The sequence below is a fragment of the Neofelis nebulosa genome, chromosome 13, assembly GCF_028018385.1.
Source record: "Neofelis nebulosa isolate mNeoNeb1 chromosome 13, mNeoNeb1.pri, whole genome shotgun sequence".
Lineage (NCBI taxonomy): Eukaryota > Metazoa > Chordata > Mammalia > Carnivora > Felidae > Neofelis > Neofelis nebulosa.
The window spans coordinates 23,876,225-24,019,507 of NC_080794.1; the positions used below are offsets into that span (position 1 = coordinate 23,876,225).

Below are 143,283 nucleotides of genomic sequence, written 5' to 3' on the forward strand. Positions count from 1 at the left end.
GAGGGAGGGAGAGTGTCTCTTGTCTGCAAAGGCACCAAAGGCACAGGCTGACTGTCCAAAAGCTCAGGTCTTTCCTCTATTCGGGGTAATTTGACATCTGTATAGACATCCTGTGAACGCAAGGGGAGGGGTCAGTGTCAACAATGGACCAAGCGAGGATGACCTCAGGGGGAATGTTACCCCCTCAGAATGCCCAGCTTTAAATGTTTTCCCTACTTGTTCCCAATTGTTAAGACCACAAGTTCCTTGTGTGGGGAACCAAGGGCAGTATTGCTGGGTAATCATTAATGATTCCAGGATTGCTTTCTGATTGGGGATAGTGTTGGCCACATTTTCCAATGTCTGTAAAATACGAATGAATTGTTTCTGTTGTGGGGAGAGACAGTTTCCGTAATGAATTTCTCAAATGTCCGTGGCAGTGAATCCTAATAGAGTTTCAATTTATCCCTTACCTTTTCCCTGTGCTTCTTTGTTTCTTCAATTCTACATATGAGTGAAAGTATTGCATGGGATTTGTCTTTTTCTCACAGACTTATTTCGCTTAGCAGAATACTAACTACTTCAAACATGTCCCTGCAAATGGAAAGTATTCATTCTTTGTTTTTGCTGATATATATACATATATATATATATATATATGTATATATATCACTGATATACATGGATATATATACATGGATATGGATATATGGATATATATATGGATATATATGATTGATATATATATATTCATATATATGTCTGTATATATCCATATACATGTACTTATATATATATATCAAAATATATATCCATATGTGTATTCATTTATATCCAAACATATGTGTATATATATATTTATATATCCACATATACCCATATACGTCTTTACATATTTATATACATAATTACATACCTATACATATATATCCATGAATATATCCATGAATGTATCTACATCTCTATATGTTTATATGAATCTATAGATATATAGATATATGTAAACATATATATTTATTCATATATCAATATATATCGATTATATAGATATAGATATAGATTTAGATATTGATATAGATATACATCCAACTATAGGACCCAGATGGAGGTAGAGAATATGATGGTATGGGAAAGAAGTCAACCAGAAAAAGGCAAGTACCATCCAGTAATTTTACTCATATGTTTAATTGAAGTAACAGACAAGCAAACGGAAACACTGAGAGACAGAGTGAGACAGAGAGAGAGAGAACAGACAATGAAGAAACAGACTCTTAAGATTAGAGAACAATCTGATAGTACCATAGGGGTGGTGGGATGCACTGGGGGGTGGTGAAATCGGTGATGGTGTTTGAACGGTGTCCTTGTCATGATGAACACAGAGTGATCTATGGAATAGTTGACCTGAAAGTAATATAACTCTTCATATTCACTAACTGGCATTAAAGAAACAAAAACAGAAAAGACACTGTGAAAAAGCAAGACAATTAAATGAGGACCTATCCACTCATTGACTAGGTGAATTACATGAGATCTTAGCTATGGCACTCTTGCCATGCCTGCCGTGGCCTAAGACTAACTTGGAGGAAGTGACAGTGTCTTCTAAGGCACATAGGGCTTTGACACTGCTATTGTGGTGTCTTTGGAATGACCGTCGGCTACAGGGCAGTATTCCCAACCAAGGCAGCAAGGCCAGCTTCCAATGATTGTCAATAAATCCATGCACTGAAATTGGGCGGTGTATTTTCCACAGGCCATCCACGATATAGGGACTCTGACTCTCTCCCTCACTGTTTCTCCCTATACACTCTGCTTACTGTACCTATATGTGCGGGCTTCTCTCTCATTCATTCCCTGGATTAAGAACTAGGATGATGAGAGCAAATGGTCTCTGGCTACTCTACCTCCGGATGAAGATTTGAAGGAAACTTCCCAAGCTGCTGCCGAAACCCCTTTTGTTTCAGGGATCTTCCCTGTCTTCTCTGGCCTGACATGGACTGCCTAATTTGCCTTTTGGAAAACCAAACCAAGCCAAACAAAAAAACAAAACATGGTGTCTGCTCATCTAACTGAGCTGACACGCTTTAGAACCACGTGAACTCTTTTCTCTGCCCTCTGTGCCTCTGTTGGCCTTCAGGCAGACACCTCACCTTTTCTGCCTTCTCTTTCCCCCTCCTCCTGTTTCTGCACCACCTGGGGTGCAGCCTGCCCTGCAAACCAGCCTGCAAACCAGCCCTGGCCACTGCCCAGTGTCCTTGGGAATGGTGCTGGGGGTAGAATCGGCTCCAACACCTGGAACGGCCACAGGGTGCCCACAACTGTCCCAGGGGTTCTCCCAACATCCAGCATGTTTCAAAGCCACGGGAACAGAAACGACGATGAGGGCAACGGTGACTTCACCAGCTCGGGAGTCGGCTCCCAGGGCCTCGACATCCTCACGTGGCTTCTGTGGAAGGTGTGGGCTCAGCAAGTCAGGGAGGAACCTACACTTGTGTCTAAAATACCCACACGACAGACTTCACCCTCTTTTGGGGATGATTTCCTGGCACTGCCTCAGCCAAGAACAGCTTCATTTTCCTGAAAGATATTGGGGCCAAGGAAGACAAGCACCGCAGGTGACCCAACAGGTCAGAGGGATAGTCCTTCACAGTAGGGACGGGAGGCAAAAAACGGGAGCTGGTGCGGCCTAAATAAAATTCTGAGCACACTTTCAGGGTTCCTTTTACCTACACTTCCTGACTAGGAGACACCACCGGGAGAGGTGGCAGCGTAAGGCCATGCCGAGTCAGGAGCAGGGCCCGCTCTCCCAGGGGACAATCCCTCGGCTCTCCTATTTGGGGCTTTTCATGAGAACACAGTACGTAGAACCCAGCTCTCCAGTATACCCCATGCTCAGTGACAAAGCGGGAAAATTAGAGTCGTGGAGGGGTGTTTAAGTTCGAAGATATTCAGAAACATCGTGTGTGGCAGGAGCCCCCGTTGCAGAGAGCGTAGGTGACCACGTCCCTCGATGCAATCTCCACCATTGAAGACAAGATGCTAGAATCGTCAATACAGGAACTGTTTGTGATGGGAGATTCTAAGCCTCCACGTACCTATGCAAACACACGTATAGAAGCACGGAGTCGCGTGTTGTGGGAACATGAGCTCCCAAGACAGACCAAGTCGTGCCCGTGTGGGTTCACAGGAAAGCTCTGTCCCCCCTGGTCTGTCTCTGCCCTTCAAAAGACCAATTTCACACCAACATTAAGAGATGTGCTTCTGGTGCCCAGAAACTTTCACGGTCTTGGCCCCCATCTCTGCTCTTTTCCACTTACATCATTCAGAAAAGTGTAGCCAATGAGGAGTGAAGCCCACACAGGGGACTGTAAGAAACACAGACAACCCAAATGAAAACAAAAGGAAAATCACCTTTGGGAAAAGGGAGACAGAAGGACACTGGTGACTCATACCACAAAATCGGGTTGGTCTCCCAGAAGTCTCATCGGCATATCCATCATCCTGGGGTTTGGACACGGTTTGGCCTGCCAAAGCTTTCCACATCTGAAAGAGCAGGGCCCAGGGTCAGGGACGCCTGGGAGAAGGGCTCTCAGAGGCCACCCAACAAGCTCTCTGGCCACAGCTTGTCAGCTCTAAGCTCGGGGGGCTGGGCAGCCGGGCCAGCAAATGCACACGCACAACCCTGTGTGGGAATGACTACATCAGACACAAAAGCAACATCATGTGGGATTTCTAATACTGCTCTCAAAGGGCATCTGAGACCATCAGAAACATTCCGGCTTCAATTCGAGTGGGAAAATGTTCTGGAGAACAAAGAGTCACCCGTGCATTTAAGTCATCCATTAAGAATACGTCCCTCCGGGGGAACCTGTGAGGCTTGGTCTGTTAAGCGTCCAACTTGGGCTCAGGTCATTATCTCGCCAATCGTGAGTCCTAGGCCCCCATCGGGCTCTGTGCTATCAGTGCAGAACCCACTTCAGAGCCTCTGTCTCCCTCTCTCTCTGCCCCTCCACCGTGTGGTGCTCTCTCTCTCTCTTTCTCTGTCTCTCTTTCAAAAATAAATATTCAAAAAGAAAGGAAAGCAAGAAATCAGCAAGGAAGAAAGCAAGCAAGAAAGCAAGAAAGCAAGAAAGCAAGCTAGCAGGAAAGAATTCACGCCTTCACTATGTCCTAACAACAGTGTTACCCAAACAGGAAGGAGCCCAACAACATGAGGGAATGCCAAATTACATGGCCTTTCTCACTTCAGAGAAACAACAGGACCCATTTTGATTTCAAGTACTTCCTGGAAGGGTAATAGTGACGTCCATAACTCGGGCTCTGGCACCTCCATTGTTTCAAGTGATTTATTGGGGGCTGCTTCAACACCTCTGGGGAAATATCGGGCTCGTACAATGCAGACTTTTCTCCTACTGGGTAGCTCAGAGGATGGTCTGTCCGCTCTCCGACCAGCACATCAGAGCTGGAAGGGTCCATCTGGCACAGAGACAAGGGACAGCCGCCTCACACCTAAACAGGACAAGACTTTTCCCACGCGCAAATGTAATATCGAACTTTTAAGGGTATCAAGAGAAGCCTATGTATGAGAACCGACTCGTCTTCCACACCAGTGCTGGTAAAATTCCACCGGGGCCAGGAAGCAACTGAAAGTCTATTTGAAGTCGATCAAGCTGAAGCTCCACCCACGTGTCTGATCCGGGGACACCAGTAGGTGCTTTCTGGGGTGACACACCTGTGCTCTTGTAGTTTGAATTCAGCCAGAACAATAGCCCGTCTGGACCCACCCCCTCCAGCTCCACTGGGATTCAAGTCCAAATCCGGAATGGCAGCGAGGGGCAAATCAGGGCTCAGCTGTCAAGTGTCCAGGTGGGACCTCTGTCACTGTCCCCTGAACGGGCAACAGTTTGCCAGCAGGTAAGGCAGGATCCACACTGTCCCTTCAAAGCCACCACTTCAAAGCTCCACTCTGTCTAGATGCCCCAAGACCAGCAAGAATTTCCCAGATGTAATCTGCTCTTGCTGCCTTTTAGACAGCAAACAGACTCAACTCTCAGCCCTGGGAGGGGAACCCAGATAGTGTTGTCCCGGGGAGCCCGTTCACGAATGAAAGAACGGCTAACCGAAAGTTGTGTGATTTGCCCACAGTCTCTGCCTCTCCAGTCAAGTGGGTCCCACGGCCCTGAGCTGGACAGAGGCCACCCAACTGCAGGAATTCAGCCACCTGCAGTTCGGGCCGGAGGAAACGGTCACACGAATGGACAGGGGAAGCACCTGTGCCTCCTTCCTCACATCCTGCCTGGCAGCCCTGCCCACCGTCCACATGCTTCCTGCTCCCCAGCTCCAGAGTTCTCTTTGGAAACTACAGGCATCACTGGAAACCGTGTTGGAGTTTTTAAAATGTTATTTAATTAATTAATTATTTGTTTTATTTATTTATTTACTAAATTCATACGTAATCTCTACACCTAACGTGGGGTTCAAACTCACGACCGTATGACCCCGAAGTCAAGAGTCAAGGCTGTTCCAGCAGAGCCAGCCAGGCGCCCTCTTGATTATACCTTTCAAACAACAAAATATCCTCCCAGAAAATTTCTGTCCTGATCTGATCTTCGCACACCCAAAGGGAGAATCCCCTCCCTTTCCTTGCTCAGGGACTCAGTCCTGTGCTCTGAGTGGAGGAAACACAATGGCGTCAAGGGACATACCTTTCTGTTTTCTTTTTTGTTATAATTTTATTTTTTTTATTTTTGAAAATTTACGTCCAAATTGGTTAGCATATACTGCAACAATGATTTCAGGAGTACATTCCTTACTGCCCTTTACCATTTAGACCATCCCCCCCTCGCAACCCCTCCAGTATCCCTGTTTGTTCTCCATATTTATGAGTCTCTTCTGTTTTGTCCCCCTCCCTGTTTTTATATTATTTTTGTTTCCCTTCCCTTATGTTCATCCCTTTTGTCTCTTGAAGTCCTCATATGAGTGAAGTCATATGATTTTTTTCTTTCTCTGATGAATTTCACTTAGCATAATATCCTCCAGTTCCATCCATGTAGCTGCACATGGCAAGATTTCATTCATTTTGATAAGGCACAGACCTTTCTTCCAGGCGGAAGGTGAGGCTGTTCACAGGTCTCTCTCTAAACCCAGCGATCCACTGAGGAAATCCCAGGCATCTGGAGGGATCCGTGTGTAACACGATGAAGAGTAAAAACGTCAGGAGGACGTCTGCCGCCAGGGCAAGTCATCAGGCGTGCAGAACTTTTCAGGACTCCAGGACATCCTCCCACACTTCACACGGCTTTGTGAAGAAATCCGAAGGAGGGAAGGAGGAAGTGCATTTGACTAACCAAATAGCTCAACTGGTTTTCAGACACATTGAGAAAATACAGAAAATAACACGTTTCCAAAGATTTGTAGCTGCATAACGTTTTCTCTTCCTGCAAACAGAAATCATTGCTGCAACCTGCCAGCATACATCTCCTCATGGCCTCCAGTCTTTGTTCCTTGTAAATGAGGACTTTGCTACAAGTGATAAAATTCTATTACTGAGTTAAACACATACTCACACACGCAAACACACACACACACACGCACACGCACACGCACACGCACACAAAAGGGCCACCAGGGTGGCGCAGTAGGTTAAGCGTCTGACTTCGACTCAGGTCATGATCTCGAGGTGTGTGGATTCGAGCCCTTCGTCCAGCTCTGTGCTGTAAGCTAGGAGCCTGGAGCCTGCTTCTGATTCTGTGTCTCCCTGTCTCTCTGCTCCTCCCCTGCTCACACCCTGTCTTCCTCTCTCAAAAAGGAACAAACATTAATCAATCAATCAATCAATCAATAATTACATAACCCAAGGAAACCTCTCTGAAGGGACCGTGTTGTAGCTGGGAGACAAACACAGCACACGGAATGCTGGCTCCATGAAAAGCAGGGAGCTTCTGGGAGCAAAGGGAGAGGCCGGCTGCAATTCTAATGAATAGTAATGGTTACTGCCCAGAGATCAAGACACCAATCCGTCAAGCCACCGACTCCCCACCAACTCCCAGAAATGATACAGCAGCCTCGACAGGCACCCCACGGTTAGACATTACAGAGCAGAGAAATAAAGTGCCCTCTTTGCCTAGAAACAAGCCAGTCTCAAGCATATGCCACTTACATCCACGAACCATTCTGTCACACACAAGAACCCCAGGGTCCCCGGCATCCCATCTACACATCCATTTCGACAAGCACATCACTGACGCTGACCCAGGCTCAAGGGGAGGCCTTAGACTCCACCTCTCAAAGGGAGTAGTAGCGAAGCCCCTACCTCCCATCGCGACGTTGATGTCATCATAGGCCACCTCTCAGCAAGTCTACCATGTCACCACTTGTAGGACGCATCCTGATGTCACAGGAATCAAAATGTGAAAGCAGCGTCAAGATGGAATCGGCACTTGCACGCTGGTTTGTGATAGGAGACGTGTCTCCGCTGCCGATGCAGCTCAAAGTTTGAACCCGGGCTACTTTACGTTCCAAAATGAGGGCCAGGGAGCAGTCATTCCAGGCTGAGACCATCTATCGCACGGAGGGGATCCCTAAACAACCACTAACGTTTTCTATTCTAGAAACTTCTGCACAAATGCCAAAGGAAGATGTACAGTAAACCCTCATGAATGCATCACCCATCTTCCACCAGTATCAACCCACAGGGTCACTTAATCATTGATGCATACCCTGACCTAACCCTGGGTGTCGCATTCCCAGAGGGTGGGTGAGGTCACGTGTAAATACTGGGACATACGGTGGCACCGTGAGCCCTTTGTGTTGTCCTCCTTGCAATCCACGTGGCTGAGCAATACATATCGCTTCTTTACCTAGATGCCACCGGGTAAATCTGAAGTGGATGTGCCAGGGCTCACACTGGCCACAAATGAGTTTCTAGGGAAGCAAGGGGAGGAAACGGTTAGAATAGTATCACATGGGGTAGGGAGGGGAGTAAAAACCAAGGTGGGGGCAGCCACAGTTTCTCTGGAAATAATGAGTGTGGTGGCACTTTGGGCAAAACGTTAAAAACAGGGGCCCCTGGGTGGCTCAGCTAGTTGAGTGTCCAACTTCCGTTCAGGTCATGATCTCACCATTGGTGAGTTCAAGCCCTGCGTCAGGCTCTGTACTGAAAGCCAAGAGCATGGAGCCTTTTTTGGATTCTATATCTCCCTCTATCTCTGCCCCTCCCCCAGTCGCATTCTGTGGGTGTGTCTGTCTCTCTCTCTCAAAAATAAACAAACATTAAAACATTTGAAAAAGTAAAAAAACCAGGGTCACTCAGCTGCCACTCAGGGGAGTATACAACTCTTGTAGGAGGGTCATGGGTCTGTGCAGACGTTGCTTCAAATCTTAAAAAATAAATCGAAATTAGGGGCACCTGGGTGGCTCAGTCTGTTTAGCTTCTGACTCTTGATTTCAGCTCACATCATGATCTTTTTTGTTGGTGAGAGTTGTGTCCCATGTCGGGTTTGTGCTGACAGTGAGGAACCCGCTTGGGATTCGCTCTCCCTCGGTCTCTGCCCCTGCTCCTCTCTCTCTCTGTCCCTCTCAAAATGAACACAACTTTTACAAAATTTAAAGGTAACATAAAAAAGAAAATAAGGTGTTGGAGATGAAGACATCCTCAACCCTCTATTTGTGCAATGTGACAATCCTTTAGTCACTGCTTTAATTACAAGTTAAATTTTTTTATTTTTTTACATTCATTTTGAGAGCAAGCACTTGCGTGAGCGGGGGAGGGGAGACAGAGAATGCCAAGCAGGGTCCGTGCTGTCAGCGCAGAGACCGATGCCATGCTCAAACCCCACAAACCATGAGACTATGACCTGAGCCGAGATCAAGAGGCAGATGCTCAACCAACTGAGCCACACCGGCACCCCTAGTTAATGATTTTTAAAGCAACTTCCATTATTTTGTTCTCATTATAAGTTTAAAAATAGCTTTTACTTAATTTTCCAAGAGCATCCTGGCCTGGAAACCAGAGTCATGGCTCTGAGGCCTGGAGGCTAGGCTGTGGGCCGCCCCTCAGCACCAGTGGAGAAAGGTTCTGTTCGCCTCCTCTGAGGATGGCTGGCCGGACGCACCAAAGACACTCCAAGCCAGTGGGACGGTGGCCACCGGTTGCACAGGAGAGGCCAACGTACCCTCTAACTGCTGGATGTGCCCCGGTGCGTGTCTCCGAAACCCCGTGTGCAGCCTCTCCGTGGCGGGGAGGGAAGGAACCGTCCCAGGGTCGCCTGAGCGACAGGGATCTTGTGCCAGAGCCTCTTGAGTTGGCCTGGTGGTGGCTGCCAGCCCCCAGTGCGGGCAGACCCTCCCGCCTGCCACACTGGCTGGTATAAGACTCAGCACTGGGTCTGAGCTTCGGGAGAAGCAGCCTAGTGGGTTCCAGGGGCTGAGACGATGGGGAAGGATGCAGCCCTGGGCACTTCTTGGGACCTTGAGAGGACAGCAGCAGGACAGGAAAGCCCACACAGAAGGTGGAAGAGGAGTGGAGACTGGGCGGAAAGCACGCGCCTGTACACACATGTGCACACGCACACACTCCAGTCTCCTGGGGTCCTGGAGGAAGAGCAGCCTCAGCTGGCCCTGACCGTGGAAGAGTCGCCCTGCCCTGTTGGCCTATTGCCTGGGCCCCCGGCTGCACTGATTCCGGGGCCGCTACCCTGGGGTCTGGACACTTGGCCCTCCTGTGGAGGACACCCCTGTCCTGAACTGCCACTTCCAGCTGTGGTATTCTATCAGCTGGTTTCCACACTACTACTTCCACGTGGCAGAAGTGCCTTCATGGCCCCGAGCACCAGAGAAAACCACGGCAGCCACTTCTCAAGTCAATGGCAGCTTATTCTCACTAGTCTTTATTGGCAGTGAGAAACGCTCCACTACTGCCTTGAAAGCCAGCAATAAATAATGCCGTGATAAAAGTAGTTCAAAGTAGACGGTACCTACTCTGTCATACAATCAGGAAGTTCACAAAAGATGAATAGAAAACACAGGGAAACTGTCAAACGTCCAATGAAAAGCAGAAACGACATGTAAAGAGACGTGTCGTTTCTATCTCTGTCCCAGCTGCATAAGAAATAAGGCTCCATGATCTGAGCACATTCCTTGGTGGCTTTTTTATATGCCACCTCAAAATTATAAGTTACGTTGGCTACTCTAACCTGAAATGGCTGTCTCCTCAAAATCTACACATGGAGATGGGGCGCCTGGGTGGCTCAGTCACTTACGCGTCCGACTTCAGCTCAGGTCATGATCTCACAGTTCGTGAGTTCGAGCCCCACGCCCGGCCCCGTGCTGACAGACAGCTCAGAGCCTGGAGCCTGCTTCGGATTGTGTGTCTTCTCCTGTCTCTGCGGCATCCATGCTCATGCTCTGTCTCTCTCTCTGTCTTTCAATAATAAAGAAACATAAAAAAAATTAAATAAAATCTACAAATGGAGAATGAGGTCCACTCCTTAAACTTGTTTACAAACAAATCTAAACAGCTGATTTCCGTAAGAACAATAAGGCCTTTATTAGAGTTGCACTCCATTGTTTCCAGGATCTTGCATCTTGCTCTGTGCTGAGCACCCAGCGCCCTGGCCCGAGGTGGGAGACCAGTGCACCCTGATTGGTCCTCTGAGAGTTCTGCTGCCAGGGGTCTAAGGTTCGGGTTGGGGGAGAGAAGGGGGTGGGCAGGGTTCCGGGGAAGAGGTGGCCAGGTTGCCCCACCCAGGCTTTCTGGGGCCTCGGCTCCCAGGTTGTGCGGGTCACTCCAGGCAAACTGCCCAGGCCCCCAGGGACCAGGCTCAGAAAGAGCATACCGGCCCTGGGAGATTTTCACAGTGTTTCAATCAGCTTTCCACTCCAAGTTTCTTTAGCTGATAGTCAACACCAGATATTTTTAATCTCTTCACACTGCACAAGAAAGCATTTCTTGCTAGAAAAAGTGTAGTTAAGGTGAGTCGTTAAAATACAGCGACAATTGCTGCAAATTAAGTCTGCTTATATCAAAACCATGGTTGTAGAGCTAAGGGACATTCGTAAAGGATAATGCAGGCTGTGTCACGGTGATTTTACAAACATGGTAAAATCCTTTTCTCTGTCAGGGTTTCTTAACAAACAATTAAACAATGATAATTACAATACATGCACAGGTTATAAAAGACCGTATTTGTCGTAGGATTCATACATACAGCCATGACAGTACATTCATTTGAAAGACTAAACTGAGATATAAGAACATCAATTGATTCCAAAGGATATTTATAGCCCGGATATACATGAAAGTCAGGAACTCTCTATAGGGAGTGACAAATTTACAGAAATGTACGAAACATTAAATGCTAAATGAGTTTCTCTATCCTATTCACGAATTTTTCAGTAATCAAACACTGTAATAAAATATCTCAGGGTCCATATAACAAGGATTAACAGATGAAAGATCTGGTTGAAGTTTCAAATGTAGTCACTGCTGGGCTCAGCGTGCTGCAAGACCATCGGGAGAAGCAGTGTGGGTAAACTGCAAGATAAAAGGAAAGAATCAGTCTTAAGACAGCCCGAAAAGCACCTTCCGGGGCCCCAGGTGGGGCCTAGCGTGTGTCCCCCCTCCCCAAAGACCTTCCTGGCTGAAGAGATTTGAGAATCTAGAGAAAATATGAAGCATTTTGCATTATCAATGAGAATTATTCGATTGAGTTCCTACTGGCTTAAGACTGAAAGTTCCCAAATTAAAAAAAACAAGATGAAGGAATCAATCAACTATTCTTTTATTTTGTCAGGATTTTAAGTAATCTCCACTCCAAAATGGGGCTCAAACTCACTACCCTAAGTTCAAGTGTCATAGGCTCCACCTGGCCTCCAGCCAGGAGCTCCCAACAATCAAACACTGTGGCTGAGACAGGAAAACAGGATGAGAGCAGAACAAAGCCCACCCCTGGAGGTCCTCAGAGCAGGGAGAAGAGGGCCGGGCTCCGGGGCCCACACCCGAAATCTCCATGTTCAAACTCAGCGCCTCAGAGGGCAATGTGCTTCCGCTTTCAAAAGCTAATCTCTCAACTGAGAGGCCACCAGTGTCACTCATGTGAGGACGAGAATCCTCTTGGGCCTGGTCCATTCAAGAAGGTGTGCGTAAAACAAGCCAGCCAGGGCCTGTTGACCCGGGAGCTCCACCAGACCAGGCAAAGGCCAGTGCCACTTGCTCCCGAACGACCGGGAAGGTCAGCTCAGACCTGGAAAATTTCCTACTGCTCCAACAGCAATCCTGCCTCCCTACCAAAAAAGACATTAGCAGACACTGAACCCAAACTTCTTTTTTTACGAAAAGAGTGGAAATACAGTTTTCTCTGGAAAAACTGAGAACACACCAACCTCTTTAAGTGTAAGCACACAAACACCAGCATCCTCTTAGCAGGTGTAGAGAAGCTCGTGTGTGTGTGTGTGTGTGTGTGTGTGTGTGCGTGTGTGTGCGTGTGTGTATGTGTGTGTGTTTGTGAGTCTATGTGCGTCTGCGTGTCTGTGTATTTCTGAAAGTCCCTAAGTGAGCCTGCTGCGGCTCTCCTGGCTCACATGGACATTGCGCAGACAGGACACAGGGTGTCCGACTGTGGCCTGCACGGACGGTGCCCTCTACTCACCAACAGGAGGCGTCGGCAGGATTAAGACACGACTGGCTGAATCCAGCCTCTGTGGTGCAGATACTATGCCTGCTCCAAGCAACACAAGGGGCAGCGTGCAAACGCAGCATGCGGTTAGTCTTAAAATAGCACATGAGGGCACAAATACAGCCCCACACATTCTAAACCACAGCAGCAACCACTGAGGGCTCCCGGGGCACTTCTGAGTGGGGTTCTCTCCACCCGCAAGCAGCCGGGGGAGTCCCCGGGAGTTCACTCTCAAATAGCAAAGGGGCAGTAGAGGCCATGAAAACACTTTCGCCGTGTCCATCTGCCATCTTGTGAAAGAGGGGCCAGGGCTGCCCATCACATACGTAGCTCTACAAGTGATGCTCTGAGGCTGGTCCAACGCTCTGAGGACACCCACGATGCCTAGTTGTAGTAGTGGAGAGAATACGCTAATATTCCATCAGATAGAAATGTTAACAAAAATCTCTATCACTGGGGAACTTTGATAAGCAGAAGTCAGGAGTAATCTTAGATCATCCGAGCCTGAGCATGCCACAGCATCTGAACGCCTTGTTACATATTAAGTCGGCCATTCTCCATCAGTGTTCACATTCCAACCCAAGAGCCTCCCATACCTCCGCCAAGAGGCTGGGGCAGAGCAGCACGTCACATACAGACCGGCAGCATCTTCTTTGGCTGCATAGAGGACAGAGAGGAAGTGACCCAGAAGTCTGCAGGGAGAGTCTCTGCTGACTCAGCAGGTAAGTCAAGAGTGTCTTGATCTACATTGCTATCTCTAAGAAGGTGCCCTCCTGAAGCTTCTATCATCATCCTGGGAAATTACAGGACACATTGTGAAATAAAAACCAAAACTATATAGTAAGGTTACCAGCCCTTTAAAATGACCGCACTCTGCAAGTTTGTTTACACCTGTTTACCCCCATTCCTGACAGCCATTGGGGGCCCCCTGCCCAGATGGCTGCCCCAGGCGGTAAAGGGAGGCAGGGCCGTATTTGTGCCAGGACACTGACTGGGCACAAGTCAGGACACTCCTGGGCTGACTGGACCTGCCGCACTGTCTTTGTGAAATCACCTTCCTGCTATAGAAGATACTACCTTTTGGTTTTCAAAACAGTCTTTAAGCTGCGGACAGTGCTACACGCTAGGACGGTCCCACCACACCCTTTCACATGTCCTATTCTCGTCACACTTGAGTGTTCTTATGGCAATGAAGACAGTCTTAAGTAGTGGTGTGGGAGTAAATCAGTCCTGCTGTTGTATAAGGAGAAATCAACACTTCGTGTCTTTTTAAATAAACGACTGTAACCTTCCCCCAGAGCACAGGGCCCTGGACTGCAGAGAGACCTCCGGCCGCCCCCAAACACAACTTACAGGCTCTATTGCCAGGCTGCCATCAACGTGTTATGATGTGAAAAATATTTCTCAAGACTATCAAAAGTCAAATATCAAAAGGAAAGAAACCAAACTCCTCACCTCTGTTAAAATATTGGTTTCTCAATAGCTCATTGGTTTGGTAGTTTTTTAAGTTTTTGTAGGTACATTAATTTATTTTTGAAAGAGACAGAAACAGTATGAGTTGCGGAAGGGCAGAGAGCTAGGGAGAGAGAGAATCCGAAGCAGAATCCCCATTGTCACCGCTGAGCCCAATGGGAGGCTCAAACTCACGAAGTGTGAGATCCCGACCTGAGCTGAAAGCAAGACTCAGATGCTTAAATGATTGAGCTACCAGGCGCCCCTGTTTGTTAGATTTTCAGAGAGAGAGGGAGAGAGAAAGAGAGAACGATTGTGTGTGAGCGAGAGAGGGGCCGATGGAAAGGGTGACAGAGGACCCAAAGCAGGCTCCACGCAGACAGCAGCCAGCCCAATGCTGGCCTCAGACTCACAAGCAGTGTGATCCTGACCTGAGCCAAAGTCAGACACTCAACCAACTGAGCCACACAAGCACCCCAAAGCTCATTTGTTAATAAATTAAGAGTGAAGCTTAACTTGTAAGGTAAAATTATCTCCACATTTGGAAGAGTAGTCTGGTACATGATTCCTACAAACATAATAATCTACATTCCTTTTTTTTTTTTTTTAAGATTTTACTTTTAGGAAATCTCTACCCCCAACACAGGGCTCAAAGTGACAACCCAGAGATTATGAGTCACGCTGTCCTCCGACTCAGCCAGCCAGGCACCCCCAAATATAATACTTAACAGTTAACGCAAATTTAGATATCATTAGGCCGAAAACTTATTTCACCGACCCTTTGGTCAGTCCCCATGACCAAAACGTGGTTCAACTCCCATTCCAAGATAGCACGAGCCTGAAATCACGAGCCAACACCCCAAAAGTTATGTCAATCTAAAGGATGACGACATATTGCACTTGCGTTGAAACCAAGACTTCAAACTCAAAACAATATCCATTGAATCCTAATAGTGTATTTTCAATCAGAGATGTTAACGTGGAGTCCATTAATGGGCTTGATTTACTTATCTTTGAGAGGCAGAGAGACAGCACGAGCAGGGGAGGGGCAGCGAGAGATGGAGAGAGAGAATCCCAAACAGACTCCACGTTGTCGGCACGGAGCCCGACTTGGGGCTCGACGTCACCAACTATGAGATCATGACCTGAGCCCAAAGCAAGGGTCGAGCGCCGAATCATCTGAGCCCCCCAGGAAGCCCACAGGAATGGGCCTTTGGGGAGAGGGGTCCATGCTCTCCGGGAAATTAGACAAGGGTGCCGTGGAGGGGGATTTGCACTGGGGACACTGAGGGCATTCCCAAAGGTGTTCAGTGTTCTGTAGAAGGATCAAAAGATTCCTGATTCTCCACTGAGCCCATGAGTCAAACAGAATTCCACAGGGAAATCAGAAACAGAAGCCATGAAACTTCCACGTGGCACACGAAGCAAGAGTGTTTCTCTCTCCACATAAGAGCTAAATGCACGCCAGTCTCACGAGCCTGTGAGGGGAAGGGACAGGCAGAGCTCAGGCAGGAGGAGGCAGCACCGAGGACTCCGTGCCACACAGCACAGACCGGGCCTGGGGAGAGAGGACTAGCTGTGCGGTGAAGCTACACGCTGCCTTGCTACAATACAGGTTGCAGGGTCTCCAGCAAGAGAGCAGTGGGCGGGTGCGGACGGCCAGGTGTCACCTGTGTGTTCTGGGTCGGGTTCTGCACCAGAAGCGCCAGGGCGGTGACATCGAAGGTCCCATCTGAGGCCATCAACGTGCCGTGAACTCCACTGTCTACGCGATTGTTGGCATCCGCTTTAAGGCCAATCGATAGGACCCAGCGAATCACTGGGTCCTTCCTCCAAACCAGCACCTCTGCCGACAGTCAACACCCATGGCCACGGTGGCTGCCGAAAGCTCTCTCCATCACATCCACACCCTGTAATGCAGGACAAGGATCTCTGCTGTGTGCCCCAAGCCTATGCTTCAGCTGCACACTCCGGGTGTTCTGGAAAACCTTCCTCCCGTCAGACAACACTGTTGGCCCCGTGCCTGGGCACCTTGTCACTTCAACACAAACGTCTCAGTTCTAATCGCAAAGCCCGCTTTGTGGACTCAGTTGAAAATCAGAGAGACCTGAAAAGTCTCCCCAGCATATTAAGAGACTGTGACAGGACGCCTCACGTTCATGCAAAGTAACAAAGATTGCATTTGCTTTAGGAGACATGGAAAAATCACCAGATGATTCACTAGTTACTTCTGGTGAAAGACTGCTTCTGTCAACTGTGAAGAGATTTAAAAGGAAGTACACACTACAGGAAACACATTTACCCAATTCATTTCCAAGGTCTTTCACTAGTTAAAATAGCAGTTGTTCAAACGCATGGACACGCTTCAAACACTTGCAGATCCTTATTACATTTCTCTGTTACATACCTTATAATTAAATTATGTATATACACAACGTGTATCACAAAGGTTGGCTTCTGGCTTTTCTTGTGATTCACAATAACTCAATCACAGCTAGGCTATCCTTCAACTGGGCCATCCCCGCTGCCCCTTTTTCTCAAGTTTATTGATTTTTGAGAGAGACACAGACAGAGACAGAGACAGAGACAGAGACAGAGACAGAGACACAGCAAGAAAGTGGGGGAGTGGCAGACGAAGGGAGGGAGGGACAGGATCCAACCTAGGCTCCACACTGTCAGCGCAGAACACGACAAAGGGCTCGAACCCACGGACCGTGACATCATGAGCTGAGCTGAAGTCGGAGCCTTAACCGGACGAGCCCTCCAGACGCCCCTCGCTTCTGCATTTTCAATCGGCCCCCAGCACCGAACTCTGTGCTGAGGAACCAGAGTTACAAGCCCACATCCTGGAGGCATGGAAGACTCGTCTGCCTTTTGTGGTTAGTTACTTCCTTCCTCAGCTTTCAGACACCCAATTCCTTGCTGTGGCTGCGCCCCTCCCGGTTACAGAACTCTGCCTCCTCCGTGCGGTAAGATGGACGAGCACTGTGGCCGCCAGGGACCAGGCCTACTGAACAGGGTCCCGATTTCCCTCAAGGACTCAATTCTCGACACCACACAAGATTTTCCAATCACCTGCTCCAATGGAAACCTCAGATGAGTGCTTCCCAGCCTTACAGTTAGAGCCCACTCAAAGACATTGAGAAATCTGCGGAATTCTACAGGGAGTAGGCACACGTATGAGGTCTCCTAACCTGTGACTGACAACACGCATCTCACAGGACGTAAACCAAGCAGTGAGGTGGTCGTTCGTAACAAGAATCGTGCCATCAAATACGACGTGACCACGGCCGTGACTGAGACTCATTCTCCCAGGCGGACATTGTCAACACTAGGCACCTTTCGTGGAGCCTTATGGGGCTCTACCTCACCGCCACCTCCCTGAGAACTTCACTCCTCATAGCCCACTGTACCCAGAAGCCTTACCAGAAACAGTCGGTTAACACATATTTTATAAGTGACGTGTATATGCTACATTCCTTCATAAAACAAGGTAAATGTGATTAAGAAAACCATAAAGAAAATACATTTACATCACTCTACTGGATGGAAACACATAACTTGCCTATAAGTGGACCTGATCTTCAAACCCTGGCTGTTCAAGGGTCAACCGTATGTTTCTGGGACTGGCCATGCGTGTCCACAGAGACCACAGTATGATCCACTCTCAGACACTGCGTTATACCTATGATAACACAGAACCCAAGTGAGCAATTTGAACATCTCAGCCCCGGAGAAAGTCACTTACACACACTCTGTGAAACTGAATCAAATGCTGCGGCAAACAACTCAATAAACGCTGTCCTCATATGACCAAGTACTTAACCCATACCTCCTGAAGATGACAAAATAAACGCAGGAAACACAGTGAAATGTTTTGGCCAATTTTTGTGACCTCTGGACTTACAAGACATACACATTTCTGGGAGCAGTGGGTGTGAGAGCCAGAGGGCACTACCACGAATCTTAATGTTTTCATTACAGAAAGTATAAGGATGTGGAAGAAAACACACTGGCAACATCCAAGGGACCGAATTTTCCCAGCATGGTTCCAGGAGCAAAAGGCCCTGGAGGCCTTTTTATGTCCGTGGAGGACATAATACTGCTTTGCAGCTATAGACTATATTGAGCAAACGAACAGCTACTGCTTTCAAAACAGGTACAGCTGAAAAGTGCTCAGCAAGGTGACAAGAAACACAATGCTTATTTTTTAAAGTTTTTGGTGTTTTTCAGCTTGTCCGCCCAATTTGCTGAGTCCCAGGGCACCTTGGGAAGGGTTTTCAATTCAGTGGCTCCAATTCAGTGGCTGTGGGGAAGCAGAGTGATGAAAGGGGAGGTGGGGGGTGTCAACGGCCACGTGAGGTCTCCCGACACGGGGAGGGGTCTGCAGGCAGAGACACCACGGATCTAGAGGAATGAGGCCAGTAAGACCACCCACACGCTGCAAACACGCAGGGGACACCAACCTGGTCATGCAGGCTCGTCGCTAGCGTGGCTGGGGTGGACCTTTTGTTTTCTGGCGAGCAACCAGCGGGTGGATTTTGTGATGCCCTTCTTCTTGGGGGCGTTGTTCAGTGAGTCCTCGTTATTGCTAGTGTTGCTGAGGTTGCTCAAGGGGCCATCCTGAGAGGCTGTGGATCTGGGGGACGCACAGGAGAGCATCTTCCACGCGTGCTCGTCGCACGACACATCGCCCCACGTGATTAGAAGCACAATCCCCCAGCTTCTAGGGAGGGCTGCGCCCTGGGAGCTGACACTGTCTCCCTCCCAAGTATATCTGGAGTCCAAGCACCTTGGGTGGAGAACGCTCAGCACCCCTCCCTGGCCGTGACCCGGGAGCACGGAGGACATGCACACCTGAGCCACCCCAGGACGTGGTGCGAGTAACAGAGAGGCTGCTGAAGCTGCCTGGTGGGGGTGGGGGGAAGAGAGCATGGCTCCTGACAACCCCACAGGGCACAGTGCAGCCCAGGAGAGGAGCCCTAGGGAGCATGTCACCCAGGATCCACCGGGAGGAAAAGGCAGGTCTCAGGACTGCTGGTGTGTAGGATCTGAGCAAACGAGGTTGCCCTACAGCCACCAGCATCACAAGACTCTGGTCTTTCCCACCTGCCTTTTGCCCTGCTGGCCACACCCAGGGCACCCAGGCAGGTATCCCAAGAACACCGTGCACGTAAACTCAGTTCATTGGCCTTTCTTTGGAATCGCTGTTCTGACCCTTTCTCCCCCATGGAGAGATCAAAGGGTTCTCAGAGCTGAAAACCAGCCCACAGGCATATCTCCTACGATGCCTGTGCCCCTTACTTTGTGGCGTCCCTGATGTCCTCGTGGCTGGCCTTGGGCAGTGCCCCTTGCTGCAGCCTGTCCAAGCTCAGGGACCTCTGGGAAGAAGGAGCTGATGGTACACATCGTGTCCTTGCCACACTATCTTGTGACTCTTCCTCCAAAGGCAGCAACTGTGGGGTGGAGAGGAGAGTGACATGAGTTCACCGTGCACCCAGACAGAGGAGCACAGCCCTGAAATGACAGCCAGCAACTCATTTGAAAAGCTATGAGCTGTGCTTTGTGCAGCGTCCAAAACGACTTCCTAGGATCGACATAACACCAGGCGAAAGGGTGGATTCGCGTCCGGGCAGTGGGCCTACTGAGACCCCCAGCCCATCTGCACCGAGGGGTGTACCCTCCCCAGGACCTCCAACCACCAGGAGCCCGGCCACAGAAGGTAGAAGCGGAGACCCAGACCATGTCACCATACACCACGGCCAGCTGAGAAGGAAGGTGCTTGTTTCCTGACGCCATTCAGGGCAAACCCTGGTGAGCACGGAGCCCTCCCATGCATGATTGTGCAAAGCTCTTTGTTTGGGGGAAATGGAGCGAGCTTGTGGCCTAATCCACTGTCACTTCTGGTAGCGATGCAAGGCTGGAATCTACAGGGACGTGTGTAAAATGACAAGGCACCCAACCCCCTGACCCCACACTCGGGTCTGACTTCTGCTTCTCGGGGACATTTCGGTTGAGGTTACAAACTGACGGACTCATCGGCAGCTTACAGACAGTCTGCTCGACACGGTGGAGACACAGTGTCCCTTGGCTGCCGTCATGACAAATGAACCCCTTCTGACTCCATTTTTCCTTCTGTCACAGGTTGTGGGTCTGCGGCTATGTGGCTGTGGGCCCTGGAAAGGACCGTGGGGCCACGGACCCGCCAGCGTTATGACCCTTGGCAGGTCCTGGTGGTGAGGCAGGGCCGGATCTCATGAGACACACGTGTAGGACGGGCGAGACAGGCACAGCCAACTGGGTTTGTACCAGGACCTCCGAAGCTGCATGGGGCTCGGGACACCCATGGCGGTAAGCACCAAGTGGAGCTGAGCTCAGGGAAGACACAAGCATAACCAACAATTACAGACACCTGCCTCCTCTCCTGATTTCCATGACAATCATCAGACACCAAAAGCTACCTTAACAGGCTACAAATTATCCACAGAAAACCAAACAGGGTTAGACTTGCTTCACGCAAGTAGATTTCATACCCAGGTGGAAGCAAGGATATGGAGAAAACAAACGCCAAAAGGGAACAGGACAGGCAGCCACACTAGCGACCAGGCTATGAGGTGAGCAGAGACGGAGGGTTCCGGGAGCACACCCTCCCGTGTCGCAGCGCAGTCCACACACAGGCCCCCGCCCAGCACTGGGTCCTGCCAGACTTGGTCCTATGGGCCATTTCAGTCTCAACCAGAACGGGAGACTCCCGCAAGGCTGGGAAGTGCAATGCCCGTGCTGGCCCTGTCCGCATGGACCTGACACCCACTGCACATACACCTAGACTTCATCCCCCAAAACCTCCAAAGAGCCCTCCAAGTAGCCATCAGTGAGCTGTGGGAGCAGGCCGTCCTGCCTGGGTGTTCATCACACGACCCTCTGTTCCTTGAGAAAGGCTTGCCACAGAGGAAAAGGCAGCGCGAGCCAGCAGAATGCAGGGCGTGCCCTGTGCCCCGTCGCCGATGTGAGCTCCTGATCTCTGAGGACCGTGCACCGATGGGCAGTGTGTGGGCACCCCAAGGGCCATGATTCTTTCGCTGTCCTCACTTACCAGGAGGGCAAGGCAGGAGAAAAAGACGGTGATTAATACACCCCGGTCACAAAACAACCAGTGACCGAACTGGCACTTGAACGCGAGAATTCAACTGAATGGACACACCATCTCTGCAGTGGAGGGCCTCCCCCAGCTGCCGCCCAGCTCTGTATCAGAGGCACGGCCCTGTCAGCACATGGCTGGGAAGGTCTGGGATGGGGGTACGATCCAGGAAGCAAGGCATCCCAGTTATGAGGCGGGGTCAGGGGACGGACAAGGCGGGAAGGTCTCCGACAGCCTCTGTGAGGGCGGGCGGCACACTCCTCACACGACAGCCGCGGCTGAGGCGGGCACCCAGAGAACCTCCCAGAAGCCCCTACCTGCAGTGAGAAGGGCCCTTACTGCCTGCCGAGCGGTTAAGCCAGCACTGCCACGGGAGGCGCCCCCACACACACCTCACCTCCACAGAGCGGCCACCACGAGTCACGGGAGCCTGCGGGCGTCCACACGGACAGGCCGGCCTTGCTCCCGAGGGTGGCCAAATGCTGTCCCACAAGTGAGCAGAACCAGGGCGCCCCGAGCCACCCGGCCTCTCACGGCTGGCACTGTGGCCTCTGTGGGAGTCCGAGCGGCGCTGGGTCCACCAGAACTCACCTGCCTCGAAAGGGACGGTCTTCGGAGAAACAGGGGCCCCAGGGCGACATCCTCGTAGCTGGAAGACTTCTAGCAAGGGAGAAGCCGGATGCTCAGAAGGGCACCTCCCTCGCCCTCCACAGCGCATGCGGGCTCCTACCACCTTCAAGAACCCGCCGGCCTCCCGCCCACCTCTCCGCCTGGCAAATGGGCTGTGGCACCAGCTACAACAGAACCTACTGCATCAGGGCGGAAACACTACCCGGTGGGACGCTGCACCGGCAGAGACTCCTCATCACGCACCCGCCCAGACGCACTGGGATACAACGTCAGAGGCGAACCCGATCTCAGCTGCAGACCTTGGGCTATGGACACAAATCAGCACAGGTTTGGGGTTGTGACAAAGGCCTCGCCCTGGTGGGGGTTTCGGATACCTGCTCAGGGGAGAGGCTGTGCCGTTGTAAGGGCAGGAATGTGTGTGAAATCTCTGGAGCTTCCCGTCACATTTGCTAAAACTGCTCTAGAAAAGTAGCCAAGAAGCCAAAACCACCCCCAAAAATATGCATGGGCGGGCCTCCATGCAATCATAACCCAAGTCTGTGCTCTTTCCAAGCCCCTCCCCCACCCCGCTCCTCAGCCACCGACAGGGGCTCAGGAGCCTGTAAGAGCCCCGATGCCGCTGATGGGCCACGTTTGGGCCAGCTTCGGGACACCCTGGGCTACGTTGGAGCCGCGCTGCTCCTGATTGTCCATGTTTCCCAAAGCGCGAGACCCCCCACCCCTTGTCGCTTTTGGAGGACACACTGTGTCCCAGCAAAGCAGCAGTGCTGACTGCCCACCCACAGGCACACTCTGATCCGTGTCAGGTGGCATCTCAGTGTGGTTTTGATTTGTAGTCCCCTGATGAGGAGTGACTTTGAGCATCTTTTCTTTTTTCTTGTATTCAATATAATTTATTGTCAAATTGGTTTCCATTCAACACCCAGTGCTCATCCCCACAGGTGCCCTGCTCAATGGCCATCACCCACTTTCCCCTCTCCCCCACCCCCCATCAACCCTCAGTTTGTTCTCAGTATTTAAGAGTCCCTTATGGTATGCCTGCTTCCTCTCTTCAACTTGTTTCCCCCTTTCCCCTCCCCTCTGGTCTCCTGTGAAGTTTCTCAGGATCCACATATGAATGAAAACATATGGTATCTGTCTTTCTCTGCCTGACTTATTTCACTTGGCAGAACACCCTGCAGTTCCTTCCACGTTGCTACCAATGGCCAGATTTCATCTTTTCTCATTGCCAAGTAGTATTCCATTGTATATAGAAACCTCATCTCCTTTATCCATTTGTCCATTGACGGCATTTAGGCTCTTTCCATCATGTGGCTATTGTTGAAAATGCTGCTATAAACGTTGGGGTACGAGTCGCCTGTGCATCAGCACTCCTGAATCCCCTGAATTCTAGCAGTGCTATTGCTGCGTCATAGGGTAGATCTTTTTTTAATGTGGTGAGGAACCTCCACACTGTTCCCAGAGTGGCTGCACCAGTTTTTCTTCCCACCAACAATGCCAGAGGGTTCCTGTTTCTCCCCATCCACTTCAGCATCTATAGTGTCCTGATTTGTTCATTTCTGCCACTCTGACCGATGTGAAGTGGAATCTCAGTGTGGTTTTGGTTTGTATTTCTCTGATGAGGAGTGACGTTGAGTATCTTGTCATGTGTCTGTTGGCCATCTGGATGTCTTCTTTAGAAAAGTACCTATTCATTTCTTGTGCCCATTTCATCACCCGATTATTTGTTTTCAGGTGTGGAGTTTGGTGAGTACTTTATAGGTGTTTGGATACTAGCCATGTGTCTGATACGTCATTTGCAAATATGTCCTGGTGCAACTATGAACGTGATCAGTTTCTTTACTTCTCTTTCTGTTTCATTGTTATTGGTATATTAAAATGCAATGGGTTTCTGTACATTGCTTTTGTACCCTGTGAGTTTGCTGTATTGATGTATCAGTTCGAGGAGACTTTTGGTGGATTCTGTCCGGTTTTCCAGGTAGAGTATGATGTGGTCTGTGAAGAGTGAACGTTTGACTTCATCTTTGCCATTGTGATGCCATTTATTTCATTTTGTTGTCTGATTGCTGGTGCTAAAAATTGCAAAACAATGTTCAACAACAGTGGTGAGAGTGGACATCCCTGTCATGTTCCTGATCTCAGGGGGAAAGTTTTCAGTTTATCCCCAGGAGAATTATATTAGCTGTAGCCTTGTATCATACATGGCTTTTATGATGTTTACATATGCTCCTTCTATTCCGACTTTCTTGAGGGTTTTAGTAAGAAAGCATGCTGTGTTTTTTTCAAATGCTTTCTCCGCCTGTATTGACAGGATCATGAGGTTCTTTCCTGTGATTTTCTTAATGTGATGTATCCTATTGATTGATTTCCAAATATTGAACCAGCCCTATAGCCCAGATAGGAATCCTACTTGATCATGGTGAAAAATTCTTTTCATATGTTGTGCGTTTGTTTTGCCAGTATTTTGTTGAGAATTTTTGTATTCTCATTCATCAGGCATATTGTCCTATAGTTGTCTTTTTTTTTTTTTTTTTTTTTTTTTTTTTTTTTTTTTTTTGCTGGATCTCTGGTTTGGGAATCAAAGTAAAGCTGGCTTCGTAGAATGAGTCTGGAAGATTTCCTTCCATTTCTATTCTGTGGTACAGCTTGAGAAGCATAGATATTAACTGCTTTAGATGTCTGATGGAATTCCCCAGGGAAGCATGTGGTCCAGAAAATGAGATAAATCTTAGGATGCAATGACTAGGACAACTCCCTGGCAAGCTGATGGTCTCAGGAATAAGATATGGATAGATATGAAACACATATGGGTACGGCAAAGGGAAGCCTCCGTCCTCTACCGTGGGAACCCAAAGGCAAGATGCCTGTGTTATTACCTTAGAAATGAGGGAAAGCTTCTGGAGTTCACTGTTTTCCCTTGCCATCCTATCAGTGGATAGAGAAGACAGTGATTCCAAGGTAACAGGCTTGTGCTGCAAGCTAAGCTCAAATGTTTGGAACAGGGCTTGGATGCAGTAGTTCAGGAATGGTCTCTTTCTGTGCCAAGCAGGTCCTCGAGAATATTGCCCATGGTGAACCAACTGTTCCTCAGAGTGAAAGCATCTTTAATGGCCAGGGAGGGAAACAAGTTGGCTAGCCATCATTTCTTCTACCAGCCACCCAAACACCAAGTGCTCTCAGGAAGGCAATCCTTCCTTTGGGATCTCAGAAACTGATTGCTCTTGGTTACCACAGACCAGATTTAGAGCTGGTTAGGAGTGGCCGGCACTCACTATGCAGGGGACAGCCTCATTGCATTAGGTGAGACCCACGACATGGTTATCACTATGGCCAGGGAAATCAGAATAGCTAGAAACAGGGCCAAAGTGTTTCAGTTCAGCGAATTTTGGAATTAAGCTGAGAAGGAAATATCTACCTCCACATAACTCTTATCCCAGAAGAGAGGATAGCTCCCTTCCAATATCGGTGACCCTGACTCCACATGAGCATTGCTGCTGGGCACTTTGAAATGCCCTGGGCTTACCTTTGTCCACATAGTACTGAAAGGCAATTGTTGACGGACCCTGTGCCCCAAGGGATCCCGCAGTGACAAGAATATGGTCTGACACCCCGGTTAAAAGTAGAAAAAATGGCTCTGAGATACTGTCCCTGAGTGGACAACAGAGAGAACTTCGTTGGAAAAGAGCAACAGGATGGAGAATGATCCAGAGAAGGCCAAAGTTCTTTCTTAACAGGAGAGAATGCGATAAAGCAAACAATGATGAGACGAGCACAATCTCCTGATAGGATGGTTGTCTCAGGAGTAAGAACCGTGTGTGGGCTAGGACCAAGGGAAACCTCCTGCAGTGTTTCTCCAGAAAGGGGTGAAAAGTTCCTGGCACTGGCTTTTGTTGCCCTGTCCTTTGAAGCCAGTAGTGACACCTAGTTAACCGATTCTGACTTGCGGCCAACCCTCAGGTATTTGGAGAATGGCTCTGCTGCACCAGTCCTTGAGTGGGCTCGGTCCAGCACGTAGCAGATCCTGAAGAATATTGCCAATGGATGAAGTGTCTGCTCTGCAGGGTGAAGGCATCTGTATCCTCCAGTGGTTGGAGTTCTGCTGACGAACCGATGAAGATTGGGGGCGATGGTGGGGGTGGTCCAGAGCCCAAGACCAAGGAAGATGTCCTGAAGACATCTTTCATACAAAAAAGGTGATTTTATTAAACGGTGGGGACAGAAACCACATGCAAGAAAATCTGCACAGGGGTCCTGACGGGTAACTGATTGTTACACACCATCAGGTTGGCAGGGTGTCAAGGATAGGGTAAGTCTCTAAGCAGTGTTGGAAGCAATTTTTCAGCGCCTTGAGGGACTAAGTGTGGCTAGGGAAATGGCCTTCATTACCACATAATAAAACCCAAGTCATAAGACCCATTCAATGTATAAGGACGGGTGCATAAGCTTGGAGGAATACTGCCAGCATATGCCTTCGGGCAGTTAAAATAAAAGAAGTTGACTGGAATGTTTTCAAGGTTGGGATAATGTTAGGCTTAGGTTGTGTTTTGCCCCTAGCAAAGGGTCATCACCATCACCGAGCAGCTAAGCTCCTAGAGGGATGTCACTCTATCCGTTTCAGGGATTGTCAGTGGGCTATAAGCAGTAAGGGAATTTAATTTTCATTTGCCTTAGCATCACACATTACCATGACAAGTGCTTAAGGCCCTTTTCTCTGTACTTGGGTGGTCAAGACTGTCCAAGGAATAACAATCATATGCCACCCATGGTGGGAGGAGGGGCTAGCTTGTGCTTTACCCCTCAGCCTGCCTTATGCTCCCTCATCATATCCTCCCAGAATAATGTCAACCCTGAAACCTTGAAGATGGATGAAGGTGGAAGGTCTCATCTTCTGTAGCTTCTTTGTGCTGAGTAGGGGCATAGAGTCGTCCCTACCTATATGGGTCCTTATTGGTCTCTTGGGCAACGTACAGAGGAGTTACAAAAGGCGGCGGCGGCTGGATCCAAGGTGGGCCTTCTTGAGTAGAAAGGCTCATCGTTTGGCTTCAAGCAAGTGTAGTGATGGAGTCGGCACCAGGCAGAGAGGCATGGGAGAAACGAGCACAACAGAGTGAGGAAAACAAGAAAGAAGTGCTTTGGCAGTTGACAGACATGCTCCAGTCCAGGAGTGTAGCCAGTCACTAGAGGAAAGAGAGGCATTGTTGAAAGCGCCAATTGAAGTCTGCATGTCGCTCAGGAATCCCGAAATCTCTCGGTGGTAATCTGGAATGTATACACAGCATTTTGTCAGAGCACCTGCCAAAACCAGTGTCTGCCAGTGCTGCCAGTGAAGATTTTAGATGTGAGGCTTGAAGTATCCTCAGATGGAAGTGGGAACAGGCAGCAGGAATCCGATTGGTCTTTCCAGTTGGGAACTCAAATGTCTGCAGTGATCCTTTGAATGGCCCTTCTTAAGAAGGACCTGTTAGTATGAATTGAGAAAGGAAAGTGAAAAAGAAAGGTGCGACCATCCTAAGAGAGGTTTGAGGTCTCGTACAGGTTCCCCGGAATAAGAAGGCACATTAGTTTGCCCACTGACTTCCTGTAAAGTGGGTAGAGGTTTTATTTCGATACGGGAACCCATGAAGATTGCCCCTCTAAATGACTGCAGTAGGAAGACATAATACGATGCAGTAAGGGCCTTTTATTTCAGAGTTAAATCCCCTGTTGCATGAGACTTTCCATCCTTTGAATAAATTAGGTCTTGGGGGTTTTTATGGGGTGAGTTTCGAGTAACTGTCAGATCAGGTGTAGGGAGGACATGGTTTGCATTCTTAGAGATTTATAAATTAACTCAGCTTCAAGTGGATACTACAGCACTGTCTATTGATAGGTCTAGAGTGAGAAAAGATCTTGTGTACAGTTGTTGGGGAAACCCATCCCATTTTCAAGCTGTTTAAAGATTATACCCAGGGGGTCCTATTACTATGCCCACAGGAGAACAACAAGGTTGTCCATACCTGTGCTATTGGGACAGGATCTCTCAAGGTTCCCTCACGTTGCCTAGTTTAGGCAAACATTTGAAGACAACTAGGATTTAACATCGATCATGTGCATTGCTGAAATGTAGTTTTTCTTTCTAAAAACCCTCTTTGCCTGTGATACCCAAATCCAGACTAATTCATCTGCAAACGAGGCCACTCTTGACAAACTTGGCCTCATTATTTCCATAAGCTCTGCAAGAAGACTCATTGATCCTAAGGATCTTTGAAAGCGTGCTTTACTTTACTGGAATCCCTTCTAAGGAATCTCCAGACTGAACTTTGGTAGCCTCTCCAGGCTGGAAGCCAAACCAAGGACTTCCTGTCAGATGGGCCTGCAATACCTGTGGAATTGGGTGAATTCCTCTTCACGAGGTCCCCAAGATATCCTGAGGTTCCTGTGCCCCTCCCCCACTCCTTCTCTCCCTCTCTCTCTCTCTCTCTCTCTCTCTCTCTTCATAAAGGATAAACATAACAAAATCTTCTCTCACGAAACCTATTTCATATCGTAGGAGATTCACAAAATAAATACTTTTAGGAGAAATACAGGGATTTGCCATCTTTCAGATTACTACTAAAAAGTGTAAGTATATTGAGAACTCAAAAACTGTATTCAAACTGAACCAGAATTAGGAAGAGGGGACTAAATGAAATGAGGAAGATTATAGTTTTGTGAGTCTTGCTGGAAATCTTGCTGCTTCTCTAATGTTTGCTGTTCCAGATGAACGAAACGTTCTCTGCTCTTCAGGTATGTCTAATATACAGAGATGTCACCAACTATTCACTTGTAAACTGAAGCCTTGACCTTCCCTCTGTACCTAAATCTTCTGAAATTCAAACACTCTCTGGGAGTATTCTTCCTTTCGTGGCCATTACAGGTATTTGCCTACATGCAATAAGAATCTCTTGCTTGTAACAGGACACCATTGGAAATACTGGTTACTTTCCTATGGCTTTGACTGGAATGTCCTATTTGAGACACATGCATAGACTCAGAAATGACACTACAGCTTCGAGGAACTAAGGATGACGTGATGTAACATGGAGCCATTAAAGCCCCTTGGAAATGTTTTCCGGATACCTGGTTCCCAGAGTTCCCAGCAGCCTCACCAGGCGAGTAAAGAATGTCCCTTCCTGGCAGGCACAGGAACCCTAGGATATCTTGGGGACCTCGTGAAGAGGAATTCGCCCAATTCCACTGGTATTACAGGCCCATCTGACAGGAAGTCCTGGGTTTGGCTTCTGGCCTGGAGAGGCTACCAAAGTTCAATCTGGAGATTCCTTAGAAGGCATTCCAGTAAAGTAAAGCACGCTTTCAAAGATCCTTAGGTTCGGTCTGGAGATTCCTTAGAAGGGATTCCAGTAAAGTAAAGCACGCTTTCAAAGATCCTTAGGATCAATGAGTCTTCTTGCAGAGCTTATGGAAATAATGAGGCCAAGTTTGTCAAGAGTGGCCTCCTTTGCAGATGAATTAGTCTGGATTTGGGTATCACAGGCAAAGAGGGTTTTTAGAGAGAAAAACTACATTTCAGCAATGTACATAATCAATGTTAAATCCTAGTTGTCTTCAAATGTTTGCCTAAACTAGACAACGTGAGGGAACCTTGAGAGATCCTGTCCCAATAGCACAGGTATGGACAACCTTGTTGTTCTCCTGTGGGCATAGTAATAGGACCCCCTGGGTATAATCTTTAAACAGCTTGAAAATGGGATGGGTTTCCCCAACAACTGTACACAAGATCTTTTCTCACTCTAGACCTATCAATAGACAGTGCTGTAGTATCCACTTGAAGCTGAGTTAATTTATAAATCTCTAAGAATGCAAACCATGTCCTCCCTACACCTGATCTGACAGTTACTCGAAACTCACCCCATATAAACCCCCAAGACCTAATTGTTCAAAGGATGGAAAGTCTCATGCAACAGGGGATTTAACCCTGAAATAAATGGCCCTTACTGCATCATATTATGTCTTCCTACTGCAGTCATTTAGAGGGGCAATTTTCATGGGCTACCGTATTGAAATAAAACCTCTACCTGCTTTACAGGAAGTCAGTGGGCAAACTAATGTGCCTTTTATTCCGGGGAACCTATAGGAGACCTCAAGCCTCTCTTAGGATCGTCGCACCTTTCTTTTTCACTTTCCTTCCTCAATTCATACTAACAGGTCCTTCTTAAGAAGGGCCATTCAAAGGATCACTGCAGACATTTGAGTTCCCAACTGGAAAGACCAATCGGATTCCTGCTGCCTGTTCCCACTTCCATCTGAGGATACTTCAAGCCTCACATCTAAAATCTTCACTGGCAGCACTGGCAGACACTGGTTTTGGCAGGTGCTCTGACAAAATGCTGTGTATACATTCCAGATTACCACCGAGAGATTTCGGGATTCCTGAGCGACATGCAGACTTCAATTGGCGCTTTCAACAATGCCTCTCTTTCCTCTAGTGACTGGCTACACTCCTGGACTGCAGCATGTCTGTCAACTACCAAAGGACTTTACTTGGGGTTTCGAGCTTGTTTTTCTAACTCTGTTTTGCTGGTTTCTCCCATGCCTCTCTGCCTGGTGCCGACTCCATCACTACACTTGCTGAAGCCAAACGATGAGCCTTTCTACTCAAGAAGGCCCACCTTGGATCCAGCCGCCGCCGCGTTTTGTAACTCCTCTGTACGTTGCCCAAGAGACCAATAAGGACCCATATAGGTAGGGACGACTCTATGCCCCTACTCAGCACAAAGAAGCTACAGAAGATGAGACCTTCCACCTTCATCCATCTTCAAGGTTTCAGGGTTGACATTATTCTGGGAGGATATGGTGAGGGAGCATAAGGCAGGCTGAGGGGTAAAGCACAAGCTAGCCCCTCTTCCCACCAAGGGTGGCATATGATTGTTATTCCTTGGACAGTCTTGACCACCCAAGTACAGAGAAAAGGGCCTTAAGCGCTTGTCATGGTAATGTGTGATGCTAAGGCAAATGAAAATTAAATTCCCTTACTGCTTATAGCCCACTGACAATCCCTGAAACGGATAGAGTGACACCCCTCTAGGAGCTTAGCTGCTCGGTGATGGTGATGACCCTTTGCTAGGGGCAAAACACAACCTAAGCCTAACATTATCCCAACCTTGAAAACATTCCAGTCAACTTCTTTTATTTCAACTGCCCGAAGGCATATGCTGGCAGTATTCCTCCAAGCTTATGCACCCGCCCATATACATTGAATGGGTCTCATGACTTGGGTTTTATTATGTGGTAATAAAGGGCATTTCCTTAGCCACACCTAGCCCCTCAAGGTGCTGAAAACTTGCTTCCCCCTAACCCTAACCCTATCCTTGACACCCTGCCAACCTGATGGTGTGTAATAATGAGTTACCCGTCAGGACCCCGGTGCAGATTTTCTTGCATGTGGTTTCTGTCCCCATCGTTTAATAAAATCACCTTTTTTGTATGAAAGATGTCTTCAGGAGATCTTTCTTGGTCTTGGGCTCTGGATCACCCCCACCATCGCCCCCAATCTTCATCGGTTCGTCAGCAGAACTCCAACCACTGGAGGATACAGATGCCTTCACCATGCAGAGCAGACACTTCATCCATTGGCAATATTCTTCAGGATCTGCTACGTGCTGGACCGAGCCCACTCAAGGACTGGTGCAGCAAAGCCATTCTCCAAATACCTGAGGATTGGCCGCAAGTCAGAATCGGTTAACTAGGTGTCACTACTGGCTTCAAAGGACAGGGCAACAAAAGCCAGTGCCAGGAACTTTTCACCCCTTTCTGGAGAAACACTGCAGGAGGTTTCCCTTGGTCCTAGCCCACACATGATTCTTACTCCTGAGACAACCATCCTATCAGGAGATTGTGCTCGTCGCATCATTGTTTGCTTTATCGCATTCTCTCCTGTTAAGAAAGAACTTTGGCCTTCTCTGGATCATTCTCCATCCTGTGGCTCTTTTCCAACAAAGTTCTCTCTGTTGTCCACTCAGGGACAGTATCTCAGAGCCATTTTTTCTACTTTTAACTGGGGTGTCAGACCATTTTCTTGTCACCGTGGGATCCCTTGGGCCACAGGGTCCCTCAACAATTGCCTTTCAGCACTATGTGGACAAAGGTAAGCCCAGGGCATTTCAAAGTGCCCAGCAGCAATGGTCATGTGGAGTCAGGGTCACGGATATTGGGAAGGAGCTATCCTCCCTTCTGGGATAAGAGGAATGTGGAGGTAGACATTTCTGTCCCAGCTTGATTTCATAATTTGCTGAACTGAAACACTTTGGCCCTGTTTCTAGCCATTCTGATTTCCCTGGCCATAATGATAACCATGTCTCTGGTCTCAGGCAAGGACAATGAGACTGTCCCCTGCATAGTGAGTGCCGGCCACTCCTAACCAGCTCTGAATCTGGTCTGTGCTAACCAAGACCAATCAGTTTCTGAGATCCCAAAGGAAGGATTGCCTTCCTGAGAGCACTTGGTGTTTGGGTGGCTGGTAGAAGAAATGATGGCTAGCCAACTTGTTTCCCTCCCTGGCCATTAAAGATGCTTTCACTCTGAGGAACAGTTGGTTCACCATGGGCAGTATTCTTGAGGACCTGCTTAGCAGAGAAAGAGACCATTCATGAACTACTGCATCCAAGCCCTGGTCCAAACATTTGAGCTTAGCCTGCAGCACAAGCCTGAGACCTTGGAATCACTGTCTTCTCTATCCACTGATAGGATGGCAAGGGAAAACAGTGAACTCCAGAAGCTTTCCCTCTCTTTCTGAAGTAAGAACACAGGCATCTTGCCTTTGGGTTCCCATGGTAGACGACAGAGGCTTCCCTTTGCCCTACTCATATGTGTTTCATATCTATCCGTATCTTATTCCTGAGACCATCAGCTTGCCAGGGAGTTGTCCTAGTCATTGCATCCTAAGATTTATCTCATTTTCTGGACCACATGCTTCCCTGGGGAATTCCATCAGACATCTAAAGCAGTTAATATCTATGCTTCTCAAGCTGTACCACAGAATAGAAATGGAAGGAAATCTTCCAGACTCATTCTACGAAGCCAGCTTTACTATGATTCCCAAACCAGACAGAGATCCAGCAAAAAAAAAAAAAAAAAGATGACTACAAGACAATATGCCTGATGAATAAGAATACAAAAATTCTCAACAAGATACTGGCAAATCAAATTCACAACATATGAAAAGAATTTTTCACCATGATCAAGTAGGATTCCTATCTGGGCTATAGGGCTGGTTCAATATTTGCAAATCAATCAATAGGATATATCACATTACGAAAATCACAGGTAAGAACCACATGATCCTGTCAATACAGGCAGAGAAAGCATTTGAAAAAACACAGCATCCTTTCTTAATAAAAACCCTCAAGAAAGTCGGAATAGAAGGAACATATGTAAACGTCATAAAAGCCACATATGATACAAGCCCACAGCTAATATAATTCTCCTGGGGATAAACTGAAACCTTTCCCCCTGAGATCAGGAACATGACAGGCATGTCCATTCTCACCACTGTTGTTGAACATTGTTTTGCAATTCCTAGAACCAGCAATCAGACAACAAAAGGAAATAAATGGCATCACAATGGCAAAGATGAAGTCAAACGTTCACTCTGCACAGACCACATGATACTCTACCTGGAAAACCGGGCAGAATCCACCAAAAGTCTCCTCGAACTGATACATCACTGCAGCAAAGTCGCAGGGTACAAAAGCAATGTACAGAAACCCATTGCATTTTAATATACCAAAGCAAACAAAAAGAGAAGTAAAGAAACTGATCACGTTCATAGTTGCACCAGGACCATAAAATATCTATCAATAACCTAAAAATATGAATGAACCTATCCAAAGATATAAAAGATGTGTGCGCTTAAAACTATAGAAGGTTGATGAAGTAAATTGAGGAAGACACAAAGAATGGGAAAACATTCCATGTTCATGGATTCGAAGAATGAATATTGTTAAAATGTCAATACCACCCAAAGCAATCTACACCTTCAATGCAATCCCCATCAAAATCGTGCCACCATTCTTTCCAAAGCTAGAACAAATAATGCTAACATGTGTATGGAACCACAAAAGACCCCGAATATACAAAGTAATATTCAAGAAGAAAACCAAAGCAGGAGGCATCACAGTCCCAGAATGTAGCCTCTGCTACAAACCTGTCATCATCAAGACAGTATGGAATGGGCACACAAACAGACACATAGGCCAATGGAACAGAATAGAGAACCCAGATTCAGACCCACAAATGTAGGGCCCACTAATCTTCCACAAAGCACGAAAGAGTATCCAATGGAAAAAAACCAGACTCTTTAACCACTGGTGCTGGGAGAACTGGACAGCAACATGCAGAAGAATGAACCTAGATCACTTTCTTAGGCATACACAAAAGTAAACTCAAAATGGATAAAGGACCTGAATGTGAGACACGAAACCTTTAAAACCCGAGAAGAGAAAGAAGGACAAAACCTCTCCGACCTCAGCTGTAGCAATTTCTTACATGACACGTCTCCAACGGCAAGGGAATTAAAAGCAAAAATGAACTGTAGGGACCTCATCAAGATAAAAACCTTCTGCACTGCAAAGGAAACAAGCAACAAAACAAAAAGACAACAGATGAAATGGGAAAAGATATTTGCAAATGACGTATCAGACACAGGGCTAGTATCCAAACACCTATAAAGAAGTCATCAAACCCCACACCTGAAAACAAATAATCGGGTGATGAAATGGGCACAAGAAATGAATAGGTCCTTTTCTAAAGAAGACATCCAGATGGCCAACAGACATATGACAAGATACTCAACGTCACTCCTCATCAGAGAAATACAAACCAAAACCACACTGAGATTCCACTTCACCTCGGTCAGAGTGGCGGAAATGAACAAATCAGGACACTATAGATGCTGAAGAGGATGGGGAGAAACAGGAACCCTCTGGCATTGTTGGTGGGAAGAAAAACTGGTGCAGCCACTCTGGAAACAGTGTGGAGTTTCCTCACCACATTAAAAATAGATCCACCCTATGACGCAGCAATAGCACTGCTAGAATTCAGGGGATTCAGGAGTGCTGATGCACAGGGGACTCTCGTACCCCAACGTTTATAGCAGCATTTTCAACAATAGCCACATGATGGAAAGAGCCTAAATGCCCGTCAATGGACAAATGGATAAAGGAGATGAGGTTTCTATATACAATGGAATACCACTTGGCAATGAGAAAAGATGAAATCTGGCCATTGGTAGCAACGTGGAAGGAACTGCAGGGTGTTCTGCCAAGTGAAATAAGTCAGGCAGAGAAAGACAGATACCATATGTTTTCATTCATATGTGGATCCTGAGAAACTTCACAGGAGACCAGAGGGGAGGGGAAAGTTGGAAAAAAGTTACAGCGAGGGAAGGAGGCATACCATAAGGGACTCTTAAATACTGAGAACAAACTGAGGGTTGATGGGGGGTGGGGGAGAGGGGAAAGTGGGTGATGGCCATTGAGCAGGGCACCTGTGGGGATGAGCACTGGGTGTTGAATGGAAACCAATTTGACAATAAATTATATTGAATACAAGAAAAAAGAAAAGATGCTCAAAGTCACTCCTCATCAGGGGACTACAAATCAAAACCACACTGAGATGCCACCTGACACAGATCAGAGTGTGCCTGTGGGTGGGCAGTCAGCACTGCTGCTTTGCTGGGACACAGTGTGTCCTCCAAAAGCGACAAGGGGTGGGGGGTCTCGCGCTTTGGGAAACATGGACAATCAGGAGCAGCGCGGCTCCAATGTAGCCCAGGGTGTCCCGAAGCTGGCCCAAACGTGGCCCATCAGCGGCATCGGGGCTCTTACAGGCTCCCGAGCCCCTGTCGGTGGCCGAGGAGGGGGGTGGGGGAGGGGCTTGGAAAGAGCACAGAGTTGGGTTATGATTGCACGGAGGCCCGCCCATGCATATTTTTGGGGGTGGTTTTGGCTTCTTGGCTACTTTTCTCGAGCAGTTTTAGCAAACGTGAGAGGATCCTCCAGAGATTTCACACACATTTCTGCTCTTACTGAGGCACAGCCTCTCCCCTGAGCAGGTATCCCCAACCGCCGCCAGGGCGATGCCTTTGTCACAGCCCCAAACCTGTGCTGATGTGTGTCCATCGCCCAAGGTCCGCAGCTGAGATCGGGTTCGCCTCTGACGTTGTACCCGAGTGCGTTCCGGCGGGTGCGTGATGAGGAGTCTCTGCCGGTACAGCGTCCCACCGGGTAGTGTTTCCTCCCTGACGCAGTAGTTTCCGTTGGTGCTGGCGCCACAGCCCATTTGCCAGGCGGAGAGGTGGGCGGGAGGCCAGCGGGCTCTTGACGGCGGTAGGAGCCCGCATGCGCTGTGGAGGGCGAGGGAGGTGCTCTTCTGAGCATCCGGGTTCTCCCTTGCTAGAAGTCTTCCACCTACGAAGATGTCGCCCTGGGGCCCCTGTTTCTCCGAAGACCGTCCCGATCGAGGCAGGTGAGTTCTGGTGGACCCAGTGCCGCTCGGACTCCGCAGAGGCCACAGTGCCAGCCGTGAGAGGCCGGGTGGCTCGGGGCGCCCTGGTTCTGCTCACTTGGGGGACAGCATTTGGCCACCCTCGGGAGGAAGGCCGGCCTGTCCGTGTGGACGCCCGCAGGCTCCCGTGAGTCAGTCGTGGTGGCCGCTGTGTGGCGGCGGGGTGATGTGGGGGGCGCCTCTCGTGGCAGTGCTGGCTTAACCGCTCGGCAGGCCGTCCACTCAGGTGCCCCAAAGAGTTCAGCATTTTACCAGTACATATGACACTTGCCGTGGCGTCACTCGTAGATAGTTGTATCAAAACATGAAAATTCTCCTCTATTTTTAGTTTTGCTCTGATTTTTTAACAATCATCAAAGAAATAATAATACTAAATTTTCTGAAATGTGTTTTGTGCATCTTTGGGGACAAGTGATTTGTGTAATGTTGTGGTTTAACTTAAAACAACTTTTGCCTTCTAGATTAATCCAAACCTGATGTCTATGCATTCTCTTTGCACTGGATTCCATTTGTAAATAGTGTGCTTTACATTCTTGCATGTGTATTCAAGAGAGACGTGGGTGTTCCCTTGCACCCTCTTGTGCTGTCCTTGCTGGGGTTTGGGTTTAAGGTCGTGCTGGCCTCCTAAAACAACGTAGGAAGAAGCACTCCTTGTGCTTTCCCAGAAGAGTTTTTGTGTGTGTTCTTTACTTTTGGGAAGAAGTGCTAGGCCAACAGCTGGTGTAGGGTTTTCCTTGTGAGAAGGGTTTTCATTGCAGATTCCTTTCTTAAGGGGAAATAGGATTTTTCTGATTTCCCATATCTTCTTGTGTCTATTTAGATAAGGCATTTTGTTTTCTAGGACTTTGCCCAGACCTCCCAAACTTTCCAAGGCATAAGTGTCAACTTGTGTATAATATCCCTCCTATCTGCAGCATCTGGTGTGGTATTTGCTTTAGAATTTCTTGATATTGGTACTTTGTGCTTTGTTTCTTTTTCATAGAACCTACTTGGGCTTTTTTTTTTTTTTTTTTTTTTTGATTTCTGTCATTTACTATTTGTTTCCTGCAGCACTGATTTCTGCCCTTTTGTTTTCCATCTACTTGGTGATTGTTTGCTGTCCCATCTGGTAGTTCTTGAACTAAATCCTTCATTTGATTTTTAGCCTTTGTTCCTTTCCAGTATGTGTATTGTATTTATTTGCTTATTAGTGTGTTGATTCATTTTAGAATGAGAGCATGAGCAGGGCAGAGGGGCAGAGGGGGAGAGAGAGAGACAGACAGAGAGAGAGAGAATCTCAAGCAGGTTCCCACTCAGTGTGGAGCCTGGCTGGGGATGGATTTGTGGCCGTGGGATCATACCCTGAGCCAAAATCAAGAGTTGGTCACCGAGCAACTGAGCTATCCCTATGATGTATGTATTCTAAAGGTATGAGTCTCCCTTTAAGCACACCTTTACTGATCTTGCAAGTTTTTTTTTAATTTTTTTTTAACGTTTATTTATTTTTGAGACAGAGACAGAGCATGAACGGGGGAGGGGCAGAGAGAGAGGGAGACAGAATCAGAAGCAGACTCCAGGCTCTGAGCCATCAGCCCAGAGCCTGACGCAGGGCTCGAACTCACGGACCACGAGATCGTGACGTGAGCTGAAGTCAGATGCTTAACTGACTGAGCCACCCAGGCGCCCCGATCTTGCAAGTTTTGATAAGCCAAATGTTTATGATCTTTTATGTGAAACTATTTTCTAACTTTCATTGTGGTATCTTTTTCTTAATTCATCACAATTTTTAGGAGCATAACACATCTTGATGTTCGGGGGATTTTCTCGTTCTCTTTGTGCTGATTTCTAGCTTAATTCCATGAAGGTATCTGTCTCAGTGTTTTTGGGTGATTGTAACAAAATTCCATCGACTGGCTGCCTAATAAGCACAGAACCTTCTTGTATAGTTGAGGAGACTGGGAAGTTCTCAAGATCAAGGCATCTGCAGATTCAGGGTCAGGTGAGAGTCAGCTTCTTGGTTCATCGACAGCCTGCTTCTCCCTGTCCTCCTGTGGTGGCAGGGGTGACGGTGCTCTCTCAGCCGCCCATGACTGGTCATCACCGGAAGTCTCCCTGTCTTCATCCCATCACTGTGGGCGTGATGAATTGTTGGGGGAAATGAACTGTGAATCTAATGCAATCCGTCAATATGCCCTGCAGTATTTCAGTCCTCTGAGATGAGCTGACTTTCCTAATGGCCTGGCATATATTCGTTTTCATGAACTGTTCCTTGGGCACGTGAAAATAATGTGTACTGGGGGGAATGCAGTATTCTCTATTTATACGTTAGATGAAGTTTGTTAATGACAGAATTCAGATTTTACTAACCACTTGAAACCAAGTCAGGAATAGGCGAGAATGAGTTTAATAATATTACTAACAGGCATATCCAAAATATCATTTCAGTGTATAGCCAGCTTGAGAAAAACTAATGAATGATTTTGCATTCTCTTTTATCACGTTGTCTTTAAAATGTGGTGTGCATTTTATACTTTGCACACGTCGCACTTTGAGGATCCGCGGTTCAAGTACTTGCAATAAAGCACGTGACCGCATACTGGACAGCCCCGTCCCAGTGCCTTGATTTTTCTGTTGTCGTCAGTTCTGTCAGATACTGAGAGATATATCTTCAAGTCTCCCATAATGCTTATGGATGTGGCTCTTTTTCCTTTTCTATGTTTGTCAATTTTTCTGTATTTCGAGATTGCGTTATTAGGTCTATGCAAGTTTAGAAGTCTTGTTTTCTTGGTAGATGGAACTTCCATCGCGAAATGTTCCTCTTTGTCTCCAGTAGAGCTTTTTGCTATAGAGGTTACTTTATTGGACGGTCCTAGCGGCCACATCAGTTTTCTGTTCGGTAGGGTTTGCCTGGGGATCTTTTACTTCCACCTGTCTGTGATCTTACGTTTTAAGGTGTACCTTTGTGACCAGCGTAGGCTTAGTTTCCTTCTAACGAATTTGAGAGTCAACCTTTTGCTTGCAGTATTTGTGCACATGTAATGACTGGTATGTTAGTTTACATGTAGTGTATTACCACTTTCTTCTTTGTCCCAGCTGTTTTTGTCTCTAGCCTTCCTTTAGAAGTAGGAAGGAGTTTTTAATTGTACACTGATCTTGTTAGGTAATTGGAATATATTTCTAGAGGCAGGTACATTTTAAACTGACTCTTGCCTGATTCAGGACTTGTACTGCTTCCCTGACACTGCTCTCTCCTTTTATCTTTTCTTTGTTTTAAAGTTTATTTGTTTTTTGAGAGAGACATAATACAATCGGGTGAGGGGCAGAGAAGAAATGGAGACACAGAATCTGATGCAGGCCCCAGGCTCTCAGCCATCAGCACAGAGTCTGACGCAGGGCTCCAACTCACAAACCGTGAGATCTTGACCTGAGCCAATGTCGGACACTCAACTCACTGAGCTACCCAGGCGCCCCTGCTCTTTCCTTTGACACTTGAACCACACTGAAATCCTCTTCACCTTTTGTTGGCTAATATTTTTAAGTTTTAGATGGATTTTGGCGTTGTTTTCATTGTTTCGTGCACTTAATGCTTGTTAAAGTTTGTTCTCATAGTTACCCTTTCTGTTGTGACGTTGTTCTGTGAGCCTTGTTTTTTCATATTTCTGTCAGAGACTACGTTTCTTTTCTGCAACGAGCTGCTTTAATATTGCTTTTAGTTCCTGTCTGTACTTGATGTGTAGTCATGGTTTTTGTGTGTGTGTATTTTGTGGTTGTTTGTTGTTGTTTCTGTTTTTGTTTTTGCTTCTGTTTTGCCTGAAAATCATCTTTATTTTGCCTTCACTTTGAAGACTGTTTCTGTTAGGTAAAGACTTCCAGGTTGGTGGCTATTTTAGTTCACCTTTCATACATGCCAATCCATCATCTGGCTTCATTTGCTTTTCTTGAAGAGTCAGCTGGTAGTGTTGTTGTTGTTGTCCCATGGAAGGCGGTCTCTTTGTCCTCTCATGACTGTTAACATCTTTTTGCCTGAGGTGTTCCTTGTGGAGTCACTCTCATGGTTCTTTTATCAGTTTTGGAATAGTTTTGATTCTTATCTTTGTAGGGATGTGTTAATATCCATTCTGTGTTTCCTCTACTTTGAGGGTTCCCATTGGACGTCTCTACTATATCTTCTGTGTCTTTTGGGCTTGTGTATTTTCTTGACGTTTTCTCTGTGTATGGTCTAGATATATTTTTACCTACCTATCTTTCAATTCACTGAGGCTATTCACCTGTGTCTAGTCTGATGTGAAGCCCATAGACTGAGTTCTTAATGCTATTAACAAGATTTTTTGCACTTTTATTTATGTTGGAGAGCTAGACAGGTTGTGAGTAAGGGAAGAACAGGGAGAGAGGGAGACACAGATGCCGAAGCAGGCTCTCGGCTCTGCGCTGTCAGCACAGAGCCCAACACGGGGTTCAAACTCCCGAATCACGAGATCATGACCTGAGCTAAAGTCAGATGCTTAAGCAAATGAGCCACTCAGGCACCTGGAGACCCTAAGTTTAGCGCTGATAATTTGCAGTTTGAGAGTCTGTTTTGAGTCTCTGAAAATTTCCCATTTGTCAAGAATGGTTTTTGGACAGTTGACTTTTGCATCCAGTAATTCCAGTCTATGTGTCTCCTCTTTGTCTGTTTCTCTTCTTTCTTCTTTGGGTCGATATGATGCAAAACCTGTTTTTTTTTTATGTATATTTTTTTATTTTGAGGGAGAAAGAAAGTGAGAGCAGGGGTGGGGGTAGAGGATGGGGGAGAGAGAGACACTGTTGAGCAGACACTCTTTTCTGTCAGTAGAGAGCCCAACACAGGGCTCAAACTCACAAACGTGAGCCGAAACCAAGTGTTGGTCACTTCAACGAGCAGACTGAGCTATCCAGGTGCCTCTCTTTTTTTGTTTGCTTGTTTGTTTCTTTCCTTTTCTTATTAAAAGAATTTTTTGTGTTAATATTATTTACTTTTGAAAGAGAGAGGGGTAGAGACAATTCTTGAGCAGGGGAGGGGGAGACAAAGTGGGAGACACAGAATCCAAAGCAGGCTCCAGGCTCTTCACTGTCAGCACAGAGCCTGACACCGGACTCAAACCATAAACCATGAGATCATGACCTGAACCAAATTGGGATGCTTACCCGACTGAGTCACCCAGACATCCCTTTTCTTTTCTTTTCTTTTCTTTTCTTTTTTCTTTTCTTTTCTTTTCTTTTCTTTTCTTTTCTTTTCTTTTCTTTTGTTTTTCTTTTCTTTTCTTTTCTTTTCTTTTCTTTTCTTTTCTTTTGTTTTTCTTTTCTTTTCTTCTTTTCTTTTGTTTTTCTTTTCTTTTCTTCTGTTTCCTTTCATTTCCTTTTCTTTTCTCTACTCTTCTTTTCTTTCTTTTTCTTTACTTTGCTTCTTTGTTTTTAATTTTGTGTTGGACATTATGTAGAAGCATAGAGGCTCTTCGTGTGGTTGTATTTCTTCAGCATTTCATCCCACACACCCCGAGTGCGGAGGTTATTGGGCTCAGTCAGGCGTGAGTGACCTGAGACTGGGGCTCAGTCTTTGTAAGGTGCAGTGTGAGCTGGGCTCACGCTGTCCCCCACCTCCGTGTAGTCCTCCGGTGTCTCCATCTTGATGCCGGGAGTATTTCCAAGGACCCCTCCTTGGGGCTATGTCCCAAAGCCCCGTTATTTTCTCTGTAACACAATGAGATTATTGAAGGGTCAGCTTCTCAGGCAGTGCTTGTCGAGTGCCAGGCTCATTTTCTGTGCCTCCCTGTGCTGTCCACAGCTCGGTTAGCTGCAACTTTCTGCTTGCCCTTCTGTTAGGTTTCCTTTGCAGCTCATTCGTATATATTGCCTCCAATCCCTGAGGAAATTCAGAATCCTCAAATTCCTTGAGGGAGAGAGAGGACTGTGAACATTAGAGTTGGCTCAGCGGGCTTCCCTTTTGTTGGTGTCTCAGTCCTTCCAGTTGTGACTGCCTCAGTGTCTCCTTGATGCCTTCAAATATGCTTAAAATTGAACTCGTTTTTCCTAGTTCAGGATGGGTTGGCTAACTGACTACTCACACGTATAAGAGCAAGCCGGAAAAGACTGAGAAGTCATAGTGAACATTTTGGTCATCAGCATTTACAGGAGAAAACAAAACCCACTAGTCCTTGCCTACTACCCATCGTTCTTCTAAAATGACCATCCAGTTTGCCCACGCTCAGCCAGCGTCCATGGGGTGGTGATGGTGTCAGCATCCCAGCCCCACCCCCCTACACCACCGCCCTCCTCCCCTGTCAGGTGCCTGCCCAGGGCAGGCTTTGTGGTGACGGGCTGGCTGTGGCAGGGCAGGCAGAGGAAGTGGATGGCTTAATTGACACTTATTCTTTGAGTGTTTCATCAGTGTTCATTATTTTCTAATTTTCGTAATGTTTATTTACTTTTTAGAGAGACAGAGAGTGTGGCCAGGGGAGGGGCAGATGGAGGGACCCAGACTCTGAAGCAGGCTGGGGACGGGATGCACCTCAAGTGTACAGTGCAAACCCCACAACAAGGGTTTCTGTGCTGGTGCACCTGAACCATCTGCAGAGACACAAACACCCACCTTTGTGGCTCCCCTTTGTGACTCTGCACCATTGTGGTCGCCAGGCTCTGGCTTCTGTGCTCCTCGGAGATGGTGGTGGAGGCACATCTGAAAGAGTGTCTGAAAGAGTGAAGGGGTTAAGAGGAAGTGTTGCTTACTTGCGCACGGTGGTTCAGGAAAGGCCTTTTCCGGAGAGGTCGCCCGGGAGCTGAGGCTGACCGAGCACTCTCCCAGCAGTCTGACTCCGAGGCCAAAGGCCGGGGTCAAGGAGGAGCTTGGCTTTGTTGTGAGCGATGGAAGCGGAAGCGGAGCCGGGTGAGGCACCAGGGAGCTGGTGTTGGGACAGAACCTACCCCGTGAGGAGTTGGGTTTTCAGATAAGGGCCTGGGGTCATTGTGTCCTCAGGGGGAAGGACTGGCATGATGTTGTTGAATTTTTTAAAAGCTGGTGCTGGTAATGTGTGGATATGGGCTGGGGGAGGAGACAAGAATGGATGCAGTGTAGACATCATTGGGTAGAGTGGCTCCTTCTAACGTGTGGGTTGAGCTCTAAGATTCGTGCTTTAGGCAACAGGTACAAGCCCCTCCATCACCCATCACATAAAGCACAGGGCAGGGTGCGTCTTTATATCCTATACAGAACTACGTAATATTTAAAAGCAACGTGTAATTTTACGTGTGTGGGTATAAGGCGTACACTAAAGTATTCACCTGTTCCTGGAGTGCGTGGCAGGCACTGTACTAGGTGCTGAACACTGAGTATGTGCTGCAGGTACCTCGCCCAGAGACGTATGTGGTTTTACGGAGAGCAGTAGAAGGGCATGGGAGTGTGTAGTTCGGTGGAATAGGGGGAACGTGTGCACAGTGTGGCTGCAGGATGGCCGTTTTGTCCCATGGGTCGGTGTGGGTCAGACTCGGGGAGGTGGTTTTCCTTGGGAGGTTCGGCTGCCCTGTGTTCTCCTTCATGCACCCCACTCTGTCTCCCGGACGCCTTTCTAAGCACCTCGTAGTGAAGCTCCATCTGGGCGGACTGTGGGCTCTTTGAGTTCCGCACGGGCCACCACCCTCCTCCCCACACCTGTGCCTCCTCCTGGGAACAGGGCAGCTTGCTCCCTGGTCCGGTGGTCAGAAGCCAGGGAGATGGCTTTTCCTCTTTCCTGCTCTTCCGTCTCCCTGCTGGTCTGTGGGTCCTGTGGCGTGGACCTTGCCTGTTTCAGAGGCCATCTGTGAGGTCCTTGGAGATCTATACCCTATCTTCACTCGGGTGGACTCAGGGAGGGGCCAAGTACTGCAGTCTTCCCTGCTCCTGCCGCAATTGCCTGGCAGCCTCTTGTCTGGGGGGGGGGGGGTGCCTCCTGCTGTGCAGAGATGCTGGCTCCCTGCCCCATCCGTGTACAATACGCCACGCTCTCTGAGAAGCCGGCCTTTCTTCCTGAACTTGTGTCCTGCCTGCTGACCCTTAGTGCTTGGTGTTGCTGAGCACCTTGGTAACTAAGTGGTTTGGGGAAACATGTTTGCCCTGTGTACAAGGACCCTCCAAACTGCTCCTATTCTGCTCCTGGGTGGCTCAGTCGGTTAAGTGACCGACTTCAGCTCGGGTCATGATCTTTGTGTTGGAGAGGTCACCCCCAAATCGGGCTCTGTGCTGACAGCCCAGAGCCTGGAGTCTCCTTTGAATTCCTTGTCTCCCTCTCTCGCTGCCCTTCCCCTGCTGCTTTCTGTCTCTGTCTCTAAGAAATAAAGAATGACATTAAAAAATTAAAACAGAAAATCTATTTCTATTTTACTCTTTTCTGTTGTTGACAATGGTCTTGCTTGCTTCGTTCTTCCCCACGGATGAGTACAGCTGACCGTAGAACAACTTGGTATTTGGGGTTCCACCCTGCCCACAATTGAAAATCCATGTAAAACTTTTGCGTCCCCAGAAAACTTAACTGTTCAAACTCTCCTGTTGTCCAGAAACCTTAGTAGAAACACAAACAGTGCATTAGCACTTGTATCTTGTGTGTGTTATATACTATATTCTTCGAGTCAAGTAAGCTAGAGAAACAGTTTTAAGTTACAGGGAAATAGGTGCACAGCTCGGCACTGTATTGATCCCTAAGTTTATTCTCCGTTTGTTTCTAGAATGAATTGTCTATCAGAATCCACATCAGTGCTGGCTTAGGTGACATACTACGCTGTTACGTGTATCATTAGCACTATGCATCAGAAATGAGAGGAATTGGAAAGATTCCTGTGTATATACGAATGTAACAATTCATGCATTACCAATGAAGGGTGAAACTTCATGATGGTCTGGTGTAATCAGTACGATTGCTTCGTCATGGCCTAGGAGATACACGGGTGAATGAATGGTTACAAAGCTTTTCTAGCCTGCAGTTTTACAGCCATATTCCTAATACAGTCTGAACACATTGTTACATTACAAAACCTGCCTGTGGTAGTAGGCTGAGAGGGATTTTCTCTGGGCAGGGACAGAGAGAGGCATGCTACAAGGTAATGTCATTATTTGAAAGCCAGGTTATGGAACAACACGTTATTCGTTGTATGTCAGATCTTACTGCCCTTATGCCCGTGTGAGGATAGGCTGTTTAAGTGCACACAAGTCTCGCACACGACGTTCCTCCTGATGACCGCTTAGGTGGTGGTGACACACATGGGTCCCAGGAGGCCTGGCTGCATGCTCCCTCGAACGCTTAACACACTGAAAAATACACAGGAACCCTGAGAAATCACTTTTACTGTGGTGCCTGAGTTACCGGAGAAAGGAACTGCTTCCCGGTTGCTGATCAGCAGATTCGTGCAACACTTGAGGGGACCTCAATAGCAACAGGAGGTGGTGCACACTTCCCCCAGAGGACAGCATCCGCTAAAGCTCACGTTGGGCGGTTAGGACTTAATCCTGCGTCTCCACATTTGTTTGCCTTTCTCTTGACTGCAAATGGCACCATGTAGGTATGGTCTGTTTACATGAGCACATTTTTGTGAGTATTACCTTGTTAGAGTAGATTTGTGTATGCTTTCGGGTAGGAAATGCTATTATAGCCTAGTATCTGCCTATATTTCATGCTCTCATGCCCTACCTTTTACTTACTATTTTTGATATTTCAAAGCTGCTCAGCTCATCTGCCAGTCTTTCCAAATGTCACACATCTCCAGAAAAGTTTCCGATGTATTTATTGGAAAAAAGAAAATCCCCACATAGAAATGGGCCTGCACAGTCCTACATCAAGGATCAGATAGGCTTCTATGGGTTCACCTTGTCAAGTCAGATTGCGAGGAACGTGGGTAGTTCTGTGGTAAAGTTCCCGTTGATTAGGAAAGGGTTAATTCATGAAGGAACTTGAAGAATGTCACCTGTTTGTACAATGATTTTCTAGAATTGACGAATCAACCACTCTCGCTATTTGGAATGTCAGTTGATAAGTGAACCTTATCCCCTCATTTGTCCTACAGAGCCAAAAGCTCTAGGGCGCCTGGGTGGCTCAGGGGGTTAAGCGTCTGACTCTTGGTTTCAGCTCAGGTCATGATGTCCTGGTTCACAGAGTGAGCCCTGCACCGGGCTCTGCGTTCGACTGACTGGAGAGTGTGCGTCCACCTCCTTGGAGCCCACTTGTACACCATGTCCTGGGTGGGTGCTGGGTATTGGCGGGAGAGAAACCCCACGCGGGGTGGTGGGCCCTGGCATCACTCTCCTCAGAAACCCTTCCTCCATAATATTTCCTGCTTGACTAAGGAAATAAGTCGTAAACTCTCCCTTTCGTCGAGTCCTACCATCATTTTTGAAAAGCCCGTTTGGTATGGTTGACTTTTATCGAGCCGGGTGTTCAGGCTACAACGGCAGCCTTTGAGTACCGTCAGCCTTTCCCCACTGCCGCTCCACAAGCCTGCTTGCCAGACGAGGCCAGAGGCTGGGGATGGGCAGCAGCCTTCTCGGCCTGTTGCTCCCGAGTCAGCAGAGTTCCTGAGTCCTAGACCTTCCAGGCACCTGAAAATGTCTGTCCCCTTGAGTGTCGGTCCCTCCGAAAATCCCCGGGATTCCTGTGGGTGGTGAGGAGGGGACTTGTGTGTGTTGCTACTTGAGGTTGGTGGGTGAGTGGACTGGGGTGAGTGGACTCTGGAGAGCCACGGAGGCCTGGTGTGCTCTGGCTCATGACCCCCTGTGACTCTCCACTTTTGTCCCCTCTCCGACCCCTGGAGTGTACAGCACTCACTGCGGAGCTCACCAGCTGTAGGAGCAGCTCTTGCAGACAGAGGAAGAGGTCGTCAAACTGAAGGCGGAGAGAAACAACATCAGGGTCAGTAGGCGCACTGCCAGTGTCTTTAAACACACGACACCATTCACTCCTCTTGTCCACATGTCCCCATGGAGTTGGCTGGGACCCATTGTTCTCAGACCTCGTTTGATCTGTGTGGAGAAGTAAGGCTCTCTTAACACATTCGTGGGGGCAGCTCCCTAACTGGGGACTGAACTGAAGGGATTCAGACTTGGTTTCGCATTTGGTGAACTTGAGGCCTGGAATTGAAGGTGTTCTTGAAACACGCTTTTCCTTTTGCCTCTCCCGCCAGCTGCTGCTGGAACATTTGGAATTCCTCATCTCCAGGCACTAGAGATCTCTTCGGAAAACAGTCATAGGGCGACAGGCGAAGACTCAGGCCGGCGTGTCCAGTGAGGCGGAGGTGCTTAAGGTCTTGAACTCCATTATGGAGAACGACAAAACGGAGGATGAAACAGTGTGCCTAGCCACAGCGGTTCTCGACCTGTGCACATGCTGTGTGTTATCAGGCATACATTGCGTGTTTGTGTGACTGGAGTTTCCTTTTAAGCTTCTTGAATTCTTGTAAGAAGACGGGTCTGTTTGGTTAAAAAGCAGTGGTTGGTGGAAATGTTGTGTGTATCGATTTGCTGGTACAAATTGCATAATGTAATTTATTTCGGGGAAGATTTGTCTCCAATGTCAAATTGAAAGCTGTTAACAAGCAAGTTTGTGAACATGAGCATCCGTGAAAGACCTTACCAGCATTCTGTCATGTTATTTAAAGCGAAGGGGACCTTAGGGTGGCTTTACAGTAAGGATTAATGAAACACCTCTGCGTACAAACTCAATCCCTTTGGTTCCAGGTGAGAGAGCAGTTATGTGTGGCACTGGAGTGGTATAGTTTCTTCGAAGAAGAATCAGGGGCCACATGCAAAGAGGTCAGCTCCAGACATCATCACAGGATATGAATGGAGGGGGTTTCCTTTTTACCCCTTGTTTTAAAAAAAAAAAAAAAAAACATATGAAGACCAGCAGTGGGGGCCATCACATGTTGCTTCCCTTTCTGGCTTTCAAAGGTGCAGAGCCAGATGAAGGAGTGCCTAGCTGCCCTCTCCACTCTCGTGGCCAAGGTGGAGGAAGACCTAGACAACGCGCGGAAGGATGTCATCATTTCACAAGTAATGAACACCATGTTACGACGAGATGTGCATGAAGCGAGAGGCGGTTGAAAAGGCCTCGCTGTCTTCAAGTCAAACGTGGGGTGTTTGATTCGGTCTTTGCCCACTGTGTCCTTCCTCTCCTACATTTTTTGAACGTTTGGAGTTTGGTAGAAGTAGCTGCAGAACGGAACGTTATTCCAGGGCCTGGCGGCTGCCTCCCCATCTGTATGGTGGAATCTGTCCTCCCTGGGCTCTCCCCTACCGAGGCCTGGTGGGTAGGCGGCGTTGTGCCCTCAGGTGTGGAGTGCATGCCATCTGAGCTCGTCCCACGCCGTGCTCACGGTCCGTTCTGGTAACACACTCAGCACGTACGAACCACTGTGGTGGCACCTGTGTTACTGGCACTGTGTCCTGGGCTGGCTCTGGTTGTGCGTGTGCTCTATGCTCCCGTGTCACGGCCTGAAAGGGCTGCCGAGCGTTCTCCACCCAGGGCACTTAGAGTCCAGATCTGCTTGGGAGGGAGAGAGTGTCAGCTCCCTGGGGGCAGCCCTCCCCAGCAGCTGCCGGCCTGTGCTTCTCACTCGCGTGGGGCGGTGTGTCCTATGCCGAGCACACGTGGAAGATGCTCTTCCGTGCGTCACCCAGATCGACAGGCTCTCAGGATGGCCCCTTGAGCAACCTCAGCAGCATTAGCAGTAGCCAGGACTCGCTGTACGATGCCCCCAAAAAGAAGGTCATCAGTCTTCAGTGCGCTGCTTGCTAGGCAAGAAACAAAAGGTCCACCCCGGCCACGCTAGTGACAAGACCACCTGAACAGGTTGGTGTCCTTTGCATGGCTCCCGCATGCGGGAGGTCTTACTGGCATCGTTCCTCTAGATCCGCAGTCACTCGACCTGCAGACCCCTCCCCGTCGGGAGACCTTCACGTGGCTGTTGACACCCCCCGCCTCCCATTTCATCACTCTGCTTCCCCACAGCCGCTGAATTGGAGGTTGAAAACTCTTCTTCCCAGGGTGCCCTGGGACTCAGCAAATTGGGTGGACAAGCTGATAAACACAATATATTTTAAAAAATAAGCGTTGTGTTATTTGTCATCTTGCTGAGCAGTTCTCAGCTGTACCTGCTTTTGAAGCAGTGGTTGTTTGTTCAGTGTTCTATATCGCTGCAAATAGGTTATATCTCCTCCACAGTGAACCTGAGGCCCGTATTAAAGTATGGTTCCTGGAGGACGTAGAGCATGTATGAAATCTGGAAAGGACCCCCGAGGATTCCCAGTCCACCTTGAGAAGTTGTGCAGGGAGGGCGTGACCCCAGAGCACTTGACTCTGAGCCTGGCTCCTGCACAGATGAGTTTGGGGCTCTGGGGAAGCTACGTTGTAGCATTCCTGTGCTTCTTTTTAATCACTTGTAAATGGGAACAGTGGGAGCACTGCAGTCTCATGGCTTTTAAGAGTGTCTGCATCTAAATATCCACGAGATACTATGATCACAGAAGCTCCATCTCATTATGTGTAACTGCAGCCCCTGTGAGGACATGGTCAGCAGCATTCAGAAACTGTCATTCATCTGGTGGTCTCTCTGGAGTACTCACTAGGTTGCCCTCCTTTTTCCTTCCCCTGTAGTTTTTGAGTTTCTCTTAAATAAATAGACTCTGACCTTTGCCATCTATTCAGTACCTCTTATTTTTAACTGGTCTTGATCCTGACAACGAGTAACAGCAGTGGGTTTCGTTTCCTACGAAGCAGCTGAGGCACTGTGATGCCCGGGATGGGGGCCCACGGGAGTGGTGCGGGCATATCTCTCTGGGACTTTCCACTGCAGAGCAGATCGCATGTGGGTTGAGCGTGTCCCAGAGCTGAATTAAGTGGATGAAGGAGGCAGGTTGAGACCACATCCCAGTGATCCGACAACTGAAAAATAAAAGTGAGCCCTCTTCAACAGAAGAGGTGGTTTGCAGTCTAGCAGGGTGGAGCAGGAGGTGGGCCAAGTGGGGACATTGGAGATGGTGGGATGACGGTACGGGGCCTTGAGGCGGGGAAGAACTCAGTGGGCTCTGCGATACTGGACAGCAGGCAACTCATGTGGCCACTCTTCAGTGCCCCGAGTGCCTGCGAGGTCTGGAGTGGGGTGCCTCATGTCCGCACTGGGCCCACAGGGCACCTTCCCGCTACAGGCCGTTTCCCCTTCAGTCCCCGGACTTGTCCGTTGGTTTCTCTTTCTGTCTGCCTCAATGTAGTCTCCTTCTCAGAACTCATAATAACGATCATGACCGGCACGCTGTCAGTTGTAGTTCAGGTGAATTGCCGTTATTTCTGTTACTGCTCACAATTCCGTAGGAACCCTCAGGCTTTTGGTTCCCTGGGAATGGAAATTTGTAGAAACTGTTTAACAGTGGTCTGATTTGAATGTCCCTATGTTTGAAGTGTATAAAAGTGTTTTACACTAACTTGGATAGTTGCCACCTGACTGTATGCAATTTGATACTGAAAGTAGACCTCTTGCTCCTGGAACCATGCTGGGAAAATTCTGTCCCTTAGATGTTGCTGATGTGTTTTCGTTCACATCCTTATACTTTCTGTAATGAAAACACTAAGATTCGTGGTAGTGCCTTCTGGTTCTCCCACCCCACCGCTCCCCGAAATGTGTATTTTTGTAAGTTCAGAGGTAACAAAAAGTGTGGGTTGGCTGCTTTCTGCGTGGAGCCTGCTTTGCGTCGTCATCCTCCTTTCTCTCTGCCCCTTTGTCCTCATACACACTCGTTCTCTCTCTCTGTCTCTCAAACTGTAAAACAGGGGCAACTGGGTGGCTCAGTCAGTGAGGCATGTGAGTCTTGGTTTCGGCACAGGCCGTGTTCTCACACTTGGTGAATTTGAGCCTCGCGTTGGGCGCAGTGCTGACAGTGGGGAGTTTGCTTAGGATTCTCTCTCCCCCTCTCTCTCTGCCCCTGCTCCACTCTTGCTGTTTCTGTCTCTTTCAAAAATGAAAAAAGAAAACTATAAGAAAATAAATAAACCAATTAGCTATTGAGACACCAATAGTTTCACAGAGATGAGGAGTTTGGTTTCTTTCATTTTTGCTATTTGACACGGATAGTCTTCAGAAATGTTTTTGACATAACACGTTGGCTGCAGCCTGGGAATAGAGCCTGTAAGTTGTGTTTTGGGGGTAGCCGGATATCTCACTGCAATCCAGGGCCTTGTGCTCTGGAGGAATGTTTCAGTTATTTATTTGAAACGACGCAAAACGTTGTATTCTCCTTCTACAAAACCAGGACTGATTTACTCCCACACCACTACTTAAGACTGTCGTGATTGCCATAAGAATGAACACATGCTTGTGAGGAGAACAGGGCAAGGGAAAGGGTGCTGTGGGACTGTTCCAGTGTGTGGCACAGTCTGCAGCTTAAAGACTATTTGGAAAGCGAAAAGGTAGTCTCTTCTATGGCAGGAAGGTGATTTCACATAGACAGTGGAGCAGGCCCAGGCAGCCCAGGACTCTGCTGACTTGTGCCCGGTCGGGGTCCTGGCACAAGTGTGGCCCTGTCTCCCTTTACCCCCTGGGACTGCCTTCTGGGCAGGGGGCCCAATGGCTGTCAGGAATGTGGGTAAATACCTGTAAACAAAATTGCAGAGCGAGGTCATTTTAAAGGGCTGGTAACTTTAGTATACACTTTTGTTTTTTAATTTCCAATCAGTCTTGATTTCTGGAGGATGACAAAACTTTAGGAAGGCACCTTCTTGGAGAAAACAGTGTAGACCCAAGGACATTTGTGACTTAGCTGCTGTGTCAGCAGAGACTCTCCCTGCAGACTTCTGGGTCACTTCCTCTCTGTCCTCTATGCAGCCAAAGAAGATGCAGCTGGTCGTCGGTCCGTGACATGCTGACCTGCCCCAGCCCCTCGGCGACGGCGCCACGGGAGGCTCTTTGACTGGAATGTGAACAATGGTGGAGAATGGCCGACTTCGTATGTAACAAGGCTGTGGCGCGCTCAGACTTCAATGATCTATGATGACTCCTAACTTCTGCTTATCTGCTTGAATATTAGTGTGCTCTTCCACCTACTACAACTAGGCATCGTGGGTGTCCTCAGTGCGTTGGCTCTATCAGAGCCTAGTCCTGGGGGCCTGGGCAGCTTGCCTGGAGTGACCCACAGAACCTGGGAGCTGAGGCCGCGGCAAGCCTGGGCGGGGGGGGGACCTGGGCCAGTCCTCCCCCCACCCCTGCCCCACGCCCACCCTGAGCTCCCTGGCACCACAACTCTCAGAAGACCAATCAGGAAGCACTGGGCTCCCACCGCGGGGCAGAGTGCTGGGTGTACACCCAGGAGGAAGGCGCGAGACCCTGGAAATAATGTAGTGCAACTCTAATAAAGGTCTTACTGTTCTTACGGAAATCAACTTTTACATTTGTTTGTGAACAAGTTTAAAGAGTGGACCTCATTCCCCATTTGTAGATTTTCCTTACGTTTTTTATGTTTATTTATTATTGAGAGACAGAGAGACAGAGCATGAGCATGGGAGGGGCAGAGACAGGAGAAGACACAGATTCCGAAGCAGCCCTCACGAGGCCAACTCAGGAGGCTGTGGCACAAGATCCCTCATAGCTCAGGCGACTCTGGGATGGTTCCTTCCCTCCCCGCCACAGAGAGCTTATGGCCATTGGGTCAAGGGATGGACGCCCTGACCCGTGGGCCTTGTGTGGAGGGCACAGCTGACAATCGCTGGGATTTCCTCTTCCTGTACTGTCTCTCCCGCCAGGGCCGATCGTTTACTAACTGTGAAGGACACATAGTTACTTTCTGTGGAGTAAGACTTCCCTTCTCCTTTCTGTCAGGGCATAGTTAGGTCATTCTGTGTCTTCCTGTTGAGAACTTTGCTGGCTGATCGTTAGTTTCTGCACTTCCTGGTCCTTAGTGTTAAGTGTGAGGTTTGGAACAACAAAGTGCTTCCCTGCGTTTTACATCTAAGATTGTTTTTTTCCCCACCAAAGCTGGGTAAGCGTTAGGCATCTGAGAGTTTCTGCAAACAGACCAATTCCCCATAGGTATATTCGGTTGCACGCGGTTTATTAAAACTTGATTTGGTGAATCCAATGATGCTGAAAAAAGAAATGTCAGTTGAGAAACAGACCAAGCACCAAGCAGATGTCCGAGGGGTGTGGCCTCTCTGAGAACACGCGTTAGCCATCCTTGGCTGTGCTCGCCCCATACTGAATGTTCCGGGGCTTGCAGACCTTTCCACAGACCCGCCAGGTCCCACCGAATACCCTTGACTCTCCTTCCGCTACACACTCCTCCTTGAGTCCACTGTATACTCATCACTGCTGCCCCTAAGGTCCTTTCTTGTGGGTCACGTCGAGTGTTCTGAATGCAATTGTGACTTCACACTTTCCTCCTCGCCTTTTGCTGGTCGAGTCCTGCCACCTCCCAGGTGGGTGCTCCGCGGTACCGGGAGGGGTCTGTCCCCATGGCCTCTGCAGAGGGGCAGCAGGCGCATGCCCAAGAGGGGTTGTTGCCTCCTTCCTGATGATGTGGCTTCACTTGATGGTGTTTCTCAACATCTCTGACGTTCTGCTTTCTCTTACCCCCCTGTCGCTTGAGTCCTCGGTGGGAAGAAGTGGCGTGGATTCTTCTGATTCTCCTCCTTGTCTTCCTGCGGCACCTTTCCCCGTCCTGACTTGAGGCCAGCGCTGTGCCCACACCACCGGGTGCATGGGCAGATTTCAGCGGGAGCAGGGAGGCTCCATCCTGCCCGGCTTCGGTGCTTGCTGGGCCCCATGCCCTGTCCCTTCTCGGTGGATCTTACCTGACTCCTCTTTTAAGAACATTCCTCCGTGTACTCCCCAGCCCCCTCCCCAGGGAGTCCAGGGTGGTCTCCAGGTCCTCCACGTAGCTGCACTTACAAAGCCTGCTTTTCCAAATAAAGTCACATGCACAGGTTCCAGAGATTTGGACATAGATGGGACCACCTCCCCAGTCCACCTGTTTCTGGAGAAGGCCTGCTCTGCCTAGTCCTACCGCGGAGGCATCAGGGTGGGGAGGACGGGCCCAACCCTCCCATGGGGAAGAGGACTCTCGGGTCACACGACAGACCCTAGACTGTCCAGGCAGAAAGCAGAAGATGGAAAATTGTCAAGAGGACCTCTGGTGTGCATCAGGATTACTGCCGGTTGATCTTCTCACTCGAGTGTGCTGGACCTCTCCTAGCCACGAGCGTGCGTGGGCCTGGTGGGGGTGTGTGTTCTCTGCTTTGGTAGAAGGCACTTTCAGGGACCCCTGAGACAGGAACCACTCTGGAAAGGCACTAGGACGTGCGTGGGAGACAGTGATGCAAGAGGAAACCATCCTGCCCACACGTGAGAGGAAGCAGCATCAGGCCTGGACGCCAGGATGCCAGCCAGGCTGGGCTGTGGTGAGGGCCAGGTGCAGGGAGGCCTGTGTCCCACTGTGCCGCCTCCAAGGCCTCCGTCCGCTGTGAGCCATGGGCATGGTGGCCGCCTACAGGGTTTCGGGGCACACACACCAGAGCACATCCAGCAGTTAGAGAGTAGGTCAGCCTCTCCTGCGCAACCGGTGGCTGCCGTCCCGCTTGCTTGGATTGTTTTCAGTGCATCCGGCCAGCCATCCTAAGAGGAGGCGAACAGAACCTTTCTCCACTGGTGCTGAGGGGGGGCCCACAGCCTGGCCTCCGTGCTTCAGGGCCATGGCTCTGGTTTTTAGGCCAGGATGCTCTCGGAATATTAAGTAAAAGCTATTTGTAAACATTTTCAGGAGAATAAAATAGTGTCCATTAATTGAAAATTGTTTAATTAAGGTAGCCTGGGTGGCTCAGTTGGTTGAGCGTCTGACTCTTGTCCTCGGCTCAGGTCACGATCTCATGGTTTGTGGGTTTGAGGCCCGCATCGAGCCCTGGGCTGACAGCACAGACCCTGCTTGGGATTCTCTCTCTTCCCTCCCCCACTCATGCATGTGCTCTGTCTCAAAATAAAGTTAACAAAAACAAAAAAAAATTTCACTTGTAATTAAAGCAGTGAGTAAGGCATCGTCACATTGCAAAAATAGAGGGCTAAGGTTGTCTTGGTCTCCAACATCTTATTTTCTTTTTTATTCATGTTAATTTTTAAACCCACGGGGCTGTGGGTGTGCACTTGGTGGCCCAGCTGCCCAGCCCCCCAAGCTTAGAGCTGTCACACTGTGGCCAGAGAGCTTGTTGGTGGCCTCTGAGAGCCGTTCTCCCAGGCATCCCCACCCCGGGGCCCTGCTCTTTCAGATGTGGAATCTTAGGAAGGCCACACCATGCCCATTCCCAAGGAAGAGGGGGTGCTGATGAGATCCATGGGAAACTGACCCTATTTTGTGCTATGAGTCACCAGTGTCCTTCTGTCTCCCTTTTCCCCAAAGGTGATTTTCCTCTTGTTTTCATTTGGGTTGTCTCTGTTTCTTACAATCCCCTGTGTGGGCTTCACTCCTCATTGACGACACCTTTCTGAATGATATAAGTGGAAAGGAGCAGAGATGGGGGCCAAGACCGTGAAAGTTTCTGGGCACCATGAGCACACCAAGGAAGAGACTATCTTAATGCTGGTGTGAAATTGGTCTTTTGAAAGGCAGAGACACAGACCAGGGGGACACAGCTTTCCTGTGAACCCACACTGGCACGATTTGGTCTGTCTTGGGAGCTGATGTTCCCACAACACGTGACCCTGTGCTTCTATACATGTGTTCGCGTAGGTACGTGGTGGCTTAGAATCTCCCATCACAAACAGTTCCTGTATTGATGATTCTAGCATCTTGTCTTCAAGAGCAGAGATTTCATCAGGGGACTTGGTCACCTATGCTCTCTGCTAGTGGGCGTTCCTGCCACACACCATGTCTTGGAATACTTTTGACCTTAAACTCCCCTCCACGACTCTACTTTTCCTGCTCTGTCACTGCGCGTGGGATATACTGGGGAGCTGTTTTCTAAGTCCCATATTCTCATGAGAGGCCCCAAATAGGAGAGCCGAGGGATTGTCCCGTGGGAGAGCGGGCCCTGCACCTGACTCGGCATGGCCTTACACTGCCACTTCTCCCGGTGGTGTTTCCTAGTCAGGAAGTGTAGGTAAAAGGAACCTTGAAACTGTGCTCAGAGTTTTCTTTAGGCTTCACCGGCTTCCGATTGGACCTTCCCGTCCCTACTGTGAGGGACCATCCCTCTGATCTGTTTGGTCACCTGCGGTGCTCGACTTCCTTGGCCCCAATATCTTTCAGGAAAATGAAGCTGTTCTTGGCTGAGGCAGAGCCAGGAAATCATTCCCAAAAGAGGGTGAAGTCTGTCGTGTGGGTATTTTAGACACAAGTGTAGGTTCCTCCCTGACTTGCTGAGCCCACACCTTCCACAGAAGCCACGTGAGGATGTCGAGGCCCTGGGAGCCGACTCCCAAGCCGGTGAAGTCACCATTGCTCTCATCGTCGTTTCTGTTCCCGTGGCTTTGAAACATGCTGGATGTTGGGAGAACCCCTGGGACAGTTGTGGGCACCCTGTGGCTGGCTCCAGGTGTTGGAGCCGGTTCTACCCCCATCACCATTCCCAAGGACACTGGGCAGTGGCCAGGGCCGGTTTGCTTTTTCGGTATACTCTGGGATTGTCATCCAGATGTGTGGACGTGGTGACCCCTGGACAGCCCTGTGGAGTGGCCTTTGTACCATTTTGTGGTCCCCTGATTGTGACAGCTCTAAAGGCTTCTTGACCTGCCATATTTTGACCACAGCTTGGGATCTGCTTCACTATTCCCAGTGTTAATTGTAGAAAGGGGCTTTAGATGATAAATTCTGATAGTCTCTTAGGTCACCTTCGAGTATCTAAGAATATGTAAACCCAGTAGTACTTCAAGTAAAGAGATGCTGTCTAAACATTTTGCCTCACTGTCTTTGACTAGCGTCCTCAGAGTCTCTGCGATGTGGGATTGTTGACCTGCTTTCCCCCTCTGCTATGAGCTGAGGCTTGGAAAGTGCTTCTCCTAATCCCGCTACCTGATGAAAGAGAACCTTTTCACCATATGAATATAGAAAATTCCAAGTTTCGTACACCTACTGTTGGATTTGGGATGACTCACTGGCCCGGAGCACATTAGTTTCTGTTTTCCCTGTAAACTTGACTCTGAGCCCTACTGAGAAGATGCGCCTGGCAGACTAAGGGGAGACTGGCAAAGGCAGGGACTGGGGGTGTGGAGGAATGGGGCCTAGTGGTGTAGAGATCCCACCAGGTGACCTCACGTGTCACCTTACAAGGCACCGGCACCCTCCCACAATTCCCAGTTCTTTCTCTTCCCTTCCCTTCCCTTCCCTTCCCTTCCCTTCCCTTCCCTTAACTTCCCTTAACTTCCCTTCCCCTCCTTCCCTTCAAGCATACACAAGTTGAGAGAGAATGAGTTTTAAGAACACCAGACCCTCAAGGAAAAGAGCTTGAAAGAGGAACAAAAGCCTCTCATGGTTATGGCAGGAAGTTCGGCACGTGGCAGGACTGGATGGAGAAGTTCAGTGTTGGCAGCATGTGCCGTTTCACTTCGGGCACAGAGTTGGCGAAGTAGGGGCTCAGACTTCTTGCAGAAGAGCTTTGAGTCCATGCGCTGAAGGTGAGATCCTCCTCTGTTGACTGACCTTTCTCATGAGGTGTTCCTGCATTTTAGAAGCTCTTTTAGGATTCTCATGTGTGCCGGGGTGTGGGCAATGTGGCAGAAGGCCTTACTGGGGGGTGGGTGGGGGGGCTCTGGGTGGAGGACGGAAGCCCAGAAGCATCTTGAGTGTGGGTGTTGGTGTCACTGCTGCCCCCAGTTCACCACGAGCCTAATCTGGGCCAGTGTGTAGACCAGAACCAGATCAGAGACTCTCCTTCACGGCGTAGGCGAGACTTCAGCCAGCTGGTGCCAGAACCAGACCTGAGGCTGTCCTTCAGTGTGCGGGCAAGGCTTCAGCCAGCAGGTGCTTTGCTGTCCTTCAGGCATTGACGACCTGGCCCTCTGTGTAGTCACTTCCTGTGAGTCCGGGAGAGAGCACTCACTGAGGACAGTGGGCGAGCCTCCTCTGCCATCCAGCTATAGGGCTCAGCATGGTTGACTGCACACATCAGCGTTTGGTGGCACTTTGAATCCTCTGTCCTGAGACACCCGGAGCTCTTCTGCTCTATTCCACGCCCCATGCAAGAGACTCAGGTGTAGCGGGGTGGTGTTACATGTTTCTCCAGCGAGGTACCTATATACATTCTGCAGACCTCCCTGTAGATGTGAATTTCCCAGTTTGAGCAGTGTCTCTTATTCGGACCCAAGAGATGTCTGCCTCTGTTGTGCATAGAAGGAAAGCCATCAGCTGATATGGAATTTCTGGTCTATAATTCTAACCTGTCCCTTGTAATTCCAGATGCTGCTCAGATCGGACTCTGTGTTGAGCCAAGTGCAGAACTGCACCACTGGGTCACAGTGAGCCACGCTGAACTGTGTTCACACAGAGCAGATATTTGGGGCGTCCTAGGGGCACCGCACACCAGGTCTGGAATTTGCCTACGCTGGGGTTGGACCAAGAGTGAGCTACAGGAAACAGACAGGGACGTTTCCTGGTGTGACTGTCATTCCCGGAGATATCTAGACATGCAGAGTGGGGAGTGGAATCATCTTTGGATTCTACAAAGTTGCCTGGTTGCCTTTTGCAGTACAGACAACCCGTCACCCCCGCGTGCTTGGGACAGTGAGAGAAACAGGTAGAGGCCTTTCCTTCCTGAAACAAAGCCTGTGCCCATGGGGTTGTAGGGATTTGAAACGGAGAGAAATTCATGGTCTGTCTGGGTCTCTAGCTCTGGGTTGGCAAAATGACACATTGGGGCAAACAATGAATCTATCAAGGAGAAGCTTGATGGCAGTAACAACAAAGCTGTCACTGCTGGCTTCTCTGCTTCTGTTGTCCTCTCAACACCTTGAGCTCTGGCCTTACTAGGCCCCGAAGCTTCCCTGAGGAGCCCTCCTTCCCGCCAGCCTGTCTGCTGCTGCCTTTCCCCCGTGTCTTCTGCCTGTGGTCCTTCACTCACCCTGGACATTACTGTATATCCGTGGAGGCTCTCTGGGGCTGGGACCTGTCCTCCTTACCTCGTGCCTGGCCTGGCACCGTGCAGGCGCTCAGCGATATCTCATGAGTTACCAGCCGCTGCGGTGATGGTACCCAGACAGCTGACGGAAATGGCCAGGTGTCTACACCTGGTATAGTGGGGAGACTGCCCTTACAGATGAATTTGGTGGGGTGCTGCCATGGGCTCACAGCCCCTCTCTCCGTGCCTCCCTGCACCTGTAGGCAAGCTTGGCTTCCAGCTCTTCCAGATTGGACCAACTTGTCAGAAATCTAGGTGGCTCAGTCTATTATGTGTCTGACTCCCGGTTTCGGCTCAGGTCATGATCTCACGGTTCCTGGGTTTGAGCACTGCATCGGGCTGTCTCCTGTCAGTGCAGAGCCTCCTAGGGATTCTCTCTCTCTCAATATCTCTGCCCTCCCTGAAATGCTCTTTGTCTCACACACACAAAAAAATAAAGATGAAAAAATGAGACTCAAAAATACGTACCTCTGAAGTTCTTTGTAACCTGTCCTCTCTGAGTTGGAAAGAGCCCTGAGATCCCTGTGTTAAGATTTGAGGAGAATGTGATGGAGTCTTGGAGAGGAAAACTCTGCTCAGGCAGGCACGTGTTTGCATGAGTGTGGCCTGGGTAGGTGTGGCAGCCATCAGTCCCCAGTGTGCACTGATGTCTGGTATCCTGCCCTTGTCTGCGGGTGTGCCAGTGAGGCGGACCTCATTCCTGCTCTTGCTCCTGGGCTCCTTCCTGGCCTTGGGCCAACCCCCTGCCTGGACCATGAAACTAGGCTTCCAGACCACGCCCTCCCTGGTGCTGATGCCTAGTTATAGGCATGATTTTCTCAGTTGGATCAACCTGTTTTGATTAAAGAAAAAACTTGGTAAAATTGCCACTCTGCATCTCTGGCAGTACTCTTAGAAAAGCTCTCTTACAACTTCTTTCTGCTAAGTTTTGTGCTGGGGAGTCCCTTCCGCAGGCTGTCCTCCAGGGGAGCTTTGTCAGCACTTTTGAGTAGAAGCCTGGAGGCTGTGGGAGTCCAGGGTGCCTCAGGTCTCCAGGCAGGATGGACATCATAGCAGAGCCGTGGAGGGGAGAGAGTGGCATGGCTCCGAAGTTTGGAATAAACCTCGCCGCTCTCTCCCTTGAACTGTGCTGAGAAGGGCCTCCTGATTTCCTCTTCACCCCGGCCTCTCCTGACCCAGGTATCTTGTAAGGCCCTGGAGAGACCAGGTGGAGGGGTGTGTATGTGCCGTGTCCCAGGCAGTAAGAGGGAAGGTTCAGATGCCCGCACTGGGTCACACGTCTGGGCCGTCCACACTGGGGACAGAGCCTGGTGCTGGGAGGACAGGCAGGGCCGGGGGCTATCCTGGGAGCTCGGTAGTCCATATTTTCAGCTTTGGAGGATGTGGGACATCTGGCATTTACTGAATTTGGTGGGCAGATCTCAGAAACGGGCTTATATATAAATGCTCGGTGGGGGCTGTATTCCAGAAGCTTTGTTTACAAAGTGCTGTGGTGCCCGGTGTGGCATGGAGGCTATGGGTGGCCGACCCCGCCGATGCCAGAGTGCCGGGAAGCCTAGACTTTCCTGCGTGGCAGACCATGTATGTGGATAGAGCAGGCGTTGCAATTGCAGTTTCTGGGTAGAGTGGTGGAGTGCATGGTGTCACCAAGAGCGTGAGTCTGTCTCCGCCTGTCGCCGCAAATCTCTGGTCCTCATTCCTACGCCACACGGTAGGCAAGTGCCTCGCTTTACAGAGCTAGTGATTGTATCGCCATCTGTGGGTGCCAGGTGTCAGACTCGGCTGTGGATGGTCCCGGCCTCGTGGCCCTTTCCCCACGCCCCTCAGATCACAAGCCCCACCTGGTAGGGTCTTGGGTGGCTTCAGGGATCCCTCCTCCACCAGCTTGCACACAGAGCCTGTTCCCAGGAGGAGCCCTGGTGTGGACAAAGGTGGGGCCTGTTCCCCGAGGACCATGCCCGGGGGTGTGTGATACAGCTGCTATGCCCGGCAGCTGACACCTTTGCTCTGTGACCTGTTTCAATCAGCTGTCGGCCACGAGTATCAGTCGAAGCTCTCCAAGCACTCGTCCCAGGTCCAGTCCATCAGGGGCATTGGAGGCAAGTTTGGTGTCCAGGTGGGCAGAGTTGACCAGGTGAGTGAGGTGTCATGGGAACCAGAGTGCAGGTGATGGAGCCCCTCCCTCTAGAGCAGGGTATGCACTGGGCCTCTCGAGATAGCACCTTGACTCAGGCCTGAGGGGTGGCCGTCCAGGTGCAGAGCTTCCAGAAGCCCCCCGACCCAGTCCCTGCTCGGCAGCTGCTTGGGAATTTTCCTTAAAGTCTCCATCCTGAGGTAACCTGAGCACAGTTGCCTCCAGTTGTAGCCCTTAACCCACGAAAAGAATGAGGGAGAGGGTCTCACATCTATCAGGCAGAGGAACAGGGAGGAAGAGTCAGCGTTCCCTTTTCAGGGATGGCCTGTGTTTCCTTCAGTGACTGAGTTTTCTCAGGAGGAGGCCTGTTTAGACATTTGTCATCAACATATCCACGGGGAGCTCACCGGCCTGGTTACTGACCAAACACATCCTGCAAGAGGCCCTTGGGCCTGGTTAGCCCTGACGGGCTGAACCTAGGCTAACAGCCGTCCATGTGCCCTGTTTAGTAAGGCCATGCAGTGTTACAGGATCAGTCCTTTCCACATTTTTCAAACCCAATTGTTTCCAGTGGGTTCAAAAGGCATCCTAAGGGAGAATCCTTGCGGACCAAAGAGGAACTCCCACGTTCCACCTAGAGAGAAAAGGAGAGAGAGAGAGAAGGTCCATTACCCCTAGAATCCATCCCGACTCCCCAGTAGCATCCCCCACACAGGATGTGTCAGGGGTTCCCGAGATGTGAAAGCGACCCGAGGTATCCCTTGAACGAAATCACTATGAGTGCCAACCAGGTGGGGAAGGGCTCCTGAAGGAGGGATGCTAGCCTGTCCACCCCTACCGGCTTCCCCATTGCATTCTAGACAACAGATGGGTGCCTGACTTACAGACCTGCGTCTCCCTTGCTGAGAAGGCAGAGAAGGAACTGCCATTTTCAACCCATGGAAAATACTAGAAGAGTTTGACAAGGGGAAATGACCCAATTTTAAGTAGTAGTTAGTAGAGGACATTGAGGGAAAACAGAAGAGAAATCCATCATGATATAAGTGGCATTTCGACCCGCGTAGTCTTCACAGCGAACCTCCCTAGGAAATGGCGCCCTGTTGGGTTTTAATTCAGTCAGGTACTGGTTTCGGTCAGCTCTCAGTGGAGATCTGGCATGCAGAAGAGGCTAGCCCAGAGATATGGAGGGGGTCACATTCGACCAATGAGGAGGAATCCTCACACACGGGAGTCTTAAGATTGGCAGACATGGTAGTCACTTAGGTGGCTGTCCACTGCCCAAGACAGACAACTGTAGACACGGAAAGGAATAAAGAGAGGGCGTCAAGTTTCTGCATCTCACTGCCATTCTGCCCAAGGTCCTAACTTCCAACCAAAAGGCAGGCTTTCTCCTCCCCGTAGAGTCGCCACAGCCTAGAGGATTGCAGCCAGAGCAATCCCCACAAAAGTGTTCCCATAAGACCCTACTTCTCAAAAATCCCCTGAAATGAGAGTAAATGAGGAAAGAGAAAACATACTCACCAAATTGACACTGAAGCACAGAGTCAAGGTGAGAAGATTCGAAGCCCCACATTGGGACGCCAAAATGATGATGTTTGGGAATGATGGTGGACTGGTCCACAGCTGATGACCAACACAGAATTCTGGAAGACGTCTTTGGTGCAAAAAGGTGGTTTTCTTAATGCCTGGAGGAGCTGTGCTGGGGTCCTACAACTAACTCATCGTTATATTCCCTCAGGTTGGCAGGAGGTCAGGGATGGAATAAGTCTCTAAGGAATTGTGGAAGCAAGGTTTCCAGCACCTTCAGGGGCTAACTGTTACTAGGGAAACACTATTTATGACCCCTTAATAAAACACGAGTCATGAGATCCTTTAAATGTAGATCAGGGGCCATAAGCTTGGAGGATGATTGCCCGCATATATCTCGGCGAAACTGAGACAAAGGAAGTGGACTTACAGGGTCCTGGAGGTTGGGGTAATGTTAAGCTACAGTTCTCTTTTGCCCCCAGCAAAGAGCCATCATCTAGGCAGCTGAGCTCTTAGAGGGAGGTCATTGTGCTGGTTTCAAGGAGTTGTCGATGGCCTATAGGCATTAAGGGAATTTAATTTTTCCTGTGCCTGAGTTTCCCACATTAGCACGGCAAGGGCTTAAGCCCCTTTCCTTTGTTCTTGAGTAGCAGTGGTGCCCAGGGGATATCCCTCAGACCCACCGTGGGGTGGCAAGGGGGGTTCTAACTTGCGCTTTAGCCTCAGCCTGGCTCATGCTCCCTCGTCATGACTCTTACCATGCCAACTGCAGCCTTTTGAGCCCTGAGTGATAAGTGACAGGAGGTCAATGGATCCTTTGGTAAATCAGCCAATGATTGCTTTCAGGTAGCATGGGAGGAGAGTGGGAGCACGATTCCCCAGGGAAGCTTGGTGTCCTATGACTATGGAAAATCTGTGGGTTATAGAGAAATGGAACATATTTTAGCTACACCTAGGAGCCTGAATGTACCAAAAGAAACCCTACATCTGTCATCACACACTGTAGGGGGGTGGGAGCACTTGCCATCTTTGCAGCTTTTCCTGTCCGTAGGTAAAACATTGTTGATCTGGAGGGCAGAGTCCCCATACGAGCTGATGCCCAAGTGTGTAGGACTGGGTTCTGATTCTGTGTAGTTTTTTTTGAGTCGTTTCTTTGGCTTCACCTGCTGGCGAAACGACTGGGCATGCAATATCCCTGAGAGTCTCCGAAAGCAGGATGCTGAGGCAGTCTGTGGCGGGGGCAAAGAGCACAGTAATAGTCACTGCACAAACAAGAGACTTCAATGCCCCAGGTTTTGAGGAGCACAACACGTTTTCGTTGACATCAGAAATTAGTTGTCGGTGGGGGTTGAAAACAACCTTCACGTATGCTCACTGGGAGTTAATGGGCCCTATGTGCAATGAGAAAGAACGCAATCGTGTCATTGGCAGCAATGTGGATGGAACAGGAAGGGGGTAAGCTGAGAGAAATCAGTCAGTCACAGAAACACGCCACCCACACCTGCACAGAGGGAAAGTGCGGCCGGGACCGGTGGCTGGGGACTAGGGCTGGAGGCTGGGGGATGGGAGCGTGGGGCTGGAGAGTGGTAGCTAGGGGCTGCGGTGGAGAGTGTGGGCTGGAGTGCCTGGATACAAGGACAAAGGAGGGGCGGTAGGGACAGAGAGACCCCACACTACAACTATGCCACAGGCCAGGGCTGCCTGGGTCTGGACCTCTTCCCTCCCTCGGAGCCCTCATCCCCAGAGCCCCTGGCAATTCACAAGGCCCAGCTAGGGCAGCGGGCTTTGGTTGGTGATGTTCTCTGGGGACGCTGGGGGCTCCGGTTTGCGTTTGAGCCAGTTGGCGCAGATGGGAGGGAATGGCCAGGTGGGGGCTGCCCGAGGGTGGGGAGGAGGCGCTAAGAATCCAGGGGGCCCCTAAGGCCTGGCCTGTCGGATGCTGCTGTTCGCTCCCACCCATTTCGCAGTGAGCAGCGGGACCTGGAATGGTGTGCTGTGCTGTGGTGTGGTTTGGTGTGGTGTGGTGTGGTGTGGTGTGGTAAGTGGTGGTGTGGTGTGGTGTGCAGAGATGCTGCGATGTGTGGTGCCATGCGGTGCCGTGACCTGTGGGATGGAGGGGGAGGTTGGCGTGGGAGCAAGCCGGAGCAGCCTGCAAGAGTACCGGGATCAGAGAACACCAGGGCTTGCGCCACTCCGGGGTGCCCGGGGCCTGTTGCGTGGCCCTCGCCACCGACCCGGGGCCCTCGGAGGTCGGCAGCGGGAGGCAGCCAGTCAAGAAGGCAGGCAAGGTGGCAGGCAGGTTCACGGGTGAATGGGATATGCCCGGGGCTTGGGAGGCGAGGACAGGGATCTTTTGGAGCCCAACTGCAGCAGGTAGCATTTGGGGACAAACTAACCAGAACACGCCGGATCTCCTCTTGTGTTGGAAGCTATGTAGGGTCGGGCCTCGTTAGTACTTGGATGGGAGACCGTCTGGGAACACCGGGTGCTGTAGGATTTTCCCTTTTGCCTTTGACCTACTTGACCTCTTCTATGGTGCCAGCCCACCCCCCTCCCTCCCTGACCAGGAGAGGCGCTCCTGGGGCCAAACTCAAGCCAGCCAGTGCTCCCTCAGCACTTCCCAGTTCAGCCCAATGGCCTGGCCTGCCTTGCACACCCCACTGCATGTCACAAGGGGCCGCTCCCCATTCACGACTCCCCACACCAGGCCCAATCCCACTGCATGGGTTTGAAGCCACACCCCAGCTTTGTACATTCCCTGAAATACTACATACACCAGCACAGACTGCAGGCAGAGCCGGGTTCCGGAGTCCGGGGTCCGGAGTCCGGGATCCGGAGTCCGGGGTCCTGGAGTTAGGAGCTGGAGGGTGGGGGGTGGGCCATGATGGAGGCTTGGAGCTGGGGTGCATGGATGTGGGGACAAAAAAGGGGCGGGAGGGACACAGAGATACCACACTCCGACTGTGCCACAGGCCTGGGCTGCCTGGGAAATAGGCCTCTTCCCTCCTCGAGCCCTCATCCCCAGGGCCCCTGGCATTTCACGAGGCCCAGATAGGGCAGCGGACTGGGGCTGGTGATGTCCTCTGGGGGCGCTGGGGGCTGCGGGGTGGGTTTGCAACAGGTGGGGCAGACAGGAGGGAAAGGCCTGGTGGCTGGCTTCGCTCGCCCAAGGGCTAAGGAGGAGGCGATGAGAACCCAGCAGGGCTGGCCGGGAAGGCACGGCCGGCCGGATGCCCCACGCTCGCTTCCACCCTCTTGCCAGTGAGCAGCCCGACTGAGGGACCGGGGCTGGCACCTGAGGGCTGGAGGGTGGGGGCTGGGTGGGTGGATGCGAGAACCCAGGAGACCGCGGGCAGGTGGCCCGGCGGCCGGGGCAACGACACCCCAGACACCGACTCCACCACAGGCCTGGGCTCCCTGGGTCCTGGACTTCTTCCCTCCATGGAGCCCTCATCCCCAGGCCCCTGGCGTTTCAAGACGCCCAGCTAGGGCAGCGGGCTGGGGCTGGTGATGTTCCCCGGGGGCGCTGGGCACTCCGCTGTGGGATTGCACCAGGTGGAGCAGTCGGGAGGGAAAGGCCTGGTGGCTGGATGCGCTGGCCCTAAGGCTGCGGAGGAGGCCCTTAGAACCCGGCTGGGCGGGCCCGGAAGGCTCGACCGGCCCAATGCCCCATGCTCACTTCCACCCTCTTCCCACTGAGCAGCCCATCGTGGTGTGGTAACCGGCCCGATGCCCCACGCTCGTTTCCACCCTCTTCCCACTGAGCAGCCCATCGTGGTGTGGTGCGGTGCGGTGTGGTGCGGGGCTGCGAGGGGCGGTGCGGTGCGGTGCGGGATGGAAGAGGTGGCGGGCGTGGGGCCAAGCAGGCAGCATCCTGCAAGAGTCCCTGCAGTGGAGAACGACGGGGCTTGGGCCACAGCGCCTTGCCAGGGTCCTCTTGCGCCCCCTCCGCCTCCCTCCCGGGACCCGCGGCGGAGGGCGGAGGCAGGCAGGCAGGCAGGCTGGCAGGCAGGATGCCAGGTGCATGGGGAAGCGCGGCAACCGCTGGGCTTGTGTGGCATGGAGCAGGCTCTTGAGACACCCAGTGCCAGCCGCTGGCTTCTATGGCCATAACAGCATGAATGTGACCGACCCCAGTCTTCTCTCAGAAGCTGAGCGGTGTCGGCCTGGTTAGAACTTGGATGGGAGAGCGCCTGGGATTACCATGTGCCATTGGCTTTTGCCTTTGGCTTCCTTCACCTCTCCTTTGGCTCCTGCCGCATCTCCCCCCTCCCTGCCTGTGTCCCTCTCTCCCCAGGGAGGGCTGTGCCTGGGACCAGACACACCCAGCCACTGCTCCTTAGCCCCCACCCAGGCCAAGAGAGCCACCACGCCTGGTCCGGCCCCGCCCCGCCCCACCCCGCCCCGACCCCGGGCCCACACACCCCAGCCCACTTCACAAGGGGCACGCTCCCCGCTCCCCGCACCCAGCCAAATCACACTGCACTGGCTGGAACCCACCCACAGCCTTGCAACTTTCCTCACACACAACCCACACCTGCACCCACACGGAGGGGGGCAGCGCTGAGGGCGGGACCGGGGGCTGGCACCTGAGGGCTGGAGGGTGGGGGCTGGGTGGGTGGATAAGAGAACCCAGGAGACTGCGGGCAGGCGGCCAGGGCAGCGACACCGAAGACTCCGACTCCGCCACAGGCCTGGGTTCCCTGGGTCCTGGACCTCTTCCCTCCCTGGAGCCCTCATCCCCAGCCCCCTGGCGTTTCAAGACGCCCAGCTAGGGCAGCGGGATGGGGCTGGTGATGTTCCCCGGGGGCGCTGGGCACTCCGCTGTGGGATTGCACCAGGTGGAGCAGTCGGGAGGGAAAGGCCGGGTGGCTGGATGCGCTGGCCCTAAGGCTGCGGAGGAGGCCCTTAGAACCCGGCTGGGCGGGCCTGGAAGGCTCGACTGGCCTGATGCCCCACGCTAGCTTCCACCCTCTTCCCACTGAGCAGCCCATCTTGGTGTGGTGCGGTGCGGTGTGGTGCGGGGCTGCGAGGGGCGGTGCGGTGCGGTGCGGTGCGGTGCGGGATGGAAGAGGTGGCGGGCTTGGGGCCAGGCCGGGAGCATCCTGCAAGAGTCCCAGGATGGGAGAACGACGGGGCTTGCGCCACAGCTCATTGCCAGGGTCTTCTTGTGCGGCCTCCGCCTCCCTCCAGGCACCGAGGCGGAGGGCGGAGGCAGGCAGGCAGGCAGGATGCAAGGTGCATGGGGAAGCGCGGCAACCGCTGGGCTTGGGTGGCGGGGAGCAGGCTCTTGAGGCACCCAGCGCCAGCCACTGGCGTCTATGGCCATACCAGCATGAAAGTGACCGACCCCAGTCTTCTCTCAGAAGCTGAGCGGTGTCGGCCTGGTTAGAACTTGGATGGGAGAGCGCCTGGGATTACCATGTGCCATTGGCTTTTGCCTTTGGCTTCCTTCACCTCTCCTTTGGCTCCTGCCGCATGTCCCCCCTCCCTGCCTGTGTCCCTCTCTCTCCAGGGAGGGCGGCGCCTGGGGCCAAACACACCCCAGGCACTGCTCCTTAGGCCCCTCCAGAGCCAAGAAAGCCAACAGGCCCGGTTCGGCCCCTCCCTGCCCCACCTGGATCCCGGGCCCACACACCCCAGGCCACTTCACAAGGGGCACGCTCCCCGCTCCCCGCACCCGGCCAAATCCCACTGCATCGGCTGGAACCCACCCACAGCTTTGCAACTTTCCTGACACACCACCGACACCCGCACCCGCACGGAGGGGGGCAACGGTGAGGGCGGGATGGGGGCTGGCACCTGAGGGCTGGAGGGTGGGGCTGGGTGGGTGGATAAGAGAACCCAGGAGAGTGTGGGCAGGCGGCCGGGGCAGCGAGACCCCAGACTCCGACTCCGCCATAGGTCTGGGCTCCCTGGGTCCTGGACCTCTTCCCTCCCAGGAGCCCTCAGCCCCAGGGCCCCTGGCATTTCCCGACGCCCAGCTAGGGCAGCGGGCTCGGGCTGGAGATGTTCCCCACGGGCGCTGGGCTCTCCGCTGCGGGATTGCACCAGGTGGGGCGGTCGGGATGGAAGGGCCGGGTGGCTGGATTCGCTCGCCCTAAGGCTGCCGAGGAGTCCCATAGAACCCGGCTGGGAGGGCCCGGAAGGCTCCACCGGCCTGATGTCCCACACTCCCTGCCTGTTGCCGACTCCATCACTACACTTGATTGAAGCCAAATGATGAGCCTTTCTACTCAAGAAGGCCCACCTTGGATCCAGCCGCCACTGCCTTTTGTAACTCCTCTGTACGTTGCCCAAGAGACCAATAAGGAGCCATATAGGTAGGGATGACTCTATGTCCCTACTCAGCACAAAGAAGCTACAGAAGTTGAGACCTTCCACCTTCATCCATCTTCAAGGTTTCAAATTTGACATTTTTCAGGGAGGATATGATGAGGGAGCATAAGGCAGGCTGAGGGGTAAAGCACAAGCTAGCCCCTCCTCCCACCCTGGGTGGGATATGATTGTTATTCCTTGGACAGTCTTGACCACCTGAGTACAGAGAAAAGGGCCTTAAGCGCTTGTCATGGTAATGTGTGATGCTAAGGCAAATGAAAATTAAATTCCCTTACTGATTATAGCCCACTGACAATCCCTGAAACGGATAGAGTGACATCCCTCTAGGAGTTTAGCTGCTCGGTGATGGTGATGACCCTTTGCTAGGGGCAAAACACAACCTAAGCCTAACATTATCCCAACCTTGAAAACATTCCAGTCAACTTCTTTTATTTCAACTGCCCGAAGGCATATGCTGGCAGTATTCCTCCAAGCTTATGCACCCGCCCATATACATTGAATGGGTGTCATGACTTGGGTTTTATTATGTGGTAATGAAGGCCATTTCCCTAGTCACACCTAGTCCCTCAAGGCGCTGAAAACTTGCTTCCCCCTAACCCTAACCCTATCCTTGACACCCTGCCAACCTGATGGTGTGTAACAATCAGTTACCCGTCAGGACCCCTGTGCAGATTTTCTTGCATGTGGTTTCTGTCCCCACCGTTTAATAAAATCACCTTTTTTGTATGAAAGATGTCTTCAGGACATCTTCCTTGGTCTTGGGCTCTGGACCACCCCCACCATCGCCCCCAATCTTCATCGGTTCGTCAGCAGAACTCCAACCACTGGAGGATACAGATGCCTTCACCCTGCAGAGCAGACACTTCATCCATTGGCAATATTCTTCAGGATCTGCTACGTGCTGGACCGAGCCCACTCAAGGACTGGTGCAGCAGAGCCATTCTCCAAATACCTGAGGGTTGGCCGCAAGTCAGAATCGGTTAACTAGGTGTCACTACTGGCTTCAAAGGACAGGGCAACAAAAGCCAGTGCCAGGAACTTTTCACCCGTTTCTGGAGAAACACTGCAGTAGGTTTCCCTTGGTCCTAGCCCACACATGGTTCTTACACATGGTTCTTGGTGCTGGCGCCACAGTGCATTTGCCAGGCGGAGAGGTGGGCAGGAGGCCGGCGGGTTCTTGAAGGCGGTAGGAGCCCGCAGGTGCTGTGGAGGGCGAGGGATGTGCTCTTCTGAGCATCCGGCTTCTCCCTTGCTAGAAGTCTTCCACCTACAAGGATGTCGCCCTGGGGTCCCTGTTTCTCCGAAGACCTTCCTGTTTGAGGCAGGTGAGTTCTGGTGGACCCAGCGCCGCTCGGACTCCCGCAGAGGCCACAGTGCCAGCCGTGAGAGGCCGGGTGGCTCGGGGCGCCCTGGTTCTGCTCACTTGGGGGACAGCAATTGGCCACCCTCGGGAGGAAGGCCGTCCTGTCTGTGTGGAGGCCCGCAGGCTCACGTGAGTCAGTCGTGGTGGCCGCTCTGTGGCGGCGGGGTGTGTGTGGGGGCGCCTCCCGTGGCAGTGCTGGCTTAACCGCTTGGCAGGCAGTAAGGGCCCTTCTCACTGCAGGTAGTGGCTTCTGGGAGGTTCTCCGGGTGCCTGCCTCAACCGCAGCTGTCGTGTAAGGAGTGTGCCGCCCGCCCTCGCAGAGGCTGTCGGAGACCTTCCTGCCTTGTCCGTCCCCTGACCCCGCACAGGCTGCACACGTTCTGTCCCCCGAGGCGGCTGCCACGAACAGAGGCCGCCTTAGGCCCTTGTGTCCTGTGGGCCAGGCCTTAGAGAGTCTGGTGAGCTGGCGAAACCCTATCGAAATTGGGAAGTTGACGAGAAGAAGGGGAGAGTGTCCTTTGTTCCCTGGGTCAGTGTTTCTCAGACTCGGTGGTGTCGGGACACTTGGACATCAGGGGATTATTGAGAGCCCCAGAGAGCCTTCGTGTGTGGGGGTTGTGTCTCTGGATCTCTACTGTGGTGAGGTTAAACCGAGAATTGAAGCGGGCGCCTGGGTGGCTCTCTGTGTTAAGGGTCCGACTCTGGCTCAGGTGGTGATCTCACAGTTAATAGTTTAGAGCCCCATGCGGGGCTCTGTGCTGCCAGCTGCCAGCCTGGACTTGTCTCAGACTCTCTGTGTCCCTCTCCCTCTGCCCCTCCCCTCACATGCCCTGTGTCTCTCTCTCAAAAACAAACAGTAAGGAAACCAAACCAAATCCGAGCATCTCAGATGTGATGAATTCACTTAAAGACAATAAATTAGGGCAGATTAATGTACTCATACCTTTCGTGCAAAAAATACGTACATTTTCAGAACAACACTGTGTAGAAGCGTGGCATTGGCATTGGCATTGGCTTAGTGCAAGATGTTTATTCTTCCAGCTGCTTCTGCATTCAGTGTCTTGTGGCCAATGATGTTTAGGAAGGCGATGTGGACTCCCCCAGAGGAACAGCTGGAGGCGAGTAGGGTGTGGCAGTAGCTCCTCGGGTGTCTGGATGCCCCTTCCTGACTCTGCACTCAGATGGGTGGGGCTTCCTTGCTTCTCTTGGGGGTTAGCTGCCCGCACAGAGCGGCCTAGTTGTGTGGCACGCGGTGGACGTTTGGAACATCCTAGGCCACTACTTTCAGCTGATCTTCCATATTTTTCACTCAGCGAACACATTCTTGGAACCACCACCTGGATGAAGAAATGGAACCTTACCATGCTTCCTACCTCCTACTGACTCCCACCGAACGTCCCCCAAAGGCAACCACGGTCTTGACTTTCACCGGCGATTGCTTTGGCTTGTTCTTCGCTTCATGTTGAGCCAACCCTTGAGCGCTGTGTGTGCGCAATGCACCTGCTTTCCTTGTGTGGCTGTGCTGGTCCTCCCCTGCTGTCGAAGGCCCAGTGTGTGAGCACAGCACGGTTTATTGTTTCTGCTGTGGCTGCTCCGGTTTGTGCAGAGGCTGCCTGCAGATCCACATGCATCATATTGGGTTGCCTTGGAGGAGCAGGGCGTGAGTGGCGGCACGTGTCTGTTCCCCACGAGCAACAGCGTGCGGGAGCTCGGGGCTGGCCGATGCCTGGTATTGCCTCTTCTCGTGTGTTACCTGGTTGCTGGGGCTCAGGTGCTGGGAGGTATGGTGTAATCGTGGGACCCGCCCCTGTGTGTGTCTTGGCCACTTACATGTTTCTTTTGAGAAATAATTGCCTTTTGGAAGCCACTTTGTGATTAGGTTGTGTGTTTTGTTTTCTGTTGATTTGAATGAGTTCTTTCTATGTGTGTGGAACACATCTGTGAATGGCAGAGCTTTTCACATTCTTGTGTATGTCTGCCTTACGTTCTCTGTGTTGCCTTGTGGTAAGTTTCTTTGGTTTCTATCCAATAGTATAACCATTTGTATGTTTCTTGCCTTGGATTGGCTAGGGCCTCCAGTACTGTGTTGAAGGGAAGTGGTGAGAGTAGGTGTCCTTGTCTCCTTCCAGATACGAGAGAGAAGGGTTTCATAATTTTCTGTATACTTAATATTTTTTAAAGTTTGTTTGTTTCTTTATTGATTTAGAGAGCATGCATGGGAAGGGGAGTGCGAGGCGGGAAAGAGAGTGGATCCCAAGCAGACCCCACACTGTCAGCACAGAGTCTGATGCCAGGCTTGAACTCATGAACCGTGAGATCATGGCCTGAGCTGAAATCAAGAGTCAGACGCTTCACCGACTAGAAGCCACGCAGGTGTCCCAAAGAGTTCAGTATTTGGGGCGCCTGGGTGGCGCAGTCGGTTAAGCGTCCGACTTCAGCCAGGTCACGATCTCACGGTCCGTGAGTTCGAGCCCCGCGTCAGGCTCTGGGCTGATAGCTCGGAGCCTGGAGCCTGTTTCCGATTCTGTGTCTCCCTCTCTCTCTGCCCCTCCCCCGTTCATGCTCTGTCTCTCTCTGTCCCAAAAATAAATAAACATTAAAAAAAAAAAATTAAAAAAAAAAAAAAAAAAGAGTTCAGTATTTTACCAGTACATATGACACTTGCCGTGGCGTTACTCGTAGATAGTTGTGTCAAAACATGAAAATTCTCCTCTATTTTTAGTTTGCTCTGATATTTTAACAATCATCAAAGAAAGAATAATACTAAATTTTCTGAAATGTGTTTTGTGCATCTTTGGGGACAAGTGATTTGTGTAATGTTGTGGTTTAACTTAAAACAACTTTTGCCTTCTAGATTAATCCAAACCTGATGTCTATGCATTCTCTTTGCACTGGATTCCATTTGTAAATAGTGTGCTTTACATTCTTGCATGTGTATTCAAGAGAGAGGTGGGTGTTCCCTTGCACCCTCTTGTGCCGTCCTTGCTGGGGTTTGGGTTTAAGGTCGTGCTGGCCTCCTAAACCAACGTAGGAAGAAGCACATCTTGTGCTTTCCCAGAAAAGTTTTTGTGTGTGTTCTTTTCTTTTGGGAAGAAGTGCTAGGCCAACAGCTGGTGTAAGGTTTTCCTTGTGAGAAGGGTTTTCATTGCAGATTCCTTTCTTAAGGGGAAATAGGATTTTTCTGATTTCCCATATCTTCTTGTGTCTATTTAGATAAGGCATTTTGTTTTCTAGGAGTTTGCTCTGACCTCCCAAACTTTCCAAGGAGTAAGTGTCAACTGGTTTCTAATATCCCTCCTATCTGCAGCATCTGGTGTGATAGTTGCTTTAGAACTTCTTGATATTGGTACTTTGTGCTTTGTTTCTTTTTCATAGAACCAACTTGGGCTTTTTTGATTTCTGTGATTTACTATTTGTTTCCTGCAGCACTGATTTCTGCCCTTTTGTTTTCCATCTACTTGGTGATTGTTTGCTGTCCCATCTGGTAGTTCTTGAACTAAATCCTTCATTTGATTTTTAGCCTTTGTTCCTTTCCAGTATGTGTATTGTATTTACTTGCTTATTAGTGTGTTGATTCATTTCAGAAGGAGAGCATGAGCAGGGCAGAGGGTCAGAGGGAGAGAGAGAGAGAGAGAGAGAGAGAGACAGAGAGAGAGAGAGAGAAAGAGAGAGAGTCTCGAGCAGGCTCCTCACTCCGTGTGGAGCCAGGCTGGGGATCGATCTTGTGGCCGTGGGATCATACCCTGAGCCAAAATCAAGAGTTGGTCACCAAGCAACTGAGCTATCCTATGATATATGTATTCTAAAGCTATGAGTCTCCCTTTAAGCACACCTTTCCTGATCTCACAAGTTTTGATAAGCCAAATGTTTATTATCTTTATGTGAAACTATTTCCTAACTTTCATTGTGGCATCTTTTTCTTAATTCATCACAATGTTTAGGAGCATAACACATCTTGATGTTTCGGGGGATTTTCTCGTTCTCTTTGTGCGGATTTCTAGCTTAATTCCATGAAGGTATCTGTCTCAGTGTTTTGGGGTGGTTGTAACAAAATACCATAGACTGGCTGCCTAATAAGAAACAGAAACTTCTTTCCTATAGTTGAGGAGACTGGGAAGTTCTCAAGATCAAGGCATCTGCAGATTCCGAGTCAGGGGAGAGTCAGCTTCCTGGTTCATCGACAGCCTGCTTCTCCCTGTCCTCCTGTGGTGGCAGGGGTGACGGTGCTCTCTCAGCCGCCCATGACTGGTCATTACCAGAAGTCTCCCTGTCTTCATCCCATCATTTTGGGCGTGATAAATTGTTGGGGGAATTGAACTGTGAATCTAATGCAATCTGTCAATATGCCCTGCAGTATTTCAGTCCTCTGAGATGAGCTGACTTTCCTAATGGCCTGGCATATGTTCGTTTTCATGAACTGTTCCTCGGGCACGTGAAAATAATGTGTATTGGGGGAATGCAGTAGTCTCTATTTATAGGTTAGATGAAGTTTGTTAATGACAGAATTCAGATTTTAGTAACCACTTGAAACCAAGTAAGGAATAGGCGAGAATGAGTTTAATAATATAACTAACAGGCATATCCAAAATATCATTTCAGTGTATAGCCGGCGTGAGAAAAAATTATGAATGATTTTGCATTCTCTTTTATCACGTTGTCTTTAAAATGTGGTGTGCATTTTATACTTTGCACACGTCACACTTTGAGGAGCCGCGCGCGGTTCAAGTACTTGCAGTAAAGCACGTGACCCCATATTGGACAGCCCCGTCACACTGCCTTGAGTTTTCTGTTGTCGTCAGTTCTGTCAGATACTGAGAGATGTATCGTCAAGTCTCCCATCGTGCTTATGGATGTGGCTCTTTTTCCTTTTCTATGTTTGTCAACTTTTCTGTATTTTGAGATTGCGTTATTATATGCAAGTTTAGAAGTCTTGTTCTCTTGGTAGATGGAACTTCCATCGCGAAATGTTCCTCTTTGTCTCTAGTAGAGCTTTTTGCTATAGAGGTTACTTTATTGGAGGGTCCTAGCGGCCACATCAGTTTTCTGTTCGGTAGGGTTTGCCTGGGGATCTTTTACTTCCACCTGTCTGTGATCTTACGTTTTAAGGTGTACCTTTGTGACCAGCGTAGGCTTAGTTTCCTTCTAACGCATTTGAGAGTCAACCTTTTGCTTGCAGTATTTGTGCACATGTAATGACTGATATGTTAGTTTACACGTACCGTATTATTAGTTTCTTCTTTGTCCCAGCTGTTCTGTGTTCTTTTGGTCTCTAGCCTTCCTTTAGAAGTAGGAGGGAGTTTTTATCTGTACACTGAGTTGTTAGGTAATTGGAATATATCTATTTCTAGAGGCAAGTGCATTTTAAACTGACCCCTGCCTGATTCAGGACTTGTACTGCTTCCCTGACACTGCTCTCTCCTTTTATCTTTTCTTTGTTTTAAGATTTATTTGTTTTTTGAGGGAGACATAATATAATCGGGTGAGGGGCAGAGCAGAAAGGGAGACCCAGAATCTGAAGCAGGCTCCAGGCTCTGAGTCATCAGCACACAGTCTGATGCGGGTCTCCTTCTCACAAACCGTGAGATCTTGACCTGAGTCAAAGTCGGACACTCAACTGACTGAGCTACCCAGGCGCCCCTGCTCTTTTCTTTGACACTTGAACCACAGTGAACTCCTCTTCACCTTTCGTTGGCTAATATTTTTACGTTTTAGATGGATTTTCCCCTGGTTGTCATTCTTTCGTGCACTTAATACTTGTTAAGGTTTGTTCTCATAGTTACCCTTTCTGTTGTCACGTTGTTCTGCAAGCCTTGTTTTTTTATATTTCTTTCAGAGACTACATTTCTTTTCTGCAACAAGCTGCTTTAATATTGATTTTAGTTTGTGTCTGTAGTTGATGTGTAGTCATGGTTTGTGTGTGTGAGTGTGTGTGTGTGTGTGTTGTTTTTGTTTGTTGTTCAGTTTTTATTTTTGTTTTTGCTTCTGTTTTGCCTGAAAAACATCTTTACTTTGCCTTCACTGTGAAGAATGTTTCTGTTAGGTAAAGACTTCCAGGTTGGTGGCTATTTTAGTTCACCTTTCATACATGCCAATCCATCATCTGGCTTCATTTGCTTTTCTTGAAGAGTCAGCTGGTAGTGTTGTTGTTGTTGTCCCATGGAAGGCGGTCTCTTTGTCCTCTCATGACTGTTAACATCTTTTTGCCTGAGGTGTTCCTTGTGGAGTCACTCTCATGGTTCTTTTATCAGTTTTGATTCTTGTCTTTGTAGTGAAGTGGTACTACCCATTCTGTGTTTCCTCTACTTTGTGGGTTCCTATTGGACCTTTGTACCATATCTTCTGTGTCTTTTGGGCTTGTGTATTTTCTTGACGTTTCCTCTGTGTATGGTCTAGATATATTTTTACCTACCCATCTTTCAGTTCACTGAGGCTATTCACCTGTGTCTAGTCTGATGTGAAGCCCACGGACTGAGTTCTTAATGCCATTGACAAGATTTTTTAGTCTTTTAATTATGTTGGAGAGCTAGACAGTGGGAGTAAGGGAAGAATAGAGAGAGAGGGAGACATAGATGCCAAAGCAGGCTATAGGCTCTGCACTGTCAATACGGAGCCCAACGCAGGGCTCAAACTCCCGAATCACGAGATCATGACCCGAGCTAAAGTCAGATGCTGAGCCACTGAGCCACTCAGGCACCTGGAGCCACTCAGGCACCTGGAGTGAGTCACTGAGCCACTCAGGCACCTGGAGATCTTAATTTTAGCTCTGATAATTTGCAGTTTGAGAATCTGTTTTGAGTCTCTGAAAATTTCCCATTTGTCAAGAATGGTTTTTGGACAGTTGACTTTTGCATCCAATCACTCCAGTCTATGTGTCTCCTCTTGGTCTGTTTCTCTTCTTTCTTCTTTGGGTCGATATGATGTAAAACTTTTTTTTTTTTATGTTTATCTATTTATTTTGAGGGAGAAAGAAAGTGAGAGCAGCGGTGGGGGTAGAGGACGGGGGAGAGAGAGACACTGTTGAGGAGAGGCTCTTTTCTGTCAGTAGAGAGCCCAACACAGGGCTCAAACTCACAAACGTGAGCCGAACCCAAGTGTTGGTCACTTAAACGAGTAGGCTGAGCTATCCAGGTGCCTCTCTTTTTTTGTTTTCTTGTTTGTTTCTTTCCTTTTCTTATTAAAAGAATTTTTTTTGTTAATATAATTTACTTTTGAGAGAGAGAGAGAGGTAGAGACAAAACTTGAGCAGGGGAGGGGGAGACAAAGTGGGAGACACATAATCCAAAGCAGGCTCCAGGCTCTTCACTGTCACCACAGAGCCCGACGTGGGACTCAAACCATAAAGCGTCAGATCATGACATGAACCAAAGTGGGATGCTTCCCCGACTGAGCCACCCAGGCCTTCCTTTCATTTCCTTGCCTTGCTTTGCCTTTCCTTTCCTTTCCTTTCCTTTCCTTTCCTTTCCTTTCCTTTCCTTTCCTTTCCTTTCGTTTCCCTTCATTTCGTTTCCTTTTCATTTTTTTCTTTTCTTTTCTTTTCTTTTCTTTTCTTTTCTTTTCTTTTCTTTTCTGTCTTTTTTTTGTCTTGTCTTATCTTGTCTTTTCATTTCTTCTTTGTTTTTATTTTTGTTCTGGACTGTATGGAGAAGCATAGAGGCTCTTCGTGTGCTTATATTCCTTCAGCATTTCATCCCACACACCCCGAGTGCGGCGGTTATTGGGCCCACTCAGGGGTGAGTGAGTTGAGACTGGGGCTCAGTCTTTGTAAGGTGCAGTGTGAGCTGGGCTAACGCTGTCCCCCACCCCCGTGTAGACCTCCAGGATCTCCATTTGGAGGCTGGAGTATTTCTGAGGACCCGTCCTTGATGCTAGGTCCCAAAGCCCAGTTATTTCCTCCACAGCACAATGAGATGATGGAAGAGTCAGCTTCTCAGGCGTGCTTGCCGAGTGCCGGGCTCCTTTTCTGTGCCTCCCTGTGCTGTCCAGAGCTCGGTTCGCTGCGACTTTCTGCTTGCCTTTCTGTTAGGTTTCCTTTGCAGCTCGTTGGTATATTGCCTGCAATCCCTGAGGAAATTCAGAATCCTCACATGTCTTGAGGGAGAGAGAGGACTCTGAACATTAGAGTTGGCTCAGCGGGCTTCCCTTTTGTTGGGGTCTCAGTCCTTCCAGTTGTGACTGCCTCAGGGTCTCCTTGATGCCTTCAAACATGCTTCAAATTGAATTCATCTTTCCTAGTTCATGATGTGTTGATTAACAGGCTACTCACATGTATAAGAGTAAGCCAGGGAAGACTGAGAAGTCATAGTAAACATTTTGGTCATCAGCATTTGTTACAGGAGAAAACGAAACCCAGTAGTCCTTGCCTAGTACCCGTCGTTCTTCTAAAATGACCATCCAGTTTGCGCACGCTCAGCCAGCGTCCATGGAGTGGTGATGGTGTCAGCCTCCCAGCTCCCTATCCCCCACTGCCATGGCCGCCCTCCTCCCCCGTCAGGTGCCTGCCCAGGGCAGGCTTTGTGGTGACGGGCTGGCTATGACAGGGCAACTAGACGAAGTGGATTGCTTAAGTGACACTTATCTGGGAGTGTTTGATCAGTGTTGTTTGTTTTCTACTTTTCGTAATGTTTATTGACTATTTAGAGAGACAGAGAGTGTGGCCAGGGGAGGGGCAGACAGAGGGAGACCCGGAATCTGAAGTAGGCTGGGGGTGGGGTTTGCCTCAAGTGTACAGGGTAGCCCCCACAAAAAGGGCTTCTGTGTTGGTGCACCCGAGTCATCTGCAGAGACACAACCACCCACGCTTGTTGAGCCCTTTTGTGACTCTGCACCATTGTGGTCACCAGGCTCTGGCTGCTGTGCTCCTCGGAGACGGTGGTGGAGGCCCATCTGAGAAGAGTGTATCTGGACGAGTGAAGGGGTTAGGAGGAAATGTTGCTTACTTGCGCACTGTGGTTCCGGAACGGCCTTTTCCGGAGAGGTGGCTCGGGAGCTGAGGCTGACCGAGCACTCTCCCAGCAGTCTGACTCCGAGGCCGAAGGCCGGGGTCAAGGAGGAGCTTGGCTTTGTTGTGAGCGATGGAAGCGGAAGCGGAGCCAGGTGAGGCACCAGGCAGCTGGTGTTGGGACAGAACCTACCCTGTGAGGAGTTGGGTTTTCAGATAAGGGCCTGGGGTCATTGTGTCCTCAGGGGGAAGGACTGGCATCATGTTGTTGAATATTTTATGTTTATTTATTTTTTTTCAATATATGAAATTTATTGTCAAATTGGTTTCCATACAACACCCAGTGCTCATCCCAAAAGGTGCCCTCCTCAATACCCATCACCCACCCTCCCCTCCCTCCCACCCCCCATCAACCCCGTTTGTTCTCAGTTTTGAAGAGTCTCTTATGCTTTTGCTCTCTCCCACTCTAACCTCCTTTTTTTTTTTTCTTCCTCTCCCCTAGAGGTTTCTGTTAAGTTTCTCAGGATCCACCTAAGAGTGAAACCATATGGTATCTGTCTTCTCTGTATGGCTTATTTCACTTAGCATCACACTCTCCAGTTCCATCCATGTTGTTACAAAGGGCCATATTTCATTCTTTCTCATTGCCACGTAGTACTCCATTGTGGATATAAACCACAATTTCTTTATCCATTCATCAGTTGAGGGACATTTACGCTCTTTCCATCATTTGGCTATTGTTGAGAGTGCTGCTATAAATATTGGGGTACAAGTGCCCCTATGCGTCAGTACTCCTGTATCCCTTGGGCAAATTCCTAGCAGTGCTATTGCTGGGTGATAGGGTAGGTGTATTTTTAATATTTTGAGGAACCTCCACACTGTTTTCCAGAGTGGCTGTACCAATTTGCATTCCCACCAACAGTGCAAGAGAGTTCCCGTTTCTACACATCCTCTCCAGCATCTATAGTCTCTTGATTTGTTCATTTGGGCCACTCTGACTGGCGTGAGGTGATATCTGAGTGTGGTTTTGATTTGTATTTCCCTAATGGGGAGCGACGTTGAGCATCTTTACATGTGCCTGTTGGCCATCCGGATGTCTTCTTTAGAGAAGTGTCTATTCATGTTTTCTGCCCATTTCTTCACTGGGTGATTTGTTTTTTGGGTGTGGAGTTTGGTGAGCGCTTTATAGATTTTGGATACTAGCCCTTTGTCAGATATGTCATTGGGAAATATCTTTTCCCATTCCGTTGGTTGCCTTTTAGTTTTGTTGGTTGTTTCCTTTGCTGTGCAGAAGCTTTTTATCTTCATAAGGTCCCAGTAATTCATTTTTGCTTTGAATTCCCTTGCCTTTGGGGATGTGTCGAGTAAGAGATAGCTATGGCTGAGGTCAGAGAGGTCTTTTCCTGCTTTCTCCTCTAGGGTTTGGATGGTTTCCTGTCTCACATTCAGGTCCTTTATCCATTTTGAATTTATTTTTGTGAATGGTGTGAGAAAGTGGTCTAGTTTCAACCTTCTGCATGTTGCTGTCCAGTTCTCCCAGCACCATTTGTTAAAGAGACTGTCTTTTTTCCATTGGATGTTCTTTCCTGCTTTGTCAAAGATGAGTTGGCCATATGTTTGTGGGTCTAGTTCTGGGGTTTCTATTCTATTCCATGGGTCTATGTGTCTGTTTTTGTGCGCACACCATGCTGTCTTCATGATGACAGCTTTGTAGTCGAGGCTAAAGTCTGGGATTGTGATGCCTCCTGCTTTGGTCTTCTTCTTCAAAATTACTTTGGCCATTCGGGGCCTTTTGTGGTTCCATATGAATTTTAGGATTGCTTGTTCTAGTTTCGAGAAGAATGCTGGTGCAATTTTGATTGGGATTGCATTGAATGTGTAGATAGCTTTGGGTAGTATTGACATTTTGACAATATTAATTCTTCCAATCCATGAGCACGGAATGTCTTTCCATTTCTTCATATCTTCTTCAATTACCTTCATAAGCTTTCTATAGTTTTCAGCATACAGATCTTTTCCATCTTTGGTTAGAGTTATTCCTAGGTATTTTATGCTTCTTGGTGCAATTGTGAATGGGATCAGTTTCTTTATTTGTCTTTCTGTTGCTTCATTGTTAGTGTATAAGAATGCAACGGATTTCTGTACATTGATTTTGTATCCTGCCACTTTGCTGAATTCATGTATCAGTCCTAGCAGACTTTTGGGGGAGTCTATCAGATTTTCCAGGTATAGTGTCATGTCATCTGCAAAAAGTGAAAGCTTGACTTCATCTTTGCCAATGGGGATGCCTTTGATTTCCTTTTGTTGTCTGATGGCTGATGCTAGAACTTCCAACACTAGGTTAAACAACAGCGGTGAGAGTGGGCATCCCCGTCGCGTTCCTGATCTCAGGGAAAAAGCTCTCAGGTTTTCCCCATTGAGGATGATGTTAGGGGTGGGCTTTTCATAAATGGCTTTTATGATCTTTAAATATGTTCCTTCTATCCCGACTTTCTCAAGGGTTTTTATTAAGAAAGGGTGCTGAATTTTGTCAAAGGCCTTTTCTGCATCGATTGACAGGCTCAGATGGTTCTTATCTTTTCTTTTCTTACTGTGATGTATCACGTTGATTGATTTGTGAATGTTGAACCAGCCCTGCATCCCAGGAATGAATCCCACTTGATCGTGGTGGGTAATTCTTTTTATATGCTGTTGAATTCGATTTGCTAGTATCTTATTGAGAATTTTTGCATCCATATTCATCAGGGATATTGGCCTGTAGTTCTCCTTTTTTACTGGGTCTCTGCCTGGTTTAGGAATCAAAGTAATACTGGCTTCATAGAATGAGTCTGGAAGTTTTCCTTCCCTTTCTATTTCTTGGAATAGCTTGAGAAGGATAGGTATTATCTCTGCTTTACACGTCTGGTGGAACTCCCCTGGGAAGCCATCTGGTCCTGGACTCTTATTTGTTGGGAGATTTTTGATAACCGATTCAATTTCTTCGCTGGTGATGGGTCTGTTCAAGCTTTCTATTTCCTCCTGATTGAGTTTTGGAAGAGTGTGCGTGTTTAGGAATTTGTCCATTTCTTCCAGGTTGTCCAATTTGTTGGCATATAATTTTTCATAGTATTCCCTGAGAATTGTTTGTATCCTGAGGGATTGGTTGTAATAATTCCGTTTTCATTCATGATTTTATCTATTTGGGTCATCTCCCTTTTCTTTTTGAGAAGCCTGGCTAGAGGCTTGTCAATTTTGTTTATCTTTTCAAAAAACCAACTCTTGGTTTCGTTGATGTGCTCTACGGGTTTTTTTTAGATTCTATATTGTTTATTTCTGCTCTGATCTTTCTTATGTCTCCTCTTCTGCTGCGTTTAGGCTGCCTTTGCTGTTCTGCTTCTATTTCCTTTAGGTGTGCTGTTAGATTTTGTATTTGGGATTTTTCTTGTTTCTGGAGATAGGCCTGGATTGCAATGTATTTTCCTCTCAGGACTGCCTTCGCTGCATTGTTGCATTTTCATTTTCGTTTGTTTCCATGTATTTTTAAATTTCTTCTCTAATTGCCTGGTTGACCCACTCATTCTTTAGTAGGGTGTTCTTTAACCTCCATGCTTTGGGAGGTTTTCCAGGCTTTTTCCTGTGGTTCATTTCAAGCTTCATATAGCCTTGTGGTCTGAAAGTATGCATGGTATAATTTCAATTCTTGTATACTTACGAAGGGCTGTTTTGTGACCAGGATATGACCTATCTTGGAGAAGGTTCCATGTGCACTCGAGAAGAAAGTATATTCTGTTGCTTTGGGATGCAGAGTTCTAAATATATGTGTCCAGTCCATCTGATCCAATGTATCATTCAGGGCCCTTGTTTCTTTATTGACCGTGTGTCTAGATGATCTATCCATTTCTGTAAGTGGAGTGTTAAAGTCCCCTGCAATGACCACATTCTTATCAATAAGGTTGCTCATGTTTATGAGGAATGGTTTTATATATTTGGGGGCTCCTGTATTCGGCGCATAGACATTTATAATTGTTAGCTCTTCCTGACGGATAGGCCCTGTAATTATGATAAAATGCCCTTCTTCATCTCTTGTTACAGCCTTTGCTTGAAAGTCTAGTTTGTCTGATAGAAGTATGGCTACTCCAGCTTTCTTTTGGCTTCCAGTAGCATGATAAATAGTTCTCCATCCCCTCACTCTCAATCTAAAGGTGTCCTCAGGGCTAAATTGAGTCTCTTGTAGACAGCAAATAGATGGGTCTTATTTTTTTATCCATTCTGATACCCTATGTCTTTTGGTTTGCGCATTTGGTCCATTTACATTGAGTGTTATTACAGAAAGATACGGGTTTAGAGTCATTGTGATGTCTGTATGTGTACGGCGTAGCCCCCACAAAAAGGGCTTCTGTCTTGGTGCACCCGAATCATCTACAGAGACACAACCACCCACCCTTGTTGAGCCCTTTTGTGACTCTGCACCATTGTGGTCGCCAGGCTCTGGCTGCTGTGCTCCTCGGAGACAGTGGTGGAGGCACATCTGAGAAGAGCGTATGTGGACGAGTGGAGGGGTCAGGAGGAAATGTCGCTTACTTGCGCACTGTGGTTCCGGAACGGCCTTTTCCGGAGAGGTGGCTCGGGAGCTGAGGCTGACCGAGCACTCTCCCAGCAGTCTGACTCCGAGGCCAAAGGCCGGGGTCAAGGAGGAGCTTGGCTTTGTTGTGAGCGATGGAAGCGGAAGCGGAGCCGGATGAGGCACCAGGGAGCTGGTGTTGGGACAGAACCTACCCCGTGAGGAGTTGGGTTTTCAGATAAGGGCCTGGGGTCATTGTGTCCTCAGGGGGAAGGACTGGCATGATGTTGTTGAAGTTTTCGAAAGCTGGTGCTGGTAATGTGTGGATAGTGGGTTGGGGAGGAGACAAGATTGGATGCAGTGTAGACGTCATTGGGTAGAGTGGCTCCTTCTAATGTGTGGGTTGAGTTCTAAGACTCGTTCTTTAGGCAACAGGTACAAGCCCCTCACACCACCCATCACATAAAGCACAGGACAGTGTGCGTCTTTATATCCTATACCGAACTACGTAATGTTTAAAAGCAGCGTGTGTAATATTTACGTGTGCGGTTACAAGGCATACACTAAAGTATTCACCTTTTCTGGAGTGCCTGGCAGGCACTGTACTAGGTGCTGAACACTATGTGCTGCAGTTACCTCACCCAGAGACCTAGGCGGTTTTACGGAGAGCAATAGAAGGGCATGGGAGTGTGTGGTTCGGTGGAATAGGAGGAACATGTGCACAGGGTGGCTGCAGGATGGCCGTTTTGTCCCATGGGTCGGCGTGGGACAGACTCGGGGAGGCGGTTTTCCTTGGGAGGTTCGGCTGCCCTGTGTTCTCCTTCATGCACCCCACTCTGTCTCCCGGACACCTTTCCAAGCACCTCGTTAGTGAAGCTCCATCTGGGCGGACTGTGGGCTCTTTGAGTTCCACACCGGCCACCACCCTCCTCCCCACACCTGTGCCTCCTCCTGGGAACAGAGCAGCTTGCTCCTTGGTCCGGTGGTCAGAAGCCAGGGAGATGGCTTTGCCTCTTTCCTGCTCTTCCCTCTCCCTGCTGGTCCGTGGGTCCTGTGGCGTGGACCTTGCCTGTCTCAGAGGCCATCTGTGAGGTCTCTGGAGATCTGTACCCTGTCTTCACTTGGGTGGACTCAGGGAGGGGCCGAGTCCTGCGGTCTTCCCTGCTCCGGCCCCACTCACCTCGCAGCAGCTTGGCTGTGGGGCGGAGGGCGCCTCCTGCTGTGCAGAGATGCTGGCGTCCTGCCCCGTCCGTGTACAATACACCTCGCTCTCTGAGAAGACGGCCTTTCTTTCTGAATCTGTGTCCTGTCTGCTGGCCCTCAGTGCTGGGTGTTGCTGAGCAACTTGGTCACTAACTCCTTTGGGGAAACACGTATGCCTTGTGTACAAGGACCGTCTAAACTGCTCCTTTTCTGCTCCTAGGTTGCTCAGTCAGTTAAGCGGCTGACTTTGGCCCCGTCATGAACTCTTTCTTGGCGAGCTAACCCCCGAGACGGGCTCTGAGCTGACAGCCCAGAGCCTGGAGTCTCCTTTCAATTCCTTGTCTCCCTCTCACTCTGCCCCTCCTCTGCTGCTCTCCGTCTCTAAGAAATAAAGAATGACATTAAAAAATTAAAACAGGAAATCTCTTTCTATTTTACTCTCTTCTGTTGTTCACAAAGGTCATGCTTGCTTCGTTCTTCCTCAAGGATGAGTACAGCTGACCGTAGAACAACTTGGTGTTCGGGGTTCCACCCTGCCCACAATTGAAAATCCATGTATAACTTTTGCGTCCCCAGAACACTTAACTGTTCAAACTCTCCTGTTGTCCAGAAACCTTACTAGAAACACAAACAGTGCATTAGCACTTGGATCTTGTGTGTGTTATATGCTATATTCTTCGAGTCAAGTAAGCTAGAGAAACAGTTTTACGTCACAGGGAAATAGATGCACAGCTCTGCGCTGTATTGATCCCTAAGTTTATTCTCCGTTTGTTACTAGAATGAATTGTCTATCAGAACCCACATCATTCCTGACTTAGGTGACACACTACGCTGTTGTTACGTGTATCATTAGCACTGTGCATCAGAAATGGGAGGAACCAGGGGCGCCTGGGTGGCACAGTCGGTTAAGCGTCCAACTTCAGCCAGGTCACGATCTCGCGGTCCGTGAGTTCGAGCTCCGCGTCAGGCTCGGGGCTGATGGCTCGGAGCCTGGAGCCTGTTTCCGATTCTGTGTCTCCCTCTCTCTCTGCCCCTCCCCCGTTCATGCTCTGTTTCTCTCTGTCCCAAAAATAAATAAAAAACGTTGAAAAAAAAAAAAAAAAAAAAAGAAATGGGAGGAACTGGAAAGATTCCTGTGTATTTACGGATGTCACATTTCATGCATTACCAATGAAGGGTGAATGCTTCATGATGGCCTGGTGTAATCAGTACGATTGCTTCGTCATGGCCTAGGAGATACACGGGTGAATGAATGGTTACAAAGCTTTTCTAGCCTGCAGGTTTACAGCCATATTCCTCATACAGTCTGGACACATTCTTACATTACAAAAACGGCCTGTGATAGTAGGCTGGGAGGCATTTTCTCTGGGCGGGGACAGAGAGAGGCCTGCCAGAAGGTAATGTCATTTTTTGAAAGCCAGGTTATGGAACAACACGTTATTCGTTGTATGTCAGATCTTACTGCCCTTATGCCCGTGTGAGGATAGGCCGTCCAAGTGCACACAATTCTCCCACACGACGTTCCTCCTGATGACCGCTTAGGTGGTGGTGACACACATGCGCCCCGGGCGGCCTGGCTGCACGCTCCCTCGATTTTCACGCAGAAACCTGTGCATGGCAGGCGAAGTGGTTCACTGAGCACCTTGGTGAGGATTTGCTGTCTGGAAAGTGGGGGTGGGTCCTCACAAATGTGCTGATATGCAGACCTGCATGGGGTCGGGGGGACCCGCTAGTTGGGGCAGTCTTGGGCCTTGGGGCCTGGCGGTATGGGGGTGGAGGTGGGCACTGTCTGTGCAGCTTTCCAGAAGGGCCTTTCTGTTCCTGGCCAATGTTTCCATAGACGGCTGGCTGGCTTTAGTCCCAGCGCCCTTGTCATGGAAGGGTCCATGTGGGAAAGGAGCCGAGACGCTGGCGGATCAGTCCTGGTGGCAGCGTGCTTTCCAGCGATGCCACTTCCATGCCGCCTTCCTCGCCATCCGTCTGCTTCACCAGATCTCCTCTCTGTGCTGTCTTCTTCTGTGACCTCCTCTGGGCTTTTCTCTGTGCTCTTGACCTTCTGTAGGTTACACATTTTGAATCCCTGCATCCCCCAACTCTTTTTCTTTTTCTTTTGTTTCTTATTGACATATGCAGAGTCTCATTCATGAGTTTCCTGATTGGCTGTGTCATAGGTCCTGGAAATCACGCACGTCGTATGGACAGTCATCTCTAGCAGGGATTTCTTGATTGTGTTGGGCTTGATGGTTTTCCCAGAGTTTTTTGTAACGTCCCTTGGCATCTTCGTGACTTTCATAATGTTCCCTCTGTGGTGGTTCTCTTTGGTAGCATTGACTATCCTTCTTTTTTTTTTTCAAAGTTTTTTTTTTTATTTATTTATTTTTGGGACAGAGAGAGACAGAGCATGAACAGGGGAGGGGCAGAGAGAGAGGGAGACACAGTATCGGAAACAGGCTCCAGGCTCCGAGCCATCAGCCCAGAGCCTGACGTGGGGCTCGAACTCACGGACCGCGAGATCGTGACCTGGCTGAAGTCGGACGCTTAACCGACTGCGCCACCCAGGCGCCCCTCATTGACTGTCCTTCTTGTAAAGTGCCTGTGTCATGAGCCTCACAGATCCTCGTGGCCCCTGGTCCGCAGGCAGACTTAGACCCGCTGCGTTCCGGAGCGAGTGAGCCGCCAAGAGACGTTTGGTGGTGACCTGTGGGGTTCTGGGTGGCCAGGACATTGTCCAATGTTAGAAGAACTTTAGAGGACAGTCCCTAGGTTTCAGCGTACTTCCTGAGTTGAGGGACAGAGTCGGGATGGAACTTGTCTAGGGCAAGGGCTCTGGTTGTGCAGCCAGACCACTGGCCACTGGCTCTTGTTGCCTTCAGGACCCTGGGGTGAGCTTCCTACACAGGGCCAGCCTCCCTGATCACACCCTCACCTGTATCCGCTCAGTCGGTAGCTTCTTCACCCCTTCCTACCCAACATCTTGGTGCTCACTTGTCTTTCTCGTGAATAAATGTCGTTTGTGGCATTTTCCCCCCGACAGGGCATCTCCTTCTGCATGAAAACCTGTGCAGGCAGCCATGGTCTCCTCACCTGATTTTCTTGGGTTTTCACTCTTTGTGTTGGAGTGGTTGACATGCGGTGGATGGTGGTTCCTTCTTCTCTGCAATCTTCTCTGGGGCGTCTGGGAAACCGTGTGCTTCCTCTTTGTGGTAGAAGCTGCTTCTCCTACCGTCTGGACCATTTGAAAAGCCAAACCCCTTTCTAAAATCACCAAGCTATCCTGTGCCTGCATTGAAATGTGCCAGTTTTCGATCCTTCCCTTCCTTCTGCCTTACGTCGTGATGTCAGGTCTTCACTTGTCTTGCAGTTTGAGTTGAGTCTGCAGGTGTGCCCGTCTCACAGCAGTCCTACATCCACAGAGATGCCACATCTTCCACACGAGACACAAAGATGTCTCACAAAGAGCACCAGGTTTTTGCATGTGCTGGGGTAGCCGCAGCGAGAGCTTCGAGAATTTCCCTTTCCTTGTGCCTCCATGGTCCTCACGCAGGCCGGCTGGCAGCTGCAGCTGTGGACCTCAGTACATGTCAGGCCATTCAGCCTTTTCTTGTCATACCGTGAGTCTTCTCTGCATCGCGGGAGCACGTCCAGCATCCCTGGGGACACTTCAAACGGGTCCCAGGCTGTAATTAAGGTTCATGGTATTGCCCCTAACATGGTGAAAATGACGCAGGAACCCTGAGAAATCACTTCTCCTGTGGTGCTTGATTTACTGGAGAAAGGAAGTGCTTACCAGGAGCTGAGTAGCAGATTCGTGGATTCGTGCAACACTTGAGGGGACCTCAATAGCAGCAGGAGGTGGTGCACACTTCCCCCAGAGGACAGCGTCTGCTACAGCTCGTGTTATGCGGTTAGGACTTAATCCTGCGTCTCCACATTTGTTTGCCTTTCTCTTGACTGCAAATGGCACCATGTAGGTACGGTCAGTTTCTGTGTGCAAAATGATACGTTTTATCTTGTTAAAGTAGGTTTGTGTATGTTTTCGGATAGGAAATGCTATAATAGCCTAGTATCTGCGTTTATTTCATGCACCCGTGGCCTCCCTTTTACTTACTAGTTTTGATACTTCGTAGCTGCTCAGCTCATCTGCCAGTCTTTCCAAAAGTCACACATCTCCAGAAAAGTTTCCAATGTATTTATTGGAACAAAAATCCCCACATAGAAATGGGCCTGCACAGTCCTACATCAAGGATCAGATAGGCTTCTGTGGGTTCACCTTGTCAAGTCAGATTGCAAGGAACGAGGTCAGTTCTGTGGTAACATTCCCGTTGATTTGGAAAGGGTTAATTTATGAAGGAACTTGAAGTATGTCACCAGTTTGTCCTTGGATTTTCTAGAATGGCTGAAATCAACCACTCTCTCTTTGGAATGTCAGTTGTTAAGTGAACGTTTATCCCTTCGTTTGTCCTACAGAGACAAAAGCTCTGGGGCTCCTGGGTATCTCAGGGCATTAAGCGTCTGACTCTTGGTTTCAGCTCAGGTCATGATGTCATGGTTCAGGGACTGAGCCCTGCACCGGGCTCTGCGCTCGACTGACTGGAGAGTGTGCGTCCACCTCCTTGGAGCCCACCTGTACCCCATGTCCTGGGCGGGCGCTCAGTATTGGCGGGAGAAGAAGCCCCACGCGGGGTGGTGGGCCCTGGCATCACTCTCCTCAGAGACCCTTCATCCATAATATTTCCTGCTCGACTAAGGAAATAAGTCGTAAACTCGCCCTTTCGTCAAGAGTCCTACCATCATTTTTGAAAAGTCCATTGGGTATGGTTGAGTCTGATTGAGCCAGGTGTTCAGGCTAAGACAGCAGCTTTTGACTACCGTCAGCCTTTCCCCGCTGCCGCTCCACAAGCCTGCTTGCCAGACGAGGCCAGAGGCTGGGGATGGGCAGCAGGCTTCTCGGCCTGTTGCTCCCGAGTCAGCAGAGCTCCTGAGTCCTAGACCTGCCAGGCACCTGCAAACGTCTGTCCCCTTGAGTGTCGGTCCCTCCGAAAATCCCCGGGACTCCTGTGGGTGGTGAGGAGGGGACTGGTGTGTGTGATGCTACTTGAGGGTGGTGGGTGCTGGGACTCTGGAGGGCCACGGAGGCCTGGTGTGCTCTGGTAAAGACCCCCTGTGTCTCTCCACTTTTGTCCCCTCTCCGACCCCAGGAGTGTGCAGCTCTCGCTGCAGAGCTCCACACCTGCAGGGAGCAGCTCGTGCAGAGAGAGGAGGAGATCGCCAACCTGAAGGTGGAGAGAAACAACACCAGGGTCAGTAGGCGCACTGCCAGGGTCTTTCAACACAGGACACCATTCACTCCCCTTGTCCACATGTCCCCATGGAGTTGGCTGGGACCTATTGTTCTCAAACCTTGTTTGATCCGTGAGGAGGAGTGAGGCTATTTTAACACATTCGAGGGGATGGCTCCCTACCTGGGCACTGAATTGAAGGGATTCAGACTTGGTTTTGCATTTGGTGAACTTGAGGCCCGGAATTGAAGTTGTTCTTGAAACACGCTTTTCCTTTTGCCTCTCCCGCTAGGTGCTCCTGGAACACTTGGAGTTCCTAATCTGCAGACACGAGAGATCTCTCAGGAGAACATTGGTGAGGCGACAGGCAAAGACTCAGGCCGGTGTGTCCAGTGAGGTGGAGGTGCTCAAGGTCCTCAAGTCCATATTGGACAACGACCAAACGGAGGATGAAACGGTGTGCCTAGCCACGGTGGTTCTCAATTTGTGCACATGCTGTGTGTTATACGCACGCTTTGTGTGTTTGTGTGACTGGAGTTTCCTTTTCATCTTCTTGAATTCTTGTGAGAAGACAGGTCTGTATGGTTAAAAAGCAGTAGTTGGTGGAAATGTTGTGTGTATCGATTGGCTAGTACAAATTGCATAATGTGATTTATTTCGGGGAAGATTTGTCTCCAATGTAAAATGGAAAGCTGTTAACAAGCAAGTTTGTGAACAGGAGCATCCGTGAAAAACCTTACCAGCATTCTGTCATGTTATTTGAGGCGAAGGGGATGTTAGGGTAACTGTATAGTAAGGACTAATGAAACACCTCTGTGTACAAACTCAATCCCTTTGTTTCCAGGTGAGAGAGCAGTTACGTGTGGCACTGGAGGGGTGTAGTTTCGTAGAAGAAGAATTAGGGGCCACACGCAGAGTTCAGCTCCAGACATCATCACAGGATTTGATTGGAGGGGGTTTCCTTTTTATGCATTGTTTTTAAAACAACATATGAAGACTAGCAGTGGGGGCCCTCACATGTTGCTTCCCTTTCTGAGTTTCCAAGGTGCAGACCCAGATGAAAGAGCTCCTGGCTACCCTGTGCACTCTCGTGGCCAAGCTGGAAGAGGACCTATCCATCTCAAGGAAAGACTTAATCCGTTCTGAAGCAATGAATTGCATATTACAAAGAGATGTCCGTGAAGTGAGTGTCGGTTGAAATGGCCACGCCGTCGTCTAGCCAAACGTGGGGTGTTTGGTTCGGCCTTGCCCTGTGTGTCCTTCGTCTCCCACGGGTTTTGAACGTTTGGAGTTGGGTAGAAGTAGCAGCAGAACGGGACGTGACTCCGGGGCCTGGGCGGGCTGCCTCCCCGTCTGCGCGGTGGAATCTGTCCTCCCTGGGCTCTCCCCTGCCGAGGCCTGGCGGGCAGGTGGCAGAGTGCCCTCGGGTGTGGAGTGTGGGCCACCTGAGCTTGGCCCATGCCATGCTCTCGGTCCGTTTTGGGAACACACTCGGCACGTGGGAAGAAGCGTGGTACTGCCAGGTCGCTGCCGGGGGCACGACCGTGCGAGGGCGGCTCTACCGAGGGGCCGTCACGGCCGCCTCTGCCGCCCTGCCCTCCTCCCAGGGGTTCCGTACTCCTGGTCGTGGCGGTCAGAGTGAGCGAGGGGCAGCCCGCTGGTCCCGGTGTAAGGTCATGGAGGAGTGCGGCCGCTTCTGCACGTGTGGTCGTCGTGGATGGGAATCTGATCCTTGTCACAGAAACTAGTAAGGGTGGGATGGTTGCTCTGTGCCTCCTCCTGTCCCTGTGAGCTGCCCTTTGTGGACAGTCCCCGCACACCCCACCCCCAGCCCGTCAATGCCACCTCGGGAAGACCCTGTCAGACCCTGTCAGACCCACGTGTACGTGCACGAGCAGTCTGTTTAGTACCTTAGTGTGGGTGAGGCCGTGTCCGAATTTAAAACAAAAGTATTTGCAGAAATTATATAACCCATTCAGTGAAGTTGTTGTTTGGCAAAGGTGGGGGGAGACCCCGCAGCAGAGTTCAATATGCAGAGAGTTTAGAAAATCATTTCTTAGGACTCATCACTTTCACTCTTGAGACTGCTGACATAAATTGCTTAGTAAACACAGAGGGCTGGAAGAGGAATCTCTCGGGTGGTGGACAAGAAAGGCAGGGCAGGACGGTCTGGTTCCATTTGCAGTGTCAGATACCATGGGATACAATGTTGTTACAGGGTTAGGCTATAGAAGATGACTTCCAGTTATATGCAAGGTGGAGTTTGGCTTCCTTTTGTTAACACTGCTGCTCCATCTTTGTGGGAATTGGATGAGATTTCCTCCACCTTTTCCCCGGAGAAAGGATGGTTGTCTCATGGTGTGTGCCTCCAGAGGCAAGTCGCTGTTCTGTGGAAAGCTCAACGGTGTCCGGAGGCAACCGAGGTTGTGACTTCCGGGAGATTTTATTATCCGTTTGTCTTTGAACACATGGTTAAGAATAAGCCTGGGTAACTGGCCAGAATCCCGAGCAGCCTCCGCACTGTCGGCACAGAGCCTGACGCGGGGCGCCAACTCACAAAGCGTCACCGGCTGAGCCACCCAGGTGCCCCCAGGATGCTACTTTTCTGTTTGTTTGGAAAATGAGGATTTCGCCCGGTTTTTGTGTCTGGAGTGTGTTAATGTGTCGTACGCTGATTCTTTCCCTGTTTTCCCTCTGAAATACCTGCTGTAGGCCATGGCCCAGAAGGAAGACATGCAAGAGAGGATCACTACCCTTGAGAAGCGCTGCCTCAGGGCACAGCAGGAAGCCACCTCTCTGCACGACCTCAAGGATAAACTTGAAAACGAGATCGCAAAGAAGGACTCTCTGCATCGACAGGTCGTTGGTTTCGTTGAACTTCATTCCACTTTTATTAATTACAAGTCAGGTTAAGGACCAAGTGTCAATGTCAAGGTTTTAGGATCTTAGAATCTTGTGTTGACCAGCGGGGTTACTTCAACGTCCAGGGTTTAATTCTTTCGAATTTTATGGAAGCATGTTATGGGGCTACCCTCCTTGGTTCCTTCCTTGTCTTGTCTTAAATGCACGTTATTCTGTTGCCCGTTAGCACTGTTTCCAACAGAGCAGGGAGTAGCCGGGAATGTGTAGGCACTGGCCATTTTGGTTAGTACTTGAGATCGGGGGGGATGGCAGGTGCAAAAGCACAGTCTGGTGTGAGGATGTGAGACCCTGTGTTTTGGGAAGCCGCACGGCTCTTCCTTGGTTGTCTCAGGTCATCCGGCATTGAACAGGAACACCGCATCCAGCTTCTTGGAAACAGAGTGAGTTTGCCTGGTGTATTTGTCAAATGTGTCAGTCGACCCAAAATGATAATCAAAGTGAAAGACTAGGAAGCCATGAAAATGACATTGAGGAATGCTGTTTGAGAGCACGTAAGATGTTCCAAATCATGAGTGTAAAAGGCAGATCGTGAAATACTTTGTGTACAGCATGTGGTTTATTTTCTGAGGGTTTTAAAGCATGAGACGCGGTCTGTATATACACACAGAGCTATATGCACACAGAAGATGGAAGGAGTCTGTGGGAACAAACGTTAACCTGGCAAAAACCTCACCTTATACATGATTTTTAAAATGACTTTATATGTTTTTAATGCTTATTTATTTTTGAGAAAGGGAGCCAGAATGAGAGAGAGAGAGAGAGAGAGAGAGAGAGAGCGAGCATGAGCAGTGGAGGGCCAGAGAGGGAGACAGGGAGACACAGAATCCCAAGCAGGCTCCAGGCTCTGAGCTGTCAGCACAGAGCACGAGGCGGGGTTGACCCCATGAGCTATGAGATCATGACCTGAGCCGAATTGGCCGCTTAACCGACTGAGCCACCTCGGCTTCCCTAAAAGTCCTTTAACAAAAAATCTCGTGTCTAAGTTTTCCTCGTTGAAGTTTTCCACGTTTTTGGTCAAGAGGGAGAGTGCTTTTGTTGAATAATGGTACACTTCCAAAAAGAACTCAACTGGCATCAGGCATGCTCTCAGAAGCTCTGTGCTGGCTGATGTGCCCACCTCAGAATGTCCTATGGAGCGAGCCCTCGGACCACAGTATAAATATGTTCACGAAGGGTTAGGACCGAACCCTTCCCTCCTTAACTTGTCAGGAAGAACGAGCAAGCTCCTCCAGAAGATGGGTTTTCTTTAATGTGTGGGAACTTTGTCTTTTGAAAGACTTCTTTGAAGATACTGAAGAAGAGCAAAGAGTTTGGCAAGACATGTTTTGCGTAGTGAAACGAGGACCAAGGCAGTGGGTGACTCCTTGCAGACAGGAAAGGTTTACTCTGAAGCACCTCCCAAACTGTTGGCTTCAGTCAGAACGAACAGTAGATCTCTGCATTTAGCTTTTGTTTCACTTTATTAAAAATGGAAACGGAGAGAAGACTTGCTACACTTTGATGCTTTGCCTTCATTTCCTAGACTGCGGATCAAAACCGCCAGTTGCAAGAGCGCCTGGAGGTGGCGGAGCGGAAGCTGCAGCAGACCCCGAGGAAGGCCAAGTCGCTGCCCGAGGTGGAAGCCGAGCCGGCCCAGAGGGTGGCCACCCTCTGCAAGGTGGGGCCTGCCTTTCCTTCTGGGTCCCATGGTGGGAATGTCATTTTCATGGCGGTCCGTTCTTGTATCTCATTTCTCACCGGTAACGTCGGCGTGCCAAATTCCGCGACCCAGCTGAGATCTGTTTTCGGTGCTACTTTGTCTGAGATCGGAATGCTTTTCAAATGGCAGGCATCATCCTCAGTTTTGTTCCCTCCGGTTTTGTCCGATGTGTTCTGTGTGCCGTTGGCTGCATCTAAGACTCACTGCTTTTCAGAGTTAAGTCAGCGACTCAAAGCTCAAGGTAGTAGCCTTGGGTAAGAGAAGGACAGGGGTGCCTGGCTGGCTGAGTCAGTGGAGCTTGGGACTCTTGATCTCAGGGTCATGAGTCTGAGACCCCGTTTGGTGTAGAGCTTACTGAAGGAAAAAAAAAACCAAAAAAGCATAGAATTTTTCCGAGAAATGAGAAAATCCTATCCTCTTTTCAACACAATCGTTTTTATTTAAAAAATTCTTAAATGTTCATTTATTTTGAGACAGACAGAGAGAGCGAGCATGGGCACATACATGAGCAGGGGAGGGGCAGAAAGAAGGAGATAGAATGCCAAGTAGGCTCCATGCTATCAGCACAGAGCGTGACACAGGGCTCGAACGCCCAAACCTTGAGTTCATGACCTGAGCTGAAGCCAAGAGTCAGAACCCGACTGACTGAGCCACCCAGACACCCCTGTAAGAAATAAATCTTTAAGGAATTCACTCGGAGGTTCAACAAATAGAGTCGAGGAACGTGCCAGACACAGTCCCTGCCCTCCCAGCTCTCATAGCCCTCACCACCCACAGAGGAAGGCAGCAGTTGAAGAGGTAGTTTCCAGACATGATGTGGTCGGTGCTGGGATCGAGTGATGCACACAGGACGAGGGAGCACATGACTGGGCAGCCAGTCCGTCCTTCCGGAACCTGGGCTGAGGGAACCTGTAGCAGGGAGCCTGTCGGTGCTTCTGTGTCACCGGTTCCAGTGCAGTGAGGGTCCCAGTGGGAAGGGGGTGGTGTCATCACGGGATGCTGACCCTCAAGGCTGCCATCAAGTCGGGCAGGCGGCATTGGGCACCCATAAGCCCAGGCTCCAACAGAGCCTCTCCTCCTTTGTGATCTGCATGTCAAGTCTCCGTTTGTTTTCTCGCCTGTCCTCTCTCCTGTCCCTGGTCAGCCGTGTAGCCCGACTGTTTGTCTTTGGACACTCTGCTGCTGAGGAAGCTAAATTGTTGGAAGTGACTTCCCAGCTTAGGAAGCTAGCACGCCTGTTTGCTCTTTCTGCTTGCTGCTTCCTCCTGTCCGTGCTGAGTGGCCAGGGGTGTCTCCCGGGGGACGAGGCACTGTCCAAGGATCCGGGACCCGGGGTGGGGACGAGACCGTTGCCTACCCCCGGTCACCAGCATGGCAGCCCACTGCTTCCCACTGGCACGCATGAGGCCTATAGGGACTGTGAGCAGGCGGAAGGCCGCTCACAGCATGTCGTGCGTAGGCACAGCGTGTGGTGTGGGGCCGCCAGCTCTTCTGACCCCGCTGTCGCCCACAGGCCGAGCAGAGGCGTGGCAACATCGAGGAAAGGCTGCGCCAGATGGAGGCCCAGCTGGAGGAAAAGAACCAAGAACTGCAGCGGGTACGTGTGCGAGCAGAGCAGCCATGCACCTGGCAGTGGTTGAGGATGAGGCACAGGCTGGGGGTGTGGGGGTAGGGAGTGGTCCCTTGTTTCCCACTTCTCCCCATGTGGACGCCAGGCCCCTTCTCGGTCCCATCAGGGGTACAGTGGACTCTTGTGCGAGTTGGATGCTACTGAACACTCCTAGCATGTGGACAATGTTCTCTGGACGCTGGGGCCCCGGAGGCAGTGCTGCCTAGGGGTGGAGGCACCCGCACAGCCCACTGTGCCCACCAGCTCATTAGCAGCTACTCACGGTTGACGCGGGACCTCGTGGGTGTCCCTTGGCCAAAGCGGAGGTACTGGCCTGGGGTAGGGCAGCCTAGAGGAGGGGTCTCCTTCCTTAGGACATGACACTGAGGTCCTGAAATCAGGTCACGGGCCTGACCTTGGTCCCCACATCCTGAATTTCTACTTGAGATGAAAGGCACAGGTCAGGGTAGATGTTCCTAAGAAGAAGAATAGCGTAATCGAGCCTTGACGAAAGGGAGGCCCGTGTCCCTTGAATCCCCTGAGATTTTTCCCTGCGGTAGCTGGTCAGACGTCAACGTGAAACACCCAGGAGACAGAGCAGGCAGCGGCCTCCCCATCTTGGGACGTCCATCCAAGGCCATCAGGTTTTGTTTTCACCAGAAAACTCGAAACACTCACCCTTAACTTACACCAGAAACTCGTGTGCTTGGCCCTCAGGGTCAGAGAATAAAACATGAGTTCTCGCGGAGTGAAGCTTCTGATGCCAGCGTGAGGGCTCGTGTTGGCCGACCCCAGCCTGCCATGCCACATGCACACAAGCGAGCACAACCAGACGCTAGCCTCTTGGGCCGAGAATTCGACCTCACCTACTTAGAGAAGCACTTCATTGCCTTTAGGACTGTATGGTAGTTTGGAGGGACAGGTGTTGAGATAAGGATTCTATTATAACTGAGACAATCCGACCCCAGCCTGCCATGCCACATGCACACAAGCGAGCACAACCGGACGCTAGCCTCTTGGGCCGAGAATTCGACCTCACCTACTTAGAGAAGCACTTCATTGCCTTTAGGACTGTATGGTAGTTTGGAGGGACAGGTGTTGAGATAAGGATTCTATTATAACTGAGACAATTCCAAGGACACTTTTAAGCTGTTTTGCTTGAAAAATACTTGGGTGCTGATCCCTTCTTGTGGGGTGACCAGGGTCTTTTCCAAGTGATGGCCGTTGCTGCGTGTTAGGTGAGGTGGTCGTGCTTTCTGTTGCCTGCTCCCAAGGAAAGAGGTGCCAGCAGGTGTGGCTTAGAGATGAGGAAGCCCGAGCATGGAGGGACTGTCCATTGCCTAGCCTGCGGGTGTGTCCTGTGGGCTCTTCCTCCTCCCTGGGCCCCCCGACTGCAGGGCACATGTGTAGTCCGTACCCCACGGCCCTCCGCCCGGCAGGAGCCCCTGAATCCTGCCGGCCTGTCCTCGGCGCTTCTGTTTTGGGTTAATTCAGGAGATGCGGCAGAAACAAGTTTTTAAACCAGACGATTGATGAGAGTTGTATATAACACAGACCCGTGAACTTTGCGGTTACGTTCGGAAATTACTTGAGGTAATTTGTTATGAATTTCTAATACAAGTTCCATTACAAAACGTTCAGGAGATGTGGGAATTTCACGAAAAACAGGTGAAAGTCTTTCTCACCACTGAATCTTTCCCAAAGTGGATTTTGTTTTATCTTTCGGTTTTGTCAATGGATTCATTTCTTTCCCCCTGAGGCCAGATCCGAGCTTCTGTTTCCGCCCCGGAATATTCCTCCTCCTGTGTGTAGATAAGCTGATCCCCTTAAGAATATGCTCTTTAGGGGCGCCTGGGTGGCGCAGTCGGTTAAGCGTCCGACTTCAGCCAGGTCACGATCTCGCGGTCCGTGAGTTCGAGCCCCGCGTCAGGCTCTGGGCTGATGGCTCGGAGCCTGGAGCCTGTTTCCGATTCTGTGTCTCCCTCTCTCTCTGCCCCTCCCCCGTTCATGCTCTGTCTCTCTCTGTCCCAAAAATAAATAAAAAAACGTTAAAAAAAAATTAAAAAAAGAATATGCTCTTTCCTGCATGTACATCTGCCTCCTGAGCCCATCTGAGAGCTAATAATGAGGACATTCGTGAGGGCCCATGTGTGTTTTGTTTCCCAGAAACAAAGGCACCTGCTAAGTGATGACCCCGGGAAGCAGGTTCCTGCGTTTCTGTGTCCCGGGAGGTCGGTGCTGGCAGTGAGGCACAAGCACGCCCAAGAGTGCCGTGGGAAGGGGCAGCCGAGGATGGCGTGCGTGTGGGTCGCACCGCTGGTCATTCGCACGTCTGAGCCGATGTTCGCACTTTTGCTTCAAGCCTGCGTCTTCTCTTTCAGGTAAGGCAGAGAGAAAAAATGAATGAAGAGACTAATAAATGTCTGTCGGGCACTATTGACCAGCTCCTTTCCGAATCTGACGAGCGTCTTCAGCGTCATCTTAAGGAGAGAATGGCTGCTGTGGAAGATAAGGTAGGACATGAGAGACAGCGGCTGAGTGCCCCCGTCCTCACAGAGGAGACGCTCACGTTGTGATCCTGAGGAGCAGCGTGGAGCAGAGGCTAACAGCCACTGTAGAAAGTAGAAATGATTCTTTCACGCGGAAAACTGCAGGCTGTTACCCACTGTCTGTGTTAAGTTCCCAGTGTCCTGTCCCTGCCCGACGTATGTGTGCGGGAAGGTGCGTCTTACTGTCTAGAAGAGGAGTATGGTCTGGGGAGGGCCCGAGAGTAAGTATGTGAGGCTTTTACTAACTGAGAGGTAAGGAGTAAGCTAGCTTCATGCTAATCAAAGATGGGCCCAGAAACAGCCATAGGCAGTATATAACTAAGGGGAGGAGCCGTGTGTCGATAACCCTTTGTTGATAGGACCCGGCAGTGGCTGGATGTGGTCAGCAGGCCCTCGTTGGCCACCCCTGTGCTGGAACCTTCAGCCTGGTTCTTGTCTGGGGAGCTAATTTGTACCTCTTTTGTCCAGACGGACCGGTAGGAGTGCGCAGTTCTGTCAAGCATTTAAGCAGCTGAAAACAGAGTTTCTCCTGTTCCATCTCCTGCCTTCCCTCTTTTCATCTGGGTTGGAAAGAGTCTAAGCCTGGACTCTTACACCATCATAACGGATACACTTGAGGTGTAACGGGAGGGAAGCAGTATCATAGGATCTCTGTGAGAGAAGCTCTGGTGGTGACAGTTGGGTGCGGACCTGATACTACCGGTTCTGGTGACACCTGTGTCCCTGTAGATGAGCCCAGAATCTTCCCTAAGATGGGCACTTGGAGACACCAGTGAGCAATGCTAATTACACGACACACTTGTTTTGGGTAAAACCCATTATGAGGTGCGTTATTATACCCCACGTGAGGTTCTACCTTGATCACTGGGGCCAGCCTTTAGGTAGAATAGTTGTATGTGAGATTGGAATTCTATGTACGAAACTTAGGTCAGGTTTCCCAAGTGACTGAGGCATCACAGACCCTAAAAGCTAGTACGAACCAGTGTACCTGCTGCAAGTAAACTTAGGAACTTGTCATACTTACAGTCAGACAGTGATCTGTGAAGAAATTGTACATGGACAAAGCATGAGGAAAGGCTGTTACTGCAGTTTCACAGACAGCATTTCACTCTGTGGTCATGTGACCCTGTTCGTTGGTATGGCCATCCACTCCATGACTTTTCTGTGGTGCTGCGTTATTGTAAAGAGAAACGTAGGCGTGCTCTAGCATGTGGAACGTTTGAAAGAATCAACACTAAAGGACTGTACCTTTCTCAGAAGTCTCCGTTAGGAGAAGTGGGCAATCTGAAAAAACAGTTACAAGAAACGCAACATGAGAAGGTATTTCCATCTCTCAATCATTCAGTGATCCCTTGAGACTGGAAAGGAGCAGGTGACCTCTGGGGCTGACACTTCCTCCAAGGCGAGCCACCACTGTGCTTTCGAGGGGCCCCACGCTCGCAAGTCTGAATGGCACGCATGTGGCGGAGTTGGAGCTGTGCAGCCTATGGGGTTCAGATTTCTGAGTCCCTTCGGGGGTCCGCTCGAAAGCTAAAATGTTCACGCAAACCTTTCGTTGAGTGCAGCGTTGCCCAGCAGGAAGGTAACAGGTGACACGGGTGTCATCCCAAGGATTCTCGCGGCTGCATTGGAAATGGTCAAACAGACGGGTGATGTTAGTTTTCATGTAGCCCGATGCAGGCAACGTGTTACTGTATCATGTAAATAGTATAGACATGAAGGAGCTACTCTACAATGTTTTTCCACATTCAGTCCTTGCAACCGACGGGCCGTCTCACAGTTCCATCCCCTGTGGTCGGGACCAGCCCCACTTTGGGCACTCAGTTAGCCACGTGCGGCGGTGTCTGCTGCCTGGGACGGCACTGCCTAGGGCGTTGTTGTGTGACCGAAGGTCCTCTTCGGTTTTGCTCCCTGGTGCTGCGTGTGCAGACGTGAGGCTGGGCTGCGGAGGGTCCACGAAGGAGCACGTGCCTATTGCACAGAAGGGCTATTCCCCCACCGCCCAGAAACTCCTGCTCCTCTCTACATAATTAGGAACAAGTGTTAGTGGCTTGGTGTTTCTCCTCTGTAACCTTGCTAGGCCTGTGACCTAACTGTTCAGTAGGGTTTAGGACGTTCACTTGGTGATCCAGGTGTTTACTGGAGGACTCTTGGAGACAATGGTCTTGGGGTTTGTAACTGCTGAATTTCCCCATCGTGTAATGAACCTACAGTGTTGTATCAGTTTCAAGTAGACAGCATACCGTTTCAACAATTGCACGCGTAACTCTGTGCTCACCACCATCACTGTGGTCACCGTGTGTCACCATACAGAGTCCTTAGGGTATCACGGACCGTATTCCCTGTACGGTGCTTTTCATCCCCGAGACGGCCTTATTTGATATCTGGATGCTTATGCCTCCTAATCAGCATCACCTCTTTTGCCCACCGCCCCTACTCTCCTCTCCTCTGGCCACTACCAGTTTGTGCTCCGTGTTGAACGGACTCTTGAGGCAAAGAATCGTTAACCTTGCTTGCAGTGAGTGTCGTTGTCATTTGCTGCTTTGCAGGATCGGCTTCTACAGAGCATGGAAGCACTGAGGGCTGAATTAAAGCGGGCAAGACTGAGAGGCTCTTCGCTTCACCACGGGTATGACATTTCCCGGGTCACAGATGTGTTTGAGATGCGGCTGGGGGCGGCTTCCCTCTGTCACCAGTATGACCTGAACCAGCTCATGGTTCCAATGTAGAACCGTGGGTGTGCTATGGTATGACCCGAACCGGATCAGAGTTACACACAATAACCCTGAGCGTGTTGTAGTCTGATGCGATCCATTTTCCAGGTACCACCTAACTGATGATGGGGCGGGGCTGGGGGGGACACTGCCCTTCACCGTGCCTAACATGAACCACCTCACAAACACATATGTTAGCACCTGCTGTGTATCTTCCAGAGGAATCCTTTGGCCGAATGGGCAGAGTGACTGGATGTAGCTCAGGGAGCCGGTAGCTTCGTAGTTGGCAAGAGGGAGAAGTGAAACCTCATTGCAGAGGTTAGGTTTGGAATCTCAGGAGACCGGGAGGCATGACAGAGCTCACAGCCATGGGAGGAGGCGTGGAAGTTAGGGAAAGTTCTGTTCGTGTTTGGGTGGGTTTATTTGCGGCCTCCCTCCACCGAGTGTGGCAGTGATGGGGTGGGGCTAGGAGGGGTCCAGCGTGCCAGATTCGGACCCAGCGTCCCCGGAAGCTGTGGTCCCTTCGGTAACACCAGTGGGGTCACCATGGGAGTGGACACGTGGCCATGGTTGTGAAGGTCACCTTCACATTGGTGGGGTTAGCGCAGTGCTCCCAGTTTCTTAGCTTTTTGAAAAGAGTGGAGAATGACATGTAATCGCTTTAAGTCTGTTGGGACATTGGTGAGTCGCCTGTGAGGGAGCGGGTCAGCCGGCTTGTGAGCTGCGTCCTGCAGACAGTAATTGTCAGCAGGTATTAAAAGGTTTGCTTGCTTCTTTGTAAGAAATAGGTACCAGGTGAGAGTCATTCTGGTGTGACAGTGCCTCGAGTAGCTGACTGGGCCCCCTTAGGTGCAGGCTCCTGCTCCAAAAGCAGGCCCACTCAGGCCGCACTGGGATTTGTGCAACGGAAGTCAGCTTCTCTTCTTTTCCAGAGAGCAAGGAGCCACTGGACTCCCGTGCAGGGTTCAAGTGTGGAGGGTGAACCCGTGGCTGAGGCCGGGCACGTGGGCTGGCGGGTGCTCCTTCACAGCTGCTGACCGCTTCGTGCCCAGAGCCTTTGCTGAGGGGAGCAGCTGACAGCCCAATTAAGTGACTCCACCCTAGGGGCTCGGGGCTCCATGGAACTTTTCTGGAGACTTCTGTGGCCAAGGGGGACATTTGTCTGTTAGTCTAACTGCACAAAGGCCAGAGACGCTTTTGCCTCCTGTGTACGGGAGCTGCGAGGTGTGGTTCCCAAGGATCCTGCCGCGCATGCCCCTGGGGCGCCCGATAGTGGCTGGTGGAGGAAAACCTGGGGTCACCTGGCATCACAGCGAGGGCCTTGGCACACGTGGTCCGATGGCAGGTGAAGGCCAGAGGGACGTATAGGAGTGCTTCCCAGTCAGTTGGGCAGGAGGTGGTGCAGACACGCTGGATGACAGCTTGACTGGGGGCAGGCGCTGCTCCACCTCGGGGACGTCTGGGCCGCGGGGATGCGTTGCACCTGCTGGGCCCGGGAGACCCTGTCTCCACAGGACCCGGCTAGCGGGCTTGCACTGGAGCCAGGGGCAAGGATGCCTTCCTTGGAGACCTTTTTCTGTGACCTCATTTTCCTAATTGACGGATTTTGGCCTGGCTGGCAAAGTCCCCTTTTCTTTAGATAACAACCTCGGTGTGTGTGTGCGTGTTTGTTGATTGTTTCCCTCCGTATTTCAGGCGGACGCACGTCGGCAGCATCCCAGCTTCCAGGTTCCGTCTGGCGGACAGCCCCACGGATGCCAGCAGCAGCAGCAGCAGCAGCGCGGTGTTGCAGCGCCGCCGGAAAGGCCGTGTGGCCCGTCTGCGACATGAGCCTTCCAAGGCAAGGATCTCCATCCTCTGGGGGCTCTCGTGGGACCCACCTGCCAGCTCCAATGTCACCTGCCTTTTCCTGTCTGTGAGGCTCTTCTGGAACTAAAGGACTGATAGGCTGCTTTCTCCTTGCCGCTTCCCCCATTCTTCTTTTGCTGCCTTAGAATTTACTTTTGAGAGCTTTTGTTCTTTCTTTGTATCAAGTAGCAATGTGGATTAAGATAGGACCTAGTGTTAAGTACAGCACAATGCAAATTAGTAAGGGTTTGAAACGCTAATGAAGGTTAAATGAACACGTGTATTCATCCTTAAACAACAAAGAATTCACCTTTGGAGTCTAAGTACTTTTGTCCTTTGTCTCTTCGGCTGCGTATATTTTTATATATTTGTGTAAGTTTTGAGCACCTGTAGTCATGGAACAAGTTTGGTGCAGACATCGTCCCAGAGCTAGGGTGCAGCATGACTGAAAAACCCAGATGAGGGGCGCCGGGTGGCTCAGTCGGTCAAGCGTCCGACTGCTGATTTCTGCTCATGTCACGATCTCTGGGTTTGTGAGATCGAGCCCCGGAGCCCCGCAGTCCCGCATGGGGCTCTGTGCTGACCGCGCCTAGAGCCTGCTTGGGATTCTCTCTCTCTCCCTCTCTCTGCTCGTCCCCCACTTGAAATAAAACAAAGAAAGCAATAAATAGATAAAAAGTCAGAGGAGAGGCCTGCACCCCTATGTGTGCACAGTGTAGTGAGAAGAGACCAGCAGCGAAAGGGAAGTAAAAGGCGATATGTGTGTTAGTAATCTATTTCTGTTTGACAGATGATTGACAAGTCCCTAGGTGGGCACCTGTGGATAGCCCCAGAGTCCAAGGGTGGGTCTCTGGGCACTGCCCAGTGTGGCAGTGGAGAGAGAGACACAGAACTGGCAGAGACCAAGCGGTCACGACAAGGTGGAAGGAGCTCAGTGAGCCAGGTGCTCAGGGAAAGGGAGAGCGGTGGCCTGGTCGTGCTGGGTGGGGCCAGGCAAGGTGGAGGCCGAGGAGCACGGTGGTCTGGTCCAGGAGCCCTTGCGCTAAAGCCCACTCGCCAGAGTTCCAGAGTCTGTGTAGACACAGTAGGGGCAGCTTTCTGGAGGACTTGAACTCTGGTTGGGAGCAGAGACGCAGTGCTAGCTGGAAGGAGACACAGGGTAAAAGTTCTGTGGTTTGTGTTTTGTCAGTTTGCTGTTTTGCCCTGGAGCGTCTGTGGTCAGTCGTGGCTGGTTCGTCTTGTTTCTCCTGTATCTTCATTTGTCATTAGATAGTGGGGTTTTGCCCCAATAGTGATAAATTGTCGTTAGCGTATCACTGTATAGTACAGGTGGATACGGGTTTGATCTAGGTAATAATTTGTAAACGAAGTGTTTCTTCAAAAGACATAAGGCACTGAGCATAGCTGAACGGAAGCTCGATACAGACAGCACGCTTTGCGGAGCCGACGCTCGTGTTCAGGACTCCAAATCTCATGGGCTTACTGAGCACAAGTACTGCCTTCTACACTGAAACTCAGGACTCCTACAAGTGAAGCTGTCACCTGCCCCTAAGCCCGTTTTTATCACGTACCTGCCCAGGGCACCCTCCTGTAACCAGCACAGTGATTTGTGAGAGGTTGTCACTCAAATTCTAGGTCAGGATTTCACATTCACGTCCAGCAGGGCATTAACAGAGTGGGTTTGTTTGGTGTTATACAAGGTGTTGCGGGAACTTCGGCATCCCCTAGGGTGATACTGTAAAGGTGTAACTTGGTTTTCAACAAGGAGAACAGTTACAGGAAAGTTTAGAATAGGCACCTGTTAGATGTCTTTGTTCGGCAGGATGCCATGTTTTAATGAGTTGTGTATGTTGTAATGGAGTTTTACGTCCCTGAGTGATAATTGGTAGCGTCTCTGGTAAACACACGTTTACATGTGTGGTGGCACAAAGTTCTGCTTCCAGTCGTGGTTGTTTCTAAATCTTCTCTCAATTATATCCATCCTGTTGTTCTCTTTAAAATATGTTTGCTCGTTTTGTCTTGGAAATTTTAACTTCCTAGTGTGCAGTAAATCTGATTTCTCTTCCTTTCTTTGCATGCCTCTGTCAGCCTAGTGATGTAAGGAAGCATCGGAGGAAGCGAAAGGGTTTCGTAGTGTAACCTAGCCGTGTTTGTCTGTGGTGTGGGGGAGAGTGCCCGTCTCTTCACAGTGAGCACCACAGCTGGGTAAGGACGAGCGGCTGGCGTGTGCGGGGAAGTACAGGAGCCACTGGGGACTCGAGCATGGCGGCCGGTTTCCACGGTACCTGCGACGGCCACCAGAGCTCGCCGTTGTCTCTCGTTTGTGTCTTGCTCGCTGCGCTGCGTACTTAGTTCCATGAGACATAGAAGTTTCTAGGAAGAGAAATTACTGAAGCAGAGCCATAGAGTTTCGATTTCGGGATAACCGCTTTTGACAGCCGTAGCCAGTAGCATTCAATGAGCTCTTCGGGTTCGCCACCTGGTGTGTGCAGTGGTTTAGGATCCTGTTACCTGGCCCTCACAGACATCCCCGCGAGCCACAGCTTGTGTGGTTAGCCCATTTCCAGATGTGCAACCAGAGCCCGAGAGCCGGGGTCCTGTGCATGAGGACACTTTGCAGGGCAAACACTGGCCAAGAAACCACTCTGCCACATACCCCACCTTTGCTCGGGCGCCCTTCTCCCATTTACAGTGCCCCTCACTGGGACAGGACACCTCCTGTGTCCAGGGGACAATGATGTGGGTGTGCCCATTCTCAGGGGAAGCGCCGTGCCTCGGGTCGGAACCCTCGACCAGAGAGTCCGCCTCATAACTGGGATGCCTTGCTTCCTGGATCGTACCCCCATCCCAGACCTTCCCAGCCATGTGCTGACAGGGCCGTGCCTCTGATACAGAGCTGGACGGCAGCTGGGGGAGCCCCTCCACTGCAGAGATGGTGTGTCCGTTCAGTTGAATTCTCGCGTTCAAGTGCCAGTTCGGTCACTGGTTGTTTTGTGACCGGGGTGTATTAATCACCGTCTTTTTCTCCTGCCTTGCCCTCCTGGTAAGTGAGGACAGCGAAAGAATCATGGCCCTTGGGGTGTCCACACACTGCCCATCGGTGCACGGTCCTCAGAGATCAGGAGCTCACATCGGCGACGGGGCACAGGGCACGCCCTGCATTCTGCTGGCTCGTGCTGCCTTTTCCTCTGTGGCAAGCCTTTCTCAAGGAACAGAGGGTCGTGTGATGAACACCCAGGCAGGACGGCCTGCTCCCCCAGCTCACTGATGGCTACTTGGAGGGCTCTTTGGAGGTTTTGGGGGATGAAGTCTAGGTGTATGTGCAGTGGGTGTCAGGTCCATGCGGACAGGGCCAGCACAGGCATTGCACTTCCCAGCCTTGCGGGAGTCTCCCGTTTTGGCTGAGACTGAATTGGCCCATAGGCACAATTCTGGCAGGACCCAGTGCTGGGCGGGGGCCTGTGTGTGGACTGCGCTGCGACACAGGGGAGGGTGTGCTCCCGGAACCCTCCGTCTCTGCTCACCTCATAGCCTGGTCGCTAGTGTGGCTGCCTGTCCTGTTCCGTTTTGGCGTTTGTTTTCTCCATATCCTTGCTTCCACCTGGGTATGAAATCTACTTGCGTGAAGCAAGTAGCAAGCAAACCCTGTTTGGATTTCTGTGGATAATTTGTAGCCTGTTAAGGTAGCCTTTTGTTGTCTGATGATTGTCATGGAAATCAGGAGAGGAGGCAGGTGTCTGTAATTGTTGGTTATGCTTGTGTCTTCCCTGAGCTCAGCTCCACTTGGTGCTGACCGCCATGGGTGTCCCGAGCCCCATGCAGCTTCGGAGGTCCTGGTACAAACCCAGTTGGCTGTGCCTGTCTCGCCCGTCCTACACGTGTGTCTCATGAGATCCGGCCCTGCCTCACCACCAGGACCTGCCAAGGGTCATAACGCTGGCGGGTCCGTGGCCCCACGGTCCTTTCCAGGGCCCACAGCCACATAGCCGCAGACCCACAACCTGTGACAGAAGGAAAAATGGAGTCAGAAGGGGTTCATTTGTCGTGACAGCAGCCAAGGGACACTGTGTCTCCACCGTGTCGAGCAGACTGTCTGTAAGCTGCCGATGAGTCCGTCAGTTTGTAACCTCAACCGAAATGTCCCCGAGAAGCAGAAGTCAGACCCGAGTGTGGGGTCAGGGGGTTGGGTGCCTTGTCATTTTACACACGTCCCTGTAGATTCCAGCCTTGCATCGCTACCAGAAGTGACAGTGGATTAGGCCACAAGCTCGCTCCATTTCCCCCAAACAAAGAGCTTTGCACAATCGTGCATGGGAGGGCTCCGTGCTCACCAGGGTTTGCCCTGAATGGCGTCAGGAAACAAGCACCTTCCTTCTCAGCTGGCCGTGGTGTATGGTGACATGGTCTGGGTCTCCGCCTCTACCTTCTGTGGCCGGGCTCCTGGTGGTGCGAGGTCCTGGGGAGGGTACACCCCTCGGTGCAGATGGGCTGGGGGTCTCAGTGGGCCCACTGCCCGGACGCGAATCCACCCTTTCGCCTGGCGTTATGTCGATCCTAGGAAGTCGTTTTGGACGCTGCACAAAGCACAGCTCATAGCTTTTCAAATGAGTTGCTGGCTGTCATTTCAGGGTTGTGTGCTCCTCTGTCTGGGTGCACGGTGAACTGATGTCACTCTCCTCTCCACCCCACAGTTGCTGCCTTTGGAGGAAAAGTCACAAGATAGTGTGGCAAGGACACGATGTGTACCATCAGCTCCTTCTTCCCAGAGGTCCCTGAGCCTGGACAGGCTGCAGCAAGGGGCACTGCCCAAGGCCACCCACGAGGACATCAGGGACGCCACAAAGTAAGGGGCACAGGCATCGTAGGAGATATGCCTGTGGGCTGGTTTTCAGCTCTGAGAACCCTTTGATCTCTCCATGGGGGAGAAAGGGTCGGAACAGCGATTCCAAAGAAAGGCCAATGAACTGAGTTTACGTGCACGGTGTTCTTGGGATACCTGCCTGGGTGCCCTGGGTGTGGCCAGCAGGGCAAAAGGCAGGTGGGAAAGACCAGAGTCTTGTGATGCTGGTGGCTGTAGGGCAACCTCGTTTGCTCAGATCCTACACACCAGCAGTCCTGAGACCTGCCTTTTCCTCCCGGTGGATCCTGGGTGACATGCTCCCTAGGGCTCCTCTCCTGGGCTGCACTGTGCCCTGTGGGGTTGTCAGGAGCCATGCTCTCTTCCCCCCACCCCCACCAGGCAGCTTCAGCAGCCTCTCTGTTACTCGCACCATGTCCTGGGGTGGCTCAGGTGTGCATGTCCTCCGTGCTCCCGGGTCACGGCCAGGGAGGGGTGCTGAGCGTTCTCCACCCAAGGTGCTTGGACTCCAGATATACTTGGGAGGGAGACAGTGTCAGCTCCCAGGGCGCAGCCCTCCCTAGAAGCTGGGGGATTGTGCTTCTAATCACGTGGGGCGGTGTGTCGTGCGACGAGCACGCGTGGAAGATGCTCTCCTGTGCGTCCCCCAGATCCACAGCCTCTCAGGATGGCCCCTTGAGCAACCTCAGCAACACTAGCAATAACCAGGACTCACTGAACAACGCCCCCAAGAAGAAGGGCATCACAAAATCCATCCGCTGGTTGCTCACCAGAAAACAAAAGGTCCACCCCAGCCACGCTAGCGACGAGCCTGCATGACCAGGTTGTTGTCCCCTGCGTGTTTGCAGCGTGTGGGTGGTCTTACTGGCCTCATTCCTCTAGATCCGTGGTGTCTCTGCCTGCAGACCCCTCCCCGTGTCGGGAGACCTCCCGTGGCCGTTGACACCCCCCACCTCCCCTTTCATCACTCTGCTTCCCCACAGCCACTGAATTGGAGCCACTGAATTGAAAACCCTTCCCAAGGTGCCCTGGGACTCAGCAAATTGGGTGGACAAGCTGAAAAACACCAAAACTTTAAAAAATAAGCATTGTGTTTCTTGTCACCTTGCTGAGCACTTTTCAGCTGTACGTGTTTTGAAAGCAGTAGCTGTTCGTTTGCTCAATATAGTCTATAGCTGCAAAGCAGTATTATGTCCTCCACGGACATAAAAAGGCCTCCAGGGCCTTTTGCTCCTGGAACCATGCTGGGAAAATTCGGTCCCTTGGATGTTGCCAGTGTGTTTTCTTCCACATCCTTATACTTTCTGTAATGAAAACATTAAGATTCGTGGTAGTGCCCTCTGGCTCTCACACCCACTGCTCCCAGAAATGTGTATGTCTTGTAAGTCCAGAGGTCACAAAAATTGGCCAAAACATTTCACTGTGTTTCCTGCGTTTATTTTGTCATCTTCAGGAGGTATGGGTTAAGTACTTGGTCATACGAGGACAGCGTTTATTGAGTTGTTTGCCCCAGCATTTGATTCAGTTTCACAGAGTGTGTGTAGGTGACTTTCTCCGGGGCTGAGATGTTCAAATCGCTCACTTGGGTTCTGTGTTACCATAGGTATAACGCAGTGTCTGAGAGTGGATCATACTGTGGTCTCTGTGGACACGCATGGCCAGTCCCAGAAACATACGGTTGACCCTTGAACAGCCAGGGTTTGAAGATCAGGTCCACTTATAGGCAAGTTATGTGTTTCCATCCAGTAGAGTGATGTAAATGTATTTTCTTTATGGTTTTCTTAATCACATTTACCTTGTTTTATGAAGGAATGTAGCATATACACGTCACTTATAAAATATGTGTTAACCGACTGTTTCTGGTAAGGCTTCTGGGTACAGTGGGCTATGAGGAGTGAAGTTCTCAGGGAGGTGGCGGTGAGGTAGAGCCCCATAAGGCTCCACGAAAGGTGCCTAGTGTTGACAATGTCCGCCTGGGAGAATGAGTCTCAGTCACGGCCGTGGTCACGTCGTATTTGATGGCACGATTCTTGTTACGAACGACCACCTTACTGCTTCGTTTACGTCCTAACTGTGAGATGCGTGTTGTCAGTCACAGGTTAGGAGACCTCATACGTGTGCCTACTCCCTGTAGAATTCCGCAGATTTCTCAATGTCTTTGAGTGGGCTCTAACTGTAAGGCTGGGAAGCACTCACCTGAGGTTTCCATTGGAGCAGGTGATTGGAAAATCTTGTGTGGTGTCGAGAATTGAGTCCTTGAGGGAAATCGGGACCCTGTTCAGTAGGCCTGGTCCCTGGCGGCCACAGTGCTCGTCCATCTTACCGCACGGAGGAGGCAGAGTTCTGTAACCGGGAGGGGCGCAGCCACAGCAAGGAATTGGGTGTCTGAAAGCTGAGGAAGGAAGTAACTAACCACAAAAGGCAGACGAGTCTTCCATGCCTCCAGGATGTGGGCTTGTAACTCTGGTTCCTCAGCACAGAGTTCGGTGCTGGGGGCCGATTGAAAATGCAGAAGCGAGGGGCGTCTGGAGGGCTCGTCTGGTTAAGGCTCCGACTTCAGCTCAGCTCATGATGTCACGGTCCGTGGGTTCGAGCCCTTTGTCGTGTTCTGCGCTGACAGTGTGGAGCCTAGGTTGGATCCTGTCCCTCCCTCCCTTCGTCTGCCACTCCCCCACTTTCTTGCTGTGTCTCTGTCTCTGTCTCTGTCTCTGTCTGTGTCTCTCTCAAAAATCAATAAACTTGAGAAAAAGGGGCAGCGGGGATGGCCCAGTTGAAGGATAGCCTAGCTGTGATTGAGTTATTGTGAATCACAAGAAAAGCCAGAAGCCAACCTTTGTGATACACGTTGTGTATATACATAATTTAATTATAAGGTATGTAACAGAGAAATGTAATAAGGATCTGCAAGTGTTTGAAGCGTGTCCATGCGTTTGAACAACTGCTATTTTACCTAGTGAAAGACCTTGGAAATGAATTGGGTAAATGTGTTTCCTGTAGTGTGTACTTCCTTTTAAATCTCTTCACAGTTGACAGAAGCAGTCTTTCACCAGAAGTAACTAGTGAATCATCTGGTGATTTTTCCATGTCTCCTAAAGCAAATGCAATCTTTGTTACTTTGCATGAACGTGAGGTATCCCGTCACAGTCTCTTAATATGCTGGGGAGTCTTTTCAGGTCTCTCTGATTTTCAACTGAGTCCACAAAGCGGGCTTTGCGATTAGAACTGAGACGTTTGTGTTGAAGTGACAAGGTGCCCAGGCACGGGGCCAACAGTGTTGTCTGACGGGAGGAAGGTTTTCCAGAACACCCGGAGTGTGCAGCTGAAGCATAGGCTTGGGGCACACAGCAGAGATCCTTGTCCTGCATTACAGGGTGTGGTTGTGATGGAGAGAGCTTTTGGCAGCCACCGTTGCCATGGGTGTTGACTGTCGGCAGAGGTGCTGGTTTGGAGGAAGGACCCAGTGATTCGCTGGGTCCTATCGATTGGCCTTAAAGCGGATGCCAACAATCGCGTAGACAGTGGAGTTCACGGCACGTTGATGGCCTCAGATGGGACCTTGGATGTCACCGCCCTGGCGCTTCTGGTGCAGAACCTGACCCAGAACACACAGGTGACACCTGGCCGTCCGCACCCGCCCACTGCTCTCTTGCTGGAGACCCTGCAACCTGTATTGTAGCAAGGCAGCGTGTAGCTTCACCGCACAGCTAGTCCTCTCTCCCCAGGCCCGGTCTGTGCTGTGTGGCACGGAGTCCTCGGTGCTGCCTCCTCCTGCCTGAGCTCTGCCTGTCCCTTCCCCTCACAGGCTCGTGAGACTGGCGTGCATTTAGCTCTTATGTGGAGAGAGAAACACTCTTACTTTGTGTGCCACGTGGAAGTTTCATGGCTTCTGTTTCTGATTTCCCTGTGGAATTCTGTTTGACTCATGGGCTCAGTGGAGAATCAGGAATCTTTTGATCCTTCTACAGAACACTGAACACCTTTGGGAATGCCCTCAGTGTCCCCAGTGCAAATCCCCCTCCACGGCACCCTTGTCTAATTTCCCGGAGAGCATGGACCTCTCTCCCCAAAGGCCCATTCCTGTGGGCTTCCTGGGGGGCTCAGATGATTCGGCGCTCGACCCTTGCTTTGGGCTCAGGTCATGATCTCATAGTTGGTGGCGTCGAGCCCCAAGTCGGGCTCCGTGCCGACAACGTGGAGTCTGTTTGGGATTCTCTCTCTCCATCTCTCGCTGCCCCTCCCCTGCTCGTGCTGTCTCTCTGCCTCTCAAAGATAAGTAAATCAAGCCCATTAATGGACTCCACGTTAACATCTCTGATTGAAAATACACTATTAGGATTCAATGGATATTGTTTTGAGTTTGAAGTCTTGGTTTCAACGCAAGTGCAATATGTCGTCATCCTTTAGATTGACATAACTTTTGGGGTGTTTGCTCGCGATTTCAGGCTCGTGCTATCTTGGAATGGGAGTTGAACCACCTTTTGGTCATGGGGACTGACCAAAGGGTCGGTGAAATAAGTTTTCGGCCTAATGATATCTAAATTTGCGTTAACTGTTAAGTATTATATTTGGGGGTGCCTGGCTGGCTGAGTCGGAGGACAGCGTGACTCATAATCTCTAGGTTGTCACTTTGAGCCCTGTGTTGGGGGTAGAGATTTCCTGAAAGTAAAATCTTAAAAAAAAAAAAAAAAAAAAAAAGGAACGTAGATTATTATGTTTGTAGGAATCATGTACCAGACTACTCTTCCAAATGTGGAGATAATTTTACCTTACAAGTTAAGCTTCACTCTTAATTTATTAACAAATGAGCTTTGGGGCGCCTGTGTGGCTCAGTTGGTTGAGTGTCTGACTTTGGCTCAGGTCAGGATCACACTGCTTGTGAGTCTGAGGCCAGCATTGGGCTGGCTGCTGTCTGCGTGGAGCCTGCTTTGGGTCCTCTGTCACCCTTTCCATCGGCCCCTCTCTCGCTCACACACAATCGTTCTCTCTTTCTCTCTCCCTCTCTCTCTGAAAATCTAACAAACAGGGGCGCCTGGTAGCTCAATCATTTAAGCATCTGAGTCTTGCTTTCAGCTCAGGTCGGGATCTCACACTTCGTGAGTTTGAGCCTCCCATTGGGCTCAGCGGTGACAATGGCGATTCTGCTTCGGATTCTCTCTCTCCCTAGCTCTCTGCCCTTCCGCAACTCATACTGTTTCTGTCTCTTTCAAAAATAAATAAATGTACCTACAAAAACTTAAAAAACTACCAAACCAATGAGCTATTGAGAAACCAATATTTTAACAGAGGTGAGGAGTTTGGTTTCTTTCCTTTTGATATTTGACTTTTGATAGTCTTGAGAAATATTTTTCACATCATAACACGTTGATGGCAGCCTGGCAATAGAGCCTGTAAGTTGTGTTTGGGGGCGGCCGGAGGTCTCTCTGCAGTCCAGGGCCCTGTGCTCTGGGGGAAGGTTACAGTCGTTTATTTAAAAAGACACGAAGTGTTGATTTCTCCTTATACAACAGCAGGACTGATTTACTCCCACACCACTACTTAAGACTGTCTTCATTGCCATAAGAACACTCAAGTGTGACGAGAATAGGACATGTGAAAGGGTGTGGTGGGACCGTCCTAGCGTGTAGCACTGTCCGCAGCTTAAAGACTGTTTTGAAAACCAAAAGGTAGTATCTTCTATAGCAGGAAGGTGATTTCACAAAGACAGTGCGGCAGGTCCAGTCAGCCCAGGAGTGTCCTGACTTGTGCCCAGTCAGTGTCCTGGCACAAATACGGCCCTGCCTCCCTTTACCGCCTGGGGCAGCCATCTGGGCAGGGGGCCCCCAATGGCTGTCAGGAATGGGGGTAAACAGGTGTAAACAAACTTGCAGAGTGCGGTCATTTTAAAGGGCTGGTAACCTTACTATATAGTTTTGGTTTTTATTTCACAATGTGTCCTGTAATTTCCCAGGATGATGATAGAAGCTTCAGGAGGGCACCTTCTTAGAGATAGCAATGTAGATCAAGACACTCTTGACTTACCTGCTGAGTCAGCAGAGACTCTCCCTGCAGACTTCTGGGTCACTTCCTCTCTGTCCTCTATGCATCCAAAGAAGATGCTGCCGGTCTGTATGTGACGTGCTGCTCTGCCCCAGCCTCTTGGCGGAGGTATGGGAGGCTCTTGGGTTGGAATGTGAACACTGATGGAGAATGGCCGACTTAATATGTAACAAGGCGTTCAGATGCTGTGGCATGCTCAGGCTCGGATGATCTAAGATTACTCCTGACTTCTGCTTATCAAAGTTTCACAGTGATTGAGATTTTTTTAACATTTCTATCTGATGGAATATTAGCGTATTCTCTCCACTACTACAACTAGGCATCGTGGGTGTCCTCAGAGCTTTGGACCAGCCTCAGAGCGTCACTTGCAGAGCTACGTATGTGATGGGCAGCCCTGGCCCCTCTTTCACAAGATGGCAGATGGACACGGCGAAAGTGTTTTCATGGCCTCTACTGCCCCTTTGCTATTTGAGAGTGAACTCCCGGGGACTCCCCCGGCTGCTTGCGGGTGGAGAGAACCCCACTCAGAAGTGCCCCGGGAGCCCTCAGTGGTTGCTGCTGTGGTTTAGAATGTGTGGGGCTATATTTGTGCCCTCATGTGCTATTTTAAGACTAACCGCATGCTGCGTTTGCACGCTGCCCCTTGTGTTGCTTGGAGCAGGCATAGTATCTGCACCACAGAGGCTGGATTCAGCCAGTCGTGTCTTAATCCTGCTGACGCCTCCTGTTGGTGAGTAGAGGGCACAGTCCGTGCAGGCCACAGTCGGACACCCTGTGTCCTGTCTGCGCAATGTCCATGTGAGCCAGGAGAGCCGCAGCAGGCTCACTTAGGGACTTTCAGAAATACACAGACACGCAGACGCACATAGACTCACAAACACACACACATACACACACGCACACACACGCACACACACACACACACACACACACACACGAGCTTCTCTACACCTGCTAAGAGGATTCTGGTGTTTGTGTGCTTACACTTAAAGAGGTTGGTGTGTTCTCAGTTTTTCCAGAGAAAACTGTATTTCCACTCTTTTCGTAAAAAAAGAAGTTTGGGTTCAGTGTCTGCTAATGTCTTTTTTGGTAGGGAGGCAGGATTGCTGTTGGAGCAGTAGGAAATTTTCCAGGTCTGAGCTGACCTTCCCGGTCGTTCGGGAGCAAGTGGCACTGGCCTTTGCCTGGTCTGGTGGAGCTCCCGGGTCAACAGGCCCTGGCTGGCTTGTTTTACGCACACCTTCTTGAATGGACCAGGCCCAAGAGGATTCTCGTCCTCACATGAGTGACACTGGTGGCCTCTCAGTTGAGAGATTAGCTTTTGAAAGCGGAAGCACATTGCCCTCTGAGGCGCTGAGTTTGAACATGGAGATTTCGGGTGTGGGCCCCGGAGCCCGGCCCTCTTCTCCCTGCTCTGAGGACCTCCAGGGGTGGGCTTTGTTCTGCTCTCATCCTGTTTTCCTGTCTCAGCCACAGTGTTTGATTGTTGGGAGCTCCTGGCTGGAGGCCAGGTGGAGCCTATGACACTTGAACTTAGGGTAGTGAGTTTGAGCCCCATTTTGGAGTGGAGATTACTTAAAATCCTGACAAAATAAAAGAATAGTTGATTGATTCCTTCATCTTGTTTTTTTTAATTTGGGAACTTTCAGTCTTAAGCCAGTAGGAACTCAATCGAATAATTCTCATTGATAATGCAAAATGCTTCATATTTTCTCTAGATTCTCAAATCTCTTCAGCCAGGAAGGTCTTTGGGGAGGGGGGACACGCGCTAGGCCCCACCTGGGGCCCCGGAAGGTGCTTTTCGGGCTGTCTTAAGACTGATTCTTTCCTTTTATCTTGCAGTTTACCCACACTGCTTCTCCCGATGGTCTTGCAGCACGCTGAGCCCAGCAGTGACTACATTTGAAACTTCAACCAGATCTTTCATCTGTTAATCCTTGTTATATGGACCCTGAGATATTTTATTACAGTGTTTGATTACTGAAAAATTCGTGAATAGGATAGAGAAACTCATTTAGCATTTAATGTTTCGTACATTTCTGTAAATTTGTCACTCCCTATAGAGAGTTCCTGACTTTCATGTATATCCGGGCTATAAATATCCTTTGGAATCAATTGATGTTCTTATATCTCAGTTTAGTCTTTCAAATGAATGTACTGTCATGGCTGTATGTATGAATCCTACGACAAATACGGTCTTTTATAACCTGTGCATGTATTGTAATTATCATTGTTTAATTGTTTGTTAAGAAACCCTGACAGAGAAAAGGATTTTACCATGTTTGTAAAATCACCGTGACACAGCCTGCATTATCCTTTACGAATGTCCCTTAGCTCTACAACCATGGTTTTGATATAAGCAGACTTAATTTGCAGCAATTGTCGCTGTATTTTAACGACTCACCTTAACTACACTTTTTCTAGCAAGAAATGCTTTCTTGTGCAGTGTGAAGAGATTAAAAATATCTGGTGTTGACTATCAGCTAAAGAAACTTGGAGTGGAAAGCTGATTGAAACACTGTGAAAATCTCCCAGGGCCGGTATGCTCTTTCTGAGCCTGGTCCCTGGGGGCCTGGGCGGTTTGCCTGGAGTGACCCGCACAACCTGGGAGCCGAGGCCCCAGAAAGCCTGGGTGGGGCAACCTGGCCACCTCTTCCCCGGAACCCTGCCCACCCCCTTCTCTCCCCCAACCCGAACCTTAGACCCCTGGCAGCAGAACTCTCAGAGGACCAATCAGGGTGCACTGGTCTCCCACCTCGGGCCAGGGCGCTGGGTGCTCAGCACAGAGCAAGATGCAAGATCCTGGAAACAATGGAGTGCAACTCTAATAAAGGCCTTATTGTTCTTACGGAAATCAGCTGTTTAGATTTGTTTGTAAACAAGTTTAAGGAGTGGACCTCATTCTCCATTTGTAGATTTTATTTAATTTTTTTTATGTTTCTTTATTATTGAAAGACAGAGAGAGAGACAGAGCATGAGCATGGATGCCGCAGAGACAGGAGAAGACACACAATCCGAAGCAGGCTCCAGGCTCTGAGCTGTCTGTCAGCACGGGGCCGGGCGTGGGGCTCGAACTCACGAACTGTGAGATCATGACCTGAGCTGAAGTCGGACGCGTAAGTGACTGAGCCACCCAGGCGCCCCATCTCCATGTGTAGATTTTGAGGAGACAGCCATTTCAGGTTAGAGTAGCCAACGTAACTTATAATTTTGAGGTGGCATATAAAAAAGCCACCAAGGAATGTGCTCAGATCATGGAGCCTTATTTCTTATGCAGCTGGGACAGAGATAGAAACGACACGTCTCTTTACATGTCGTTTCTGCTTTTCATTGGACGTTTGACAGTTTCCCTGTGTTTTCTATTCATCTTTTGTGAACTTCCTGATTGTATGACAGAGTAGGTACCGTCTACTTTGAACTATTTTTATCACGGCATTATTTATTGCTGGCTTTCAAGGCAGTAGTGGAGCGTTTCTCACTGCCAATAAAGACTAGTGAGAATAAGCTGCCATTGACTTGAGAAGTGGCTGCCGTGGTTTTCTCTGGTGCTCGGGGCCATGAAGGCACTTCTGCCACGTGGAAGTAGTAGTGTGGAAACCAGCTGATAGAATACCACAGCTGGAAGTGGCAGTTCAGGACAGGGGTGTCCTCCACAGGAGGGCCAAGTGTCCAGACCCCAGGGTAGCGGCCCCGGAATCAGTGCAGCCGGGGGCCCAGGCAATAGGCCAACAGGGCAGGGCGACTCTTCCACGGTCAGGGCCAGCTGAGGCTGCTCTTCCTCCAGGACCCCAGGAGACTGGAGTGTGTGCGTGTGCGCATGTGTGTACAGGCGCGTGCTTTCCACCCAGTCTCCACTCCTCTTCCACCTTCTGTGTGGGCTTTCCTGTCCTGCTGCTGTCCTCTCAAGGTCCCAAGAAGTGCCCAGGGCTGCATCCTTCCCCATCGTCTCAGCCCCTGGAACCCACTAGGCTGCTTCTCCCGAAGCTCAGACCCAGTGCTGAGTCTTATACCAGCCAGTGTGGCAGGCGGGAGGGTCTGCCCGCACTGGGGGCTGGCAGCCACCACCAGGCCAACTCAAGAGGCTCTGGCACAAGATCCCTGTCGCTCAGGCGACCCTGGGACGGTTCCTTCCCTCCCCGCCACGGAGAGGCTGCACACGGGGTTTCGGAGACACGCACCGGGGCACATCCAGCAGTTAGAGGGTACGTTGGCCTCTCCTGTGCAACCGGTGGCCACCGTCCCACTGGCTTGGAGTGTCTTTGGTGCGTCCGGCCAGCCATCCTCAGAGGAGGCGAACAGAACCTTTCTCCACTGGTGCTGAGGGGCGGCCCACAGCCTAGCCTCCAGGCCTCAGAGCCATGGCTCTGGTTTCCAGGCCAGGATGCTCTTGGAAAATTAAGTAAAAGCTATTTTTAAACTTATAATGAGAACAAAATAATGGAAGTTGCTTTAAAAATCATTAACTAGGGGTGCCGGTGTGGCTCAGTTGGTTGAGCATCTGCCTCTTGATCTCGGCTCAGGTCATAGTCTCATGGTTTGTGGGGTTTGAGCATGGCATCGGTCTCTGCGCTGACAGCACGGACCCTGCTTGGCATTCTCTGTCTCCCCTCCCCTGCTCACACAAGGGCTTGCTCTCAAAATGAATGTAAAAAAATAAAAAAAATTAACTTGTAATTAAAGCAGTGACTAAAGGATTGTCACATTGCACAAATAGAGGGTTGAGGATGTCTTCATCTCCAACACCTTATTTTCTTTTTTATGTTACCTTTAAATTTTGTAAAAGTTGTGTTCATTTTGAGAGGGACAGAGAGAGAGAGGAGGAGGGGCAGAGACAGAGGGAGAGAGAATCCCAAGCGGGTTCCTCACTGTCAGCACAAACCCGACATGGGACACAACTCTCACCAACAAAAAAGATCATGATGTGAGCTGAAATCAAGAGTCAGAAGCTAAACAGACTGAGCCACCCAGGTGCCCCTAATTTCGATTTATTTTTTAAGATTTGAAGCAACGTCTGCACAGACCCATGACCCTCCTACAAGAGTTGTATACTCCCCTGAGTGGCAGCTGAGTGACCCTGGTTTTCTTACTTTTTCAAATGTTTTAATGTTTGTTTATTTTTGAGAGGGAGAGACAGACACACCCACAGAATGCGACTGGGGGAGGGGCAGAGATAGAGGGAGATATAGAATCCAAAAAAGGCTCCATGCTCTTGGCTTTCAGTACAGAGCCTGACGCAGGGCTTGAACTCACCAATGGTGAGATCATGACCTGAACGGAAGTTGGACACTCAACTAGCTGAGCCACCCAGGGGCCCCTGTTTTTAACGTTTTGCCCAGGGTGCCACCACACTCATTATTTCCAGAGAAACTGTGGCTGCCCCACCTTGGTTTTTACTCCCCTCCCTACCCCATGTGATAGTATTCTAACCGTTTCCTCCCCTTGCTTCCCTAGAAACTCATTTGTGGCCAGTGTGAGCCCTGGCACATCCACTTCAGATTTACCCGGTGGCATCTAGGTAAAGAAGCGATATGTATTGCTCAGCCACGTGGATTGCAAGGAGGACAACACAAAGGGCTCACGGTGCCACCGTATGTCCCAGTATTTACACGTGACCTCACCCACCCTCTGGGAATGCGACGCCCTGGGTTAGGTCAGGGTATGCATCAATGATTAAGTGACCCTGTGGGTTGATACTGGTGGAAGATGGGTGATGCATTCATGAGGGTTTACTGTACATCTTCCTTTGGCATTTGTGCAGAAGTTTCTAGAATAGAAAACGTTAGTGGTTGTTTAGGGATCCCCTCCGTGCGATAGATGGTCTCAGCCTGGAATGACTGCTCCCTGGCCCTCACTTTGGAACATAAAGTAGCCCGGGTTCAAACTTTGAGCTGCACCGGCAGCGGAGACACGTCTCCCATCACAAACCGGCGTGCAAGTGCCAATTCCATCTTGACGCTGCTTTCACATTTTGATTCCTGTGACATCAGGATGCGTCCTACAAGTGGTGACATGGTAGACTTGCTGAGAGGTGGCCTATGATGACATCAACGTCGCAATGGGCGGTAAGGGCTTTGCTAGTACTCCCTTTGAGAGGCCTCCCCTTGAGCCTGGGTCAGCGTCAGTGATGTGCTTGTCGACATGGATGTGTAGATGGGATGCCGGGGACCCTGGGGTTCTTGTGTGTGACAGAGTGGTTCGTGGATGTAAGTGGCATATGCTTGAGACTGGCTTGTTTCTAGGCAAAGAGGGCACTTTATTTCTCTGCTCTGTAATGTCTAACCGTGGGGTGCCTGTCGAGGCTGCTGTATCATTTCTGGGAGTTGGTAGGGAGTCGGTGGCTTGACGGATTGGTGTCTTGATCTCTGGGCAGTAACCATTACTATTCATTAGAATTGCAGCCGGCCTCTCCCTTTGCTCCCAGAAGCTCCCTGCTTTTCATGCAGACAGCATTCCCTGTGCTAGGTTGTCTCCCAGCTGCAACACGGTCCCTTCAGAGAGGTTTCCTTGGGTTATGTAATTATTTATTTATTTATTTATTCATTTATTTATTAATGTTTGTTCCTTTTTTAAAGAGGAAGATGGGGTGTGAGCAGTGGAGGAGCAGAGAGAGAGGGAGACACAGAATCAGAAGCAGGCTCCAGGCTCCTAGCTTACAGCACAGAGCTGGACGAAGGGCTCGAGATCGTGACCTGATTCGAAGTCAGACGCTTAACCTACTGTGCCACCCTGGTGGCCCTTATGTGTGTGTGTGGGTGCGTGTGTGTGTGCGTGTGTGTGTGTGTGTGTGTGTTTGCGTGTGTGAGTATGTGTTTAACTCACAGTAATAGTATTTTATCACTTGTAGCAAAGTCCTCATTTACAAGGAACAAAGACTGGAGGCCATGAGGAGATGTATGCTGGCAGGTTGCAGCAATGATTTCTGTTTGCAGGAAGAGAAAACGTTATGCAGCTACAAATCTTTGGAAACGTGTTATTTTCTGTATTTTCTCAATGTGTCTGAAAACCAGTTGAGCCATTTCGTTAGTCAAATGCACTTCCTCCTTCCCTCCTTCGGATGTCTTCACAAAGCCGTGTGAAGTGTGGGAGGATGTCCTGGAGTCCTGAAAAGTTCTGCACGCCTGACAACTTGCCCTGGCGGCAGACGTCCTCCTGACGTTTTTACTCTTCATCGTGTTACACACGGATCCCTCCAGATGCCTGGGATTTCCTCAGTGGATCGCTGGGTTTCAGAGAGAGACCTGTGAACAGCCTCACCTTCCGCCTGGAAGAAAGGTCTGTGCCTTATCAAAATGAATGAAATCTTGCCATGTGCAGCTACATGGATGGAACTGGAGGATATTATGCTAAGTGAAATTCGTCAGAGAAAGAAAAAAATCATATGACTTCACTCATATGAGGACTTCAAGAGACAAAAGGGATGAACATAAGTGAAGGGAAACAAAAATAATATAAAAACAGGGAGGGGGACAAAACAGAAGAGACTCATAAATATGGAGAACAAACAGGGATACTGGAGGGGTTGTGAGGGGGGGGATGGTCTAAATGGGTAAAGGGCACTAAGGAATGTACTCCTGAAATCATTGTTGCAGTATATGCTAACCAATTTGGACGTAAATTTTCAAAAATAAAAAAAATAAAATTATAACAAAAAAGAAAACAGAAAGGTATGTCCCTTGTCACCATTGTGTTCCCTCCACCCAGAACACAGGAGTGAGTCCCTGAGCAAGGAAAGGGAGGGGATGCTCCCTTTGGGTGTGCGAAGATCAGATCAGGACAGAAATTTTCTGGGAGGACATTTTGTTGTTTGGAAGGTATAATCAAGAGGGCGCCTGGCTGGCTCTGCTGGAACAGCCTTGACTCTTGACTTCGGGGTCATACGGTCGTGAGTTTGAGCCCCACGTTAGGTGTAGAGATTACGTATGAATTTAGTAAATAAATAAATAAAACAAATGATTAATTAATTAAATCACATTTAAAAAATCCAGCCCGGTTTCCAGTGTTGCCTGTAGTTTCCAAAGAGAACTCTGGAGCTGGGGAGCAGGAAGCATGTGGACGGTGGGCAGGGCTGCCAGGCCGGGTGTGAGGAAGGAGGCACAGGTGCTCCCCCTGTCCATTCGTGTGACCGTTTCCTCCGGCCCGAACTGCAGGTGGCTGAATTCCTGCAGTTGGGTGGCCTCTGTCCAGCTCAGGGCCGTGGGACCCACTTGACTGGAGAGGCAGAGACTGTGGGCAAATCACACAACTTTCGGTTAGCCGTTCTTTCATTCGCGAACGGGCTCCCTGGGACGACACTGTCTGGGTTCCCCTCCCAGGGCTGAGAGTTGAGTCTGTTGGCTGTCTAAAAGGCGGCAAGAGCAGATTACATCTGGGAAATTCTTGCTGGTCTTGGGGCACCTGGACAGAGTGGAGCATTGAAGTGGTGGCTTTGAAGGGACAGTGTGGATCCTGTCTTACCTGCTGGCAAACTGTTGCCCGTTCAGGGGACAGTGACAGACGTCCCACCAGGACACTTGACAGCTGAGCCCTGATTTGCCCCTCGCTGCCATCCCGGATTTGGACTTGGAAACCCAGTGGAGCTGGAGGGGGTGGGTCCAGATGGGCTATTGTTCTGGCTGAATTCAAACTACCAGAGCACAGGTGTGGCACCCCAGAAAGCACCTACTGGTGTCCCCGGATCAGACACGTGGGTGGAGCTTCAGCTTGATCGACTTCAAATAGACTTTCAGTTGCTTCCTGGCCCCGGTGGAATTTTACCAGCACTGGTGTGGAAGACGAGTCGGTTCTCATACATAGGCTTCTCTTGATACCCTTAAAAGTTCGATATTACATTTGCGCGTGGGAAAAGTCTTGTCCTGTTTAGGTGTGAGGCGGCTGTCCCTTGTCTCTGTGCCAGATGGACCCTTCCAGCTCTGATGTGCTGGTCGGAGAGCGGACAGACCATCCTCTGAGCTACCCAGTAGGAGAAAAGTCTGCATTGTACGAGCCCGATATTTCCCCAGAGGTGTTGAAGCAGCCCTCCAATAAATCACTTGAAACAATGGAGGTGCCAGAGCCCGAGTTATGGACGTCACTATTACCCTTCCAGGAAGTACTTGAAATCAAAATGGGTCCTGTTGTTTCTCTGAAGTGAGAAAGGCCATGTAATTTGGCATTCCCTCATGTTGTTGGGCTCCTTCCTGTTTGGGTAACACTGTTGTTAGGACATAGTGAAGGCGTGAATTCTTTCCTGCTAGCTTGCTTTCTTGCTTTCTTGCTTTCTTGCTTGCTTTCTTCCTTGCTGATTTCTTGCTTTCCTTTCTTTTTGAATATTTATTTTTGAAAGAGAGACAGAGAAAGAGAGAGAGAGAGCACCACACGGTGGAGGGGCAGAGAGAGAGGGAGACAGAGGCTCTGAAGTGGGTTCTGCACTGATAGCACAGAGCCCGATGGGGGCCTAGGACTCACGATTGGCGAGATAATGACCTGAGCCCAAGTTGGACGCTTAACAGACCAAGCCTCACAGGTTCCCCCGGAGGGACGTATTCTTAATGGATGACTTAAATGCACGGGTGACTCTTTGTTCTCCAGAACATTTTCCCACTCGAATTGAAGCCGGAATGTTTCTGATGGTCTCAGATGCCCTTTGAGAGCAGTATTAGAAATCCCACATGATGTTGCTTTTGTGTCTGATGTAGTCATTCCCACACAGGGTTGTGCGTGTGCATTTGCTGGCCCAGCTGCCCAGCCCCCCGAGCTTAGAGCTGACAAGCTGTGGCCAGAGAGCTTGTTGGGTGGCCTCTGAGAGCCCTTCTCCCAGGCGTCCCTGACCCTGGGCCCTGCTCTTTCAGATGTGGAAAGCTTTGGCAGGCCAAACCGTGTCCAAACCCCAGGATGATGGATATGCCGATGAGACTTCTGGGAGACCAACCCAATTTTGTGGTATGAGTCACCAGTGTCCTTCTGTCTCCCTTTTCCCAAAGGTGATTTTCCTTTTGTTTTCATTTGGGTTGTCTGTGTTTCTTACAGTCCCCTGTGTGGGCTTCACTCCTCATTGGCTACACTTTTCTGAATGATGTAAGTGGAAAAGAGCAGAGATGGGGGCCAAGACCGTGAAAGTTTCTGGGCACCAGAAGCACATCTCTTAATGTTGGTGTGAAATTGGTCTTTTGAAGGGCAGAGACAGACCAGGGGGGACAGAGCTTTCCTGTGAACCCACACGGGCACGACTTGGTCTGTCTTGGGAGCTCATGTTCCCACAACACGCGACTCCGTGCTTCTATACGTGTGTTTGCATAGGTACATGGAGGCTTAGAATCTCCCATCACAAACAGTTCCTGTATTGACGATTCTAGCATCTTGTCTTCAATGGTGGAGATTGCATCGAGGGACGTGGTCACCTATGCTCTCTGCAACGGGGGCTCCTGCCACACACGATGTTTCTGAATATCTTCGAACTTAAACACCCCTCCACGACTCTAATTTTCCCGCTTTGTCACTGAGCATGGGGTATACTGGAGAGCTGGGTTCTACGTACTGTGTTCTCATGAAAAGCCCCAAATAGGAGAGCCGAGGGATTGTCCCCTGGGAGAGCGGGCCCTGCTCCTGACTCGGCATGGCCTTATGCTGCCACCTCTCCCGGTGGTGTCTCCTAGTCAGGAAGTGTAGGTAAAAGGAACCCTGAAAGTGTGCTCAGAATTTTATTTAGGCCGCACCAGCTCCCGTTTTTTGCCTCCCGTCCCTACTGTGAAGGACTATCCCTCTGACCTGTTGGGTCACCTGCGGTGCTTGTCTTCCTTGGCCCCAATATCTTTCAGGAAAATGAAGCTGTTCTTGGCTGAGGCAGTGCCAGGAAATCATCCCCAAAAGAGGGTGAAGTCTGTCGTGTGGGTATTTTAGACACAAGTGTAGGTTCCTCCCTGACTTGCTGAGCCCACACCTTCCACAGAAGCCACGTGAGGATGTCGAGGCCCTGGGAGCCGACTCCCGAGCTGGTGAAGTCACCGTTGCCCTCATCGTCGTTTCTGTTCCCGTGGCTTTGAAACATGCTGGATGTTGGGAGAACCCCTGGGACAGTTGTGGGCACCCTGTGGCCGTTCCAGGTGTTGGAGCCGATTCTACCCCCAGCACCATTCCCAAGGACACTGGGCAGTGGCCAGGGCTGGTTTGCAGGCTGGTTTGCAGGGCAGGCTGCACCCCAGGTGGTGCAGAAACAGGAGGAGGGGGAAAGAGAAGGCAGAAAAGGTGAGGTGTCTGCCTGAAGGCCAACAGAGGCACAGAGGGCAGAGAAAAGAGTTCACGTGGTTCTAAAGCGTGTCAGCTCAGTTAGATGAGCAGACACCATGTTTTGTTTTTTTGTTTGGCTTGGTTTGGTTTTCCAAAAGGCAAATTAGGCAGTCCATGTCAGGCCAGAGAAGACAGGGAAGATCCCTGAAACAAAAGGGGTTTCGGCAGCAGCTTGGGAAGTTTCCTTCAAATCTTCATCCGGAGGTAGAGTAGCCAGAGACCATTTGCTCTCATCATCCTAGTTCTTAATCCAGGGAATGAATGAGAGAGAAGCCCACACATATAGGTACAGTAAGCAGAGTGTATAGGGAGAAACAGTGAGAGAGAGAGTCAGAGTCCCTATATCGTGGATGGCCTGTGGAAAATACACCGCCCAATTTCAGTGCATGGATTTATTGACAATCATTGGAAGCTGGCCTTGCTGCCTTGGTTGGGAATACTGCCCTGTAGCCGACGGTCATTCCAAAGACACCACAATAGCAGTGTCAAAGCCCTATGTGCCTTAGAAGACACTGTCACTTCCTCCAAGTTAGTCTTAGGCCACGGCAGGCATGGCAAGAGTGCCATAGCTAAGATCTCATGTAATTCACCTAGTCAATGAGTGGATAGGTCCTCATTTAATTGTCTTGCTTTTTCACAGTGTCTTTTCTGTTTTTGTTTCTTTAATGCCAGTTAGTGAATATGAAGAGTTATATTACTTTCAGGTCAACTATTCCATAGATCACTCTGTGTTCATCATGACAAGGACACCGTTCAAACACCATCACCGATTTCACCACCCCCCAGTGCATCCCACCACCCCTATGGTACTATCAGATTGTTCTCTAATCTTAAGAGTCTGTTTCTTCATTGTCTGTTCTCTCTCTCTCTGTCTCACTCTGTCTCTCAGTGTTTCCGTTTGCTTGTCTGTTACTTCAATTAAACATATGAGTAAAATTACTGGATGGTACTTGCCTTTTTCTGGTTGACTTCTTTCCCATACCATCATATTCTCTACCTCCATCTGGGTCCTATAGTTGGATGTATATCTATATCAATATCTAAATCTATATCTATATCTATATAATCGATATATATTGATATATGAATAAATGTATATGTTTACATATATCTATATATCTATAGATTCATATAAACATATAGAGATGTAGATACATTCATGCATATATTCATGGATATATATGTATAGGTATGTAATTATGTATATAAATATGTAAAGACGTATATGGGTATATGTGGATATATAAATATATATATACACATATGTTTGGATATAAATGAATACACATATGGATATATATTTTGATATATATATATAAGTACATGTATATGGATATATACAGACATATATATGAATATATATATATCAATCATATATATCCATATATATATCCATATATCCATATCCATGTATATATATACATGTATATCAGTGATATATATATATCCATATATATCAGTGATATATATATATCCATGTATATCAGTGATATATATACATATATATATATATATATGTATATATATCAGCAAAAACAAGGAATGAATACTTTCCATTTGCAGGGACATGTTTGAAGTAGTTAGTATTCTGCTAAGCGAAATAAGTCTGTGAGAAAAAGACAAATCCCATGCAATACTTCCACTCATATGTAGAATTGAAGAAACAAAGAAGCACAGGGAAAAGGTAAGGGATAAATTGAAACTCTATTAGGATTCACTGCCACGGACTTTTGAGAAATTCATTACGGAAACTGTCTCTCCCCACAACAGAAACAATTCATTCGTATTTTACAGACATTGGAAAATGTGGCCAACACTATCCCCAATCAGAAAGCAATCCTGGAATCATTAATGATTACCCAGCAATACTGCCCTTGGTTCCCCACACAAGGAACTTGTGGTCTTAACAATTGGGAACAAGTAGGGAAAACATTTAAAGCTGGGCATTCTGAGGGGGTAACATTCCCCCTGAGGTCATCCTCGCTTGGTCCATTGTTGACACTGACCCCTCCCCTTGCGTTCACAGGATGTCTATACAGATGTCAAATTACCCCGAATAGAGGAAAGACCTGAGCTTTTGGACAGTCAGCCTGTGCCTTTGGTGCCTTTGCAGACAAGAGACACTCTCCCTCCCTCAAAGGGTGGGAGGATGTGGAGCCTCTAAAAACCTCACCGAGCAGTTCTGACAAAGTCCTCGCCCCCATGCAGAAGAGAACGCACGAAGGAACCCCATAAGGCTGGTCAATTCCAGCTGTTTCCGTCGTCAAGCAACATGGGCAATAGGTCCGTGAAGGCCTGCTCTTTCCGATAGGAAAAGAATGGCAACAATCAGTTCAGCTGCATGTCCATCACAGCCCTTTTACCACGGGCACTTTTAAAAAATACTCGTGCTACTTACTCCACGTGGCCCGGACTGGGGCTCTCTCATGAGCCTCATTTTGACTCCAGCCCAGTGTGCCGTCTGTGCCCACAAGGTTCAGGCAGCTTGTGTGGTTCCTGCCCTACAGACCTTTGATGCTGCTATTGCCGTGTCTTTCGAATGACTGTCTGCCACAGAACAGTCTAGCCAACCAAGGCAGCAAGCCCAGCTTCCACTCATTGTCAGAAACAATGCAGTGACATGGTGTGGTGTATTTTACACAGGCGGTTTCTACTCCTACATGCCACGTCGGGGAGAGAGTCTGAACAGCACTGAAGAAGATCCAAGACAAGGCCCTGATCAGCAGGGTGCACGGCGGGCAGAGGGGCGTGGGTAGCAGGCAGGGGGTGCGCACTCCAGGGCCAAGTCCACCGCCTCACGACAGACGGGCAGGCCAGTGACAGGAAGTGTCCCGCGGGAGCACCAGCAGCTTCCCTGGGCAAATGCCGAGCTGGTGGTGTTTCCAGTCGTGGGGTTTAATTCATCTTTTAAAGATCTCTGGGTTTTTAATTCCTACGTGAGCTCTCTATTGTTAACGGTTGGCAATGATTTTCAAAATCTGAAACGTGCACGGGCACCTGGGTGGCTCATTTGGTGAAGCATCAGACTCCTGGTTTCACTCAAGTCATGATCTCGTGGCTTGTGAGTTTAAGCACCACGTCAGGCTCTGCACTGACAGTGTGGAGCCTCCTTGGAAATCTCTCTCTCTCCCTCTCTCTGCCGCTTCCCAGTTTATTATAAATAAATAAATAAATAAATAAATGCATGAATACACACATACACACATACATAAATGAATAAATAAACAAACAAAGAAAGAAATAAATGAAGAAAATCACACAAAAATTTAAACGTGCATGAACTCCTGGTGACTCAGGTGTGCGAGCTATTGACTTGTGATATAGGGGTTGTATGTTTGAGCAGCACACGTGTGTACGGATGACTTCAAAAAGATAAAATCTTTATGAACATTTGTAACATGCACGCGAAATAAAACATTGCAAAAGAGCCAACAATCTGCAGCCTCTGCGGGAGGGTACTGCGTCTCTAACACACCCCGCATGCACACATCAGTGTATAACTGATGCCTGGCAGGGATTTTAACGAGGGACAGGAAAACCAGCAGGGCCTGCAGGGACAATCTGGCAGCATCCACCAAAATTTTACATTCCACCTTCCGTGACCCGGCAGTTCCTTTTCTAGGAATTTACGCTTCTTAATAATCACTAATGTCTATGACACAAGAGAACAAGGTTTTTAACTTCAAAAACTGCATAGCGCCTGGATCCCATGGTCCAGAGAAGAAGGAAGTAGCTTGGGAGACTTGGGCCCTTCACGGGACTGGGGTTGAGCTGGCATCCGAAGGACGACAATCCCCCTAAACCCATGGAAGAGACAGGAGTGCTCTCACATGTTCAGGTAAAAAGGCTGGGAGTGTAATGTGGGCCTGTCTCCCCGGGTCCTATTCTGGGGACGCAGGAGGCGTCCCACACGACGGGGCCCCAAGCGGTGAGGACGTGCTGCCACAGGCTGACCTTTCTGTGACTCGTGTCTCTCGGTCATGCCCTGGAGATTGAAGTCCACGACACTCTTGTCCACGTGCTTTGCCTTGAGGCTGTACTTGATGCCAAAGTCGCTCGAGTAATTTGAGGGGACTGGACAGGGGTCGGGGACAAAGACCGACGATGGACTGGTCTCTGGTCTATCACTCACGACAGCAACATTCCGGAATTAGGAGTCACCAGGACACGACGCACACGTATGAAAACACCACCCACGGTCACACATCAGTGAGCCGGCCTCGGCCTACAACTTGTGCCCTGGGCAGCGAGGACCCCAAGCCTGTGATGGGTACCTGCTTCTTGGGGCAGAAACGAGCCGCGTTCCCACTCGGGAAACTAACCCTTTGGAAGCTACTCACTTACCATCCCTTTCCAAAGGGACAGGAAATGCCCACACCTGGCCACAGCACCCGCGCCCTGGCTCATCTGATGACAAGCAAGAGGCGGAAGAAACCGGCTTGCTCAAGACACATCAAGTCCTCTGAGAAGGTGACACTCTTTCATTGGTAAAAAAGGTTCTACAACATGGGCACAACTGAAAGGTCAGCCAGTGACGTATTCGAGAGCACCCGTGTCCAGTAAAAGTGAACCATCATTAATTGAAAGGCTCGGGTTTACACTGTTAGGGGAGAAGATAGCTCTTCACTGACCAGGCCCCAGAGCCGACTGTCCAGGGAACACTGCTCAGAAAGACAGCTTCCGTGGCGGTGACACAGGACCCACGCACCCGGAGAGCACAGTCTCCCCCAGAGGAGACACCGCACTCCCCAGGAAACCACCTCCGGGGACATTGGCTTCTCCCCCTGCTCGACTGGCCTCAGGCCTTAGCTTTCTGAGAGGCGTGTTTCTCAGTTTTCCCCTGGTATTCAAAACCCACAACAGAGTGCAATTACCACAAGAAGGGAAACACGTTTTTAGAGGTCTCCAAAACAGGTCATCTGATCCCAGAATGCGTGTGAAAGGTTTGAAACCACAAACCGTGTTATTTTTTGACCTCTGCCTTCCTAAGACATGGGCAGGCCTACCTCACGCGCAAAGCTCTGGGGATGGAAACTTTCGGCCAGGAAACATTCTGCAACGCCCAGTAGGCAGTGCGGGTGGACCGGTAGCCACCTGCAGGCCCTGCACGGCAAGTTGTGCTCGTGGACTTCAGCCCCGCAATGCCAACCCTCGGCGACCCCCTCCCGCCACAAGCACACCTGCTTTTCCATGAGCTCTTCCAAGAACAATACTATCATCAGTAACCACAACGGGCATGGTGGGGGGGCATCTGCGCACACGGCCCTAGGAGACATGAATCCCCGTCGCCCCGTTTTACAGGCAGGTAACGCAGAACCGCAGCTGACATGTGGTAAAGCCTGAATGCAGACAGAGGGTTAACTCCAAAACCCAACTGCTGTGATGTAAAACAGGGTATACACGGCCCTCCGTCAGAGACTGAGAGACTGAGGCCCAGAGGCGCCAGGACACCGGGCCTTAGCCCTGGAAACGGGCATGTGTGCGGCACTCTGCCATGTCTGCCCTGAACACCACCGGGTCACAGTGATACCCATGCAGGGAGCCTGGTTAGAAATGGTCCCCACGGGCACGGTCTTAGGCAGTGGAAGGCTGTCTGTCCCTGGTCTATGTGATCTGTAGATACCAATGTGGGGGATTTTTACAAGAAACAGTGTTCCTCTTCTCACTTGTTAACCTGGAACATCATCTGAGTCAGGGACTGGGGCGGGGGGCTTCTAGAAGCTCTGCACCTGGACGGCACCCCACAGGCCTGAGTCGAGGTGCTATCTCGAGAGGCCCAGTGCATTCCCTGGTCTAGAGGGAGGGGCTCCATCACCTGCACTCTGGTTCCCATGACGCCTCACTCACCTGGTCAACTCTGCCCACCTGGACACCAAACTTGCCTCCAATGCCCCTGATGGACTGGACCTGGGACGAGTGCTTGGAGAGCTTCGACTGATACTCGTGGCCGACAGCTGACTGAAACAGGTCACAGAGCAAAGGTGTCAGCTGCCGGGCATAGCAGCTGTATCAGACACCCCCGGGCATGGTCCTCGGGAAACAGGCCCCCACCTTTGTCCACACCAGGGCTCCTCCTAGGAACAGGCTCTGTGTGCAAGCTGGTGGAGGAAGGATCCCCGAAGCCAGCCAAGACACTACCAGGTGGGGATTGTGATCTGAGGGGCGTGGGGAAAGGGCCACGAGGCCGGGACCCTCCCCAGCCGAGTCTGACACCTGGCACCCACAGATGGCGATACAATCGCTAGCTCTGTAAAGCGAGGCACTTGCCCACCGTGTGGCATAGGAATGAGGACCAGAGATTTGCGGCGACAGGCGGAGACAGACTCACGCTCTTGGTGACACCATGCACTCCACCACTCTACACAGAAACTGCAATTGCAACGCCTGCTCTATCCACATACAGGGTCTGCCACGCAGGAAAGTCTAGGCTTCCCGCCACTCTGGCCTCGGTGGGACCAGCTACCCGGGCATCACAGCACTTTGCAAACAAAGTTTCTGGAATGCAGCCCCCACCGAGCATTTATATACAAGCCCGTTTCTGAGATCTGCCCACCAAGTTCAGTAAATGCCAGATGTCCCACATCCTCCAAAGCTGAAAATATGGACTACCGAGCTCCCAGGCAGCCCCCGGCCCTGCCTGGCCTCCCAACACCAGGCTCTGTCCCCAGTGTGGACGGCCCAGACGTGTGACCCAGTGCGGGCATCTGAACCTTCCCTCTTACTGCCTGGGACACGGCACATACACACCCCTCCACCTGGTCTCTCCAGGGCCGTACAAGATACCTGGGTCAGGAGAGGCCGGGGTGAAGAGGAAATCAAGAGGCCCTTCTCAGCACAGTTCAAGGGAGAGAGTGGCGAGGTTTATTCCAAACTTCGGAGCCCTGCCACTCTCTCCCCTCCCCGGCTCTGCTCTGATGTCCATCCTGCCTGGAGACCTGAGGCACACTGGCCTCCCACAGCCTCTGGGTTTCTACTCAAAAGTGCTGACAAAGCTCCCCTGGAGGACAGCCTGCGGAAGGGACTCCCCAGCACAAAACTTACCAGAAAGGAGCTGTAAGAGAGCTTTTCTAAGAGTACTGCCAGACAGGCAGAGTGGCAATTTTTCCAAGTTTTTTCTTTAATCAAAACAGGTTGATCCAACTGAGAAAATCATGCCTATAACTAGGCATCAGCACCAGGGAGGGCGTGGTCTGGAAGCCTAGTCTCATGGCCCAGGCAGCAGGTTTGGCTGAGGCCAGGAACGAGCCGAGGAGCGAGAGCAGGAATGAGGTCCACCTCACTGGCTCACCCGCAGACAAGGGTAGGATGCCAGACAGCAGTGCACACTGGGCCTGGCGGCTGCCACACCTGCCCAGGCCACACTCGTGCGAACAGTGCCTGCCTGAGCAGAGTTTTCCTCTCCAAGACTCCATCACATTCTCCTCAAATCTTAACACAGGGATCTCAGGGCTCTTTCCAACTCAGAGAGGACAGGTTACAAAGAACTTCAGAGATATGTGTTTTTGAATCTCATTTTTTAAACTTTATTTTTTATTTTGACTGAGACAAAGACACAGCATTTCAGGGAGTGCAGAGATATTGAGAGAGAGAGAATCCCTAGGAGGCTCTGCACTGACAGGAGACAGCCCGATGCAGTGCTCAAACCCAGGAACCGTGAGATCATGACCTGAGCCGAAACCGGGAGTCAGACACATAATAGACTGAGCCACCTAGATTTCTGACAAGCTGGTCCAATCTGGAAGAGCTGGAAGCCAACTTGCCTACAGGTGCAGGGAGGCACGGAGAGAGGGGCTGTGAGCCCATGGCAGCACCCCACCAAATTCATCTGTAAGGGCAGTCTCCCCACTATACCAGGTGTAGACACCTGGGCAGTTCCGTCAGCTGTCTGGGTACCATCACCGCAGCGGCTGGTAACTCATGAGATATCGCTGAGCGCCTGCACGGTGCCAGGCCAGGCACGAGGTAAGGAGGACAGGCCCCAGCCCCAAAGAGCCTCCACGGAAATACAGTAATGTCCAGGGTGAGTGAAGGACCACAGGCAGAAGACACGGGGGAAAGGCAGCTGGAGACAGGCTGGCGGGAAGGAGGGCTCCTCAGGGAAGCTTCGGGGCCCAGTAAGGACAGAGCCCAAGGTGTTGAGAGGACAACAGAAGCAGAGAAGCCAGCAGTGACAGCTTTGTTGTTACTGCCATCAAGCTTCTCCTTGATAGATTCATTGTTTGCCCCAATGTGTCATTTTGCCAACCCAGAGCTAGAGACCCAGACAGACCATGAATTTCTCTCCGTTTCAAATCCCTACAACCCCATGGGCACAGGCTTTGTTTCAGGAAGGAAAGGCCTCTACCTGTTTCTCTCACTGTCCCAAGCACACGGGCGGTGACGGGTTGTCTGTTTGTACTGCAAAAGGCAACCAGGCAACTTTGTAGAATCCAAAGATGATTCCACTCCCCACTCTGCATGTCTAGATATCTCCGGGAATGACAGTCACACCAGGAAACGTCCCTGTCTGTTTCCTGTAGCTCACTCTTGGTCCAACCCCAGCGTAGGCAAATTCCAGACCTGGTGTTCGGTGCCCTTAGGACCCCCTAAATATCTGCTCTGTGTGAACACAGTTCAGCGTGGCTCACTGTGACCCAGTGGTGCAGTTCTGCACTTGGCTCAACACTGAGTCCGATCTGAGCAGCATCTGGAATTACAAGGGATAGGTGAGAATTATAGACCAGAACTTCCGTATCAGCTGATGGCTTCCCTTCTATGCATAACAGAGGCAGACATCTGTTGGGCCAGAATAAGAGACACTGCTCAAACTGGGAAATTCACATCTACAGGGAGGTCTGCAAATGTATACAGGTACCTCCCTGGAGAAACATGTAACACATCACCCCGCTACACCGTAGTCTCTTGCATGTGGCGTGGAATAGAGCGGACGAACTCCGGGTGTCTCAGGACAGAGGATGCAAAGTGCCACCAAAGGCTGATGTGTGCAGTCAACCATGCTGAGCCCTATAGCTGGATGGCAGAGGAGGCTCGCCCACTGTCCTCAGTGAGTGCTCTCTCCTGGACTCACGGGAAGTGACTCTACACAGAGGGCCAGGTTAGACTGTTCTGTCAAGGTCGTCACTGCCTGAAGGACAGCAAAGCACCTGCTGGCTGAAGCCTCACCCGCACACTGAAGGACAGCCCCAGGTCTGGTTCTGGCACCAGCTGGCTGAAGGCTCTCCTATGCCGTGAAGGAGAGTCTCTGATCTGGTTCTGGTCTACAGACTGGCACAGATTAGGCTCGTGGTGAACTGGGGGCAGCAGTGACACCAACACCCACACTCAAGATGCTTCTGGGCTTCTGTCCTCCACCCAGAGCCCCCCCACCACCCCCCAGTAAGGCCTTCTGCCACATTGCCCACACCCCGGCACACATGAGAATCCTAAAAGAGCTTCTAAAATGCAGGAACACCTCATGAGAAAGGTCAGTCAACAGAGGAGGATCTCACCTTCAGCGCATGGACTCAACGCTCTTCTGCAAGAAGTCTGAGCCCCTACTTCGCCAACTCTGTGCCCGCAGTGAAAAGGCACATGATGCCAACACTGACCTTGTCCATCCAGTCCTGCCACATGCCGAACTTCCTGCCATAACCATGAGAGGCTTTTGTTCCTCTTTCAAGCTCTTTTCCTTGAGGGTCTGGTGTTCTTAAAAATCATTCTCTCTCAACTTCTGTATGCTTGAAGGGAAGGAAGGGAAGGGAAGGGAAGGGAAGGGAAGGGAAGGGAAGGGAAGGGAAGAGAAGAGAAGAGAAGAGAAGGGAAGGGAAGGGAAGGGAAGGGAAGGGAAGGGAAGAGAAGAGAAGAGAAGAGAGAAGAAGAGAAGAGAAGAGACAGAACTGGGAAGGTGGGAGGCTGTCGGTGCCTTCTAAGATGACACGTGAGGTCACGTGGTGGGATCTCTACACCACTAGGCCCCATTCCTCCACACCCCCAGTCCCTGCCTTTGCCAGTCTCCCCTTAGTCTGCCAGGCCCATCTTGTCAGTAGGACTCAGAGTCAAGTTTACAGGGAAAACAGAAACTAATGTGCTCTGCCCGGAGCACAGAGGGAGTCATCCCAAATCCAAGAGTAGCTGTACTAAAATGGGAATTTTCTATATTCATATGGAGAAAAGGTTCTCTTTCATCAGGTAGCGGGATTAGGAGAAGCACTTTGCAAGCCTCAGCTCATAGCAGAGGGGGAAAGCAAGTCAACAATCCCACATCGCAGAGACTCTGAGGACACTAGTCAAAGACAGTGAGGCAAAATGTTTAGACAGCATCTCTTTACTTGAAGTACTACTGGGTTTACATATTCTTAGATACTCGAAGGTGACCTAAGAGACTATCAGAATTTATCATCTAAAGCCCCTTTCTACAATTAACACTGGGAATAGTGAAGCAGATCCCAAGCTGTGGTCAAAATATGGCAGGTCAAGAAGCCTTTAGAGCTGTCACAATCAGGGGACCACAAAATGGTACAAAGGCCACTCCACAGGGCTGTCCAGGGGTCACCACGTCCACACATCTGGATGACAATCCCAGAGTATACCGAAAAAGCAAACCGGCCCTGGCCACTGCCCAGTGTCCTTGGGAATGGTGATGGGGGTAGAACCGGCTCCAACACCTGGAGCCAGCCACAGGGTGCCCACAACTGTCCCAGGGGTTCTCCCAACATCCAGCATGTTTCAAAGCCACGGGAACAGAAACGACGATGAGAGCAATGGTGACTTCACCGGCTCGGGAGTCGGCTCCCAGGGCCTCCACATTCTCACGTGGCTTCTGTGGAGGTGTGGGCTCAGCAAGTCAGGGAGGAACCTACACTTGTGTCTAAAATACCCACACGACAGACTTCGCACTCTTTTGTGGATGATTTCCTGGCTCTGCCTCAGCCAAGAACAGCTTCATTTTCCTGAAAGATATTGGGGCCAAGGAAGTCAAGCACCACAGGTGACCAAACAGATCAGAGGGATGGTCCCTCACAGTAGGGACGGGAAGGTCCAATCGGAAGCCGGTGCAGCCTAAAGAAAAGTCTGAGCACAGTTTCAAGGTTCCTTTTACCTACACTTCCTGACTAGGAAACACCACCGGGAGAGGTGGCAGCGTAAGGCCATGCCGAGTCAGGTGCAGGGCCCGCTCTCCCATGGGACAATCCCTCGGCTCTCCTATTTGGGGCTTTTCATGAGAATATGGGACTTAGAAAGCAGCTCCCCAGTATACCCCACGTGCAGTGACAAAGCAGGAAAATTAGAGTCGTGGAGGGGAGTTTAACTTCGAAAGTATTCAAAGACATGGTGTGTGGCAGGAACACCCACTTGCAGAGAGCGTAGGTGAACGAGTCCTTGATGAAATCTCCCCTCTTGAAGACAAGATGCTGGAATCATCAATATTGTTTGTGATGGGAGATTCTAAGCCACCACGTACCTACGCGAACACATGTATAGAAGCACAGAGTCATGTGTTGTGGGAACATCAGCTCCCAAGACAGACCAAGTCGTGCCAGTGTGGGTTCACAGGAAAGCTGTGTCCCCCTGGTCTGTGTCTCTGCCTTTCAAAAGACCAATTTCACACCAGCATTAAGATAGTCTCTTCCTTGATGTGCTCATGGTGCCCAGAAACTTTCACGGTCTTGGCCCCCATCTCTGCTCCTTTCCACTTACATCATTCAGAAAAGTGTAGTCAATGAGGAGTGAAGCCCACACAGGGGATTGTAAGAAACACAAAACCCAAATGAAAACAAGAGGAAAATCACCTTTGGGAAAAAGGAGACAGAAGGACACTGGTGACTCATAGCACAAAATAGGGTCAGTCTCCCATGGGTCTCATCAGCACCCCCTCTCCCTGGGGAATGGACATGGTGTGGCCTTCCTAAGATTCCACATCTGAAAGAGCAGGGCCCGGGGTCAGGGACACCTGGGAGAACGGCTCTCAGAGGCCACAACAAGCTCTCTGGCCACAGTGTGACAGCTCTAAGCTTGGGGGGGCTGGGCAGCCGGGCCACCAAATGCCCACCCACAACCCCGTGCAGGAATGACTACATCAGACACAAAAGAAACATCATGTGGGATTTCTAACACTGCTTTCAAAGGGCATCTGAGACCATCAGAAACATTCCGGCTTCAATTCAGTTAAGAAAATGTTCTGGAAAACAAAAAGTCACCCATGCAGTTAAGTCATCCATTAAGAATGCACCCATCCAGGGGCACCTGGGGGCCTCAGTCTGTTAAGCATCCGACTTTGGCTGAGGTCATTATATTGCCACTCATGAGTCCCAGCCCCACATTGGGTCTGCGCTGTCAGTGCAGAACCCACTTTGGATCCTCTGTCTCCCTCGCTCCCTGCCCCTCCCCCGTTGTGGCTCTCTCTCTCTCTCTCTCTCTCTCTCTCTCTCTCTCTCTCTCATTAATAAACATCAATAAAGTAAAGAAAGCAAGCAAGTAAGAAAGAAAACATGCCTTCACTAAGTCATGACAATAGTGTTGTCCAAACATGAAGGAGCCCAACAACGTGAGCGATTCCTCGGTTCCATGGACTTTCTCACTTCAAAGAAACAACAGGAATCATTTTGATTTCAAGTACTTCCTGGAAGGGTAATAGTGACATCCCTAACTCAGGCTCTGACAGTCGTGTCCGTTTTTTCAAGTGATTTCTTGGAGGGCTGCTTCACACCTCGCGGGGGAAATATCTGGCTGGTACAATGTGGACTTTTCTCCTACTGGGAATCTCAGAGGATGTGCTGTCCCCTCCACCTCCAGCACATGAGTGCTAGAAGGGTCCATCTGGCACCGAGACCAAGGACAGCAGACTCACACCTGAACAGGACAAGACTCTTCCCACCCGCAAATGTAAAATCGAACTTTCACAGGTTTCAAGAGAAACTATGTATGAGAACCGACTCGTTTTCCACACCAGTACTAGTAAGACTTCACCTGGGCCAGGAAGCAAATGAAACACTATTTTAAGTCGATCAAGGGGAAACTACACCCATGTGTCTCAACTGGGGACACCCAGTGGGTGCTTTTTGGGGTGCCACACTGGGGTGCTCCTGGGGCTTGAATTCAGCCAGAACAAAAGCCTGTGTGGACCCGCCCCCTCCAGCTCTACTGGGTCTCAAGTCCAAATCCGGGATGGCAGCGAGGGGCAAATCAGGGCACAGCTCTCAAGTGCCCAGATGCAACCCCTGTCACTGTGCCCTGAAAGGGCAACAACAGTTTGCTAGCAGGTAAGGCAGGATCCACACTGTCCCTTCAAGGCCACCTCAAATCTCGCTCCAGTCTCTCTAGGTATCCTAAGCCTGGCACGAATTTCCCAGATGCAATCTACTGTGGACGCGGTTTTAAACATCAGACTCAAATCTCAGTCCTGGGAGGGGAAACCAGGCAGTGTCTCGCCGGGGCGCCCATTCACAAACGAAACAATGGCAGACCGGAAGTTGTGTGATTTGTACACAGTCTCTGCCTCTCCAGTCAAGTGTGCCCCATGGCCCCGAGCTGGGAAGAGGCCACCCAACTGCATGCACGACTTAAGCTGCCTGCAGTTCGGACCAGGGGAAACTGTCACACAAAAGGACAGGGTCTCTGGGGAGGGCCGGTGAGGCTAAATCTCCCGGAGGGTGAAGGTGAAAGAGGGCTTTGCCTGTTGTTCTAGACTCATGAGGAAATCTCGGCAAGGCCACACCATTCCTGGCCCTTCTGGAAGCCAGCCTCATCAGAGGGCAGGGTGAGCACCTGTGCCTGATTCCTCACATCCTGCCTGGCAGTCATGCCCACAGTCCATATGCTCCTGCTCCCCAGCTCCTGAGTTCTCTTTGAAAACCACAGGCAACAGAGGAAACGGAGCTGGATTTTTTAAATGTCATTTATTTATATTGATTGATTGATTGATTGATTGATTGATAGGTAATCTCTACACCTAACGTGGGACTCAATCTCACGACCCTGTGACCCCGAGATCAAGAGTCACATGCTGGTCCAACAGAGCCAGCCAGGCGCCCTCTTGACTTTACCTTATAAACAACAAAATATCCTCCCAGAAAAAATTTCTATCCTGATCTGATCTCCGCACACCCAAAGGGAGAATCCCCTCCCCATCCTTGCCCAGGGACTCACTGCTGTGGTCTGAGGGGAAGGAATACCATGGTGACAAGGCACAGACTTTTCTTTTTTGTTTTAATTTTCTGTTTTTGTTTTGTTTTGTTTTGTTTTATAATTTACCTCCAAATTGGTTAGCATATACTGCAACAATGATTTCAGGAGTACATTCCTAAGTGCCCTTTACCCATTTAGCCCATCCCCCCCTCACAACCCCTCCAGTATCCCTCAGTGTGTTCTCCATATTTATGAGTCTCTTCTGTTTTGTCCCCCTCCCTGTTTTTATATTAGTTTTGTTTCCCTTCCCTTATGTTCATCCCTTTTGTCTCTTGAAGTCCTCATATGAGTGAAGTCATATGATTTTTGTCTTTCTCTGACGAATTTCACTTAGCATAATATCCTCCAGTTCCATGCATGTAACTGCAAATGGCAAGATTTCATTCATTTTGATAAGGCACAGACCTTTCTTCCCGGCGGAAGGTGAGAGGCTGCTCACAGGTCTCTCTCTGAAACCCAGCGATCCACTGAGGAACTCCCAGGCATCTGGAGGGATCCGTGTGTAACACGATGAAGAGTAAAAACGTCAGGAGGACGTCTGCCGCCAGGGCAAGTCGTCAGGCGTGCAGACCTTTTCAGGACTCCAGGACATCCTTTCACACTTCACACGGCTTTGTGAAGAAATCCGAAGGAGGGAAGGAGGAAGTGCATTTGGCTAACGAAATAGCTCAACTGGTTTTCAGACACATTGAGAAAATACAGAAAATAACAAGCTTCCAAAGATTTATAGCTGCATAAAGTTTTCTCTTCGTGCCAACAGAAATCATTACTGCAACCTGCCAGCATACATCTTCTCATGGCCTCCAATGTTTGTTCCTTGTAAATGAGGACTTTCCCACAAGTGAAAAAAATCTATTACTGTAAGTTAAACACATACTCACACTCGCAAACACACACATCCACACACACCCACCCACCCCACCCCCCCCCGCCCAAACACACACAAAAGGGCCACCTGCGTGACTAACCAGATTAAGCGTCCAACTTTCGACTCAGGTCATGATCTCGAGGTTTGTGGGTTCGAGCCCTGCGTCCACCTCTGGGCTGTAAGCCGGGAGCCTGAAGCCTGCTTCTGATTCTGTGTCTCCCTCTCTCTCTGCTCCTCCCCTTCTCACATCCTATCTCCCTCTCTCAAAAATAAATAGACATGAAAAAATATATAAATAACCCAAGGAAACCTCTCTGAAGGGACTGTGATGAAGCTGAGAGACAAGCACAGCACAGGGACTGCTGTCTGGATTAGAGCAGGGTGACTCGGGGAACAAGGGAGAAGCCAGCTGCACTTCTCATGAACGGTCACTGCGACTGCAGAGAGACCAAGACACCAATTCATCAAGCCACCGACTCCCACAAATGATACACCAACCTCGACAGGCACTGCATTGTTAGGAATTACAGAGTAGAGAAATCAAGTCCTCTCTTCCCCTAGAAACAAGCCAGTGCCAAGCACGCACCGCTTCCATCTGTGAGCAACTCTGTCACACTCAAGAACCACAGGTTCCCGGAGCATCCCATCTACACATCCATTTGGTCAAGCATGTCACTGAGGCCGGCCCAGGCTCAAGGGGAGGCCTTAGACTCCACCTCTCAAAGGGAGTTGGAGACAAGCAACTACCTCCCATCGTGACTTTGATGTCATCATAGGCCACGTTTCAGCAGGTCTAAGACATCACCACTTGTAGGAAGCATCCTGATGTCACACGAATCAAAATGTGAAAGCAAGGTCAAGGTGGAATCGTGACGTGTAGGACTTGCACGCTGATTTGTGATGGGAGACGTGTCTCCGCTGCCGGTGCAGCTCAAAGTTTGAACCCGGGCTACCTTACGTTCCAAAGTGAGGGCCAGGGAGCATCCAAAGTGAGGGCCAGGCTGAGACCATCTATCGCATGGAGGGGATCCCTGAACAGCTACTAACGTTTTCTATTCTAGAAACTTCTGCACATATGCCAAAGGAAGATGTACAGTAAACCCTCATGAATGCATCACCCATCTTCCACCAGTATCAACCCACATGGTCACTTAATCATTGATGCATACCCTGACCTAACCCAGGGCGTAGAATTCCCAGAGGGTGGGTGAGTTCACGTGTCAATCCCGGAGCATAAGGTGGCACCGTGAGCCCTTTGTGTTGTCCTCCTTGCAATCCACGTGGCTGAGCAATAAATATCGCTTTAGTACCTAGATGCCACTGGGTAAATCTGAAGTGGATGTGCCAGGGCTCACACTGAGCACACATGAGTTAGCAGGTAAGTAAGGGGACAAAACGGTTAGAATACTATCGCATGGGGAAGGGAGGGGAGTAAGAACCAGGGTGGGGGCAATTCGGCCACAGTTTTCCTTGAAATGATGTGTGTGGTGGCACTTTGAGCAAAACATGAAAAACAGGGGCACCTCGGTGGCTCCCTTGGCTGAGTGTCCAACTTCGACTCAGGTCATGATCTCACGATTCATGAGTTCAAGCCCTAGGTCGGGCTGTTTGGTGACAGCTCAGAGCATGGAGCCTTTTTCGGATTCTGTGTCTCCCTGACTCTCTTCCCCTCCCCCAGTTGCGCTCTGTGTGTGTCTCTCTCTCCCTGTCAAAAATAAATAACCATTAAAAAATGTAAAAGAAACAAAAACCAGGGTCACTCAGCTGCCACAGTCAGGGGAGTATACCACTCTTGATACCTGGGTCGTGGGTCTGTGCAGAAGTTACTTAACATCTTTAAAAATAAATCGAAAGTAGGAGTACCTGGGTGGCTCAGTCAATTAAGCACCTGACTCTTGATTTCAGCTCAGATCATGATCTCTCTGTTG

At 50.0% G+C, this 143,283-nt stretch overlaps 1 protein-coding gene and 2 long non-coding RNA genes across 3 annotated transcripts; 2 read left to right on the top strand and 1 right to left on the bottom strand.

Moving 5' to 3' along the window:
• Positions 1–10,497: 10,497 nt before the first annotated feature.
• Positions 10,498–18,670, bottom strand: LOC131492659 (uncharacterized). The gene is made up of 2 exons (XR_009252220.1): positions 18,569–18,670; positions 10,498–11,509 (listed from the first exon to the last, which is right to left on the bottom strand). It is a non-coding gene; the product is annotated as an uncharacterized LOC131492659 (long non-coding RNA).
• A 16,970-nt stretch (positions 18,671–35,640) lies between these two features.
• Positions 35,641–104,256, top strand: LOC131492409 (liprin-alpha-1-like). The gene is given in 18 exon segments (XM_058696036.1): positions 35,641–35,752; positions 36,035–36,114; positions 36,304–36,372; positions 48,311–48,412; positions 58,787–58,845; positions 61,482–61,638; positions 64,425–64,457; positions 90,747–90,848; positions 91,120–91,284; positions 91,672–92,010; positions 93,540–93,686; positions 95,272–95,401; positions 96,601–96,677; positions 96,962–97,045; positions 99,439–99,570; positions 100,864–100,926; positions 102,156–102,235; positions 104,016–104,256. Coding segments are annotated over 18 exon segments (2,172 nt in total).
• Positions 104,257–108,980: 4,724 nt separating this feature from the next.
• LOC131492651 (uncharacterized) lies at positions 108,981–117,916 on the top strand. Its single transcript, XR_009252212.1, has 3 exons — positions 108,981–109,011; positions 109,677–109,849; positions 116,905–117,916. It is a non-coding gene; the product is annotated as an uncharacterized LOC131492651 (long non-coding RNA).
• The last annotated feature ends 25,367 nt before the right edge of the window (positions 117,917–143,283 follow it).